The sequence below is a fragment of the Phaethon aethereus genome, assembly GCF_964289735.1.
Source record: "Phaethon aethereus genome assembly, chromosome: 3".
In the NCBI taxonomy this organism is placed as follows: domain Eukaryota; kingdom Metazoa; phylum Chordata; class Aves; order Phaethontiformes; family Phaethontidae; genus Phaethon; species Phaethon aethereus.
In genome coordinates, this window is record NC_138576.1 from 94,366,513 (window position 1) to 94,483,086 (window position 116,574).

Consider the following 116,574-nt stretch of genomic DNA (forward strand, 5'->3'; position numbering starts at 1 on the left):
AAAGTGCAGTTCAGCCTCCTTCAAACCTTCCTAGGTCTGGTGGCTGAGGCCACCAGAAATGGCGCAGGGGCGGGAAGCATCTAATTCCCTTAGCCTGGTGGCTCTGCAAGGGGTGCCTCAGTGCATGGGAGCTGCCCTGGGATTCACCCTCCTCTGTTTCAGTACTGCATTAAGGGTAGCCACCCTGGGCTACCCCGGGATGTATTTTGTGTTTTCCCAAAGCCTCCAGGAATGTTGCCCAAGCCCAGTGTCACATTCCCCGTGACCCCAGAGTCCCTGGGAACACTGTCTAGGATCAGCACAAGCCTCTTATTTGCATCCTTTGCAGCCTGCCAGGACACCCAGCAAAATCAGAAATAAGTGCAGTCAAAATGAATGACAGGAAGGATCGCCTTTATACTAAGCATTGATGATCCAGGGAACTTGTTGCCACTAGGTAACAAGGAAAGGTATTCATTTAAAACATGACTAAATATCTATAAAGGTAGAGAGAATAAATAGAAATGAACTTCGGAGAGCTATAACACCTGGTGCTCCAGGGCACTGAAGATGAGCTCCAGCCCCTGGGGTAAGGAGCAGCTTTCCACAAGGGCAGGCTCTTCAGTAATTTTTCTCGGATGAATGCTTGTACCTTCCCCTGAGCCATGCAGACCCAGTCCTGGGAGAGGAAGGGTGCTGGGCATGAGGATGTACCATCCACACATGCCCACTGGACAGAAGGGTCACCCAGTGTACTTTTTGCATCACTAGTGCAAAGGAGGGATGGACTATATGGATGTTCCGGTGTTGCCTGTGAGATGTCCTGGAGAGGCGATTCCTGCGTGTTCAGAGCCAACGGGCAGCCTCCCTCCAAGCCTCTCGCCACCAGCTCACCTCTTCTCCTCTCTTCTGTTCCAAGCCAGCTGCAGGGAGTCCCTCATCACCAGGGATGCTGCTTCCTGATGAGGGTCTGAACCCTGTGCTCGCCTCCAGGCATCTGTTCTGTTGGCACTAGCTAAAATCTGACTGGCTTCTGGGCTGCTCCACTAAAACAGATCCTCCAAGTGCAGGTGAGTGCGTGTGTCATTGTAGTGGACTTGGGTTCAGTACTCGGCAGCCTCCAAACCTGCTGTGAGGAGCTGGAAAAGTAAACAAGTCACATGTTTTTTTGAGATACAGATTCCCTGAGTCCACCCTCAGTACTTCTATCCAAGACAGGACAGAACCACCATGAAAAACAATTAAAAAAAAAGAAGATTAAATCCTGGAGGCAAAAAGAGTTAGACTTGAAGAGGGAGGGAAAGAGATGGAGGTGTATATATAGAGGGTGGCTAAAGAAAAGATGTCTTATCTCGAGCCGCCACAGCTCAAAAGACTGAGTCATCCCCCTTCAAAAAAACCCCATGAGTTCATTGAGAAGGTGTAGGATCTTGTTTTGCCCTGTGATTTCTGTCTTCCCTCTGCATGTGTGTGTGACAGCTAATGTCAGGGCTCTCCCAAGGGCACAGACTTCAGGGGGTGTACTTGTTCCCCCTGCCTGCCTCACACTGCTGGGAGGAGGTCTGGAAGGACCAGAGCAGGAAGGAGACGTCTGCCAGGCTTTGCCTTTGCTGGCAGACTCACTGTGGGTGCCTCGAAGCCCACCTCCAGCCATGTCCTCTCCCTTTCCCTTTCCAGCTGGCAACTCTAGCAATGAAACCTCTTAATCTCACCAGGAGCGTGCAAGCATTTAATGGGAGTCTCTTGAAGCAAATATTGTGAGCTTCCTCAGTGCTTGCCTCTGAGCTTGCTCCTGGGTATTTACAGAGGTTGGCATATCTTGGCGCTTGCAGCAAAACCTGGCAAAGAGAGACTCTTGCAATGAATTTCAAGGTCATTTCACAAAACTACAGCCCGTGCTTAGAAAGGCTTGAACCCTGGGTGCAGAGGAGGGGAGAAGCAGCCGCAGGGCATGTGGACGAGTGTTGTGGGGGGGAGGCTAATTGCAGACTGACTGGCTCCTTGGCCTTCAGCAGCTCCCATGAAGCAGGGAAGCAGTGTGCTCAGCCAAGCACCAAGCGTGTCCTAGGGAAAGGTAATTCCTCCCTGGCCTGCCTGGACCCGTCCCTATAAACAACAAGAGCTGTGCAGGGAGAGCAGTGCTGCAGATTTAAAAAAAAAAAGGTCTCTGTGAGCTGGAGATGCATGCTAGGCACACAGAAGGGCTCCTTGGGAAATGACACACAGCCACGTGCCTCTACCTGAAAGAGCCTGCGAGCCCCTGCTCTGCCCTTGGAGAGCTTGGGGGATCAGCTCCTTCCTCTCCGTTTGTGCACCCTGGTGAAGTGCCATCCCCAACACCCCGGCGTGCAGCGACCTCCCCTCGCGTACGGGTGAGTGCTCAGCCCCAAACTCGGACGAAGCCCTGTCTGCTTGTGCGCGCCGCGGAGATCCAGCGTCACGCCTAACCCCTCCGCCGCCTCCCCGCACGCTCTGGTGAGACATCCCCCCTCTTTCCTCTCCACATACTTTTAACTCGGTTCATTTCAAACACTTTATTAGCATGACAAGCTAAACAAGTTTTGACAAAGGGGAAGGGAGGCAAAGCCCCTTTAGTCTCTGTTTGAGGCTGACGCCATGATTCCAGCCTTTGCTTCCCGTGGGGTTTTGCCTTGCGTTGGAGCAACCATCCCGTCCCTTGTTTCCCTCCACTCCTTCACCAGGATAAATCACTGGCCTGGGAGGACGACTGCCCTTCAGCCTCTGTTGCACGGCAGCACCCATGCTGGATTTAGCACCCATTGGGGTGAAGGCTTTACAAGGAGCGTTGGCGGGACTCAGGTGTGGTTGCAGGAGGAGAAACTGTGCAGTGCTGGAGCAGCTCCTCCCGCGGGGAGTTCACCTCAGGGAGCAGTGGTAACCGTGGTGCAGGTCCCAGCTGGGAACAGGGTTTTTCTGGGAGAATACCCTGTATAAGGTCACAGCCTGGTATCTAGTCCCTTGCAGAGCCCTGGAGCCACGTGGAGTAAGAGCTAGAAGCACCTCGGTCGGGTGACCATGGTGTGGAGCCAACGGTGAGCAGAGAGATGAGCGGGATGTCACAACTAACTACTTGCGGACAGAAGACCATGATTTCTGCTGCCTGCCCCTGGGAGTCATGCTGCCAGTGCAAAGCTAGTGCAGAGAGTACAAATCCACTGCTGCCAGGCTGTGTGCTCCCTGCCCCACGATGAAAGACTGCACTAGGGACAGGGGCAAGAGGCAGGAGCCAGCTACTGCTGCACTACTTTATGGCTAGTTCGAAATGGCCAGTAGGGGTCACTGATATCTATTTACTTTATTCTATTTTTATACTTAGGCATTTATAAATATACAAAAGTTGCATAGGCAGCAATTGTAAAGGAGAAGTGTTGATGTGCAATGTATTCATCGAGTATACAGGTCGGGGCAAAGTGCCCCTACATACGTCTGAAATACCAGTGTGAGCTGTGCATCCCTCTCTGCTCAAGTCCCGTGATGGCATGAAACTACCGAGCCGTGCCAAGCTCCAGGGTACTGCAACGGTGGGTTTCTGTCATTATTCTCCAGTTCTGCCTTCGTCCACCATCCTGTGTTGGCAGAGATGCTTTGAGAGAGATTCAGGAGATTCAGAGATTCAATCGTCGGAGGCAGTATATTGTGCCTGCTTGTCTTTCTGTGCAGTGCCCAGCACAATTACATCCCAACCGCAATGAGTGCCTTTAGGCAGTCCCATAAGACAAACATCACTTTGGGTTGGGATGGGTCAGCACAGTTCTGTTCTTCAGCCACTGTTGCTGGGGATCCTGACAGCAAAGTGTTTGCCTGTGAAAAAACTCCAGGAGTTTTCTGAGGGTTGCGTCTTCATGTTAAAATTGAGCCCCAACCCTCACTCTTATGTAGCAGGATGGATTGAATTATACACATGGTTGTTGTTAGCAACCGTTTTACCGGTGGGTTGTATTTTTCTGGTAGGTGCATGCTCCAGGCATACTGGCAGGATGTATTTGGCTGTCCAATTCTGCATCCACAGACTTGTTTGGCTGTCCCAGGCTGGCTGTGCTTTGCTGTTCTTACTGTGCACAAGATGCTGTTAGTTTTGGGTGTTGGGCTCCTCGTGTACTGGCATATCCTAGAGTGCAAGCTCTGCTCAAAATATGCCTTGGTTTGGGGTTTTTTGTTTTGTTTGGTGGGCTCAACCGATCCATGAACCCTCTTCTGCCTATGAGGGTTTCCCACCTAGTCTAGCAGAGAACCCCCCGTGCAGCCTCTTCAAACAGCTGTAGTCAGAGAAGTAGCAGAGGAAGCGGGTGTTCCCCCAAGAGTCCCTTCAGGACTGCAGCGTCCAAGCAGGAGGAAATGGGACTTCATGCAATTCTCAGACAGGGGATAGCCTTCAAACCAGCCACCAAAAGGTGGTCCGGCACCTGCCATATTCCCAGCTTGACCTGAGTTGGTGGGGAACGAGAGGGCCAAGCCTGCACTGCCTTCTTCTGGTGGGAGACATTATTTCTGGCATCTACTTCTTCACCAGCCAAGACTGTAGGCACTTTGGAGGGGTTTGTCCCTCCACGGGGTGGCCCCTGCCCCTTCAGGGGTTCCTTTTATACAGGGGTCTATATAAAGTGCTGCCAGCTGGAAAGTATTTTGAAGAGATTCCTCCCTGCTCTTCACCAAGGGTCATAAATTCAGATGGTATTTGAGAGAATCTCAAATGTACTTCTAGGACTGTTTGCTGAGGGCTTTACATCCGCCAGAGGCCCCTTAAAATAAAAGGATTATTGGGAATCAAGTGTTAGATTACCTGGTGCTTGTTAATTGAACTTCAGAGGCTTTAGTGAGCAACTGGCTCTAGCAGGGAGCAGCACTTTGGTATTAATGGTGTTATATAAATGAATATAATGTAACCTAACGTCATGTTTCCACATCATGTCACATCTCTTGGCTCAGGGCAGTGGTGAGTCCAGCTTACAAGCATACCGGATACGGGAAAAAGCAGGGTGGATGTGTGTGGAGAGAGAGGGAGAAAGATTGGGAATCAAGGCGTTCAGGACCTGAGGAAAGAGTGTTTTTCAGTGCTGAGAGCAGGTGACCTGTATTCAGGCATCCCAGGTTCAGTTCCTGTCTCCCTTTGGCTGTCTGACCTTGGGATCGGATTTTGAGAAGAGTTAGGTTTAATGGAAACAGTAAATGCCAAGACCATCTGAAAATCAAGCTCCCTCCTTCCTGCAGGGCTTATTTCACTTAGACTTGTAGAAAGCTTGAAGATCCTACTCTGAAAGGTCACCAAAAGAAAGCAAAGGACTCTAATCATTGCTGCCATCAGTGTGCACCCACGGAAACCTGAACAGACCACAACTGTGAGGGCTCCAAGGCAGCAAGGCCTGGTGGAAATGAGAAACCTCATCAGCTATGAAAATTTCATCAGCTGGCGCTGTGGAAGCAAGAATCTGGAAGTGCAGAGCAGATGGGCAGCCTGGATTCTTGGAGCCATTGTCCTTCTGCTTGTTATCTGACTCCAGCACAGGGAGGATTTGGAGAATTTATGGGGGCACAAGTACCGATGGCTTTCTTGAAATATCCCTGGCTGACGTGTGGCATGGTGCAGACGACACTTGCTGGGTGTGCAGCAGACGTTTTTGCACAATATACCCAAGGTCATGGAATAGGGGTCCTGCTGAACACCTGTCTTTATTGTGTAAGAGAAGGGACCATTTGGGCAGAGCTTGCAGTGCTGTGAGCCCGGTACTACCTGAATGCAAATCTGAAGGCTTCATAAATGTAGTACATTGGGAAACATCTTCCAAATATTATCAGGACTTTTCTCAACCATGCAAATTTCTTCTGGACTAAGCTCCATTATTTACCATGTGAATATCAACTCAGGAGATGTTTGTAAAAGAAATCATAGTAAGGAAGTGGGGGCAAAGGGTGAGTAAGGCTATGCACCAGGCGTGAGAGGCAATGAACAAAGTACCTGTGTGAGCACAGAGGGGAATAAATGGGGTGATTCTGTTCAAAATTAAAATGTATTGACGTCTTGAAGTCCCAAGGCTAAAACAATAGGGTGGATGATTTTGCAAAAAAAGACCAAACTGCATTACCTAAATTGTGTCCAGGTTTGACTAGCTCTTGTCTGCCTTTGGCTGGTACACACTGACCTCAGCTCCTCTCCTTTAAGAAGCAGGCAGTTGTCCTTGTGGGGTGGTTAGGAGGATTTTTCCATTCACTGCTCTCACCCCCTCCCTCCTCCACCTGGGCCCACAGATGGTGTTATACCTCCTTAGTGACATGCTCTTATATGCCTCAGAGTGTCAGGGTGTTTCTCAGGGAATGGGGAACGTAACAAGGGGAAGGAGCAGATCCTGGACACTGCCTCCTAGTCAATTATCCTGGCTGGCAAAGACCTGAAGAGGGCAGATCGCCTGCAGTTGCTGTGAGCCAACTTTAGGGTCCTGGGCGCACCCACAGGCGCCAATTGCCATAACCAGCCTATACTTTTGTCATCTTCATCAGCTCAGAGGTTGAGCTGCCTCTTTTCAAGGTCTTCTCTGATATGGGACAACCATGTCACCTCAGAAGTAGCCTGTGAGGTGACCAAGGGCTGAAGCCCGGCTGCTCCGTTTGAGCCTCCAGCAGGAAACACAGGGGTAGGAGCAGGCGCAGGAGCAGGGGCAGGTTCTGGATCCTTCCCCAGCCAGGCGAGAGGCCCCTGCCAGAGCCATGCAGCGAAAGGCAGCTTACAGCCTGTCAGCCCATCCCGTGTCCCTAAATACATATGAAGGCATCTCAGCCCCTGCAGTTTCCTACCTGAGGGCACACGGGTCCTGGTTTGTGGGACTAAACCTGTGTCATGCCCTTGGCGGTACTTTTTGAGCCAGCTTGTCTCATCCCGAAGGTTTATTGAATATGAGCGTCCACACATAACTGCGTGGTGTGACCGTGTCCCCAAGCGTCCCCATGGGCCGAGCCGTGCAAAGGCCGCACAGGAACCTCCTCTTGCTGGGGAGCACGGGGGTGGGGGGCCCCCTCCAGGGTGCCTGTCGGGGAAGGAGCCCAAACAGCCTGGTAAAGCTTTCCCAGACAAACGCGCACCCGCCCGAAGCTGCCACCCGCCGCTCGCTACCGTGCCCCGGACCTCACCAGCCCCGAGAGGCAGGCCGAGCCCGCTGGCAGCGCCGGTAGAGAAGGCGGAGGGTCCCGCCTCGCCCCCTCCTGAGGGGAGGGCACCGGCACCGCCCTCGCTGGCGCTCGGGTTCCCTCGTCCTGGCCCCCCCGACCCCGCGCGCCCCCTCAGTTTCCTCACGTCGCCCCTCTCCCCCTCCGCCCGCCCCGCCCCTCGCGTTGCCGCGGTGACGAGTGAGACGCGCGGCCCGCCCCGCGCCTGGCCCCGCCCCCTCCCGTGCTGCCCGATGACGCAGCTGCGCTGCGGCGTGGGGATTCCGCCGGATTACCCGGCATGCCCCGCGGCAAAATGGCGGCCTGAAGGGAGAGCGTGGGGCCGGGCCGAGCGGGGGCAAAGTTTGGGGTGGGCCCGAGGCGTGGCTGAACCGGGGCAGAATCGTCTGCAAAGTCACTGGGACCCCGGGCGGAGCCGAGCCCGACCGGGTCAGAGCCGGGCTGGGGCCCCGGGGGTGGGGAGCGGGGAACGCGACCGGCTGGGGACTGAGCCCGGGCCCGGGTGGGGGTCCCCCGCGCCCCTGGGCCTCGCCGGCCTTCCCGGGCGGGCTTCGGGCCGGCGCCCAGCGAGCGGGGGGCTCTCCCTGACCCCGTGTGTGGCCCGGGAGGAGATGTCGAGTCCCCCGAGGACAGCGGGTCCGGGCGGGTCGCACCGTGGGCAGGGGGAGTCAGCCGGGCGGGGCGGGCGGCAGGTGAGGGCCGGGTGTGGGAGGGTGGTAGGGCCACAGCCTCGGCCCCAGGGAAGGGGCCATTCCCGTAGGGGAGGGTGGTAGGGCCATCAGCTCGGCCATCAGGGCATTAGGGAGCTCTCCCTCCCGGGGGGACACCTGTGGTGGGGAGCAGAGCGGTCACAGAAGCAGCAGGCCAAACCGGGTCCATGTAGGGTGTAGCCTTGTCTGGGTAATGGAGTGGTAGGTGGTGTGGGGGATGAGAAGGTGGTATCTGTGCAGGGAGTGTTGCTGGAGTAGGAGCCATGAAGTGGAACAAGTCTGGGCCAGCATGCGTGTGTTAAAGAACCAAGAGTATAACTGACAGAGTAGAGTTGGGAGGGAGCAGCACTCCCCTGGTGCCAAACCTGGCAGAGGGGAATGGGAAATTCTCTACCAGCCTGGACACCCTCTCTAGTACAAGGATGCTTCCTACTATAGAATTAGGGAGCAGCCCCTGGGAATATGGGAAGGCTTTAAAGAAAAACAGGTGAACTGAACTGCACCTGGCAATGGGCTTGAGCACTCAGCGCAGAGTAAAAGAATGAATGCTAATAAACGGATTTTTAGATGGGCAGGAGATTGCATCGGTAGGCATCAGAGTGTGCAAATGATATGTGAGTCTGGCAAGGCTGAGAATGACCTAGATCTGAGAGATGCCAGGTGGAGGTTGTCCACTGGAAAGAATCATCCATCAAATGTAGGTAGTTCTGTGCCAGAGAAGGCTTTTCAGAGGTGTACATCTCTGTTTTACAGATTCAGAGAAGGAACTGGGATAAAGGGCCTACGTAAGAGGAAGCAATGAGTCCTTGTTGAAGCATCAGACATCAGGTAAGAAAGACAGGAACGAGCTGATGCTGAGTCAAACTGTGTTCTTTTGGTCCCACTACTTGAATTTTCTGAGATTATGTGAACCACATACCTGGAAGACTGTCCCTCTCTGTGGTGTTCTCTGCATCATAGTAGGCTTACATTGCCTGAATTGAGAGGTCAGGGGTGTAAATGAAATGGGAGTGACCCTGAGAAATTCAATAAAAGCCACTGGGAAGAAAGCTCAATTAAAGGTGTAAGCCAGTTCTCTTTATATGCCATCCAGAGAAGCAGTCTAAAGTCTGTTCTGTCAGTGCTGAAGTAGCTGTGTTCCTGGTGTAATGACAAGAGGTCTACCCAGCCACAATCCCAATGAAATCCTTTCTGATGATCCTGCTCTTGCAATAATTGTGATGCCAAAGTTAGGTAATTCTAGTGATCCTCTGTTCTGTTAGGTTATTTCTTCCACCACATTGTTTTTTTCCACCCGTATTTTAACTGATCCCCTGATGCATGGTGCAGGTGTACCGCTGGCCTTTCTGTCCTCTTCTGACCTCACTGTTGAGATCCAGTTTAGAGGGGCAGCTGTTTGGTACCCAGCAACTGGATCCTTTGAGTTGTTCATACTTTTCAGTTACTTGTCAAATCACTTTTAGTGCAACTCCTTTCTCTTCTCTTCACTTCTTAGTGAATCACTGCAGAAAGCATATGTATCCCAATAGTGCTTTGCCTGCAGAGTGTTTCAACTTCTGAATGTTAAATCAGCATTTAAGCTAGCAGGTGTCAGCTGTAGTATCAGAACCTTTTGGCTTTTCCTTCCTTTCCAGGCACTCGGTGCTCTTGAAATCATGGGAATGCATTTCAACAGGGCCAGCAGTTCCAAAGTGCAGCCCGTGGCTATCTTCATCTTTAATATTAACAAGACATTGGGTCAGGAGGGGATGAGTTACGTGCCAAGACCTGTTGCCTTCTTGAAACAGCTTTCTGAACCAAAGGTGACCATGCATTCTTTTCCAATCTGTTTCAAGTAGTTTGACTGCTGCTAGGTCACCTGCTTTGCAGCTTTCAAACCCTGAATTCTTATCTGTGCCATCCACTCTAAGTACAATCACATGGCATAGTATGTAGGGGAAATAGACTACAGCTTTGAAAGAGGTATAGTCCTTTGCAGGTCAGCCCCCTAAATAAAGTCAGATGGGACAAGAATGAAGGTCAACGTGTTGGTGTGAATGGTACTAGAGCTGGTTTGGAGAAATGGTTTGTGGCAGCTGGTGTGGCATATAAAGTGCTTTTTAAAAGGTGAAGAAAGCCAGGCTGTTTGAACAACAGCAAAATAAACAAGTTTCAGTAAAGTGTGGCTGTATTTTTCAGTAGTTGTTTGAAGTAGACTTGATGCTTCTGAGCCCTGGAGGCTAATGATTTTTCCAAAGGTGAGCTCCTTAACTTGCTAAAATGTCTGCTGTTTTTTATGGAGGATCCACTGAAAACTGGACTCTGAGTCACCACATCTACAGCATAGTCCCAAGAAAAAATTCTGGAGGTTAGATCATAACTAATTAACTGTGTTGTGTCCTTGTTAGCAAGGACCTAGTTTTTACAGCACAGTGTGACAAGAATAATGTAGTAGTGGCTAATAATCCTCTGCCTTTCAGGTTGCTGGGAGAAACACAACATGTAGGGGTCTCAAATGAGTCTGTATGTGATACAGATAGAGGACAGGATTCCTCCACTAAGAAATGAGGATCAGGCTTGACACCTTTTTGCGTCACCTCTGCTCTTTTGACTGGGGTTTTCAGGACCTGGAGTTGTCATAATAGAGCAGATTTTTTTGGCTGTTTGACTTGGTTGATGCTTTATGAGTAAATTTAAGGTCCTGAAGCTGGGTGTATTTGTCTCCTTGCTTGAAGGCTTTGGTTGGGAAGATATCCCCTTCTTGTATGATACCTTGAGCTACGGAGAGAGTGAGTGTTTGTGGCATTTGTGCTAGCTGTGTGTATTTCACGTCACTAGTAACTGTAAATATGATCCTCTTTGAAATTCATTTTACACAGGACTGCAAAGGAGCTATGAGTGTAATGTATGCAAACAGGGCTAATACCTTAGGGCATGAAATAGTCCATCCTGTTTCCCTGCCAGTTCCCATACCTGAGGGCTTTTTCCTTAAATCTAGATTGGCTGGGTTTGTAACCGTAGTAGGAAGAATATTACTTTTTAAAATTGAAGTACCTTTACAGCTGGTTGGAGGTGAAGGATGACCCTGCACTCAGAATTCTGAACTGCAATGTAGGATACCTAGTTTCTGCCACAGATTTATTGTGTGAACGTGTTCAGATCATTACTATTTCTTGCTGTTCGTTCTTTGTTTGCAAAATATGACTAGCGCCCATCTTACTGGGGATTTGAGGAAGAGTCCATAAGTGTCTATAAGATGCTTGGGTACTGTAGTGTTGAATGCTTTAGTAACACTCGGTGCAGGAGAGGTAAAAAGGGTGTTCCAAGCCATGACTTCAAAATGAAGCAGACCTCTGTATGATCCACTGTCCTGCGTATTCTGTAGTGTGGTGAAATTGCTATAAAGTGCAAGTCAGGCCCTGTTTTTTTTAAGGCAAGTAGGCACTCTGTGAGACTCCCCTTTCTTCCCTTCCCAGGAGCTGTTTGCTTGTTTCTATGGCTTGTAATGCCTTATCTGGCTGTATCTTTTCAACTTAATTGTTTTTCTTTTTTGCCCCATTGTTCATTCCAGACTCGGAAACCGTTCTCTTCATTGTCAGGATGTTCATGTATGGTCTTCTTGCTAATATGCTCAGAGAGAGATGGCCAAGAGCAGCAGCTTGTGGGCTGTCTCGTATTTGGAATAACATGAGCCACCATCTCTGGAGTGTCCTCCTGGGAGCTGTGCTTAGGAAGGAAATGGCGTGGAAGGCCATGTAGGAGTGTGGGAATAGCATTGCAATGGTTGGAATGCAGGATAAGCATCACTTGGGTGGGCTCAGTTTTCCTCTGCTTTTTAACAATGCTGGATGCCAAGCCTGAGGAAGACTGCTGTGTAGCAGTGAAGGAGCTGGAATGTATTCTTCAGTTGAGGTGAACGCAATTCAGTGAAACTGATAGGCATCAAACTGAATAATAATTTTAAAGTATTTTCACATGATGTCTAATCTGTGGAAATTCACTACCACATAATAGCACTGAGGCTAAGAGCTGAGCGGGATTCAGAAAAGATCAAGCACTTACGAGTGGAAATGTTCAGACTTGCTTTAGCCAAAGAACTCGTTTTAGAAGGTGTACTTTTCAGACATAACCCAATCTCTAACAGATAGAGGTTTGAAGAAAGGGCAGTTTGTTCCATAATTGTCCACTGGGGCTTCTTGCTCCATCTTCTAAACCACCTTGTATTTGCCTGTGTCAGAGGCAAGGTACTGAATCACACTTAATGCTATGTTAGGTTGCCCACTAATCTTTCTTTCTGTGATAACTGCATTAGGAAAAAAACCCCACCAACCAAAAAACAAACCCACAAAGTACTTCAGCTATTCTGACTAGGCCTGGTAGTTGAGGATTTTAAGCTGGTGGAGGGCAGGGTCCTTGCAAAGATAGTGCAGTCCATAGATGAGGACTGTCTTATTCATGAAAGCATGTGAAGTATTGTCTCTTCATGCCGAGTGGTCAGGCAAAGAGCTTTGTGCTTCTTGCCTTTGCTTGTAAGAGGGAAAAGAATGTGTGGAGTTTGGCCTCTCTACATTGCAGTCTTGTAGCGGACTTTAGTCCGGAAGGTGGCTGAAAGGAAGTGCTTTAAGGCTGTTCAAGTGAGATCCAGTATGTTGTAGCATGAGCCTCAATGTATTAGTGTCTCGGGAGACACAGTCTGTGTGCTGTGCTCATGTCCAATTTGTGTTGAGGATCAAGAAAAGTATCAGTGCTGCTTGGTCAAGTAGGCATAAATTCAGTTTGATGGATAGGCTAATAAAGGTAAGTGGCAGTGGTATGGAGATATGTATAAAAAGGTGTTTGTACTCTCTGCCTAAACACAAGGGGAACTCCTGAAGGAAAGAGTGTGTGTGGGGATTTTCAGAGCTAGGAGCAGGTCATGCAAACATTGAGATCTGTGTATGGATACCCTCCCTGTGGGCTGTTCTGGGAACAACATGTGCTTTAGGGCACAATGTAACCCTTTTGTGGCAGGCGTAATGGCTGTGAGTAAAGGGTTACTGAATTTCACAGAAGTTTTGTGATGATGAGAAAGTGAAATGGGTCAGGATTGAAAAGTAAGGTTTCCTGCAAGTGTTAGGCTGGTTTTTAGGCACAGAGGATCTGACCTGCTGCTAGTAACAAGAGAGAACTGGTTTGAATTTCTGATTTCTAGGGCATAGCAAATTCATAATTGAGTGTCCCACAGTGACTGCTGTGTCTTTGGTTGAGTTCTACATTTGTATTTTGGCTCTGTGATAAAGCTGGCTTTGGCAATGTTGTAGGAGTCATAACTGGATTTTCTTACTCTTGCATTTAAAGTCCTAGTTGTCCATCTGCATTAATGTAACATTCATGCATGAATGGTTCTGAAATCAAAAGGGACAGATGAAGTAGTTTCTCTAGATATTCAGGAATTATACTTAGGCTCATAAAAAGCCTTAGGCAAGTTTTACTTCACAGCATTTGTTTCGAAAGAATAGAAGTTATTTTCCTGAGGTAATAATTAGATAATCATTGTGGCAATAAGGTTTTGACCATTATTTTAGCATATGCTACTCAGGGTAATTGCATTTAGACCTGGGTATGTCTTGCTGCACAAGCTCTATACAATTCCCAAAGATGCCTAGCTTCATTGTCTCCTAAATCAGATTTCATCCTGTAGCTTTGCTGCTCATTAATGAGGACTCTGCTGCCCAATGGGAAGGTTAAAAGTGTTCTAGGGAGATGAGTTGAAATCTGGTCTAGCTCACATAACTGAAAAGTGATAGCAGTTAATTATACCATTCTGTTTTTTCTTGTGTGTTTTCATTTATAATTTTTTCCTTATTGAAAACTCTTCCCCCTTTCCTTTTACCTGTGGGAGATCTGTACCCTGTGTATTTTGTGCACAGCCCTTTCAAATGGGGAAAAAGAAAATAATGGAAAAAGGTGTGATATTTGTTTAAAATTAAAGTTGTTTTAAGTAACCTTTCTTGAGAATGGACTTCAAGTTCACATCCTACCTTTAAGTGGTTTCATTTTTCTAAGCAGAAAATGCCTCATACACTAAAGTATGCAAAATAGATTTCTTGAACTTTTAGAATCTAATTTCTAAACATTGCTTGCACTATGGTTATGTAAATACTAGGAAATGAAAACTTAGCTCAGAAGGATTTTCTCAGGTAGCTGCATTTTGCTAGTGATACAATCTGTTAGTAGATGTTTGTGTAGGCACTCAATCCAGTTTCTTCTAGGGCTAGTATGGTGTGTCATTTTTGGGAAGCTTCTCATACCAGGTTGGATTGATTCCTGAAAGCAAAGCTCCCTTACTGGGCTGCAGAATTTCTGTAGAATCTACTTATAAGTGTATCTATTTTTCCTTGATTAGATGATGGTTTTGTAAATAGGACCCCAGGTGTATCTGAAATGGCTATAACAGGATTCAGTGTCGTCGAGGCTCCAGCTGGATGGGGAGAGCTGTATTACTGTGCAGCTCCAGAGGTGATTTACTACCCGACTGACAACTTGCAATATAAACATTAGTCCAAGCATGATCTTGTCCCAAAACTCCGCCTACGCAGGGAGCCAGGAGTCTTCCTGCCACGTGCCATAAATCGTTTACGGTTTGCTCATGCCTGTGCATTTGAAAAACAGCTGTGTATTGGGGATTAGCAGTTTGCAGAAGGCCCGTGCGGGTCTAAATTAGGGTCTCTTGCCCTGGTGGTGAATACCGGTATCGGAATAGCGAGAGTGCTTCTGTGCAGTGGAAGGCAATTTACTCTGGGAATGGGGCTGGATGCAGGGTATCTGTGAGGGTACAGCAGCCAGAGGAGAGCGTTGGATTGCAGTGCTCCAGTTTGAGCTCAGATGCCTGATTGATAGCTGCCCAGCATTGTGGAGGAGTGAACAGTTCATTGTTAGCTGTTTGTGTTTTTTTAATTTTATTTATATATTTATTATTTCTATATATTGTATATGTGTACACACACATACACACAAAATGCAAGCAGACTACTACTTGTCTTCTAGGAGCTAAAGGATGCTAGAGTTTTTGGGTGTGGTGGGTTTTTTTTTTGTTTTGTTTTTTTTTTTTTACGGTGTGAAGAGTGATTTCCCTTTTGCTAGCCCATGGTAGCAGAGTCAAATTGTATAGAAGGCCATCTGGGGCTTCACAACTAATTTTCAGCTTTTATAAAAATTTTTACTGTGTCACTTGTATATGTTACAGCTTTGCAACTTCAGCTCCCAAAGTAAAACTATTTTTGTGCTGGCTGTGATAATTTAAATTACCTCCAGCAGCTTCTAATGACTAACTTGTGTTTATAGTGAAACCTCCCATTTGTCCAAACCCTGGAAGCGCAATCTGTTTGATAACTCTAAATGTATTGATGCTTTTGCATCAATGCTGAGTACATCAGAGCCTAAAGTCAGTTGGTGCCTTCAGGTCGTTCTGTAATAAAGAGAATATGCAGATTTTGCTTACAAATGAGACTCAACAGTACAGTTCAGGTACCTCCTATGTGCTAGCTGAAGGACCAGCTGCTGAGTAAAGCAGATATAAGTAGATCATTTTTAGCTGGATTGGTGTCTCCATCCACAAATCCTTTCTTGGGTGGGTTGGATAAGAATCTGGTTGGAATGTGTCAGCAAGTCACCCCCTTCTAGATGCATCAGCTGAACACAAGTGCTTCCAGACTGTACCGTGAGCATTTATGGGGCCACAGGCAAGGCAAGTGGGCTGTGGGTAAAGCAGTATTTCCAAAATTACCCAGTTAGAAAGGCTCTTAACTGTTTTGTTGAAGCTGCTGCACAGGAGTCCTTCTGAAATAGGAACGTTTTCCTGGAGCTTCCTGCTTTGCTCTTCTCTGTCATGTTTGGGGAGAGAGCCTAGGAGTTGCCTCCATTTTTCTTACTCCTTTTAGTGAAAGGCTGTGCAGTCTGTTTGACTCTTTGTGCTTTGCTGAGATGGAGGCCAGATAGAAGCAAATATGTTCGTGGCTATTTGTATGGGCATTTAAGATTTGGAAGGCACCTGCTAGTGAGTTGTAGGTCATTTCATGTCAGATTGGCTAAGTTTCCATTAAGCCAGTTCTTTGTTGCAGCAATGCCTATGGGCTATGTATGTTTGAGGATCCCTGTTATCTATCTCAGATGGAGAGGGCTTTCCTTCTGTTTGCTGCCTCCTCTTTCCCCACAAGAAAAAATCCAAACACCTGATTTTAGAGAGCTTTTAACCTTCAGATTGGATTAGATGCTTTGCTCTTACTTATATAGACTTTCCAGATATATACAGAGGTTAGAGAGGGGCGTGGGTATGTGATCGTATTTCGAGCTTTCCCTCCTTCCCCTTGTGTTTGATGCTGTTGTTGGAATTCACCCTTCTCTTTTCCTGGGAACTGATGTGAAGGAATTGCTGTCACCCAGAGCAAAGCTCAATCCAGTTGCCTCAAGGCCTTACCTCTCCAAATTAGGACTTTGCCTGACTTCCACAGGTGGCAGTTTGTTTATGAGCTTATGTTACCTGAATCTTCTGGTGTAGGTCTGAAGGGAACAATTCAGGGCAGTGGAAATATCAACTTGGAGATGCTGGGCTAGGGGGGGAAGGAAAGAATAGAGTTAGCAGTACAGTTAACTCTTTTCCCCCCCCCTCCTTTTTTCCCTGTTTCCTCACCTGCCCAGATGTGTAGTAGGTTAGCAGTACGTGTCTGTTCTTATTCTTATGAAAGTAGACTTTGTTCTCTGAAGACTGCTAATCATGCCCCATGGGGGTGTAATCAGTTATAAGGTATTTAATACAGTGCAGGCGGGAACAGGCCGCCTGGCCGGGCTGGCAGATTGCAACACTACAATTATAAAGGGCCCCTTTCCCCCACTCACCCACCCACCGGTGGCAGGATGAGGGTTGTACCTTGAAACAGTATTAAGTCTATGAAAAATAAAGATGTAGTGGGGGAAGGGAGAGGAGAGGCTGAAGAGCCAGCTCCTATTCCAGGAAACGGGCAGACCTACGTTCTGCGAGAGCTGCAGCCGTTGCAGGTTGCACTGTTGAGACTTGTGGGAGTTTGGGTGCCGTCACCATCGAAGTGGATTGCACAGGGATGGCCTTTGGCAACGTGTAGAGCAGCAGGGGCTTCCGTCCTCTCTGAAATGGGTTTTCTTGTGGTGTCTGGGGTTGGAGAGGTATGGAGTGGTTAGAAGTGGAGAAGCCCTTTCTCCTGCATGCCATGATTTAGACACCTAATCTGTTTGGGTGCTTTTGTAAATCCTGCCAGGCTTCTATTTATATCTTTGGATATAAATCTATTGGTAAATCTGGCCTTTCATGCCTCTTTCTTCCAAGTACTGTAGCTACTGCAGCAGCCTACCTTACTGGCTTAGAAGAGAATAGGAAGCTTGAGGCCTTGAATTTTAATGGGCATGGAAAAGTCTTCTGGACCTCATCTGATCTGTTCTTGCTACTTAAAACCAGACCATTCCCCTTGGTGAGGGCCTTGAAATGCACATGTGGGGTGTGGAGCAGCTGGGCCAAAGCTTTCTAAACCATCCTTGCTCTAGCAGCTTACTAGATGTATCGGCATGTTTCTGGAGCTTGTGGCTACGCTGACCTTTCCCCTTCCAGGTTCCTCAGAGATTACAGTGTTTCAGCCCTTTGTCGGTGCTCTTTGAATTTGCTGACACTGTTTTGTGCAGTAACAGCACAGGGCTGTTGCTTCTTGGAAAGTAGAAGGGAATATGTCTTCTACGATATCCACTTGTGTTAAATTGTTTTTGTCATTTTTGCCATATGAAATCATGCTTCTTTCTGACATTCCTGTGCTTTGCTGAAGTTCAGAACCTACTCTATGAAGGACAGCAGATAGAAGCTCTTTTTTTTTGGCAGCTTTTTGGGATACTGGTGTAGATTCAAGTGGGGTATATTCTTGCTACAGTGCTCGTGACAGTGTTGGCTTTCCTGCTTGGCGCTGAGAGAACACGGGCTGTTAAGTCTCACAGTTGGCCCTTAGCACTGGGCAATGGGTTTTTAGGAGTGGGTTGATGTTTAGTTGTACTACACAAAGTAAGTGCAGATTCAGAATGTGGGGGTTTCACAATACAGCCTTCCTTTTGTGGACTTGAACACTACTGACAACCTCACCTCCTGATGCATCCTCATCTTTTTCCCTTCAGAGTACCTTCATGCTTTGGAACCGTGAATTTTTGGAAGGCTTTGGGTTTTGCAGGAGCACCACATGAAGGAGGAGTAGTGTTTTTTTCTGACTAGAGCATAGAGTCTGTTTGTGATTCTTAAAATAGTGAGGTTCTGAGACAAGAGGTTATGTGATGTCTTGGATTTTTGTATGTCAAGCCTTTTCTCTTGATCATGTAAGTGACCAGGTGTCAGTGCTGTAGGGGGAGAATAATGTACAGTGAAGATCAGATCTGTTTCTGTGGACAGTGTTTACAAAAGGATTTTTGGGTAATGAGGAAGTGCCTGCATCTCAGAGAAGCTGCTTGAGTTAGAGTGGTTCCCTGGGGGTGGAAAAAGGCTTGGATCCTTCCAAGCACCCCCGATGCCCAAAGTCAAGTTCTTATTCAGTTCTGCCCCCTCAGCTCAACAAGGCTCAGTGTTACGTTTGCCCCTTGTCTTACAGGAAAAGTCAGGGAAATTCCCTTCCCAGGCTACTGCACAGAGCTGTTCCTGCCCTGCAACAAGGTTACTTCCCAGCCCTGGTGGCAGCTCTTCTCCCTGTGGCTTGCATGCTCAGTTCATAACTTTCCTGCCTTGCTGTATTTCTCTTGCCCAGCGGCTCCAGACATTGCCTGGAGAACTTAAGGACTCCCCCACAGATGAGTTTGAGGCTGAAGCTGTTGTTGGGGTCCTGGCAGTGGCAGGGCTGGCATGTGTGGGGAGTGTAATGGGTGTCAGTGTGGTGGGTGTGTGGGCTTGCTGCTTGTTTTCCTTCCCTGCCTGGTGAGGAATGCAATGTGTTTGCCTTCCTTGGCCTGTGGTTGCAGCCACATTCCTGCACTGGGAGTCAGCACGGCGGCGGGCGGCGTGCTGTTCATGCCCCCTGGCTACATGCTTTCAGCTCCACATCAAAGGTGTGTTTAGTGTGTAGCTTGTGCCATTCCTGGCCACACCTGGTGGCCTGCAGGCATGCAGGAGGTGGAGTCTGGCTGCGTTTGCAGATGGCATTCAGGGTTCAGACTTCTTGCTTGTGGAAAGGCTGGAGCTGAGTCCATGCTAAACAACCCCAGGAATGCAGCGGGAGAGCTGAGCGGCACAGTCACTCCAGGGGCATGTCCTAGCAGCAATGTTTCCTTTATAGCTGCAGCAAAATAACTCATGCCTGCTCCTCCAAAGGAACTGGCTGTTTGCTTGGGTGTGTTGTAGGGTTTAATTTACACCCAATAAGGCCAATTAAGGTTGGCTTGTCCCCCCTGCAGCCTGTGTGCTCTTGGCAATCAGTAGATGATGGAGTGGCTTGTGCCATCAAGCTCTGCTCAGTACAAGCTATGCATGAAATGTCTGCCTGGAGATGGAATGGTCCTGGGATTTTACCTGGGCAGGAGTCTTTCCTCCAGTCGGTGGGTAAATGTTCTTACACATGTGCGCTGCAGCTGAACTGCTCCAGTTTCTTCTGGAAAATTTTCCTTTTTCTGTCTGGTACCTTAAGAGATGAGAACTGGAAGGTTGGTGAGGGATGGCAGATCAGGATGCAGATGCATTATTTTGGGATCCTTGACATGATGTCTGCGTGAAGTGGTCGCTGGTTTTCTATGCCCCTATCATGCAAGCCATCCTTGTCCTCTTTATGTAAGTCTTTCATTTGCCTGGCACAGAGGAACGTGGTCCCTTTTGGCAGCGTCAGTATGGGCAGCCCATGGGCAAGGCTTGTGGAAAGAACAGCAGAGCATCTTCTGTGTCCTGGGTAAGCCCTGGGCTATTCACTTCGTTATGCAGTTTGCTTTGATCTTTGGGACTTGCAGTTTCCCTTCTGGCAATTTCTAGCAGCCCGAAATTCTGTGACTTGCCAGTCATTTCCATATTAAAGTGAGTCTTCTGCAGAAGACCTCCCTACTGCCGTTCTTAGTAGCAGGCATGAATCCCAGAAGTGCTGTGGCTTTATAGCATAGTTTTTGCTTTTTAGCTGTTGGCACAGTGTCTAGGTCAGTTGCTGCAGAGCTAATGTTACCAGACTGGTCCATGCAGCCTTCTCTTTGGGAAGCATATATCACTTTTCAAAGCAGGATCTCAATGATGGGTGATTAGAGGAATGTTACTTGTTGCAAAAGACTCTTACCATTATTATTATGGAAATTATTGGCATTGGTGTCTCTTCTATCTTGATTTTATGTAAACTTGCATTTTATTTCAAACTAGTTGCCACTGACTCTGTACCTGACTTTTAGGGCTTGGGTGTTGGTGAGAAAGTGTGTTTCCTGAATCTTCATTTTCCTTCCTCTGTTCTGCAGTGCCAAACTGAACAATATGCCCTGTGGCAAAATGAGGTGTAGCAAAATATGTCTAAAAATGGGTTATGTGGAATGTTATTGATAGAACACTTAAGTGTGTGTAATCACTGGGCGTTTCAGCTTTGTTGTGTGATATAGTCTATGGCTGCAAAAATGCAGGTCTTGTTTAGGACTCAATACTGCTTCTGCTGTCATTTTCCAATTGCTAGGATGGGAGTAAGGGAGCCGGGATGAAATGGATGCGATATTGGCTAAGGAGGAAGGAGGGATGATTCTTGGCCTTTTTCTTTCCTGTTAGTGAGTTTTAATATGTTGTGGAGAGAAAGTTGACTAGTTCCTTGTTTTGGTTTCCCTGCTGGCCTTCAGGACTGTCTAGGAATCTAGATCTTTGTGCTTCTGTGTCCAGTCCCAAACACCTCTGCTGGGGAGGTGTGCTCCTTTGGCTAGATCAGTAAGCCTCACCAAATAGCTAGATCTCCCCCTGGTGGGACAGCGAGCAGAAAGCAGGGCTATGGATGGACGATAAAATTGAGAATTGGTTTGATCCTTAGGGCACCTTGAGCTGGTAGCACATGTGGTGTTTCTCCAGTTGAGACATTCCTTAGTCCAGAGTCACAGGCCCGTAGAGCTGAGCTCGTGTAGCTGCATGAAGCTGAAGACGTGAGAAAACAGCTTGCTGTTGGCACTGGACAAACACCTTATCTTTGCAACATCTGCCTGGCTATACACTGGCATTCGTCCATGGTCTTTGCCCTTAGATGAGTGGTGAGCTGCTAGCTCTTTCAGCAGTTTAGTCTGACACTTGACAAAAAAAAAGATGCCTGGAAAGTGATGGCTTGCTTTCTTTAGGGTATCTGGGGCTGATCATCCTCTGCTTTCAGTTAGAGCTCCTTTGAGGATAGGTGACTTCACTTGCAGCTCGACTATCTCTCATTCTCAGCTTGCTCTCAGAAGATCTGCGTAGAGCTTACTTACAGGGGGGTCTACAGGGAGGAGCCCTGTGAAGGTGAAGAGCTGGTCTTCACTGCTAAAAAGGAGATGTTTTTCCTTAACCTCAGAATGATTAACGGGCTTATTCTATCCCCTAGGATAACAGTGGTAAAGACCAGTCATTTCAGTTTTACAAGAGCAATGCCAGGCAGGGGATGTAGTGCTAGTCTGGACAAGCTGACCTTGTGGTAAAACTAAAGTGCTGGGCCTTCACTGCATTTGCCCCTTGGGACAATTTATGCTTATTGTTAGCTCCATCTGAAGAACAACACTGACGCTAGCAATGACAAATGTGGAAGGAGATGGTTGATGAGAACTCTGACTCTGTCCTGAGGAGGGGTTGTGTCTGAGGGAAGAGCTGAAGCAACCCTGCTTGGTCTCAGGTGGGATGTCTGTGGTTATCCCCCAAGGGAAGAAGGTGAACCTAGGAGGTACAATACAGCATAAACAGAAGAACAAGCAGTGCAACCTGTGACTACTGGTGACCCGCAGCCTCCTCATGCACAGACTGTAGAGCAGGGGGTGGAGGCGTGGGTCCCCTCTGCTATGGTTAGGATCCTGCTGCTAAAAGGACTGACTGGAGCCCAGGTGAATAGGGAGAGAAGAGACATAGCCAGTTGCGTGATTTATACAGGTCACCAATGAAGGATGAGTGGGTGGATCTGTTTGTTTTTCCTAAGCTGGATTAAACAGTGTTGTACTTCTGTGACTGAACTCTCAGAATAAAATCTCTCAGCAGCTCAGTGGTGCTGAAGACTAAGAGAATCATTAAAAAAAAAAAAAAGCTTAAAAATGCAACAACAACAAAAAACCCCAAACAAATGAGGCAAACTGAGGTAGATTAACTACAGGGCCACACCAGAAAAAATAGAGCGAGGATGCTCCAAGGTTACATTCTGCTTCAGGAGCCATGCTGCTCTATTGTTTACAGAGTTGAGACAAGTTTTGTGCCTGTTCCTGCCCTTGGCTCAGGCTCTGAATCTGCTAGGCCCAAAGCATGTTTTTGAAAGCTGTCTTCTCTCCTTGTTTTGCCTTTATGGCCTGTTGAGATGACTACTGCCAGTGTGTAGGTGTGGGTGCTCTAACACTCTACATCGCACCTGGATGCAGAGGCTGAGTGGAAGTTGATGGGGAATACTTGATGTAGTCTCCAGAGTAGGCAATGGCTGTGACTTGGGTTAAGTGGGAGGCATCTGTGTCTGGTAGGAATCCTGCTTTGCAAAGCAAAAAAAAAACAAAAAAAAAAAACCTGTGGGAAGGGAAAGTGGCAGGATGTGATCAGCTTTGGGAAAAAGCTGTGAACCTCTTTTCTCCCTTTGGCTGGATAGGTTTATTCCCCTAACACCAATTCTGTTTCTGTCAGTGCTACACTGCTTTTCTCTGCCAGCTTATAATGAGCTATTGCTCATTTTAGGTGAAGCGAGGATTGGTTGAAGAGTGACCCACTGCTATCCTCACACAGTGCTGGAGTCTGTAATTTTACTTCATTATATTGACTGCTGTCTGTATTCAGTGCTGTAGAGATCATAAAATATTTCTGTGCTAGAAGATCTTCTCAGATGAACAGCAGAGAGGATGGCTCAAGTTTCCATGGCAATGCTTCTGAATGTGCTTCTGTCACCAAAGAAAGGGGAACTTTCAGTTGATTAAAGTTTGACAGTTTTGTCTGAGAAAGGGGATGGTGATGAGACTGCATGTTAGTTGTTTGCCTGCCTTTGGGTAATGTCTCTGACTGGTACAATATATATAATTTGGAGATAGAGGAAGCTGACATTTGGCTAATGGCGGAGATGGACCGTGTCATGCAAACTACAGCTGGACTCCTGGACATGCTTAACTGTTCAGCTACAGATGCAGCTGCACAATCACCCAACAGTTAAGCCCATACCATTCTCTGCCTCTCACATCTGACCATCTGCTAGGGAAAAGCTAATTAAACCAAAACGATTCTTGCTGGGATTAAACCCCAGCAGCAGAGAGAATTGAGTATAGTATGAATATTGTTCTCCTACTGCTGGATCAGTGTTGCTGCTTTATTTGTACTTATAAAGAATTGCAGGCTATTCAACCCAATTGCTGTCAGGTAGGTGTTTAACTCATGCACATTTTCCTTCTCTTTTCTATCCCAGATCACTCCTATTTTAGGTGCAAGAAGTAAGGCTGTGTCTTGCGGAATTTTCCAACAGTTCCTTTCATATAAAGCTGCGGATACTTTTCTTTCACCTGAATTTCATGCAAAAACAGTGCACAGAGCTGTTTTTGCTCCTATTGCCACAATTTCTTTACTATGGAATGGAAATTGTTCCTGCATGTATGTCTGGTGAGCATGAATCCTAGAGTTGGTGTGGGGCCACATAACCTTGTAATAGCTAGAAGCTACCAATGTGAATTTGAGACTCAAGACCAAACAGTTTATTGCGAAAATGTGCCTGCAGCCCTTTGAGAGTTGAAATATAAATCTTGTAAAATAGAAAATGTGGAAGTGTGGTTCCCTTAGCAACTGAACTCTTGTGTGTAACTACAGTCCATGTTGCCATGTGATCAGGCCTTCAAAATAGCTCTTTCCAAAAAAATAATAAATTAAATGGACTTACAACTCTGATTTTGCATCTGCTTCTGGTATTCAGCAGAAGTGACAGCTCACCACATTGTTCAGAGTCGTGGCACAATTTTGTTTCTGAAAGCCGGTAAGGGGTTTAGTTCTCTGCAAGGGGCTCTGAGAGGATTCTTGCTATTTTCTTTCTGTTGCTGAACATGGAAAACTTGTTGCACTGGAGACAAAGTTAGTTCTGTATATGGTAGCTCAGAGACAGCAGTAGAAGGTGGCAGTGATGAAAGGGTGATGGTTGTGTTGCTGGGGTACATGTGGGGAAGGTTGATGTGAGCTCGAAGAGACCTGATTGAAGAAGCAGGTAGAGATGAGAATACCAAAAGAATCAAGATAAATTAAGCCTTGATACTCAGGAGGAACGGTTCAGATTATTTTGAATGAGGAATGGAAAAAAGCCAGTTAATTTTGGAATTGCTGGAATTTAATTTTGACAAATATGTTTCAAGGGGAGAATGCTGTGGGAACTGGGGAGATGGTTTTAGAGTGTGGATTTGTAACATGTTAGGTCTTTGACCTCAGGCTTGTTTTGTGTATGTGCTTACCCCACAGTTAGCAAGAGAACTTCATGTTCTGGTGGAAGAGGGGCAGTAGTAAGACCATGCCTAGGGGCAGTTAGATAACGTGCTCTAACTCCACACTCCAGTTTGCTCAGATAAGCTGTTGGTGAGCCATACCCTTAGGAATGAAAGAGTGGGGAACATTGCCTTCCCGCTGTCTGAACTGCTCCAGGTATGTTGGACATCAGCAAGCAAAAGCTGCGTGGGTGTATGGAAAGCAGTGCAAGTATTTGTGATCACCCTTCCCATCTTGCTTGGGGAGAGTAGAGAAAATACGCCATGACAATCTGAGCATTATGATAATGTTTAGTTGGCATAGGAGTAGTAAAACCTTCAATTCATATAAATGTCAATACCTTTAATACCCTAATACACCCTGTGTAGTGTGGTGATGTGGTTAGCTTATATTGATTCCAAGAGAGATGCACCACTCTGGGTTTTCTGGAAGAAAAAAATCAAACACAAAAACCAGCTTTGGAAGCAGAAAAGGGAAAAAAAAGGGTTAATTTCAATATTGGTAAGGATTTTGCCATTGCAGGGAAGTTGTACTGATTTAACTTAATCAGATTAGAAACAGCTGTGATTATATTAGTTCAGCATTCTTGTATAGGCATCCTTAATTTAGTTTGTGTCTTGTATCTACCTATTTAACTTAAGTTGATTCAACACAAAGTGCTCTTAAACTGAATTAAGAACATTTACCCGGGAGGGTTATACTGCTTTACGTTATTTTCTAAGTCAATTTAATTTAGTACAGTGTATATGTAGACAAGACCTTGGGGAAAAAGCTGATCCTTTTTATTACTTGCTGAACAGTATGTCATGTTTAGCTGCAGCCATGTGATCATGGAATGAAAGAGCCTGTTGTAGTGCATGTTGGTGGAGGATGGGCGAACTGATCATTGCAAGCCTTTGTACAACTTGGTCATTCTTAGTCATAGTGTTCAATTAAAGTAGATTACTCCTCCTTATAAATCAGGCTTTTTCTTGTCTAATGCAGGTGTGAGACCCCTGAAACGTTATCTTAAGGTTCCTCCTCAGCCTGCCAATAAAAACATGTGCATGACCTGGTTAGCATGCTGTGTATGCAGCAAAAGCAACATCTCAAAACCTTCACTAATGTTTCAAAAGATTGAGATGGCTGAGCAGGTTTGAGCTGGACTTTTCTACAGCCCCCAGTATGTGCCTCAGTATGTATGTTGACTTCTGCACATACAAAACTCATGGACAAGGAAGAAGTTACTATGTAAGTACTGCAGATGCCAGTTCTTTTTCTTGTTGAAAAGGATAAATCTGGTCAATACATCTTGTGTTTTCTGCTTGAGGGTGAAGGCTCTATGGGAACAGAACTGGCATGTGAATTACTCCACAAGCGCGGTTGGAATGATAGCATTTCAGAATAAACTGAGTTGCTGTAAACAGCCATTTCAGTTCTTGAAATTTGCTTTTGCCAGCACCTGCAAGCATCAAGGCTGGACTTAATGCCTCCTCAAATTGCAGATGCTCTGTGGGTTGGGTCACTACAACAACGTGTCCATCTGTCCTCTGTAAATAATGCAAATAGTGTGCTCTGCTCTATTGTTTGGCTGTGTAGATACTGCATAGTGTGTTAGCCATCTGTGCATCACTACGACTCATAGAGGGGATGTTTTGGAGAGCATATTGAGGCAAGTATATAGGTTGCAGTAATGGAGCATTCTCTAGCATTGCTATAGTCTCTGCTGGAGGGACAGCTCAGTGACATTTGGTCCCTGGCACTGAGGACCTGGAGACTGTAGTTTTCCCAGAACTTCTGAAACCAAAGGCTGAAACAAGAGGACTGCTGATAGTAATTGCTAGGGGTTGTATGAGACTTAAGGAATACTTACAGGGGCTGAGAGTCCACTTCACAGTGGTTGAAGAATTTAATCTGTTCTTAGCTTGGTCCTAATTAAATGCTTTTTGATTTTATGCACTAGGAAGGTAATGTATGGTTTTTTTCTCCTTTTCTTCCCCTCCTACACAACACAGGAGCTGACAGAGTTCTGGCAAGGGAATTCCTACGTGTTGATTTTCTACAGAAATATTTACCCGCTCCCTCCTTCACTTCTCTTCAAATGTTTGCTTGCTGTAGCCATTCCCTAGCTTGTGTTTGAGAAAGTTTAAGGCCATGGCTCCCAAATTTTCCTCATGTGATCTACCAGCTTTTTGCCAGATACATGTTGTTAGAGTATCTAGCAGGGCCGAGGCAGTTATTTTCAGGACTTTTGAGAGTTCTCTAATCTCTGTGAGTTGCTTTCTAATTGGCCTGGTATACATCTCTTTAAATATCTGAGAAACATGTTCCAGAAGTCTTCCTATGGAAAATCTTAAAAGAACACAGATAAGAAGACAGAGTCGGGAAGGACATGAAGCCCATGGTGCAAAGATGAAGAGGCTCTGGAAGTTTGCAGCCTAAACCACCTTGTGAGAGTTGAAAGGATCACTGAACAAACTAAAGAGATCAAGCTAACAGAATCACTGAACAAACTAAACAGGCTTGTGGTGTGTCAGCGTTTCTGCATGAGAAGCTGTCATTAGCCTCCGATGTAGCTGTCGGTGCTAAAGGTAACTTGGCAAATGACCTTTTGCTGAGCTGGTTCTTGTGCAATTTCAGATGTAGCCATTAAAGGTGATTCTATGCTTTTATATGCATTAGAAAGCTAGCATTCATTTCCTGGTCAAAATCTCCCCTGGGTATTTTTATTCTCCATTAACATTCCTTCTGGGGATTGGATTCGGGTCCTTTGCTTCCTGTCCTGTTCCTGTTCAGATGTTAATCAGCTGTTGCGTTCTATTCCAGTTAAGTGTTAGCGATGTTAGTGTTTCTTGAGCAATGCTGATCTGTCCTGGCTTTTATAAAAGGGTTTGGGAAGCTAAGCTCCTCTTTGCTTTGTTAAGAGAGTAAACAATAAAAATGCATACTTAAGGCTGTGGAGTGCAACTGACTTAGGGGGACTGGGATCTTTGTATTGTGGAAGGAGGGAGTGGGACTGTAAGGAAAGTGCTATTCTGATTATTTTTAAGAGACTTCCACAGGTTGCAGTGGATATGACAGACATATGATATGTCCAGTTCAACAAGAACTATGTAAGACTGTAGAGTCTAGGGATTTCATTTTCTTTGGAAATATGTTAGGTGATAAGTACGGCTTGTTACATGGCCTGTTGTTCAACAGCTAGCCTGATCCCTTTTTCTTGATAGCTCTTGGAATTGTTCCCATGCAGGGAACAGAGGTTTCTGCCTAACAGTCAAGGTTAATTGGTATGGAAAAGCAGGAATGAGCAATAATCCTCCTGAAACTCTATTTTAATCCAAGAGTCACTATAATGCTATTACTTAGATCTGAATCATGAGCATTAATGTACAAGCAGAACGAGATGTGAGTTTGTGCACTGGGAGCTGATATCCTTTTATTTTAAAATGAGCTTCAAGGTAGCCAGCAGCAGAATGGACCTGAATGTATTTTTAATCAAGGTGCTGTCTCTGAATTAAAAGATCTCTCTCATTAAATGTTAAAGGATCCTTTAATAACCTTGCAGTCCTTTTTCATTGTGCTTGGCACCAGCAGTCTAGAGGTGCTGCTTTTAACTTTACCCAGCTTGTTCTTCTGTCCTGGACAAGACCTCTTGATGCAGTTGTTACTGCATCATCCATCTCGCTGATTAGTTGTCTTGGTCGGGCTTACTGCAGCAGCTTCTCATGTAGGTCTGGGTTGAGACATGTGGAGGCTAAGGTTGCGTCTGTCCATAAGCACAGGAAGGCAACTGGACAAGTCTGTCTTGCTTTTGCTTCTCAGGATACTCATGAAGAGACATTGCCTCCTAAAGGAGGATGTGCCAATGTCCTGTATTGAGTATGCATTCAGAGTATAGGCTGGCCCAAAGAGAGTGAAAATTCTCATTTAGCTGTGCTGCCACATCAGATACGTGGCACAGGACATTAGCAGCATTTTTTTTACATGTGGGTATTGTATTTGGAGTTTTTTTTGAGTACTCTGACTTGGTGATAGCCAATGAATGTTTCTGCAGTGTTGCATTAGAAACAAATGTGTCTGTGATTGTGTTACGGAGTGTATTTTCTCTGTCATACAAGTTTATCTTTTGGAATAAGGAGCAAGCTTAAAGGAATGCTGCTTTTAGAAGGAAAAGACTGGAAAGATAACACAATGCCTGAAATAAGAAACTTTCTCTGCAACATAATCACTATATTTCTGTTGAGGAAGGGAGACTGCTGAGCCTGAACACTGGTAAGCTGGCTGTTTCCTAGGGTCAGAAAAAGCAACACAAGGGAAGGTGATAATGAGGAAAACCCTGCAAGTCCTCTGCCTCTTTGCAGAGAATGTTCAGCTGCAGCAAGCAGGCAGAAACTGTGTGCATCCTAGAACCAAACCTAATACTTTTAACTACCTCAGGCCTCAAGGGATTTGCCAAGTATCAGGAAGACAGTAAGTGACATCTACAGATGTCACTACTTTTCCTTTAGTGCTTTCCCCTTTTGTCCAAAGGGTTCCTATTTGGACCTTTTTTTTGTATGTTATGGACCCCTTTCTTGTTACTGGAGACAAAGTAGTGCTAACAGAATGGGTGGTGGTACTTCTGTGGGCCCTGCACAGAATAGTCTAAGCAATTCTGTGCTAGATCACATCTGTTCCTGGTGTGTGGTAAATGGTTTGCCTTTCCCAGATCACACAGAGAACATCTCTCCCCTGCAAGTGGGGAGGGTAGATTTTACACTGAGAGATGCTCTCTGGTAAAAACAGGTAGAGTCAAGCTTGTATACTGCCTGTGCAGCTGCACTAAGGCACTGTCACTGCACTCCCTCACTGTGAAGAGGAAAGAGGTTGTATGTGTTTTGTCTTTGTGGGATATGGAGGAATCCTCAGCTCTTTGCATTAACAAGGCAAATTGTTAGTTTTCCACTGCAGTTTTCTGACCCTTTGTGGTTCATATCTGTTTGCCTGGAAGATGTGGCTATTGCTGATGCTGATTAGGGTGAGCCCAAGCCTTGTAGCCCCAATGAGCCATTCTACTGAAGCTGTAACTGTCAGTGAGCTTAGAAATAAAACTGAAACTACAGTGGGTAGTAGCTAGAAGACAGTAGAATTGGAGCTACTCCTACTGCATACAGTAGCCTGCTAGGAAGAGGACTGTAAATGTTAAGGAACGTTACTGATGAGAGACGGAAAGGGTAGGTAAAAGGGACCAGAAGGTTAAGTTTCCTCTTGTATTACAGTGCTAACTAGAATAGCTGAAGAGCTGCTTACTGCTGTAGCTACAGGCTAAAGCTGAGCTTCTACAGAATAGTCAGAATGTGAATGAACAAGTTCCTTCAGAGAGAGACTTGGGAATAGTGTGGTAAGCAGAATTAGTGCCACCTTCTATTTCTCGATGTTACCTATACCTATTTCTGCTTTGGAGCACAAGGTCTATTTATTCTGCAGAGAGTATCGGCTGCTCTCTGAGCAGAGGTGTGGAGAATTGAGCCACCTTGGATTCTCTGTCTGTGGTAGCAAAGGATGCCCAGGTATTGTAGGCAGGGAGGGCTTAACTGTGCTGTTCAGTGCAGGGAGGTCTGCAGAACAAATTAGGTGCTGTGACAGGGTGGTTGGAGCAGAATGACTGACTGGATACCTGGTGTTGGACAGGAATGCAGGTGGGGAAGCAGTGATCCCTGGAGCCATCTAGAAGAAAACAGCTGCCTTTCAGAGGTCAGTTACTAATCTGCACAGGCATCCTGGTCAGTGGAGACATTGTTAAAAGACCTTCCTTTTCTCGGACACAGTGAAGACAAGGAGCTTATTTCAGTGGAGGATCCTGGCATTAGATAGTAGTCTGATGTTGCAGCCTCCTGCACTCCTGCCCTGGCACCTGGCTGCGGGTTGCTTTGCGCGTGCCTAGCTGTTTCCATGTGTTGTGCTGATAGGCGACTGACACCAGGTTTCCTTTCTCATGTTTCAGGAGCTGTTGACCAGATGCTGCTGGATGCTGTCAGGGGAAAGCTGATTCGGAGACAAGCGGCCAGAAATGTTTGGACACGTCGTCATTTTGCATCTGTAAGTCCTTGTTTGAGGGAAAGTTGCCTGGAGGCACTGCGAGTATTTAAGTGTCTCTGGAAATTCTCAGGTCATGAGGGTTGGTTTCAAATCCCGATATCTTTTCCTGGTAGGTGGGGATGAGATGGCATGTAGCGTAGCTGCTGGCTCTGAGGTAGGAAGCAGGACAGTCCTGTATGAGCCTGAGGAACTGTGTGCTGAGAGACAGGAAGGCCTTTGGCATGTTCATTCTGAGCACCTGTGCAATGGAAACATGTGTGGACCCACGGGTGCAGCTGTTCCTGGAAGCTTCTGCTTGTCTGCCGGCCCATGTGGCTGGTGGTTTTGCCATGGTGCTGAACCAGCTCCTGCTGGGAGTTGGTGGAAAAGCAGATTCAAACTATGCTGGCCTGGTCCTTCCTGGAGGTGCACATTCTCACTCTCCCTCTCTCTCTCTCTCTTTTTCTCCCCCGTACTTTACAGCTTTGCCCTGCAGAGCAGTTATGCTGTTGTGAAGCTGTTTTTTCCTGTGCTAGTCAAGACCCGACTATAGTATTGTAGTAAGGAAAGGGGCCAGACAACTTGTTGGGGCAGGGCCAGCACTAGGGCACCTCTTCAATTTGTTTTGGCAAAGCTTGAGTTTGCGTGGTCTTGGTTGCCTGCCTGTTCCATTCATCTTCAATCTGTCTCTCCCTGTGTGTAGAACTGCTCCACACCCTGTGCTCCTGTCCCGCCTCCCAGGGCTTGGTGCCATTGACAGGGGAAACGCAGCACAGCAGCAGAAGTGCATCAGGGAAGGGAAGGCTCCATTGCAGTCTCTGTTGTGCCAGTGGCAGAGTGATGGCCACAGAGCTATGCTCTTACAGCTGGCTCCAAGATAAACCAATTCTCTTCTTGTAGTGATGGGTACCCTGGGCTTTGAACAGAGAGGAAGGTTGTTTCTGAACTTCTGTTGTATCCCTGATTGGCTGGACACTATTTTACAGAAACCTGTTAGCAGCAAGGTAGAGTATGGCATGCTGCTTGCTGGAAGTCAGAGAGTAGCATGCCTTCCTGTCTTGTGGAGGTGTGAGTTATCGCAGCTGTAGGCACAAGGACGTAATGTTTTGGCTCAAACAAGAGTCTGATAATTGCCAGCTCATTTGTAGATGAGAAACACTGACTTAAAAGTACGAGTGAGGTAATTGTTAGCATTACCAAACTTCTGTACCAAAGACTTCACAGTTAGCATCCCTCTGCAGTAGTGGGGAAAATTAGCTGGGAGGATCCCATTTCACAGGAGGTTTGTTTAGTCCTTCCTGGAACCAAGGTTCCCTTGAAGCTATTGCTTCATGAATTTTGAGTTTGTGTGGTCCCAGTTGCCTGAGTGCCTTGGAAATGTCCTTGCCAGGTGCCTTTCCAGTTCTTGCTGGGCTATGTGGCCAAACTATCCTAAGATAATTTCATTTACTTTCAGAAGATCCAATGTGGGTTTGGGCAGGTACCTGGAGTGAGATGACCATCCAGTTGTCCTTGGTTATAAACATTCCCTATTCCTTACATACTTATGGGGTGACATTTCCAAGTGGCTGTTTTGATGGATGCTAAGCTATTTATTTCTCCTCTTCAGAGCATCTGAGTGAGTGTCCCTGCTTCATGAGGCTTCAAATTTGAGCCCAGGCTGGTAAGTGCTCAGGTCCTTGTGGGCTAGAGAAATTATTGTGATTTCAGCTTGGGATAACTCCATGTGCATCTTCTCTCCTTAGCCTGGCAGGAATTGACAGAAAAGTCCCCTTTGGTGGGGGGATGTTGACAGACCTGCTTCTGGTCGGGATTTCAGCATTCCTCTTTGAAGAAGAGAAATGTCTTCCCAGCAAGTCAGACCCATCTGTTTTGCTTGGGGATGCAGTGGAATGTGAATTTGGTATGCTGGATGTGATTTCTCTAAAGTATTAGAGAATTCTTCGCCTACTTGAGCCTTTTTAGGAGAAGGGAGCTTGAGGGAATGACTGCAGCAAGGGGGATTTTCCAGCATTCTGATGATGGAGATTTACAGGTTAGTCCTAGGAAGTTGTTCATGTCTGTAGAAAGGCACGAAACTTTTGTGAGCTTGTGTTTTTAGCAGAGTGGAAGACAGCTTGCAAATGTTTCTGTGAATTGTAAAGCCTGTTGTGGCTTGAAGCCACTCTGTGCTTGGTGCAGACACCTCATACTTGCCAGTCTAAGTGTCAAGAAGATGCAGCTAGGCAAGAGTGGATAAGAATTGGAGAGAATTCTTGGGGCTCCATTTAGACACTTAACATGTAAAACTCCACTGGCCAAAACACAAAGCAAGTGAAGTCTGCTAGGTCACTGGCCCAATTGTATCCATTGCCTGCCTTGAAGATATGTGAATGGGAGTAAAATGTCCCTACCTGTACAAGAGGGGAGGGGGTGACCTGAGTTGAGGCAGGTCCTGCACTTTGAGCCGCTGCAGGTCAGGTGCTGAGGATTGCAGAGATGCTAGGCTTGATCAGTGTTAGGCTCCAGCAAGGGAAAGGGGAATGAGAAGTTGGCACTTACCCCAAATATAGGGGGACAATGAAAGATGCATGTGTTGTCATCAGGGAAAGTCTGGTATTGGGCTCTGCAGGGACTGGTTGGCATCTCTGAGACTTCTTGTCTTGTGTACAACAGGGTGGTTGAAATCCTGGCTGCTTGAGGAGACATCTTCCTGCCCTCTACTGCAGTCCCAAAGTGGTGGAAAGGAAAGAGATTCTTCCATGTGTACAAGATAGCTGCTTTCCTTCTACCCCATTTTTTGTTCTTGTACTGCTGCTGCTCCTGCAGCAGGAAGAATCCTGCCCAGCATGGCTGGGGTAAAGGGACTAATCTAGCCTTTCTGCTAGTGGTACTGCTACATGTTGCAAAATCTTGCCTTGGGTACCAACATCACTGGCATTGCTTCCTAATTTGATGCCCCCTGTGACTTGGGGGTGGTCTGTCTTTTCTGACAGACTGAGCAGTTGTAATGGTATGGTACCTCCTTCTGACAAGCATCCTGTGGTCTTCTCCATTGGGGTTCCAGTGTAAGCCAAAAACTTACGGGTTTGGGCTCTTTAATGGCTGGAGTCTCCTCCCACATAGTCCCTGCTGACAGTGATAGCATATGATCAATAACTCCTGCTCCAACTGTCACTGCTGCCTGTAAGGCTTGCAGTTTCCATATTGGAAAAGGCCTTTCCTAAAGAGCCTGATCAATATGCTGCTGTGAGGTCTGTTCTCAGTTGCTATATATAATCTGGACACACACAAACTACGTGAGTGAGCGTGTGTGGCGGGGGGAGAGGATGTGCCAGCCCTCTGCTCTCACTGGCTGGGAGAAGGACACAGCTACCTTTTACTTTGCTCCCTCTCCTGCAGCTGCTGCTCAAGGCTTGTGGCCACATCCTGTCCCTGCTCTGTTAGCACTCTGCATGGGGACCTGCTCTGGGACTCCAGGGGAGCCAGATTCCTGCTGGGTCACTTCTAGGGTTCGATGGAGCGCCTGTGACTCTCTCTTCTGTGCACTTTCTGCTGTTGGTAGGTAACCCGCTTTCGGAGCTGCAGAGGTGGGAGGATGTCAAGCACAGCTCCATCAAAGAAGCCTTACCGCAAGGCACCCCCACAGCATCGTGAGATCCGCCATGAGGTACCCATCATTCGTGATGACCAGGACGGAGTGATCTTGGCCGAACAGAGTCAGGTAACGGCTTGCCGGGTGGCAAAGGGCTTAACACCATTGCACCAGCAAACAGGGTTTAGTTACACCAAGGCAGGCCAGCTCAAGCAGGCAGAGGGGTTTGAGGTTTGCAACTTGAACTTCTCCTCATCGTGGTCCCTGGAATCCAGCAGTGAGAAGGAAGTGACAGGGTGCAGAGCAGAGCTGAGCATCAAGAGTCAGACTGTCTCGCCAGTACTTCCACGTGGTGGGAAGATGGGGCAGCGAAGTGGGAAGCGGTGCCCAAACCGCAGTCGTGGGCACCTCAGCAAATTTGTGAGCCGTAGCATGGAGACAGTTGTGGTATCTGGAGATGAAAGACACCATCCCACTTGCTCTTTCAAAAGCAGAAGCCTGGAACGCTCGCTTATGTTTAAAGAGCCTCCTGAAGTCCTGACACCGAGGAAGTTTCGGGTTTCCTCTACACACCTGCCTCTCAAAGGGATCCTGAAGCAGACGAACATGACAGGCTCATGCCCTGAGGGTTTACGCAAGTCCCACTCAGTAGAGACACTTTCCCGTGACCGTGGCTCACGCAAGTACAGTGATCCTCAGCTTTGCCTCGGCCGTAGGCAGAAGCGCTCACTGCAGCACAGCAGCAGTAGTGCCGCTGACTCTGTCAAGCACAAGGAGAAGATCACAGAGGAAAAACTGCAGTTCTCCAAATTTCTGGATGAGATCACCCAGCGGGTGCTGAGTCCCATCCGCTTGCGCTCACTGGGAGAGTCCAGGGGAGCAGAACAAGACCAGAACTCTCCTCTTTGCCCCAGAAACTCTGTGCCAGAAGGCCAAGGGGAAGGTCACCTGCAAGGGGTCAAAACCAAGCGTGCAACTGAAAGATCCCCCTGCCCAAGCAGAAGAAAAGCAGAAAAGAAATGTGAGGGGCTGGGAATGGCTTCGTGCCAGAGAAAGTGTGCTGAGGAGGCTGAGAGAGCTTCCAGACTAAGAAAGAAACCCATCCTTGGGAGGAAGGACAGTAAGGAAAAACTCCTTTCCTTGGAGAGAAGGGTAGTAGATCTGTGTCAGTACGAGCTGCAGCAGCTGGTAGACCCAGGGCTGGCGGGGACATCCTCTGGGCAGCAGCACTCACTGTCTTCATGGAAAAGCAGTGCAGAGGGCAGAAGGGCTGAAAGCAGTCCCTGTTCACGGCTATTACAGCCACACCATCTGTGTGCTAAACTTGGGCAGAAGCGTGCAGTGGAGCCGAACTACCCAGACAAAGGATCCTTCTCCACTCCAACACGCTGGAGTCGGGAGGAGGGGCCTACCCCATCTAGATCCTTCCCTTCCTTCAGCCTGGCACTAAACAAGGTAGGTGCCACGGCGACCGGCTCACTGACAGGGGTCTCACAAAGGCCAAAGCCCCCACCTGGATCTCTTCTAGTCTGTAATGCCAGTGGGGAGACTGAGAGCAATCCCTCAAACATCACGTTGTGGGTGCTTAATCGCCAGAAGCAGCTCTCTTCTTGGTGCCACTCCTGGCTATGCTCCAGGTTGGGTATATCTTCCTGGGAGGAACCAGCTTCCCGTTGGCCTCAGGAGTTAGGGAGGCAGGAGCTGATGCTGCTCTCCAGCTCCTGTAGGAGAGACCCTCCAGGCTACAGGGCAGCAGGCGTGTGCAGGAGGCAGGCATCTCTCTTGTCAGGAGGTGCTGGGATACTCCCAGTCCTTTGTGTGTGCCCTGTGCCTGCTGTCTTGCAGTACTGGATCTTTGTATCATGGCTGTTTCAAGTCTTCGTAAGCTTTCTCTTTTTTTCCAGCCTGCTTTGGGGCCATCGCCTTGTTTTAACAGGAATCACATTATCCCCTTTGCCTGTTCACTAGCATCTGCTGTGTATGTATTTGTGGGGGGTAGGGGAGGCAGTTGCTATGTAATTCTGCATGAATTAACTGATTGCCATGTGGGGTCAGGATGTAAGAAAAGAATGGATTGATGCTTTCTTTGCCTTTAGGGACAGGAGGATGTATGCAGGTGGTAAGGACCATTCTTTTAAAGTGTGACTTGAAGGAAGCAGCCCCATGATGTCTCAGGGACAGGACTGGGGTGGTTTGCCTTCTGTAATATTGCTAGCTGCTCAGCAACCTCATCCACAACTGCCTGTGTCATGGCCTCTCAGCCCAGAGCTGGCTGTGACACTTAATGGACAATCTAAAGTATGGCAGCACTTCGGGTTTGTGCAGTGCTGTTGGTACGAAACACCAAAAATAATATATGGGCAACTTGGACTTTGTGAGAGTGGTCACAGTCTTGGGCTTTCACAGAAAATGTGTTTGCTTCTAGCGCTAATTAAATCTCTCCCAGGCATGCTGGCAGGCAGCAGCCATCTCACGGGTTAACACAGAGAGTGCAAAGGAAGTGAGAATAGCTGAGCCGTGTGCTCTTGTCACTGCGCTGTGTGTCCTTGTTCTGCAGGTCCTTGCTCCAGCCATCTCTGGGGATCTTGCCCAGAATGTTAATTTCATTCACAGGCTTTTCTGACTTTTGGTGTTTCTTCTACTATCCAAGAATAGTTACAGTGGCTGGTTTCAGGTCTGCAGAAATAAACCCTTTCACAGCACAATCTGGGTGATATAAATGGTGGACACATTTTTCAGCTCCCAAATGATTCTCCCTCATTCTTTTTTGTGGGGCTTTAAGGGAGTTGTGATTTCTGTGGTGACAATTTAATCCTCTGTGTATGCTGGCCTGTGAGATTCCTGCTACCCACTAACTGTGGATGTGGAGGAGGCTGAAACACCAGCTAAGGTGACAGTGTTACAAGTGATGCTAAGATTGCACCGTGAGAGAGTAAAGTTACCTAACTTGTGTGGTGGTTTCTAGTCTAGCTCTTCTACCCTGAACCAGAACACAATCTATCTTGGTATCAGACAGCTGAGTGGTGTGTACAGATCCTAGCAGCTCTAAGCTTGCCTAGCATGACCTGTCAGAGCAGGTGAGGAAGAGTCACAGTAACCAAGGGTCTAGCAACCAAGACTCTGCCCCTTAGGACAGTGTGAGAGACCAACTCCTCCTCTGAAAGAATCTTACAGCTGTTTTCTTCCCTGTGCAGGAACCCTTGACGGATGCAGAAAGGATGAAGTAAGTGTCCTGCTCCCCCTTTACGCCTGTCATACTGCAACTGTGTTGGCCATCCTCACATCCTGACTGTGCCACCTGCACAGCAAAGCTGACTGGCCCTGCGGGCTTCTCTGAGATTTTCAGTCTTCTTGGGGCCATGTGGGCAGAGCTTAGTTTTTGCCTTGCCAACCTCTGCCTTGCATGTCTCTTCCCCCTGGAGCAGGAGGGAACATAGACCCTCAGTGCAGGTGCAGGCAGAGGAGTTGGTGAGTGTGAAAAAAGTAGGAGATGAAGCCTTTAATACAGGTAGAGAGAGCGTGCCTTTTTTAACCCTTCTTGTTGACACTGTTTTGGTGTAAGCCAAAACTGAGACTGAGGGTGAGAGCTGAACCCTTTGGTGGTGTGGGGCACAGACAGCTGCTAGCACTGAGCTTAAAGCCATAGTGAGGAGCAAGCTTGCACTGCCAGAGAGAAGCTGCACTTCTGGGTTTCTCTGAGCAACTGCGCATAAAGGAATGAAAAACAGGAAATCCTTCTGACCACCAGGCATGTCCTGGCTGGGGAGGAACAGAGCAGTTTGTGGGAATGGGGTTGACTGGAAGCTGTGATCACATTTGTACATGCACCCCACCACCTCTGCTTCTGGGCTTAAGGCTGTATGGTTTCCTCTTTCCATCATGTATTAAAGCTGTGAGGGCTTCTGAACAGTTTCAGGGGAGGAGAAAATTATTTTACTCTTTTTGCCTTCAACTCTTCTAACCTGGACTTGGATAAATTATTCAGTGGGTTTCATTCAGCAGTGAGGGACACCAGAGCTGTGCAGCTCATCTGGCTAGTGGGCTTTATCCAAGCACTGTAACCCAAGAGGGAGCTGGGTGCCATGGCTGGCCAGCTGGCGATGTGCTGCTTTGCCTCTGCTCCAAGAGAGTTTGAGTCTCCCTCTTCTGACAGAGATGTACCTCTCGCTGGCTATGCTGGAGACTCCTGCCAGTTCAGCTTCTGACTTCCTGGGGCCCCCGTGTGGGGCCTTGGGTCCTAGAGCAGGGCAGTGGGGTGGAGGTGCTAGTGTGGAGTAACCCTTGTGCACTCAGTGGTACCTTGTTCCTGTGTGACCCAGGCTACTGCAGCATGAGAATGAGGAGCTGCGCCGACGGCTGACATATGTGACTAACAAAATGGAGGCAATGGAGAGGGAGCTGGAGTCAGGTCAGGACTACCTGGAGATGGAGTTGGGCCAGAACCGTGAGGAGCTGGAGAAATTCAAGGACAAATTCCGTAGGTATGGAAAAGAAAACGAGAGGGATAGAGCTAGAGAGATCCCCCCCTCCAAGGACTCTGCTGGTGAGAGCAGGCTGTGCTTTGTTGTATAAATCAAAGGCATGCTGCATCCTCAGAAAGGTGCATCTCCAGACTGTAGGGGAGGTAAAGACTCTGCAGCCATTACTTCCTCCAGGGTACAGTGTAGGAATGCTGCCAGTGCGAGGGGCTGACAACAACAAGGAATTCTTTATCTATTGGATGTAAGGCAGGATCCAGCTTGGATGGTGACCCCACATGTGCAAAAGGAGCCACTGATGGCTGCAAGAAAATACATCACCACTTTACTTGAAAAGTACCTCAGTTAAAAATCAATGCCAGTCACTGCTCACAAGAGCTTATACATGACATAGGTCAGAGGAGTCCTCCAAAGTCATTCACACCCTCCCCTGCAAGATCCTTTCACCCAGCCAACCTCATCTTGCCTCCAGTAACTTGGGGTCTGAAGGCCATTATGTGGCAGAGGTGAGGCACAGTTCGTATGCCTGGTTGTCTTTCCAATCTTTCTGGAGTTGTGGAGTTGGTGGTTTGCTTGGCAGCTATGAAGGGGACTTGAGTAGGTGCCTGAGATCCATTCCCATGTATACCTTGTTTCTGCAGGTTGCAAAACAGCTACACTGCTTCCCAGAGAACCAACCAAGACCTGGAGGAGAAGCTGCATGCCCTGGTAAGTACTATTAAATCACTACAGAGAGAAGGTGGAAGAGACCTGTGTGTTAGGAGCAGATGGGGGAGGGGGCCCTGGCTTTACCCAGCAGATGTGGCAGTGGGTGAGGGGTGAGATTCTGGCCATGACCATCTACTCCCCATACCAGCTGGTGTCATGAACAGGTTTCTTGATTTACTGAGCCCCTACTTGGTCATGCACATGAGCTTTGGTTCCCCACAACATAATCGCATGGTATGCCGTCATGTTGCTTCAGTCCCTCTCAAAATGCCAGGGCTGTGTCAGCCAGTCTTGGGGTGGTCATCCTGGGAGGATGGGGGCAGTCAGAGCAGAGCCAATGTGCGTGTATGTCTGTTGTGTGCATTCATAACACTCATGGCTGTTTCTTTTCTCTCCCTCCCCCCCCCCCCCCTCTCTCTCTTTCCCCTCCCCATGCTGCTGCTGGCACACGCTGGGCGCACTCACCTCTCAGGCCTCTCTCAGCCAAAGCTGGATTTTTGCAGTTGCGTCTTTTCGTTTGTGTGTTTTTTCTTTTTCCTTTTTACGTGTCTCAGCCTGTTGGTTTCACTGTCAATCCCACATACACCATCCCAGATGGAGGGGCCCCAGCCCTCGTCCAGCCAAGGGCTCACCTGGTATCCAGCAGCTGCCCGCAGATGCAGCAGGTCCTAGCTTGCAGTGCTCCATCTTAAGAGTGTTTGACTCTGAGCCAGCTGGAGCATGGCGTGCTGGGAAGTGGTGCCCATAAGCTGTGGCGCTGCACAAGATGTGGATGGCTGTGAACCTAATTTGCTCCCTTCCCCTTCTGGGCTGTGAGCAGGCAAGTCAAACAGCTGAGATGCTGATTGCCTCCATGTAGTCCAGGATGAGATTTTTTTTTTTTTTTTTTGGTTCTAGCACTTGAATTTCTTGGGTTAATATTCATTGTGGTGGTGCCTGAAGAGACTGCGTATGTGGGAAGCATTGTCATCCCCTACCCGCTTGTGTGTCGCTGTGCTCTACCCCTGACGCACAGCTGGGCCCTGGTGGTCACAGCCTCAGAGCACCCTTGGGCAATGTTGGAAGAGCTTCTTGAGAAAAGGATAGCTTGGTTGTTCTGAGCTGTTGCCACTCTCTGCTGTTACATCTGTGTCTCTATCATCCCCGTACTTGAACTGTTGGGGAGCCTAAAGAAGCAAGATTGCCTGCTTTAGGGAGGGTGTTAACTGAGCTCCAGATGAAGCTACACAGGTCCTTTTTCTTACTAGAGCAAGGCTTAAACTCTTTCAAGATGGTGCCCTCTCTGCCAAACAAACTTTTTGCCTATTCAGCATTGACTGCTGGATCTTTATGGGCACTATTCTCATTTGTTGCCCCAGAGAAGAGGGCTGGGTATCACAAGCTCAGAGGTCTTTGCTGCCAGTGGCAGGATGGGATTGACTGCTCAAAACCACTAGCTTTCCACGAGACACTGTTTGAACCAGGGCAGAGAGGAAACATGGTTGTGCTGCAAGAAGAGATAATGCATTAAGGAGGTTCAGACCCAACCTGTTGTCTCTGTAACGAGCAGAGCGGGTGGCTCCGTTTGGCCTTTGGAGTCCCTCCCTTGGTAAAGAGCCAGGCTATCCCCTTTGTCTGTCTGGAAGTTTTTGTATCTCAGCTGAACATGTCATTGGGCTATGCTTGGGCTGAGGTGGGTGGTGAAGCCAGGTTCTTTTGTACTGGGGAGATTTACACCTGGTGTTCTTGCATCCCAGATTAAAAAGGCAGAGATGGACCGGAAGACGCTGGACTGGGAGATTGTAGAGCTCACTAATAAATTGCTTGATGCCAAAACCACCATCAATAAGCTGGAGGAACTCAATGTAAGTGTCAGTCTGCAAATGGCTGTGGAAGTGTGTGAAGTGTGGGCTTTTCCTCGTGTTCAAAGTCTGTGAAGGAGCATGTGAATGACTTCAGTGTGTATGAAAGTGTGAGAGCTGCACACAGGAGGGACAGACAAACAGAAAAGGGTCTGAGGGGTTGAGCAAGGAAGAACTGATCTTCAAGTTAGATGTATTTGCTCTTTTGAGCTTAGGGTTTAACCTGAGTCCAGGCTATACCAACGGAGGGGTCATTTACTCTAGAGCTGGGAGAGGGCTGATGCCTTTTCTACACCATTAATATACGAGTTCCTGGATCTGGTGCTTGTTTCTATTAACTGCTCTCAACTCCCTCCAGTCTGTCTGTCTGCAAGATGCCTGACATCAGGCAGTGTCTTCAGGCATGGCTGAGAGGTCTGGGATGGGATAGCAAATCTGGTGGGACTTTTGGAGAGTATTAAAATCCCCAGAGGGAGAGGGAGTTGATACACTGACAGAGTATATGCCTGGAGCAAGGGCTGGAGTTGAAAGGGACACCTTGGCTGAGTTGTAAGAAAATAACACATTGGTGTGGAGAGGAGGGAATGGCAGGTGCCCTCATGCATTCATCAGATGCCTCCTCCTGCTTCTGTTCAAGCAGCATCTAGTCAGGTAGTGGCTTTTCGGGTAAGAGATCGGGCCAGTCTGACGCTGTTGCACACCTGTGTCCTTTCTTGCAGGAACGCTATCGACAGGACTGTAACCTTGCAGTACAGCTGCTCAAGTGTAATAAGTCCCACTTCAGGAACCACAAGTTTGCTGATGTGAGTAGCAGTTCTGCTGAGGTGGGGAAGAAGGGCTCATGGTCTCCGCCTGCATCTTGCTTTCTCCAGCTTTCTCTGCAGGGCTGTTGGCCTCTCATCCCTCAGCCTCAGACAGAGGTGTGGGGGGACTCCTGTTCCTACTCCCACTGAGAAGGCAGCACAGAGCCTCTGCCAGCTCCTCTTTCACACCAGCTCCATTTCACAGCTCAGCCAGGAGCTGTTATAAAAAGAACAATAACCTTGAATTTGATAGCCTGTTGGGTGCCTGATGGGAGCTGGCAGGAGGACAGACACTCTCTTACCCTGCTCTGTCCTCTTGCCTTCCTCACCTGGCCACATCGAAGGGCCACACTGCCTGATAAGGAGTCAAGCAGCAGTAGTCTGGGCCTGCTTCACTTCTTACTCTGAGGAGAAATGTGGGAGGCAGCATTCAGGGTGTCTTAGGCCTCCTGAATGGCAGAAGTTGGTACCAATTCATACTCCCCCTTGTGGGGTCTGTTCAGCTCATCCTGCTGTCAGGATGAGCAAAGATGGAGTGTAGGCCTTTCACGTTGGTAGCATCACTTCTTTGGTTGGAAGTTTCATTCAGGCCCTTACCCCAGCTCTCTCTTTGCCATACCCCTAGTCTCCATCCCTTATGTTCCTCTCAGCAAAACCATGTACTTGTCTTTTTTAACTTAGCCGGTGACTAATATGTCACCCTCCCCCTCCCCCATTGTGTCTCAAATTAGCACTCTTGAGGTCAGTGTATCAGTTACTGCTGGGCTGACCTTGACCTCTCTCCCAGCTGTCTCCCCCTCCTGGAGCTTTGAATTTTGCCCCCCCCCCCGAGTGCAGCGTCACACGTGGCTGCCACTGGATGGGGTGTTGGTGCTGAGCAGCTGTGCAGACAGTCTGACTCACAGCCAGCTGTTGTCATGCTGTGTGCCCTGTGTCCCCAGCTTTGGACACAGTTTCCTTCTGGGATGGGATAGCAAATCTGGTGGGACTTTTGGAGAGTATTAAAATCCCCAGAGGGAGAGGGAGTTGATACACTGACAGAGTATATGCCTGGAGCTGTGATGGGACAGACCTTGCTGTGCACAGTGGCTTGTGGAGCTCTGCTCTCTGCTTCATGCTCTACATGGGTGTGGTGGCCAAGGTGAGGGCAGCTCAGCAGGATGATGGGGAGAGCAGCAGTGCCCATTTGCATGACAAGGAGCAGTGCTTACCCTCTGTTGAGACCCTAGCCCTGCAGCTTTGGTAATAAACCCCATGTTTACCTCTCTGAAATGGAGTGAGGATGTGGGACGAGGTAGTGGAGTTGGTGGGGAACAAGGGAAGGCATCGATTCTGGTCTGCAGGCAGGCTGCCAAAGCAGCGTGGCTGCAATTACCGCATTCGGGGAGCACTGTGGATCCCAGCACTGGGGGCTGTTGAGTCACTTCAGTGCAACCACTGGCTGATTTTCCACAGATCAATAGACCCCTTCCTAGCATGTGCTGGCTAGACCTTGTCTCTGTGCTCACAGGCATGGGGGACTGAGCCCATGTGCCATCTTTTCTTGTTCTTTTTGCAAAATGGGGCCTGTGAACCACGGCCTAGAAACATGACTGGTGTGACGACTAGAGAGCTTTATTAGTCCCTCACATGGGGCAGGTTTGCTTTGAAAGGGATACTTTCCTCAACATAACGTATGCGAATGTTATGGTCAAGATAAGGAGTACAAAGTACATGTGAAGGTTGGTTGGAAAGGGCAGATTATTTGGAATTTAAAGGCTTGCATGGCTGTCCCCTTCTAATGTCCTTTTTGTTCTCCCTAGCTTCCCTATGAGCTGCAGGACATGGTCAATAAGCATTTGCACAGCACTCAGGAGTCCTCAGGCCCTGGTCAAGAGGCAACTCACACCTTGGCCCCATCTGATGTTGTGCCCACCTCAGTCATTGCCAGAGTCTTGGAGAAACCAGAATCTCTGGTTCTGAATTCAGCCAAGTCTAGCAGTGGCAGCTGTCCCATGGCTGAGGATGTCTTTGTGCATGTGGACATGAGTGGAGCTCCTCCTGACACCTGCAACAGTGCAGGGCAGGTGGGGAAGGAGGGAGGAGATGCGAGGAAACAGCAGAACGGTGGCTGCAAGCCACAGAGCAGTGTGGAAAGCGTGCCAGAGGAGGTGCCTGCCTTTGAGAAGCTAAGTCCGTACCCTACACCCTCACCTCCCCATCCTATGTACCCTGGGCGCAAAGTGATTGAGTTCTCTGAGGACAAGGTAAGGATCCCAAAGAACAGCCCTCTGCCCAACTGTACATACGCTACACGCCAGGCCATCTCCCTCAGCCTGGTACAGAGTGAAGATGAGAGCTGTGACAGGCACCAGACGCTTCCCAACAGCCCTGCTTCAGAAGGGCACCATTCGGCCTCCAGCTGTTCCTGTCAGCAGTCCCCCAAAGCAGCCAGGGCTCATGGCTCCTCCCAGAGCAGCCCATTCAGCAGCCCTCCCCAAATCCCGAGCGCCTTTGCTAGCTCTGCCAGCTCTGAGGAGGACCTGCTGGCCAACTGGCAGCGTATGTTTGTAGACAAGGCACCCCCCACCTCAGAGCGGGTGCTGATGAACCGCACAGCCTTCAGCCGTGACACAGCACCTGAGCTCCAGAAGAGGTTTAGCCGCTCCATGCAGGAGCTGGGTAGAGCAACCTCGGCTTACTCGGATGGTGAGGAGTCTGCGCAGAGCTGCAGCTGGACCATGAGCCGGGACTCGAGTGTGGACACAGACAGCACTGAGTCCAGAGCCCGCAGGAGCCATTTCTCCTCAGACTATGGTACAGATTTCTCCCAGGATGAAGCCCAGAAGCTGTTACAGGGAAGTGGTGGAGGCACTGGTGAGCCTGGAAGCCCCTCACCAGAGAAGCACAAGGACTATGTGGACCTTGGTTTGCCTGAGAGCCCAGCTGAGGAGAGAGAAATGTTGCTCCATGGAAGCAAGGAGAGCAACCAAGGAGATGCCCAAGAGGAAAGTGGAGAAAGCAGGGTCAAGCCTCCCTTCAGTCGGCCACACCGCAGCCCCAAGAGGATGGGGGTCCACCACTTACATCGCAAGGACAGTTTGACACAAGCTCAGGAGCAGGGCAACCTTCTCAGCTGAGGCAAGGCAAGAAGCAGCCACATGCTGCAGAGCTGTGGGCTGCCTTCATCTGTCCACCTTCTGAGGGAGAAACCTCCCTTGGTGCCCTCCTCCTGGAGGGGCTCTGCTCTGAAATTTTATATTTATTCTCTTCTTTTGCTACCTGGAAGAGCTGAGGTCCCCCTTCCCTGGAACCTCAGACCCACAGTACTAGCACACAAAGTGTGCAGAAGCACACCCACTGCCCCAGCACACTCGCAGCTCTCTTCACAGCCTCACACTGGTGCCTGTACCAGAGCTTATTCTTGGTACCCCTCATCCTGGTGCCTGTGCCTCTTTATGCTTATATCTTCCTTCCCCCTTCCCATTCAAGTACCTGAGGCCCTGGGTGCTCTCATGCTGGTTGCCCGCAGCTGCTCTGCTCTCTTAACTTGTGCCAACAGGGCAGAGTGCCTGTGTGGTGGTGTCTGATTCCCTGGGAGCCTGCAGGGGCTGTGAGTGGGGCACAAGGACTCTCCTAGCGGATGGCTGTGGGCCCCTGGGGATGTGCTGGGATTGCTGGTGTCTCATTTTCCTGCTGTGTTTTGTTTTCCTCTGCTGCCCTATGGGTAGTTCTCCAGAATCTGCCTCTGCAGGTCCCCATCACTTGGCTCCTGCATCAGGCTCAGCACCCGGCCCCTGCTGAGGCGACGCACGGTTGCCTGTGCTGTGGTGTGGGGCATGGGTGCTGTCTGCCGAGGTGGTTCAGGGAGACACTGCCTGCTAGGCACTGGGGTTTGTGTTTGTGTGTCTCCTCCCTCACATCTTTTCCCCTGCTCTGTGCTGTCATTTTGTTTGAACGGTGCTGATGCTTTGCTCTTGGGTGGGCTTGTTTTTTCTTTCCAAGCCTTTGGTTTTGGGGTGTATTGTTTTTTCTTTCTCCCCGCCCTGCATAAGCAGACACAGCCGTTGGCAGCCAGTTCGATGCCTGCGTTTAGGGTGTGTTGAGGAGGCTCAGCTCTCAGAGCTGCACTTCCCTCTGATCCTGGCCTCCAGCCTGCAGAAACCCCTCCAGACTTGAGAACAAGGTCTTGCCCGGGGTGAGCAAAGCATGAGGATGCTACTGAGCTTTCCTGGGCAGGCCTCAGTGCAAGGGCTGGTGGGGATGCGAGGGCAGCACGCTGAGGAGCTGCTCCCTGCAGACGCACTACCTCAGGGCTTAGCAGCAGCCCTTAGCCCTCCTTGCTTGCCCCCTTCTCTGAGGGGCTCCAGACTTGTCTCTGGCACCTCTCTGGGGCCTCCCCTTCTGCGTAGGGCCTTTCTGTGTGTTTTTCGTAGTGTAGTGTGATATTGTGTGACTTTTCTCCAGTCCTGTGTGCTTGATGTCTTGTTGGGGGGGAGGGAAGGGGAGAGGTCTGTAGATGTAGGTATTTTTTTGAGGTCTTACAAAGCCCAGGTGTTCTGTTTTAATTTTGTCCTGTGCCCTTGTCTGTCTGGTGTTTCTTGGCTCCCCTGGGGCCGCGAGGCAGAGACTAGCCTGGTACCCTGGGCTGTGTCCCCCTCACACCCCACCAGCTCTCCTCAGCCTGCTGTCTTGTTTTTTGAGTTGGGTTTGTGTTGTCACCCCACGCTACTCAATGAGGGCTCTTCGCTGGGCTGTAGGAGAGCAGCCCTCTGTCCAGGAGGGAGCTCCCATTCATACACTTACAGCAAGATGTGCAGCCAAGAGCTGCCTGGGGGCCCTGTTCCACTCCCCAAACTCCTGTCTCTGCAAAGGACCTGCAGCTTGCAGCTGGGGCCAGGTAGGGCTTCAGCTGGAGCCTGGAGGCTCCAGGGCCTGTGAAAGGGAGCTGCAGGCCTCTAGTGGCTGTATAAGTTGGTTTGTGTGCCCTGGCTAGAGCTGCTGCCTACGCGCTCGCCTTGTTTCCCACCTCTAACAATTGTGGAGCTGGATGCCACTCCCTGGTGCAGAGGTGGGACTCAGTATTTCATTACAGTATTTCGCTTGATACCTGTGCAAACAGGCTGGTGCTGAGAGCAGGAGCCTCCTCTGAGCCTGCAGGACGTTCATCTGCCCTGTCCTGAACGTGGTGGTGGGGTCCTTGTATTTGGTCTCATCAGCTACTCCACTGCTGCATTTCTTCTGTTCTTCTGCAGCGTTGCTGAGGGCTTGCACCCGCAGCAGCTGCCAGCTCCTGCCTCACAGACATCACCTGGGGTTGGATGCTCACTGAGTGAGCTCCTCTGGCTCTGAGGCTGCTGGTGGCCTGATAGCACAGCCACTTGAGCAGTGAGGGAAGCATTGCCTCTCAGGGCTCAGCCCCATCCCTGCTGCATTCTGGCATTGCTAGTCAGTTCCTGCTCTGCTGAAGCAGAGCCAGCCTCCTGCTTTTGGTCAAGGTAGACCTAAAAGCAAAACAGTGGAGAAATGAAGGGGTGGCAACGGGGTGCCCAACACCTCACCAGACACTTCTGCTTCACAGCATTAGGCTGATGGCAGAGGTTAAGGGGGAGTGGTGGCCTCAAAAGGAGCAGAGCCCTCTCCCAGCGGGCACAGTGCTTGCCCTCTTCACACCTGCTCACCTCCAGCAGTATTGGCTCTGGGGCCTTGAGCTGACCCCACTTTTGGTGTACCAACTCCAGACTGTTAATCTGTAACTAATGTGGTTTTTTTCTGAAATTTTCAAACATGTATATTTTAAGACCAGAAATAAACTATTTTAAAAGTAGGTGGCAATGGCTATAGTGTTTCTCTGTGGGTTAAGACCTGGACTGAATCTATCCTGAGTGCGTGAGGGAGCAGAGCCTCTCCTGGTATAATGTCCCAAGTTTGCTGAACTGCTCGTCCCACCCGTTGGCTCTCCCAGGGAGAGCAATCCTGTGACCTGTAAGCTTTGCAGGTGGCTGTGAATTAACTGGTCGTCCTCAATGCCCGCTTCGGCAACAGCCTGGTTCAAGATGTGTCTGCAAATCAGGTCATCTGTGTTGGAGAAGAGGTGTAGTCCCAGGCAAGGAGGGATGTGTGGGATGAGCGGTGTTTTCCTTCTGTAATAGTATCCAAGCTCTGGAAGCTGCTCTCTGGGTCTGAACGTAGATTGTCAGCTGAAAGATCAGACTGAGCCTGCAGACCAGAATCTGTTGTTCACAGCAGCACTTGTGTCACTTTTGACTCGGAAGCTGACAGCAGCCTGAAAAATGGGCAAATTGTTTTTTAATGTTTCTCAAAGTTGCCTGATTAAATAATGTGGTCAATTTTCACATTACTTAAAGGTGGTAAAGGCTAGGCTTGTTCAAAACCTCTGCAGTGAAGCTTGTTGTGCTGTAAGCAGCCTCAGTGTTCCTTGTAAAATTCTGCCTACCCTGTTTCAAGTATTTTGCTGCCTGTTCTTCCCTCAGATCTGTGTCTTGGCAAATATGTCCACGTGCTGGACTACAGTAGGAGGAGGTGTAGCTAATTCTTTTAATATTTGTTGGTTTTCTTGAAGCCCCAGCTCTTAGTCATGTGAGAGTACTAGTTCTCCATTTCAGAAACTGAGATACATAGCCCCAGTTCATAACAGTTTTATAATTCTGGTGTCAGTATTTTGTGTGTTTATTTTGTGTGGGGAGGGAGGATTGGGATTGATTGGAGGGTTCCCTATTTGGGGTACATCCAAACATGACAGAGAGGGAGGTCCTGTAGGATGCTGGTATGGACATTTGGAAGTGTTTCCTTTTCATGTTGAATGGTGCTTGCAGAGGTCAGAGGGCTGTGATGCAATTTCCTCCATCTCCCAAGTTGTGCTGCCTGTGGCCTTCTGACCTAGGTGTATCCAAAGCATAACACAGGAAGAGTTTCTTGTTTCTTTGTCCCTGTAATTAATGATTTTATTCTGTGTTCCCTTGAGTAGCAGCTGCTGCCACAATTTAATCTTCCAGCCTAATCAGAGCCTTGAAACACGATCTTCCTTGCCTAAGCTCTGGCACGGGGCGCTTGGCCAAGCGGCAAAACCCGCAGTGCCGGTGCGGGCTGAAGCCTTCACCAGCTGGTGCCAAGCTCCCTGCAGGTGGGTTCCCGGGGCAGCGGGAAGGTCTGGGGTCCGGACAGCAAAGTGGGCTACGACCCACCTCCAGGGCCAGGCCAGCACCGGGGAGAACCTGCCGCTGCAAGGACCGCCCGCCGCCGCGCGGGGTGAGGGGCTGCTGCCCCCTGCCGGCGCCCCGAGCCCCCGGCGCAGCTCCTGCCCCCGGCCAGCTGCCGGTGCCTATCGGGGGCGCAGAGTGACGGAGGCTCACGCCACCGTCAGTGGTGCCACGTCTGTGACCTTTATAAAACTCTCATCGTGACAGCAGTACAAGCAATAGAAAGACCATCTCTTATACACATCTGAATAAATACAGCCTGCGCCCTGCGGGTACAGCCGGGCGTGGGGGGGAAGGCAGGGCAGCGTGAGCTACACATGCAGCGACTGGACAATCACAAGCGGCCGACAGGGCATGTGACAACACGGAGATGTGTGTAGAAATTTGCTCAGACGAGGCTCCGGCGCTCAGGGAGCTGAGGGAGGCATCGACGGGATGTGAAATGTGTGAGAGACGGCTGAGGCAGCCCACTGGAGGCAGGGGGCTGGTGGATGCATGCCCCCGGTGGATGCACAGTCCCCCAGTCGGCACGGTGCTCTTCTCTGCAGAAGCAGGGAGGGTAGCCCAGCTACATTTCTGTTTCTGCTAAGAGGCTGTCACCAAGACCTGATGTCATCAGGACCATCTGCGAGCTGGAATCTGTGGCGAGAGAGGGAGAAAACCATGAGCAGGTTGGGCTGCTGGAGTGCATGGGGCTGTACTCCAGATCCAGGGGTGAGGATGAGGAATTATAGCACCGCAGGGTGGGAAGTGAACTGCTGAGAGGATTGTGAGATTAAGTAGTAACTCGATCTACTCTGGCCACACAGCAGAACAGAATCAATGTTTGGGGAGGGGGGAAGGCAGAGGCAACAGCAAGAGCCCAGGGTGGGGATCTGCATTTGTTACCTTGGCTGTCAAGGGGAACATCAGCTCTGAACCCTCCCCATGTACACTTGCAGGTGATATGGGTTGTGCTGACACAGCCATGCACTCACTCAGCCCTGCACAGACCTTTAAATCTGCACTCACTGACTGTCTTCTTCAGCTACAGAGACAGTGTCTAGGTTGGATGGGCTGGCAAGCTGCAAGCCAACCAAACCCACATAGGGTGGTGGTGGTGCCTTCCCAAGAGCAGGGAAGCAGCAGGCAAGCAGCCATTTTATGACAGTGGAGGCCTGGAAATCCTGACTTTCCACGCTGCATGAATGGAGGGTTTGTGCAGCCCTCCCCTGCCTGCCTCAGGAAGGTGAGGGCAGCTTGCTGGCTCTGCAACAGCACAGAGCACCAGCCAGGAACACTGTGACTCTCCCCACGCCAAGTGAATCAGCCGCAAGGAGGATGGACGCACATAGCAAGTAAGAAACTCAGCAGGGAACTAGTTTCCCATCCAGAAGCCTTTTTAAGCGGAAAAATAAGCTTCCTGGATGTGAGAGGAGAGCTCTATAGTGCCTGTGTGCTTCAGATCCAGAGTCCTACACATTCAAAACTGCTGTGTGCAATCTCTGTTGTGGGGATCAATTTCTGGAAACTGGATCCCAAACTTGGCCAGAGCTGTCAGTAAAGGATTTTTATGATTCTAATAAATGAGGCCCAGAGAGTGGTTGTGCTTGTTTGCTGCTAGTCTGCTATGAGAATTGGGAGAGGAGAAGGACAACTAAAGGTGAAAAAAACCCCCCAAAACCAACAACCGATCCCAAAACCCCAAACCACCAGGATCACGAGGTAAGCATGACAATATACAATATCATAGATACAGACTACTGCTGTCTCCATAATATAGCTTTTTTTCTGTTAAAAGCCACTGCACAGACAGGCTGTGGTACCTGGCTAACCCCTTGTACGTTTGGGACAGAGATAGGAATAGCTGATGCTGTGCAGATTGCAGGAGGTTCTGGAACAGTGAGTTTTGGCTAGGATATCTGGCAAAGGCCCTCGAGATCTTTAATGCTCCTGCCCTTGAGTTTTAAGACTTTACACAAAGATTTTGTTCCTGCAGCAACATGGAAAACGCCTCTGAGGCACCGTTTCCATTCTTTGCAGCAGCTGCATTGTCCTTGGAGGCTGTTTTTCAAAGCCCGGCTCAGCCGGATGCTATTTAACATGAAGGTTGCATCTGGAGGCTGTCTGGATTCCAGTTCACAGCGACAAGCGACATACATACCCTGTTCACCAACCCCACCATGAGAGACCAGTGGCTCTGGAGACACCCAACACCCCAGTTCCTGCCTGTCATCCCCTGCCCCCAGCCCAGGTCCCAGAGCTCTTACTGTTCTGGCAGATCCAGGGGTTCTTCTCCCTGGCTGTGACTTCATGAGCCTCTGTCTCCTCCTCTTCCTCACCCTCTGAGAGCAGGTCAGAGATCTGCTGCTGCAGCTCGGGACTAATGTTATTTTCCGCCAGGATGAGTGTCCGTAGTGCTGTGGGGTAGTTCTCTACCATGTCCAGCAAGGTCTGGGGGGAGAGATAAACAGGCTGACAAACAGCAGCTAGGCTGAGCAGAAAGAGGTTCAAAGCTTTGACTCCCTGCAAACTCCAGCCCTCCTCCTCTTACCTCTGCCCTCCCTTGGCTTTTCCCTCCCTTTGCCAGGCTTTCTGAGAGTCTGAGGGGTTCCCATCTTTCTATGGGAAGAATTGAGCTTGCATTTCCTGGCTCTATCTAAAGAGGAGTGGAGTGCTCTGCATCCTGTTGCTCCCACATATCCAGGCTAGTCCCCTCTTACCACTGCGAGCTAGGACTCTGAGAGGAGCGCCTGTGCTACCAAGCCTTGGCCCCCATCCGTCCACAGAGCTTTAGCTCTGACCCTCAATCCCAAGTCCAACCCCTTACTTCTTCCAAGAAAACCAAACTACAAATAGAGCTGCATGTTTCTCCCTGCTGACTTGAGGGAGATCCAGGAGCCCTAGGTCAGAGCTGTGGCTTATGAGCTCCTCTGGTGCAATGGGCCAAGGGAAGGCAACAGCAGCCCTGGGTGCAGGGAGGGAAGGGGTTGCATGTGGACTCAGGGAGAAGGATGGAGGTAGGTGTAGGTCCTAGGGCCTCTATAGAGAGCCAAGACCTATGCCCTTGAGACATCAGTGATGCTGTAGAGTAACTGTAGGCTCTCATACCTGTGCTGACTGGTTGGTAAGTCCTGTTCCCTCCAAGTCCAGAACTTCGAGGGTTCGACTGGAGGCCACAGCGACAGCAAGCATCCCTGCTACCTGGTCACCTGTGGGAGAAGCAAACTGGGGCTGTCAGCAGTGCCTGCCTTCCCTCTTTTAATACCACATGCCCTCATGGGCCTGGGGCTGTCATGGAAACATTATCTGTGTATTTCTGCCATCAGACAACCTCTAAATCTCAGTTATCTTGGGCAGGAAAAAAAAAAAAAAAAGCTGTTAACTGAGAAAAGAGACAAGGCAAAGGTGCACCATTTTGTGGTTACAGGAGCAGTCACTGATTATCAGGAGGAACATGAAAGAACACAGTGAAATTGTTTTTATTCCCCAAGGAACCATGTCTTCCCAAATCTCCTTCCTACTCAAGGATGTGAGGGCCTTTAACAGTCCATGTAAGGCCTCCCAGATGCAGAATAAGGAGCTGAATACCTCAGTCTAGGGGGAGGTTGCAGCCAGACAGGGGACCCTGCACCAGCTGATGGACTGCCACCCTGGAAAGGGGGCAGACTTTTGGGGGTGCAAGCAGCAGGACCAGGAACATTAAAGATTGATGCTGGTGAAGAGACAAGACTCCAGGGAGTTTTCCTGACATTCCCTGGCGAGGGCCAAGATACCATACAAATGTGACACCCTCTCTTGGGAAAAAAAAAAGGCTGCTGTCAAGTAACACCCTGGGGCCTTTCCTGCCCCCCAAAAGGAGGTATCTGGCCAGCCAGCCAGGGCCTGGAGGGAGGCTCCATTTCCAGATGGGGTGAGGAGGGGAGCACCCTGCTGATGCTCAGGGAGGCACGGCCTGGTCTCCTCCTCACCACCTTGCAGTAGAGCTGGAAAGAGTTGGTTTCTATGGCAACCAGTGCCAGGCTCTCCTCCTCCTCCCTACTCCACTGGGAAGAGGAAGGAGGGAGCGCAGGGACATACTGCATCTGCCAAGCCAGCGTCAGCGCCCAGGTCTTCAGGAACAGGGGAGACGTGGAGAGTCAAACGTGACCACAAAGGCAGCGGAGCGGGCAAGGCACAACCTCCTTTCTGCAGCTCCCTGCAGGACATGTGGCCACCTCACACAAGCAGAGCAGCGAGGCTGGCTTTCCCTACAGCCAAGGGCGCCTGGCAGGGTGAACTCACCGCCGGGGGTCAGAAAGCACCTATGCAAGAAGCTGCCCCATCCTGCTGGTGAAGCTCTGTCGCCCTCCTAGAGTTCGGTCCCCAGCCACCCACCAGCACAAATCACACAAACACTGAGAGGCAGGAGCGCAACATCCCCTACGCCTCCTCCCTAGCCCCCCAGCCTACCTAGCGGATTGTAGTCCAGATTCAGTACGCGGAGCTGTGAGCTGTGAGCTACTGCAATGGCTAGGCGTCCCCAGCCTTTGCTTGTGACGCCTGGGTTGGCGCTCAGCGTTAGCTCTTTGAGGCCTGGAGAAGAGAGAGAAGACAAACCAGAGCCTTAGGGTCATGAAAGCAGTCTTAGGGGAACTAGTTCAGCTAAGCAGGGCAGCTTTGAGTCATGTACCCTGTACCCCAACAGGCTAAAGGGTTTGGTTTTGCTCTGACAACTGCCATCACATACTTCATTGATCAGTGAAATATTTCACTGCCTTCAGCAGTGTCCCTTCATTTGCCTATGCTGTGACTTCCCCATTTCTCCGCTCTCCCAAGCTGCTTCCCGCTTACCCTAAATAGCAACACAACAGAAACAAGTAAGGGGTGGGTGAAGTGACTGACCAGGAGAAGGAGGTGGCATGAGGTGACAAGTTGGAGAGAGGATAACGGGGACAGTAGGCTCTGAAGCCTGCACCAGGGAGGGGCTGCCAGTTGAGGCAACAGCATCAGTGCACTGTAAGCACACAGAGGAGAAGATGCCGGGGAGAGGAGGTAGAAAGCAGTTTGAAAGTCAGGGGCGAGGGGTGGTGTTACCTCAGCACATGCCAGATCTCAGCTTAACTGACCCGCTGGCCCTCTGACCACTGAAGATCATGCCCTCTAAAGACCTGAGTCATCATGCTAAGGCTATGACCACCCAGCTACACGCTCACAGAGTGTACCCACAAGCAGGGGCAATTCCCAGACACTGACAATAAAGCCAAGTGCTTGGGTGGGGGCACGCCATATATTTATGTATGATCATTACCAACACACAAATGCAAAATAATAAATTCCAAGCCCAAGCTGTCCCCTCCTCCAGTTTCAAACACTCCTGTCATGAACCAGAAGTAACCTGTTGGTCCCTGAGCTCCAAACTGCCAGCAGGACAGATCAATAGCAAAAAGACCATGCTTGCCCAAGGGAACCGCTCCTCTATTGCTTGTCTTTTCTGCTTTACTTAAGTTGGAGAGAGAAATACGTCAGCCCAGGCAAACTATAGAGCCTGCCTCCTCCAGGGTTGAGGATTTACTGCTGCATGCATCTGCTCTATGTGAAAGCTCCACCGGTCATTGTGCAGCCCAAGGCCCCTGGTGCTTACCGGACTTGGCCCCATCAGGCGGCAGGAGCCCACAGATAAGGTTGATGCCTTCATCACCCAGCATGCAGTCTCCTAGATCCAGAGCCACCAGCGAGGGGTGGATGGAGAGAGCCGGGTTGAGGAGGGCCAAGCCTGCATCTGTCAGGGGACTCCCATGGAGGCTGTGCAGGTAAAAGGGAAAATTACTAAGCACCCTTCTTCCAGGGGGTGACTAACCCAGCAGGGAGGCAGAAGCAGACAAAATGAGGAGGATGACAAATCCTAACCCCAGGTGGAGAAAAAGCGCTGGGAAGCCTCTGCTGCGAGGGTCACCTGGCCGCTATGGCAGGCCTCCTCTCCCGGCTGGGATGAGAGGGTGCAGGGGATGCCAGTGGGGCAGGGGCAGGCCCCGTCACCAGTGCAACCCAGGGTGGCAGGGCCAGGATGGGAAGCCAGGGCCGTGCCCAGCTGACGGAGGCAGAGGTGTCTCCCTCCCAGCCGGGTGAAAGGCGAGGGGTTGCCCTCAGCAACGTCAAGGGCATTTTTCCTCCGACAAGACTTAAAGTCGGGGGCTGGCCCAGAGCTGCAAACCCCCGAAAAACCCGGCCCGGGAGGGTGCCAGAGGCACCCCCCGCCCCGCTGTACTCACAAGAGGGACTGGACGGAGCGGTTTGTCTTCAGGGCCTCGGCCAGCTGCTTGACTCGGTTGATGTTGGAGACGATGCCCAGGTTGAGGTTGAGCTGGGCCAGGGAGCGGGACTCGGCCGCCCCCCGGCAGACGTGCCCGAAGTCCCGCTCGGAGAGCTGGCAGCCCCGCAGCGACAGCAGCCGCACCGAGTTCTCCCGCAGACTCTCGCAGATGTCCCGGATCTCCGCCCCCGACAGTGTCTCCCCAGAGATCTGGATGGACCCCGGCAGCATCTTCCCCCCGCTCGAGGAGCCGCCGGCCGCCGCCGCCGCTGCTCGCCGATCCCGCTGGGCGCCGGCGGGGGGCCGCGCTGCGCGCTGCGGGCCGGGGCGGGCGCCAACGCCGCCGCCAACGCCGCCGCTGCCGCCGGGCAGTCCCGGCCCGGCCCACCGCGGCCCCGGGGGCGTCACTGCGCAGCCTTACCGGCGGACGCCGGGGCGCCCCGCTCTACCCGGCGGGGCCACCGCCGCTCCGCGGGCGGCGAGACCCGGGGGAGCCATCGACGTGCGCTAATCCGGACCGGCGCCGGGCTTTGAGCCCCACGGGGCCGCGCCGCCCCGCTGCGCCAGCATCGCCGGGAGGGGGCCGGGCAGCCCCGCCGCTCCCCGCCCCGCTCCGCCCGCACCTGCCGGGCCGCCCCGCCTCCTCCCTGCTGCCGCTCCGGGTCCTCCCACCGCCCGGGGCGGGCCGCCCCCGCCCCCGCCCCCGCCCTCCCCTCAGCCCCCCGCTGGGCGGGGCCACCTGTTCGCGGAAGGAGCGGGCGGGGAGGGATCCCCTCCATCCCACCCTGGCGTTCCCCGCCGCCATCTTGGGCCTCGGCGCCACTCGAAGCCTGTGAGGGCAGACACCGGCCGGCTCCTGCCCTGCAGCCCTGAGGCGATGGCGGGGCCAAGGCTGGCGGGGACTGTGTCCCAATTGCTGAGAGGGTACAGGAGGCCAGGGAGGGTGAGAGAAGCCCCTGGGAAGGGCTCTCCCTGTCAGCCTCCCTCCCACCCCAGGGGGAAGGGGCCAAAACCATTGGGCCATGGCATACTCTGGTTGCTTCTTGGTCTGAGGAACAGCAGCCTCCTGCCGGCTTTGGCAACATCTATACTTAAACCCGCTATACATTGAGCTTGGATCCATTGCTTAACTACGAGGTCATCATCAACCACTCCTTGTGGCCCAGGGCTCGTGGAGGCAGCTGGTGAAAGGCGGAGGGGTTGGGGAAGTGCCACAGGCTTCCTCGTCCCCGCAGCATACAGCCTTCACCCTCAGACTGACCCAAAGCATGAGGGCCATACCTTGCCCCCTGCTAATTCGCAGGTACGATCAGAGGGATTTGTCCCCTCTCTCCCCCCTTTGGATAATCCTGTACTTGGAGAGAAATAGAAAGCAGGGCCCCTGTGTTTTCAACTCCACTGAGCTGAAAAGGGAAGCTAGTGATGTGGAAATGAGGTTAAACCGCCTAAGTAGGCAGCTTTCTGCATGTTACTAATCTGGCTGCTGCATATAGCAGCGTTCAAGTGAATTTCAATCCTGTGGGTAACTTGGGGTCAAACCCAGTGTCCTCTGCTTGGTTTGCAGGCCAGCATGGGAGAGAGGGGATGGAGGGAGACTTTGGCTGCAGCACCTGATTTACAGTGTAGGTGTCACCATGCCCTTTGAGTAAGTAATCCATTGCTGTTCTCTAGAGCTATCTATACACCTCCCTCTGTTTTCCTGTTGCACAGGGCTGCATGGGCTCTATATTGCACCTGCAAGCTGCGCCAAGAACAGACCACCAGCCTGGCAACTCATCTGCACTGGGATACAAGCAGCAGCTGCGAGCATTGAGCTGTGCAGTACTGGTACAGGTGCTTTAAAAAAAGGAGTGACTGATCTCTAAGGGCACATTAAATGGTCCAGGTGAGAACAAGATCCTATGTATTGCAGGGCTGCAAGGGGCAGAGGCTGGACATCAGAGTGGTGGGCAGGTGGCTGACCAAGAAAATACCAGCTGCTGATCAGCACAGGCCAACTGGAAGACTGCACTCAGTCTCACCTTGCTATTACCTCCAGGCACTAATTAACCCATGCTTTGTTAAACAGGTTATTATTAGAGAGGTGCTTGGAGGAGAGCCCCTGGGACATGTCCCACTTACTTACTTACAATTGACAGCAACAGCTCCGAAGCCTTGCTTAGACAGCGTCAGGCTGCTTCTAAATTCCTAGTGCTGGCACCTTCACTGCCTGTTGTCAGGAGCAAGAGCACATTGAGGAGACAAGCATCCTACCTTGGTTTATGCTCAAATACATTGGGAAAAGTGGCACAGTAGCTAATGGTTCAAAGCTTTGGCTCACTAAACCAAATTAAGGGCTATGCAGAGGAGAATTTGGCAGTGGTATTTTGCAAGGAACTAGATAATTGCTTCCTTGTCATGTGCAATTACCCAGCAGGCTTGGGGAAGGTAGTTTATTGTTTACCTACTGGAGGCACAAGGAATGAGAGTTGACTCTCTAGGGTGATGCCATTAAGACCTAACACATAAACGGAGAAAAACAGTGGATGAGAAGCAGCTAGAGTGAGATTAGGTGCAGGAAGAAAAACAAATGGGAGAAGAAACAGCCTACCTGTAACCCAAAACACAACTAAGGTGACGATAAGTGCAAGAAGGATAGCCTGTAAGAAGGGTTGGACTTCCAAGTACTGCAGAGGAGAGGAGGTGGTCATAGCATGCTTTAATATACCTTTTACTTTCATCTTTTGAATCTGACAAAATCTATATGTTTATTCCAGCTTTAATAAAATGGAGCTTACACAGTTCTCACAGAGCTAGCCTTCCACAAAAGGGGGAGGTGATGGGGGTGAATTACTTCAGATTTGCTGCAAGGGAGGAGAGAGAAAATTATTTTAGATTTGCTGCAAGAGCCGTGGCAGGAAACAAAGGCAGAGTTGGTCTGGTATGATAGGGCTGTAAGGCTTGTCCTGATAACTACAGGACTTGAGTAAGCACTGAGAGATGCCCTCCTACAAGGACTTTACTAAGGCTGCGTGCTCAGTGTGCTCCCTGGAACTGCAGCACACATACATTTCCCTGCAAAAGTGTGTCTCTCTCTGTCAGCAAAAGGCGATGCTGAAGCTCTCAGCTGAGCGCTGAATTTCTGGCAGTACAGAACAATGCAGCTTCCAGTTGCTGCTGCACAGAGAATTAATCAGGGCTGAAGAACTGGAGCAGAGCAAGCCCTGCAGCTTCCGAGAGAGTGGATGGTTGTCACCCTGGTCATCTGTCCCCAGCTGACATGACACACAAACCACACAGGGGAAGCATGAAGAGTTTGCTCTCTGCTCTCTCCCATGCTTTGAGTGAAAATACAGGTTGCAGCTTCACCCCTCTGATCTAGCTAAGTGGCTAGGTGTGGGAGGGGAACATGTTTCTCCTCTGACAGTGGCTGTAGATCAGTAGTGATAGTGCTTGGCACAGAATGCTTTTTTTTCCTGGCTGGACTTATTCTAGTGGCAATTGTCTCTTTCTCCTTTCCTTCCCCTATGCCTGTGCTTGGAGTGCTTGCACCAAGAGAAACTGACCTGTTCTAGGATGCCAGAGCAAAAAGTGTGAATTAGAAACCAACCTCCTGTGGAGTTATCAGAGGGAAATACCAGAGTCATGCAGCATTACAAACTAACACTTCCATTTTATCAAGTTTGAAAATAATGGAAATTTTAGGAGCTTGAAGTCATTCAATTGGTCAAAAAAAAAAAAAGTGAAGACTACTTAGCTCTAAAAAATTAATTTGATTCTCCCAAACAACTGCTCTTCAGCCAAATAAGTTTCCCAAGGTGTAGGGGGCAGAAGAGAGTGAGAGAACATGTCTATTATGTATCTGTTTGTTAGCAGACGAGCTTCTTGATCTTGGAAGGGGAACAAATTATGAACTTCGGAGTAAAGAAACAGTGGAAAATAGGTCTGTGACTGAAAATGCTCAAGTCCTATCTAGTGACATTTTTGTTTTAACTGAAGCAGATGACCAGCCTGATGACAGTAGCTGCCACTACTTTCCTATCTTTCATTGCACCTTTGGCACTAGTCCGAATGCCACTACAGCTGCATCCTCTCCCACTAATGTAAGCAAGGGGTCAAAGAGTGCAGTTCTGACATGCTTTCTGCCTTGTGCACAGCTAGCATGTGGGCACACCAAGAAAGGGAAACATCTTGGGTTTGAGTATTTTTTCCAGCCTGAGCGTAAGGGTGAACTTCTCTGACGAGTTCACCTAGCTCCTCTCCCTGAGTCATCTAGAGCTACAGGGAGAAAAGGTGAAAGCCAGGTATCAGCTAACAGCTTTCCACCCTTGGATCAGTACAACTTAGAACAGTGAGGAAAGGCTATATCCGAACTACGCAATTGTGTTACTCCAGTGCAAGTAAGCCTAAGATGGGCTGCTCTGCTTCCCCATCCTTGCTGGAGCTTTCCTGCATCAGTATACTGGAGATAAATGTGCCAACTCTATTACCATTGTACACTTCCCCATTTCTCCCTTTTTTTAATGGAGACACTGAAGAAAAGTTTGCCAGAGACTCTCTCTTAAGGCTCTAGGAGTCCTTTCAGAAATAAGGCCTAGACTCAGCTTGAAAAGCCAGACAGTACACAGCAAACTGTGTGTCTGGGGGAGCAGGATGCTGCTCCCGCGCAGAGCAATGAAGTGAAAGTCCCACAGTTGGGAGGCATGAGAGCAAGCTGCAGGAAGGTGGGCTGAACTAGCCTTTTAATAGAAATATCCACAGAAGACCATGCACAAACATGCTGTCCCTGCAGTCAGAATTACTGTCCCACAGAGCAACACGGGCAGACAGGTGGGAAGAACAAAAGGTGCTGTGGAAGCACTGGGACAGATAAATTTCTGACATACACAGGAGAAGGCCACATATCACAGAATATTTGAAGCAGGACAGCAGAAAATTGCAAAAAATTCTGCTTTGAGTCTAGGACAGGACAGATAAAGGCCCAACACCATTCTCCCATTACACAAGTAGACTCAAACATAAGACATCACTCAGCACCAACATCAATTTAATTCTTCCCTCTTTGGGACAGGAACAGGGCAGATAGTCCTGGGGTTACATCAGCAAGCAGAAAGAAGGGTAAAGGACAAACTGTGCTGGGAAATCCCAGCTAAACATGCTGGCAGCTGAACCATTCTACTCAAGACAGCCCAGACCTGGGTGGGTGAAGAGCATAGTTCTTCTGAGTCACTGAGGTGAAGTCCACTCAGCTGTCCAAAACTGCAACCCAAAGGACAGGTCCAGAAAAACAAAACCAAGTCTTCTTCCTGCTGTTCTGTCCTGTCCTGTTCCTAAGAGGCAGCAGGTTATTATGGCCCTATGCAGCCCCAAAAGTAGTGAAGGAAGCAAGTCCAAGTCTGTGAAACTACAGGGTCAATGCAATGGCTTTGGCTGTTGTGTTCATTACAGCATTGGAAACAACTGGAATGTCTCGGGCAACTCTCTGAAAGGGCGGCATGTTGGGTCCTTCCAATGTGTCCAGGATACCTGCAGGGAACAGAAAAAAGGGGAGAGTGGCAAAAGTAAGTTCAGATGCAGACAGCATGTTTCTTCTGCTTTTGGCTCTGGCCAGGTAGTGGTTGATGCTGGCAGGGCCCAGGACACACAAAGCACTTGCAGGCAATGGGAAGAGACATCTAGCCCCAAAGACTGAACAGGAGTAAACCCCTCCATCCAGAGACCACAGGGTACAGATCAGAGCTTGTCCTTGGGGCAGGGAAACTGCACGTTCCCAAGAGGAACATAGATCCTTTCACTTTGAGGGTGTCAGATCCAGTCCCCTGCCATTTGACCTGAATATAGACACTGCCAGGGATGCTGCTCTGCCAAGGCAAATTGATAAAATCCTCTCCCCACCTCATCCCAGCACAGATCCTGCTCTTAGACCAATTGTTTGCTTTCATCCTGAGATACACTTGCAGACTCACAGCAGGAGCTGCAGCTGGGGGTGCGATGTGAAATTTTTATCACTGCAAACACAGACTGTGCTTGCCAGGAAAGACTCATACTGATTGATGCAAGTGTCCTCCAGTCCCTGTCAATTACCCTCTCAAGACGGATAATCATTCTTGGAGTGCCTTGAAGAAAATTGCTTGGAATGTATTTTATCCTATTTCATCTGCAGAAAAGTTGCAGATCAGGGCTCAGAACCTTTGCCATAAGAACGAATCCAGGAAAGAACAGTATTTACATCTAAAAGGACTTCTAGTGCTATACTATAACACCAAATTATGCAGATTTATCTGAAGTATCATGAACAGGTCTAGCTGCCTAAAGTCATAAAGATGCTAGCAGAACTGCATATTTAGAGATCTGGAAACTCACTGGGTTGGGGGAAGGTTTTTTTGTTTTATAAGGAGATTGAGACTTTGTTAGGAGAAAACAAAGACAAACACAGAAAGAGGACCTGAACATGTACAGCCTGGTAAACAGCACCGACTGGGGAAGGTGCAGCTTCTGCTGTGTTGTACAGCACAAGATAAAAAATGGTGTTAAGCAAAGACATAAAAACATATTTCCTGATCAGAGAAAAGCAACCTGACTTCAGCAAGACTCAGGAAGGGACTGGACATCTGTATGCAAGAACAGTCAGTGCTGTTACACTTCATTTGTGGGGAAAGAATAAGTGTCCTGTCTCACAACTTAGGTCTTAAGTGCTAAAACTCAGTGCACAGAAATTACCCCACATCTACCTGCTGCCTTTCTTTGACAGCTTCCTCTAATAAAGCTAGTGCTGGTCATTCTTGGATTGGAATCTGAAAACAGATCCAAACTGTCCATTCTTTCTCTCAAAGAGAGCAAAAAGCAGCTCCTCTTCCCCCAGATCTAACAGGGTATGTCTTTGTATCTCCTTTGCTTACCTTCTACCACCTTGTGATAAGCAAAGTGCAGATAGAGGAGGAAAAGCATATGCAGAGCAGCAAGGGTCCCACATAGGATGAGCCGCTGGGTATGCCCCACAGTGCGTGACACCAACACAGCAACCTAGGAGAGAAGTGGCGATTAGAGACAAGGTAGCTGCTACCTGAGCCTCTGGCACGGCAGTCCGAAGCACACAGGAGGATGGGCCAAGCACCAAGAGCCAGTGGAAACAGTGCTCAGAACCTTTTTCGCAGTTTGCACCAACAAACTCAGAGTAATCTGACTTTGTTTTGTGTAGGTGAACCTTGCCTGATCTTGCCAAGAGTGCAGGATGCTCAGGCATGAGTCTCCATGGCAGCAGGGGCTGTAAGAGACCAAACCTCCTGCAGCTGTTCTGTTCAGAGTGGGTGAGGATATTAATCAGCATCACTTCCCTACACCAGCGGCCAAATGACCCAGGAGTGTGAGGCTGTCCTTCACAGCAGCCTGACTAGCTGTGAAATGAACTGCCGGACCCAAGGAACAGAAAGCAAACACCACTTCCTTCCGGTTTTTTGTCCCCAGAAGAGGAGGACCTGTCCCTTACCATTCGTAGTGTAGAGAGTCCACCAACACTCAACCAGAAGACGTAGAAGAGAGAGTGGAAGTGGATATTATAGGTGACAAAGAGAGTGATGCAGTGTCCAAAAAGACCATAACCCTGACAAAACAAAAATGTCAATGTTACAAGCATCAGTCCCACACAAAGGGCCATTGATCAAGAGCATGAGCAGCCTATTCCTGCAACACTTCACCAAGGCAAAGCTTCACAAACTACTCATTCAATGCCACAGTCAACCAGCACAACAATTTTAACAGCAGCTTAAACCCAGGTAATCTGTCTGAAGGGATGTCTGAGATTGCCACAACTTCAGAAACAGAGCAAGGAACCTCTGATTCCAGAGGAATTGGCATCTCCTGTTTTTTTATCACCAGGTTCTCAGATCAGGATGTGCAAAGCAGCAGACCTGCATGAAGGAACTGCCATCTTTGTGCTGTTACTGTGCCTGGGATGGGGCAGGTCAGAAGAGCATCTTGGAATCCCAAGTTGTCCCAGTGCAGCCACCTGGGACCACTGATACCCAAGTTTTCCCATTCTCTGGGAAGAGCTCACAGGCCACCCTCATACTGGAACACCATGCAGCCAACCCGCATCTTGGGGCATCCACCATCTGTACTTACCAACAGTGACAGCATCTGCACCATTGTGATTTGGGCATTGCACAGATATGCCAGGAAATAGATGAAAGAGGAGACACCCAACCAGTAACCAAAGCAGGTGCCAATGGCTGTGCCCATCAGTGTGCCTTCCCTCTATGGAGACAGCATCAGGATGAGGAGGATTCAAAGAAGTGAGGAGGAACGTCTGGACAACACTCTTAGTCATATGGTTTAGTTTTAGGTATTCCTGCGAGGGGCAGGGAGTTGGACTCGATCCTTATGGGTCCCTTCCAACTCAAGATGTATTCTACTATATGAGTCTAAGGGACCTGCTAGCACCCAAATTCCACTACAGAGCTCCCAGAGACTTTCCAGGCATTATCAAATAGCAGACTAGCAGCATCCAGGATGCCATGTCACCAACACCCCAGCTGTCCCAGCAGCAAAGCACCAAGATTTTCTACTGCGTCCTCTTCCCATCCCCAAACCAATAGGTTCTTCTTCCTCATATAAACACACTTTTCAGCAAGATGTTACAGGTTTCCTCTCCCTTTCTAGTGTCATTATAGCAATCCAGAGCCCAGTCAAACCTAAACTTATCACTGAGACTCGCCGTACAATGATGGTGTCTGAGGTCTTCATCCCATGCAGAAGGATGGCCACCAGTGTGAAAACCAGCATGAGGGGTCCATACAGCTCGCCTGCAATCTTCTACAGGAGAAGACATATCAGGGAAGGCTTGGTTAGTGCTCCTGAATACCAGGCTCCCCACCCCAAAGCGATGAGAGATGTGCCTGGGTGAAGTTTATCACCTATCTGCCTGAGAAGGAACCAGGCAGAACAGGTTGTGTGATGAGGAGTCTGGGAAGCATAAAGTCTAGAGGTCTAGAACTGTACCAGCACTAAAGGTAGCACATTGGGGTTTGGAACAGCCACAGGAAAGGGTTTACTAACATTTTCAGGGAGATGAATCCCTAACAAACTCAGGTCCTTAATAACATGTACTAATTAAGTTTTACAAGGTGTCTCTGGGACATTCACTTGGGCCATGGAGTCTGATTCAGCAAAAGGGAACTCACCTGTGGAAAATTAATCATCTTCACGGGAATCATGGACTCCAGCAGCCTGCATCACAGCAACACAGGGAATGACATCAGGAGCAGGGACGAAAAAAGGATGGTTACAAAGTGCTTCAAAAGTAAAAGATCCCATGCAACCAACACCAGTGTTTTCTACTGTGGTTATAGGCCTTGGGGGACAGAAACGCCTTCTAAAGGATCACACAAGGTAACTGAAGAAAACAAACCTTACTGTTCATGGGTTAACTCTGCTGGAGAGATGAAATGAAAATGTTTAGGGATCCACTCAGGGATGAGAGATCATTGACAGAACAGCAAGAAGGAAAAGCACCTTTCGTCATCCAGCCTCACAAAACTTTGCCTTTTTGGACACAGCTATGTTGCAAGCCCAACAGAAGCCACATAACACAGCTGAGTAGTAAAAGCCTGAAGATACCCCAAAGCCCTTTTTTTTCTTGCCCTGAGCAGCTCTGCTGCTGGGGGACCTCATTAAGGAGAGTGGGACAGTGTTTCCCCATACCTGAGCCTTGCTGCAAGGCTGACAGACCACCCCAGCTTGCTCACTTTGGAGGGGCAGCCAGCCTCTCACTGGCAAGAAGCAGCCACTGTCCGCCCCACTCCCCCATGCACCCCGGTAGAGATGGCCTGGGCCGGGCCCTACTCACCTGGTACGCACTTGGACGGGCTCCACGTCGAAGTAGGGCCGGAGGATGTCGATGTTGGCGTAGAGGCTGAAGGCCCTGGAGGCTTGCCTCTTCCCCACCTGCCACATCTGCGGAGAGAAGGGAGCTGGCAGCGGCCGGGCGGGGCCCGCCGGGGCTGGGTGCGGCAGGGGGCTGCGCTCACCTGGTCAGCGACCTGCCGGCCCAGCTGCCCCCGCAGCCCCTTCATGCCCAAGAACTCCCCGTCCTCCTCCTCAGCGGTCCCCGCCTCGCCCTCCGCCTCCTCTTCTTCCTTCATGCGCTGGTGCATCTCCCCCATGTCCTCGAAGCTGGAGCCTGACGTGTCGTCCATGTTCTCCATGTCGATGACGGCGGAGCCGCCACCCTGGGCCGGGGCGGACAGAGTGAGCGCCAGCGCCCGCTCGGCTCGGCCCCGCATCGCACCGCCGCCACCCCCGGCCCGGCCCCACCTGCATGTTGTCCTCGAAGCCGCCCCAGTCGGCGGCGGCGGCGCCGCTCCTGCTGCTGCCGGCGCCGCCCGTCGCCGCCCCCGGCGCGGACATGGTACCCGGGCCGGCCCGCACCGCCCTGGCTGCTGCCACTCGCCAGCAGCTGAGCACCCGGATGTGACGTTCGCGGTGGAGGGGCCACCATGCTCTCGCGAGGCCTCACGAGGGCGGGCGGGCGTCGCCGCCATCTTGTGTGTGTCGCAGAGGCGCGGTAGGGCGCAGCGGGGTGGGCGAACGACAAGACAGCGAGGAGGGGTAGCAGGGGGGTGACGCAGAGCGGAGGGGCGGGAGGAATGCGCTGCTGCAGGGATCCCGGGCCGGCCGGCAGCGGGGGAGCGCCGTGGCCACGCGTGGGCGGGCAGAGGCCCGTCACGTGTCGTGGAGCACCGCCCCTCCCGCGCCCCGCTGGCGGTGGAGGCCATGGCGGCCAAGAGGCGCAGAGACGAGATGCGGGACCGCGTGGTGCTGGGCGAGTTCGGTGTCCGTAACGTGAGTGAGGCGGTGCGGGACGGCGGGGGCGCCCGGCTCCCGGCGCCCCTCATGGCCTCGCCTGTCTGCCTCCTCGCAGGTCCACACCACTGACTTCCCCGGCAACTACCCCGGCTACGAGGACGCCTGGGACCAGCGGCGCTTCGAGGAGGTGGATGGGCGGGCGCCGCCGGCGGTTGGGGAGGGTGGTGATAGTGGGTCGGGTCCTACGCGCGGCGCCCAGCGTGACCCGCGGCGCGTGGACCGTTGCAGGCGTTCCGCGTGGATATAATTCGCGAGGAGGACGACGCGTTGGAGTTCGACATGGTGGGCATCGACGCCGCCATCGCCAACGCCTTCCGCCGTATCCTGCTCGCCGAGGTATGGCCGCGAGGACAGAGGCTCGCCGGGGCGGTGCGGGAAGCTGCGGGGAAGGCCCGGGGGTGCCCGCCTTGGAGCGGGGGCACTTGCGTTATGTCAGCCCTTGCGGACAGCTGCTGGGTTTGGAAGAGAAGCGCAAATTCGTTCTGCACACGTGCCAGGAGCCCAAAGAGAGTTGGGGCCTTAGCAGCGTGAGTGATAGTGCTCCTTGCTCTTAAGGGTGCTGTTGGTAGTATCCGTGGATTGGCCTGCCCTTCACTTCTTGTGATACCTTGTTTAAAAAAAAACCCAAACAAAATAGGAAAGGGGACATGTTGGGTGTAAAGGTATATCAGGTAGCCTGGTTTGGCAGAAATAACCACTCAAAAGAGTCTGTAGGGTAATTATTTATGGGAGAGAAGGGACACTCAAGATTGATATTCTGTTGGGATTAGTTCAACTGTCTTTTTATACTGACTTGATCCATTGTCTCCCTGAGGTGCCAACAATGGCTGTAGAGAAAGTCTTTGTGTACAACAACACATCTATTGTGCAGGATGAAATTCTGGCTCATCGGTTGGGCCTCATCCCTATCCGAGCTGACCCTCGACTCTTTGAATATAGAAACCAAGGTGAGTCTTGGATCAAATAGAAATATTGAAGGTTTCCCCCAATAAACTGAGCAGAAGCATGATTCCATAGATGGTAACACTGTTCTCCCCAGGAGATGAAGAAGGCACAGAAATTGATACTCTGCAGTTCCAGCTGAAAATAAAATGCAGCCGAAACCCTCAGGCAGCCAAGGAATCATCTGATCCTAATGAACTATACTTCAATCACAAAGGTGAGCTCTCTCCCTGTCCTAAAAATAGATGCTGTTTTTTTTTCTTTCTTTGGTCTTGGGAGACAGGATTTAGTCTGTTCTCTCAGCCCTGGGAGCAATGAAAGCTGATTCCCTCATTCTGTTAAACTTACTTTTTGCCATCTGTAGCCCTGTACAGGGTCAGCAACCTGTTTTGAGACAGCAGCTGGCTGATGCTTGTGGCTTCTCTTCGCAGTGTACAGTAAACATATGACGTGGGTGCCCTTGGGGAATCAGACAGACCTCTTTCCAGATGCTGACTTCCGACCTGTTCATGATGACATCCTCATTGCACTATTGCGACCTGGCCAGGAAATAGATGTGCTTATGCACTGTGTCAAGGGTATAGGTGAGTCGTGAGTCCTGGGACAGCAGGAGGAGGAGTGTGAGTGCTTGGATTAGGGTACAGCTGTGTGAAGGGGAAGCAGGGAGAACTGGCTTTCCCCCTGGAACTTTAGGCCCTGGCATCCTTGCACTCTTGTTCTCTGAGGCCTGCTCTCATCCTTAACTCTTAATTCCTTGTGCAGGTAAAGATCATGCCAAGTTTTCTCCTGTGGCCACAGCTAGTTATCGACTGCTTCCTGACATTACTCTCCTGCAGCCTATTGAGGATGAGGCAGCTGAGATGTTGCAGAAGTGCTTTTCCCCTGGAGTCATTGAGATCCAGAACATCAAGGGTACTTTTTTCCTGCTCTGAAGTGCCTTGTTCCTTACAAGTGATGAGAGGCTAGAGCTAAACCTTGTAGAGACAAAACCACGTTGTGATGTTGTCTTACTGATCAGCAACTGTTCATGCTATTCTGAGCCTGGTTTTATGGATGAGTGGCTGTCACATGCAGATGCCTTGAGCGATGAACTGGGATCTCCCTGAAATGCTAAGGCATTGGGCGTCTGTCCGCAGAGCCCTGCGGCTGCTGGCTGCAGCTTTCCAGTACTGTTCAGTTGTCTGTAAGGCTGAGTAGCGAGCTTGCTCTTTCCAGCAACTGAGCATGGAGAAGACTTCTGGTGTCCTGCCCAGGGATACATACAAGCTTTGTGTTTGGGTTGGAACTGTTCAAGAAAACCGGTTCTGTCAGGTTGGAGTTTCATGTCAGGGATGTGCTAATTCTTTATATTTGTGGCTTTGCTGTCTTTGCTGATGGGGGAGTGCATGTTTGAGGGGTAAGCACCTGCTGTAACCATGAGGGACCCGTCTGCTGCAGGCATTCATCTCATTTCTTTTCTGTTTTAGGAAAAAAGGTGGCAAGAGTAGCTAATGCACGGTTGGACACATTCAGCAGAGAAGTTTTCCGTCATGAGGGTTTGAAAAACCTTGTGCGCCTGGCAAGAGTGCGAAACCATTACATCTGTAAGTGCCCCCGTTTTCCACAGAACATGGAGCCCTGCTGTGGTTTGTGCAAACAAGCAGAGACTGGCAAGCATGTATGGCTGGGTCTCTGCCTCCCCTTTTCCCCCACATCATTGGCATTCATACATTCATGTTCTGGTGGGTAACTACTGAGGTTGTGGTTTCCTGGTGCTTTGGGATTGAATGTGTTTGTGCTTCCTGCGGCAAATGTAACCTCTTCTCCTCTGGCTGTGAAGATCTGGCTTGTCAGAAGTGTGGTGTAAGGGAAGACAAGGGACAGAAATGCTGGAGCCTGGAGCCAGGTGTAGGCTGAAGCTGCCTAGTGGCTGTGCTGACTTGTGTCTTCTGTGTAGTTTCAGTGGAGTCAACGGGTATCTTGCCTCCAGATGTGCTGGTGAGCGAAGCCATCAAGATCCTGATGGGAAAATGTCAGCGCTTCCTGAATGAGCTGGACTCTGTGCCTATGGAATGACGAGGCTGTAGGTGGGATTCATATCCCTGCGCTGCTGTTCTGGGCTTCCTGCACCTGCCTGTAGGGGTGATTCCTCTTGCATAGGCAAGAGGTTTGAGATGGGCTTGTTAAGAGTCCTAGGACTATCTCTTTGGATTTGTTTTCTGGTGGTAATGAGCCTCAGTGAGGAGATGCACTAAAATAAAGGCTTTTCTTTACAGCTGTCTCCTGTGCTGTTCACAACTATGAGACTGTAATAACACAGAGAAGAAAGTGGCAGCAGATCTAAAGACAAATGATTAATAGCATTTATTTTAGATTGTATACAGTATGTGAAACGGACTGATATGGCAGTGTAGTAAAGCACTTCACAGCAGGTCAGTGAGATTTAACAAGTTGGTATCAGTGCAGGACTGTTTTGCAGGTGTTTCAAATCAGCTCCAGTGTAGTTAATGTGGTGGATAAAAGGCTGTTCTGTCAGAGGGCTGGGACACCTCTCCTATGAAGAAAGGCTGAAAGTGGGGCTTCCTCAGCCTGAAGAAGAGAAGGCTCTGGGGAGACCTTACTGTGGCCTTTCAATATATAAATGGAACATAGAGAAAGACTTTTTATCAGGGCCTGTAGTGACAGAACAAGGGGCAACAGTTTTCCACTGAAAGAGAGTAGACTTAGACTGGACATAAGACTTTTTTTACAATGAGGGTGGTGCTGAGATGCTGGAACAGGTTGCCCAGGTGACTTGTGGATGCCCCAGCTCTGGAAGTGTTGATGGTCAAGTTGTACTGGGCTTTGAGCAACCTGGTCTAGTGAAAGATGTCCCTGCCCACAGCAGGAAGTTGGACTAGATGGTCTTTGATGGTCCCTTCTAGCCCAACCATTCTGTGATACAGTACTGGGCTTCTCTTTGCAAAGATGGGGTTTAAAAACATGCTCTGTAAGGACTGACTGTGCCTTCTTAAATAGCTCAAGGTAATACATTTCTTCCCAGGCGTTAGATTTGACTGCTCTGTTCTCCCTTTCAGTGACTGAACAGACTTTGGGCTGACCTTGAAGCAGAACTGTATGGTGGAGGGCAAATGGCAGTCAAAGACCTGTCTCCACCCAGGGAAGCCTGGGAGGACTTGCAAGTTAGTCTCAGTGGTGAGCACTACTGTTAGTCAGCACCGGGTAGGTCTTGGCTTGTGGAAGTCTCTCTTTACAAGTTTATGAAGGAACTTCAGAGAATGGCTGGATTGATTTAACTGGGATACACCAGTACTAAGTCAATCCTTACTACAGTGCTAGAATTTAGTGTACCAAATCATACTTTTTCTTTGCCTGTTTCACTGGGATATAGTTACTTATACTGTAAACATCCTTATAGGTGTTAGGGGGGACGTGCTGTAGGGAAGTGGTATGCTTGGCATCCTGGCTACACTCCCAACCTGTCCCATGCCACTATACTGTATAGCAGACCCCTGCCCTGCTTCCAGATTTTTTTCCAAGACAGCTGGTAATTGGTTGCTGGGGAAAGTGTCTGTTTCCCTGTCAGGCCTGTTCTGGGAGCTGCCAGTGCTTTACAGCTGTGTTTGCTGGCTGTTGCACCTCATCTTCTTTCAGTGGGCTTGCAGGGACTGTGGCTGCTGAACCCATCCCACAGGGTCTCATTCATTTGCTTACCCTTAGAAGGGAGTGTTTGGAACCTGAGAGCTAGACCTAAGTCCCATTTAGAGCTCCTAACAGCCTTAGCCAACCTCCCCCAGGGCTTTTGCTTGCTTAAAACTTAAGCCAGCTCAGCTGTGCAGTACCTGCCTCACATGTGCAAGTGCCAGAGTAAGCATAGAAAAGTTCTTTTCCATCCAGGCTGTGGCTAGTGCCTGATCAACACCATTTAGGTATTAATCCCAGTAATTTCTAGCTGGGTCCTTTCTGTTTAAACAAGCTGAGGCAGCTTCCATGATAAGCTGGATTACAGCTGGGGCCTCAGAAAAAGGTTTTGTAACAAAAACTTACATTGATGTTGCTCAGGCCCACGTCTTTGAGGGCTTCTGCTTTTGTTACAAGAGACCTTTCATGCAGCCTTCATCAGGTGAGGGGACAGACCAAAGGCAATAGCTACATCACCTTCCTGTGATACACTGAAAAGGTCAGCTGAGAGAGTTATGGCTGAACTACAGTACTATCACAAGACATTACTCCTCCAGCAATAGCTAGGGTTTGGCTTGGAGGCTACTTTAGCACCCTTCAAGCTGTAAATGGGACCTAGCAGCTGTTGTGGAATTAATACAAGTGACATACACAGTATTACTTTTGAATGCAATTTTCCCCTTGCCTGTGAATTTAATTATGTAGTCTGTAATCGTTCATCCCCTCCCTGATAAGGTGTACTGACTACCAGCAAAGGTGCTCCCTTTTTGGTAGCTGGAATAAGGAATGCTGAACAATCCTTAGGAAGACAATGTAGGAAGAACAGAGGTCTCAGATCTTACTGAAACAGATAAAAGAATAAAAATGAAACCAGGACACCATCTATATGAAACTGGAATAGTTTTACTCACGTTCAGAGGTGTAACACAAGCAGTTCAGAGACAGCTTTGGATTTAAACATTCCTACAAAAGAGGTTCTAAAAACCATTTTAAAAAAACCCCTTGTGTCTAGCATGAAGTCACAGAATGTTAAAAATATCACAACACAATAAATACACCCAGCCTTTGCTAGAGCCAGGAGCCATGTTAGCTCAGAGGTTAAAAAAAAGTGGAGGGTGCTGGTAGAACAGCAGGGACAGGAGGGTGAGTGGATTCCCAAGGCCTGCTCTTTCTTTCTGTGCTCCCAACCCCAGCTTTTCTCTCCAAGTGGAGAGACCACCTTCTCTGCCCACCAGTTTATTACTTGTTCTGTCTCCTGGATGGCACACCACCAGCTAGCTCTGGGTAGACCCTCCCAGCTCCTGTGCTAACGCTAGGATAGATTGAGTGAACCATTTGTCATGTAAGACGAACCAGCTTTGTACACTGGAGTGGCTTGGTAGTGTCCCACCTCATCTAAAACCCAGTTTCTGACTTGGCTTCCTCCTGTAAACTGCAGTATAAACTCCACCCCTCCTGCCCCACCATGCAATTCTCCAAGAAGTACCAGACTGAGTAAAAACACAGGCTACTGTCACCTCCACAGCAATAGGGTGGGGAGATCCCTTTTAGTTTGCAGGTGCTTCAGATATTGGTCCAGATTTTGTGTACCCTGCACTGGCCATGTTCTAGTCTACAGGGCATGGTAAAAAGAAAAAATAATAATTAAAAAAGTAATCTGTCCTGTTCCCCCAAGAGATGTCCAAGAAAGGCTGGCACAAAGTAAAAGCCTTCCATTTGGCTCTGGGTAGAACAAGCTGTATGATCATATATAGATACATATACATGTATATGTATGTATGACAGTGTCTGCCTCCTCCTAGAGAGCAGCTGCACCTTAGAAAGGCTGATCTTGAGGGAGATCCTAGAGCACTGCTAGGCCTCCTGGCACACAGCCCTCAGCCCCAGGCTCGGCATCCTGGAGGGAAATGGATTCACCAGAATACCAGTCTGCTAGGGACAAGTGCCAACAGGCACAACAGGAGTGTCTGATGTGTTCCCTACAAAGCCTGGCTGCTAGCACCCAGAGGAAGATTAGGGTAGCCCCTTTTCACACGGCACTGCCCCTTGCATTAATCCTAAACCCCAAGGAATGAAGAAGGGGAGCTAGAGTGACCCAAGGCTACAGGATGACGAGGCTTTACCTAATGGAGTCTATGAGCTCAGCTCCAACCTTGCAGAGAAGCAGAGGTCTGAAGAAGCTCATCCTATGGAGGGGAGGGAATCAAGGAAAGCTTAATAGACTGGTTTAAGCGCCACTGCAGGCCCCATCCCAGTGTAGGGAGGTGAGTGGGACAGGACCCATAAGGGGCTTTATTCAAATGAACACTTGTGGAGGCGGTGACAAAGAGAATCTAATGTGCTTACTATGAGGAGAAACAAAATATAAAGGTAAGGGAGAAGATGGTTGCAGCATCCTGGGCTCAGGGCTCAAAGAGTGCAGTGAGACCGTCTCCATCCTCATTTTCTAGCACATCCGTCTCCAGTGATGGCTTCACCTTTTTGAACAGAGATGGGAGGTTCCGGATATGAACCTCCTTGCGGAACTGCTCCCCGAGGGGCTTCTGCAGAGGACAGACAGGCAGGCATCAGTCATTACTGCCTTCATAGCCCCACTCAGCTCAGGGGCAGACCCCAGATTCTGAGCAACCCGTAGGCCCAGACCCCAAAGCTTGCATTTTGGGTAGTCTCAGGCCTGGTCCTTCCCAAGTGCTAGGGCACTGAGGTAACCACCAGTGCACCAGCTCCCCAGCATCTAACAATGCCACCAGGCTCCAATGCCTCACAAAAGCCCAGCACCCACTTAGCAGCTCTGTTAAACATTTTACACGCTGTTCCCCAGCGTCTTTGTGCACGGTACTCCTTGCCTCTCAGTGAGAAGTCACTGCTGGAGGGGCTGCTCAGTCTGTGCTGCCATCCCCACTGTACCTCCAGGTTGAAGAGAGAAAGAACAAACACCCAGAATATGCTGTGACAGCTTCCTGGCTGGGAAGGGGGTTGGTTGGGGAGAGGCAGGCAGGCTGCCCTGTCACTTCTTGCAGGGTACTGGCATGAAACCAAACAGGTTCATTTTCCTCCAGGATATCACCTACCCCAATGCAACCTGTGATGAGGCGCTTGAAATGATCCTTCCGGCGCTTGTCTGCCACTTTCTGCAGCGTTGGGTTGAGCAGCTTTGAATCAAACTGTTCCAAAGAGTCCCTCTGGATGTCTGGGATTTGCTCCATCACTGCCTTCAGTTCAGTGTAGCGAGGACGCTGCATGGAGAAGTACGGTTAACACAGCTCTGACAGAAGAGCAGCCCTGCCCTCTTTAGAAGGCCGTTAGCTCCTCTGCCCCATCCCAAGCGGACATGGGATTAGTTTTCCACCACTCTCCAGCCAACCTGGCATCTGGACAGACAGCAGAATTTCTCACCAAGGCCTCGTAGATCTGGAAAGCCAGGTGGACAAGAGCTGCCATGCAGCCATCGTGCTGCCCATGTGTCTGTAAGCCCTTCAGCACACTTGTGAAAAACCAGGACACAGCATCAGGCAGGAGGTTTCCTGGAAGCACCTGGGGAGGAGGCACTGTCAGCACGGAACCAGGATACTGATACCTATCTGCCTTTCTGCAGAAGCTCAGTTTTCCCAAAGGAGAAGGTGCCCAGGGGTGAAGCAGCCACGCTTCTTGCTACATTCAGAACTTCCTCTCCCAACCCTGCCAGAACTAATCGCTTCTTTCTCCCAGAAGTACCTGTTTCAGCAGTGGCCAGCACAGCTGTGTTGTAGTTCTTTGGCAGGACAAGGTGTCCTTCCAGGAGAGGGATGTGTAAGCAGTGATCAGCAGTGCGGTGCAAACATCCTGAAAAGGAGTAGAGAGGTAAACCAGTCAGAGGAACTATTTCCCACCTCCAGGGTTCATACCTGAAGGGAGCCAAGAAACAATCCAGGGACTCTGCAGGAGCTACTTGGGGTTATCTTCTGAGAATCCTGTGTGCTGCTGCTGCACCTGAAGATGCTCAAAGGCACCCAGTGTGCACCACCCTAACCATGAGGAACCAATGTCAAGCAAACCTGCTCCCTTCATCACTTAGGGACTCCCATCAGCTGCCACTCTCAAGTCAGTGCAAAAGCTTATACAAGAGCTTCTGAAGCATCCATGGGACAGAACAGAGGTGTCAGGATGAAGGTACTCTGCAGATTGGGTTGCATTAACACTTTAGCTCCTGTGCCAGCTCTGGCAGATTTTACAGGAAAAAAAACCAGCTGCTGGGTGAAGGTCTTCCTCATGAAGGCTGGCACCCAGGATGGAGGCAGAGGCAGGGAACATCCTGGGGGCTGAACTCCCGGGGCCTCACCCATGGAAGTGCTGAAACTCTGTAGCTGCCTTGTATGCTGGATCCTAGCCCCCATTTGCTTTGTGGCTTCTGCAACCATTAACAAGGCCCTTAAAAAAACCCAAGTATGTTCCCAAGAGAAGATTGCCACACTGGAGAATGCTCCTGCAGCCTACATCTCTGTAGCAGCATCTGGCTGCATCCCAAACACGAGTGACAAGAAGCCCAGAGAAAGGATGGTGGAAGTCAGAGCATGCACTCTTACCTCCTGCTTCATCAGACACTTGCCGAGCTCGGTGAGCTCTGCGCTGGCAGGGGGAGTCACCTCTGTGGCCATCGCCTCGTCATCTGTAGAGCAGAGAAAAGGCAGCACTGTGAACACGGCCTCCCGAGGACTGAGGGAAGCACAGCAAGAACTAAGCTGGGAGCCAGGGGACAGCACAGCTTGCCAGAACATCTCTCTCCAAGCAAAAAGCACCCACCCTTTGTCGGGCAGGAAGGGCACCCAACTAGCTACCTCCAGCTCTCGGGAAGACCATGCACTCCCCCCTCTTCTTGGTACCTTAAGAATCAGCTGCTCGAAGATGCTACCTGTGAACCCTACAGCACAACTGTTCCTAGGCTAGACTAGGTTTTGCTGTGGCCCCCAGACACATTGGCCGGGAGAGAGGTAAAAGTTTCGTACCACACCGATACTCCTCACACAGAACTTCCAGCAACAGGCCAGCCTCTCCCTCTTTAAGAAATAGGAAAAGTGCTTGCACACACCAAGGGGAGGAAAGGCAAAGGTGGGCATTTACTCACCGTCTCCGTCTACAGCAGCAGTAGTGTTATGCTCAACACCTTTCTTAGAAACACAGCAAACAGCTGCAAAAACAGTTGCAGGTCAGAGGAGCAGAAAAGGGAAGCTGCTACTTCAGAACATGCAGAGATTATCCTACAGATTCTGATGGGCTCACAGCTGCTTCAAGCTCCCTCAGCTCTTACATGGTATCTGAATAATCTGAAAGCCCAGTATAAAAGCCAACTACTGCACTACCTGGAAGGCTGAAACACCCCACCCACAGCATCCTCCCACAGTGGAACTTGCTGCATGGTGGCTGCTTCAAACTACTGAGAACCAGGAATGTGAAAAACCATTTGAAACCTAGAATCTGAGAAGAGCAAAAAAGAGTGGCATCTAAGGAAAAAAGGCAGATAAAGAAAGGACATAGCAGGTTGAGGACCTGTAATCTCTATGCAGCATCTCTGCTCAAAGCCACACTGGCAAAAACACGATGTTGGAGAAAGGGAACACAAGGAGATTGCCTGGGGGGAGGGACTTCTTCCTTCTGCCTGGCTAGAGACACAGCAATTGTTGCCAGAAACAAAACTGCTCTACTTTCAGGTTGTCCACAAACCGATGTTCTGTATCGGGCTCCAGGGCACAGAAAGGGAGAACCCAGATTCCAAAGGAGGACTGGACTCCTACAGGGACAGTGCCAAAAACATGAAACGCTAAACAAAAGGAAGAAAACTCTTCAGAAGGTTTTTAATTGCTCTCTTACTAGGTTATAGCTAAGATTTTGGCAGGGTTAACTTGTCTCACACCTAGCTTCTAAGGATTATGTTAAATACTACTGGCCATTACAGTTAAGTTTTACTGCACATTGGCAATTCCTGTTATCCTCTCCAGGGCAAATTCCCAAATATCCCAGGGGTCCTAGCTTGATTTCACTTACTGATAAGATCCATGACTTCTCGGGTCAACAGCCTGACCAGCTGTTCCTCAAGCATCTCCTGAGACTCGGGGTTGTCATCTGCAGCATCATCCTCACTGAGGAGAACAGGTTTTAGTGTGAAGGGAGCCAAGGGCAGAGTATCCCCTCTGCCCAAGCACAGGGACTGAGCCATGATCAGGAGAAACAGTGTTTTCCAGCCTTCTGTTGGCAGGGCTATTCCCTGGGCAAAGGGCCAAAGCTTCACCCCACTTCCCATTTCTCCCTTTCAGTACTCATATCAAGGCGTGACAGCTTACCAGAGCATGCTTCGCTGGTTGATCACCTGCCATTTCTGAGACAACCTCTGTTCAAGACAAAAGGGAAGATTCAATACCTTCCTAAGGAGCCATGCTGAACCCAATGCAAAGAGGCCCAAGTGCCACTCTCACTTGGAAGCAGTGACAGCTGCTGATAGAAGCACAGTAAGAACTTTAAACACATCTCTCATGCCAAGCCCCACTGCGAATGCGACGAGAACTGCTACCAAAGCAAGATGCTGTGGCTGTGCTGGCTGTAGGAATCTGAGTGAGCTGTCAGGAAAACAAAGGGACACCGGCAAAAAAAAAACCCAACAAACCAAACATAAAAATTCTCAGGGCTCAAGGTTGAGGAGCCAATATCCAGAGATCTGAATTACACAGCAAGGGGCGCTGTGCAACAGCCAGGGTTCAACACATCTCAAAAGCCTTGCCTAAAAAGCATTAAAATGATTAAGCATCAAGGCTCTGCCCTCATCTCTGCTGGCTTTGGAGAGATGGACATTCTCACACGTTGTTGCCAGCTGCTACAAGGAGTCTGGGCTGCCAAGAAACAGGCATCAAACAAGCTGTTTTCTTACCACGTGCAGATAGGTAAAGAGTGGTCCCAGCATGGGGCAGACAAGGGTTTCGTAGTATTCTGAAGGACAGGAGAGTACCAAGGGCTTCACAAACACACCTGCACAGACCAGTTAAGGAAGAGACCCAGCACATATGGCCAGCTGCTAGGGAGACTGCAGCATACCACCCAAAGCAGCCCATTCCACTGGGAGGCCAAGCGACTGACTCCTTGAAGCCCATCTTCTCACAGCTCTGAATTAACAAGCGGCATCTCTAAACAGCAAGAGCATGCGGTGTTCAACCTCTTCTCCTGACAGTTCAGCTAAGGGTGCTTAAAGCCCATTTCCTACCTGTGACACTAAACGTCCAGGCCTGGAAAGTGGCCTGGGAACCCCAGATGGCCTCCCACACAAGCACAAAGTCTAGTCAGATACCGTACTGCCAAGCTCCCACACTATCCAACTACCCTTGCTCCCCAGAAGGCACTACCCCCCTCTCAGTGGTGCCTCTAGGACCACACAAATCCTTTACATTTAGTCTCTCTGACCCTATGCACTGCTGTTTCTGCTTGTGCCCTCCTAGCCTCACACCTCACCCACACCAGGCGTATCCCTGCTTGTTTACCTCCTCAATCGCCCTTCTTTGGCTTGGCCATGCTGAAAATTATGCTACAAAGCCACCAGGTTTTCAACTATGTGCTCAAAGCCTCCCTAGCTGGCCTGAGACAGTGACAGAAGGATACGGAGCATGGGACGCAGTCTGTAATCAGGAATGTTGTTGAGGTTGATGAAAGCTGAGCTGAGGAGCTGGGTGGCGAGACCCTCAACAGTGTAGAAGTCCTGTTGCATGGAGGGGCCTGCGTTTCCCAGGATGTGGAAACTTCAACAAAAAACAAGTTAGTTGCAAGTCTGCTAGGTAACAGGAACCACGCCTCTGCCCTGCAAAGGCTGCCAAGTACCATCATCTTGATACTAGACAGTTGTCATGTTCTTAAACAAGTACTACAGAGAAGTTTTAGCACAGTATCTCTTTTTTTCTGGGATACCTGCAGAGGAACAACAAATTAAGCATTTAAGCACTAAAATACACTTTCAAGTGCTGATGTATCCTAACACATGATTAAAAGTGGCAAAGAGACAAACTAGGTCAGGATATCAGGTAAGTTCTCCAATCCAACTACCTAACAATAGAAGAACTAAAAGCATATCCATATTTTGATGTACTTTGTCCAGCGACTCTGTTCCATGTGTATGTGGTAGGTTACAACCACTGAGTATTGTTCACCACTGCAGCTCATACTTGGATATTATAGGATACAGCTCACATGACAAGTCTAACTCTAGAAGTCAGCACTCAGCAATAGCCTGCTGCTTCAGCTGTGCAGTGTTGGATTGTGGGGGGCATAGCTCGTGCTCTTACCAGTTGTCGTAGAGGGTACAAAAGAAGCCCTGCATCCTTTCTAAGACCGTTTTGTAAACAGGAGAGTCATAAAGCTCCAGCAGAGGCTGAGGGAGACCTGTGGGAAAGAATAAGCTTCAGCTACATTAACGAGAGTGCACAGTGCACCTTCAGAACGCACTGGACAGGCTCCAGCCAGCCTGACAGCAGTGAGGGAAGTGCTTGGCAAGATCAACATGCAGCCAAATCGGAAGACATGCAGCAACCCTAGGGCAGAACCTCCCCTCAGAGGTCAGCCAAGTTCAGGTCAGTTGTACCCCGAGCTCAGGTGTTCCCACTAAGGTTGTTATAGTCCCCTCATTTCTCCAAAGCAAAACTTACTGGAGCTATCAGAACCCACTCAGAAGCAAAGCTAACAGTTGTGCAGCTCCTCTAATAGCCCATCCCTTCAGGTTTGTATTCCTCTCTGTCAGGACACAAGCTACTGCTGAACTATGATATTAAGAAGTTCAGAGCAGAGATCAAGGCCCTGCTGCTTTATGTGCAGTGGTTCACAGACAGAGAGTTTATAGGTCACAGAAAACAGGTAAAGGAAGCATCTCCTCATTTTTACAGATAGGAAACAGAGATAAGAAAGACAAAGCAACTTCCCTGAAATATTTAATTGCCTGTCAGAACCTGAAATTAAACCCCAACTTCCAGAGTCATAGGCCACACTTTATCCACAAGGCCACCCACTTCTTGGCTGGAAAGGCTTCTATGTTCACAAGCTCAAACCTCTTTTAAGATGGTTCCAAAGCCTCTTTGTAATACACTGTCTGGAAACAAATGACAGGGCTATACTGCAGGACTTGGCTCTTGCCCCCCAGGACAGGTCTCTGCACCAGCACTCAGGGATCCTGCTGAGCACTAATTCTGCTCGAAGGCAGGCAATTGCAGCACCGCCAGTCTCCCTAACCTGAAATGCCATGCTGCAGAGACCACCCAGCTAGAATAAGCAGTTTGGTAGGGTACTCTTCAATTCATGCAAAGGAAACCAGTTTGTCCAAGACCAATAACTTACTTAACTTCTTCATGTCAGCAGGTTCAAATCGTAGCTGAGCTACCAGTACCATGAAGAAGCTGGCTCACCAGGCCCTCTTCACTTCCACTGCTGTCAATGGACCACTACCTCAAATACCTCTGAGAATCTGCCCGCACATTCTTCCCGAAGAGAAGCCCCGTACCTAGGATGGCATTCTTCTCCACCTCCAGCATATCTAAGGCCTTTGCAAATGTCTCCCCCAGCCTCGCCACCACCTCTGGCATGTAGAGATTGTTGTGAGTCCTGAAACAGAAGAGCACTTCGTTTATACTCATGTGGGTCAACTCCTTTTGCCCTTGACAGTGGGATCCTCTCCTTCAGCTTGTGAACAGCTCCTCTGAGGCAGATGATGAGGAAGGTGAGACCAAGCACGTGTGCATGGGATCCCCCTTCCCCACCTGCAAAAATATTGGGGAAGCTGGCCCGACAGAGACATGGAGTGACTCCACCTCATGTCCTGAATTTCCTGGCTGCCCCTTCCACTTATTTCAGTTCACCCCACCCCTTGCACGCACTGGCAGTAAAAACTCCCAGCAATTCTCCAGTCGATGCTGGCAACAGCTTATTAGCTGTTGAGAATACAGAGATGTATTTTTAAAACTGACAAGACACGGATTCTGTAATCTCAAAACACCTTCTGCACCTAAGGCCCCTGCAGAGGGAGGGGCTGTTTCAGCTCCAAAATACACACACTGCCCTCCAGGGATGGGTCACAGTCCCCAGAATGACAGGTGGCATTGGAGGGACTCTAGGGAGAACATCAGTCTGATCAGATGTTACTCATGGCAGACACATGTGCCCCCTGGACAAAACATCCAGCTGGGAACAATTCCGCGTCATCAGGAGGCGGCCACGGTCAGCTCTCCGTGAGGGACACCAATTCAGCCACGGGTGGCTGGTTCTTGCCATCCAGGCCAAAAAGGGTCCCCTCTTAGCCAGGGTACTGACACTCAGAGCTGGACTCCGCAGGGGGTGTCTCTCTCACCTACCTCTCTCCTTTGAGACCTCAGACCTCCACTCTGGGTGTCGCCAGCTGCACACAGCACAAATCCTGCAGCCTCCTCCAAAACTGCAATGCCATTGTACCTGCTGCTAGAGGTGATCAAGGGCAACTCAGTATCTCCCCCTAGAGCAGCGTTTCCCAAAGCAGGGGGGTACACGGGAATGGCTGGGGGAAGGGAGCGCAGACAGACCTCAGTACGTTCTCCAGAGTCTCAGCTTTCACTCATGTCTTAATGATTTAAATTTTTTTTTTTTTTTAAGGTCTCTTCATAATCCTGGCAACCTCGATGCAGTGACGTCTGCCTGAGTTTGCAGAGAGCCTGAGTTAGCTCCGAAATGGCAACTATCTCATTTCTCTCTGCAAGCGTTAAATACTTCCCTGCTCACTGCGCGTGAGGAAGGCAAGTATGTAAGTTTCAGAAGAAAGAGCTACACAAATGACTTCCTAATGACTCATACTCTCATTCTGGGCTGGACCTAACTCCATGCAACAGGCCTCAAAGGGGGCACAAGCTGGTTTTACTTTCCCAAGAGAGGCTAGGGAGCAGCCCAGCCTCCACAAAAGTTTGGATAATGCTGTTCCACTGACTCAAAAAACTGTGCATTTCTGCTTGAGGCTATCCTGAAACCTAGCTACTAAAATTATCTCCTCTTGCAGGTCTCCCACCTGCTCCACGCCAATGTTGGCTTTGCCTCATGCTGGGCAGAAGTGCAGCAGGGCGAACCTAAGGACTGTGGAATTGCAGGGGTGAACCTTGAAATCCCACTGCTCTAACCCCAGCAGGATGGGTCAGTCAGTCATATCCTGAAGCTGCAGTCTTGGTCCGTAGTTGTTTCAGAGTCGTTAAAGCATTTTCTCAAGTTTGACAGTTGGCAGGGCAGATTTTCACTCACAGGCTGATCTCCCTTAAGTAATACGTTAGCAAGGTCCCAGTGGTAACTGAGAGAAAATGGCTAATCAGCTGCTCCCCATGGCAGTTAAAAAAGCATCCGATATGAGGGCCCCTAAGCATGTTGCAGCTGAGACTCTCAGCAGTAAGCAGCACTCCAGGGCATCCCACACACAGGAGAACATGGAAAAACAAAATTCAAGAGACATTTACGCTTTAGAAAAGACAAGCAAAGGATATGTCAGGACTTGGGGAAGTGTATTTTCAGCAATGGTCACAGCTCTGCTGGAAAGAGTGTCTGATGCCTAGAGAGATGGGCTTGAAGGCCAGAAGGCGAGTCCTTTAGGAGAGCCCATGCTTGAAGAATCTTGATCTATTGCTGTAGCCGTCTACGCTGAAAATACCTACAGCATCCATGTCTATCCAACAATTCTTTCACCAGCATTAATGCCTTGGTAACGTCATCAAGAAGAGTTCCAAAAAAGCCTTTGTCCATGCAGTGCATTTGCTGAGCCTGGCCAGTCCGTTTGTAACAAAACATGAGCAAATCCCAGCACAATAAAGGTGCTGCGCCAATCAGTTCATGCAGCTACTGACTCCAGAAATGCGCCTTTATCTAAAGGTGGCTGGAGATCGTGATTTGTGTTTAAATTCATGAGGGAACAATTTAAAACAGAAGCTAGAAAGCACCTAGATGAAATGAGGCACTGCAGAGGACAGGAGAATCGTCACTCAAAAAGCTGCAAGCAGTGATTAACAAAGCAACCTCAAAATCATTCAGTAAATGCAGCTACCAAGACAGACACAAATATGGGTAGGCACAAAAAGATAGGCTGGCAGGGAAAACAGCACGCTGTCTATGCCACTCAAAATGACCTTACTTTATCTTGTTACCTGGCCTCCCTCTCATTCTTCTCAGCTCTTTGGTCTCATCCACGGCCTACCTTCAAACTACTCACCCTGGCAAAGACTCAATGGCTTAGCAACTTCTACTGCTTCTGTCAGCAAACACAGCAGAAGAATGCCGCACAACATCCAGAGAGCAGAAGACCCAACTGCTCAGCCTGCAAAATGCCCCCCCCTTTTTTTTTTGCATACTGATGCCTGACTTGGTGTTCAATTCAGCTGCTCAGTAAGATCCATGCTGCTGTTACTTGCAGATCTGCTCACACAGTAACCAACACAATCTGTGAGGACTTCCACATCTGTTTCCTGCATAAGCACGTGAGCAACACTGGACCTTGCTTATCCCCACAGAAAACTGCCTAATGGCACAGAGTGAAGAGAAGCATCCATTCCCAAGTAGTAACGCAACTATGCTCCTGAAGGCATCCTCAGAGGCAGCTTTTCTGCCAGCCAGCCTTCATATCTCTGTATTTCCTGCCTGCTGACAGGCTGCTACAGATTCCATATTCTCTTGTGTAATCCACACTAGAGAGGGCCTGAAGAAGCAGTACATGGAAAAGGCACTCAAAGCCAGCAAAAAACAGACGATAGCTCCATAGCACAAGCTCGAACTTCTCCAGAAAGACATAGGCATCATTGACATTTGCACTGGACAACTATGAACTTGCAGCTGTCACACCAAGAGGCCCCTACATCCAGCAGCAGCCAGGAAAGGTATGAAGTGGAGGATCTGCTGTTCTTCATACATCATTTATTGATTCTTGTTGAAGCATCCAGCCTCAAGAAAAGTCTCTGAGTGAAGTACAGGCCACTCCACGTATGTTACTACTGCATGCTCAGAAAATATTTTGGACTGCAGTGAAGATGCTCAAACACCACAGATGCATTTTCTCAAGAAACAGCAAGGTAGCCTCTTCCTTTATGTTGATGGGGAAGCACTGGCAGTAGAACATAGCTCATGCGTTTTCCTGGAGGTGGTAAACAAGCAGGCACAGAATTTCTGCTTCTTTACAGGTAGTGCAGTAGGAGTTTGACAGAAAAAGAGTTTGATAATAGCCTCCTAAGCTTGTTGTAACAGAGATCCAAAGTGTTTTTAATAATGCACAAGTTCTGGCAAGAACAGTGATTGCACAAGCAAGAAGTCTGTCTGTTGCAGCCTGTTCAGACCTTGGGCACTGGTTTAGTTTGTTTCTCGCAATACGGGGCATGTTCCAGGCTCTGGAAGAAATGGCATGAGGCTACCCCTACTCAGGCAACTCTACTCTACCCAACCTCTCCCAAAAGCTCATTGAGAAGATCCTCAGCCTTCCAGGATAAAAAGCAAAACCACTTCAAGCACAGCTCCACATCCATAACAAGATGGTTCAACCATGCCCACTGGCCAAAGTACCACCTGCTGTGCTACTCAGAGCTTTGCGATGAGAAACACTGCTAGGGTGGGCCAAGACAGCACATGCATGTCCTACCAGTCCAGCATGTTGCTCCTCACTGGAGGCAGCACAGTCCTGAGCTCAGTGCCTACTAAACATACCTGACTGGACAGAGTAATAGGGCTTCTTTCCTCACAGGCCTGGGAGCCAAAATGCTAAGTGGATCTGAAAATGCTCTTTCCCCAACAGGCTCCTGCCAAGGACAGACCCTCAAGTTTTCAAGTATGCAACATGTAGAGTTAGCTCATAAAACTGCCCCATAAGCTTGGCAAAATCCCAGTGTCACCAGTTATCCTGAGACAGATTCCTTCTTTATAATTCTAGGAACTGTGTTATTCAGGATTCCCCTTTTCTGCCTTCTCTTGCTCCCTCCTCTGGCTGCCCCAGATGTACACAACACCAGTGACGTGCAGAGGCACTGCGAGGTAGCAACAGCCTGAGAGTATGCATCCACTGATTTCAACAGCAGACAGTGCTTCAGGAAGCTGGTGTTCATGTTCAGCAAAACCAGCTTAATTTAACACTGAAGAGAGAACAACACACACAGGATGCGATGAGAGCTGGGACTGCCCTGGTGGTGACTGGAGAGATGGCCTTGTAGGGGCTGAGGGCAGAGCAGAGATGTTAGTTGAGAAACAATTAACTGGGTGGCAGATTTATAGCAGTGGAGGTCGGGGAGGCAACCCCAGCCCAAGCTCCCATTGGCTTTGATGGACTCTTGTAGGCCAGGCCAATGAACATTCAGAAGGCTCCAGTTTCCCCAGTGCCATTCCCCACTGAGTACAGTCAGGAACAGTACTTGGGCACCTGCACCAGCCTGTGTTCCCGCTGGCTTCACTGGGAGAACATGCTCAGAGCATACCATGTATTTATTACAGTTTGGCTTTCAGAGATTTCTTAAGTCAACATAAATGATTTCAAGTCAACTTGACCCACCTTATAAGAGCAAGTAAGTTGTCAAGAAGCTTCAGGACCTGCTCAGTGCAGGGATTACGGTAGATTGGACTTCCACTGGGCATGTATCCCACCAGGAATCCTCCAGCTTTCGCCTCTTCAGTAGCAGCAGGCCAACGAGCTCGTTTCACAACTCCCAGAATGGTGTATACGCAAAAGCTTATCTGCAGCAAGAGATGTGGAGAGTTTCTTAGCCACAGCACAACCTGAATAAATAGGTTTTCAGAAAAACACATCATCATCCCATCTCAAAGGGATCACTCTACAGTGAGCCTAACCTGGTGATAGAAACAAACTCTGGTGGGTTTGCTTCCAAGAAACTTCAGCAAACAATCATGCTACATATTCCATCATCTTCAATGACCCTTGGCCATGGCAGGACGGCCTAGGAACTCACTGTTAGACAAGCATCAATGCATACAGTCTCATGAGTACGCAAGAAACCAGGCAGGTTGCTCTCTAAATGGAAGGGTCTACACCATCAGTCCCTCATCTCCTTCATGTGCTGGGACAGATTTAGGGATCTGTGATGACACAGTGGTCAAACTGCATTAGCACCAAATCACAAGCACACTCTCTGTCCTTTGTGACAGGATTGCATTTCACTGTCTTCTCCAGACCTAAAGATAGCAACTCCGTTTGCAGTCTGTCCAAGAAGTGAAGATGTCTTCACTTGTGACATGTGTCACTAAACTCAAACAACACAAATCTCCTCAGATTAATTTTTATAGTCCATGCTGCAGTCTCAGCATGACACTTTCCATACTGCCTGGCTCAGAAAGCACAATTCACCACACCATATTTCCAGAAGTCATTTAAATCAATGGCTTCTCCAAAACAAAACTCTGCCACACAAAGAGTAGGGAATAGCATGCTTCACTCTGCTGAATAACCTGGTTTTGCATGGCTTACATACATACTACTGCAGCTTAGAAAGGCAAAAGCCAGCCTGTTACTCTGCAATCTGAAAAACCTGAAAAATCTGATCTGCACCCTAAAAAGTAGGTGATCAGGTGAGATCTTGTGTGTAACCACAACAGAAATGGGGGATGCAAGGAAGCGAGTCCCCTCTTACAAGGATTACACCTCTCCTGGTAATGATACTCACTCTGGAGCGGTTTAAGCCACTAGGATCTTCCAAGACTGGATCAGCAATTTTGTTGTCTGCACCCACATAGGAGATGAAGGCTTCAGGATCTGAGAGGACTCTGGCAGCAGCAAGAGACAGCACTGGGATTATTGTTTGTAACAGGGAATTTGAGCAGAGCTTTGCACTGGTAATAAACATAATACAGAGCAGGGTAGAGAAACTAACTAGTGCTCCACACCATACATGAACATGATAAAAAGCACCAGAGATGTGTGCACTCTCCAAACATCTCCAGCTCTCTTGGGCCACAAGGACCCAAAGCTTTTGAATCTCTTATGAAGATAGCCCTGCTGGGAAAACTCTTGTGCATACCCAGCTGCCCAGGGCTGCAGGACACCTCAGCTTTAGTAACGATAGCTCAGCTTCCCAGCTTCTCCTAGAGCCAAGCAAAGACATCTTTTATTTCCCATTATCTGCAACTGTTTTGAGCATGCTAGGAAGTATTTTTCTATCACCTTAAACAACTCTAACCTAGCCATTTTCAACAAACAGCATTTATTTAAACTTAGTTGGGTGTTTCTGAACTGCAAGAGAGCTATTACCACAACAACTGCCCAGAGCAGAGGAGGTCAAGAGGCATGCCACCACCCTCTTTTGTTTTGTACATTCCCTTACTGGGACACAACATTACCTCTGCAACACCTCCAGGTCAAAGCTCAGAAAAGTGATCCATACCTCTGCATCTCTGTGGAGAGCCATAAGCCAGCAACAGGAGCCATGAGCTCCTCTAAGAAAGCTTTCTGCCGCTCATAGTCCTTGAACTGGTTGCTGATGAGGACGAGGGCCTCCATAAGGGCACACTTCTCCATCTGCGTCAGAAGTAGCTCATTCGAGAGCAGCTGCTTCACATGGTTGTATAACATCTCAAAGTTTGGCTAGAAAACATATCCAAGTGGAAGAACGTCATGCATTTGGTGTGGAGCAGGGCCACTGGGGGAGGCAGAGGTGGGGTGTTCTATACTACTCAGTACAGCTGGAGGAGCACGTCTAAGTTACTTTTTCTCTACATAGCCATCTCCTTCTCAGTCTGAAGTTTCTCTAAATGTTTAGTCTAAAAGAACCCTTTTCCGGCCTACCTCTCTATGATCATCCTTAAGTTTAAGGAGTTTACCTTAATCTCCAGGATGACAGAAATAAGCAGAGGAAATCTCTCTCTTCTAAGCAGTCATGTCCCTTACAGCAGTGTCACACCTTAAAATAGTTCTGGTGCTTTTATTTGCTCACAGAAAGTACCTTGCTCCCTTGGATCTCAAGTGACAGACTTCCATCCTTTTGCTCACAACTAGGTTAATAACCATTCATACAGTTATCACTATCTCCACAGGAATGGTTGAGTTTCTTCCCTACCCACTATAGTTGCAACCGTGTCTTCCTGTATCTTTGCATAAGCGTCAGCAAAGATCTCCTTCAGCAAAATCATGTGAACATATTTTGGGGCAGCTCTGGGGCCCTTGGCTCTTCCAGTGAGGATGTTTGGCAGGCCACGGGAAAGAGAGCGCTGTAGTTCAAGGACCAGTAGAGTGGGACAAAGACAAACCTGCTAGTTTCTCAGCAGCTATTGCAAGATGCAGACTGGAACCCCTTAATTAGCTCCTCAAAAAATGTCTAAACTAGCAATGTCCTACAGTGCTCCCATAATCCTAGAGCCACCCCACACAAACACCACTAAAGGAAGGAGTTCAGAGCTAAAAATGCTGCATGCAGGCTGTTTAGGTTCAGCAAAACCAAACAAAACACCTGCGCATCGATTTTAATAGTGTCTGTTTTTTCTAGTCTCCTCAAGCTAATCCAGAAAACAAGTACTTTCCTCTTGCTCCTTCATTCTGTTAAGTAACAGAAGAAAGTCTGGAGATTAGTCATGGCTAGTGTCTTCAGCTAAGGAATCAACTGAGACCACCACAAGTGACAAAATGGAAATTCAGCAAATGTTCCCATAAAATGAATCTAGTGCTGCTTGTATCCTCCTCTTCTTTGCATTTAACTTACCACTTTTTCATTTACCTCATCACTTTACAATTCAACAAATTTCAAACCGAAATTTTTTTGGGAAGGGGAAGGAGGGAAGTGCAGGGAATGAAACACTTGGCCATTTGTGCAGCAGGAATGTTTCTTGGAAGAAAAACAGAGGCTGTAGCCAACCAAGCTGAAGATCCCACAAAACCCAGATGAAACTGAGGCAAGACTCTTCATGATAGAGTCGCACTTACATACCAGGACAAGATGAGGATAATCCCGACACATCTTTATGATTGAGGAGCATGCATGCCTTCTCACATTCTTCACTGCTCGAGTTCTAGGAGCCTGGACAGACACAACAAACTTCAATGCAACAAAACAAAAGTTCAGACAAATGCAGGGTATCTTCAAGAGACAAATGCATTACATACAGTTTTCTGCACTCTTGAGTACAGATCAAAAAAGCATTTCCACAACCCCCACCCCAAACAATCATGCAACAACCACATCTTCTCTGGAGCAGTAGCCAACTGAAGAAGCCCATGTTCAAACAAGCTGCGCCCCAGGAGCAAGGATGCCATGGGTTTTACTCACTATTTCAAGATTCCAAGCACTCCCTAGGTAGCTGGCAGCTTTACAGCCATCCTTCACAGCCATGTGTATCAACTACTGAAGAGTACCCATGGCTAGCGAAGGGATTTCACTCTCAGGAAAGCCAGCATTGAATGGTGGGACCAAGTGCAATGGCCTTAGCCCAAGCCTGTGGCCTTCTAAGTTTGTGAGCTGCAGCTTATTAGTCTATGCCAACCAAGAAGAGGTCAGTTGTATCTAGACTTCCCAGCAGCAGGACTATACTCAAGAAGCCTGCTACAGTGGAGTCTTCAGACTCAGCATGCTCTCAAATAGAGTACGATTTGATCCAACTGCTATAGCTGATTAGTAGATAGTAATTCAGACATACCTTACTTTCTTCTATAACTTCAAAGGTAACTGAAGCAAAAAGCTGTGAGAAAAGGAAGGAAAAATCCAAAAACTCATGTTATTTTTAGTATCTAGCACTTACATGTGTTTTGAGCTCAAGGTATAGATCATAAGACTTTGGTGCAATTACATTATATCAGTGGTTTTTCACTGACTTAAGTTGAAAGATACATTGTCAACACAGTGAGGCCTTGAAATAAAACATCGTGTTTACTGGCCAGAGTGCACACTTAACATTAAGATTTAAGGCTAGGAACTGCAAAATTTGTGTTATTTGACATTGTTTCTTCTTGAACAAGCCTCAGTCTCAGTTCTTCTCATCTTTAACATGAAGGACAGTCCTTCCCTGACAGTAACGCCAAGAGGATTAACTCCTGCAGTTTAGTACAAGGGCCTTGCACCACAAAAAACCTATTTGATTTCAGCATGTCTGCAAGTACCTACCTTGCAAAGTACTTGTGGTAGGTATTCTGGTCGGTAAGTGACAAATGGGAAGAGAGCAGAGACATTGGTGAGCACACAGGACAGGATGAGAGGATCCCTTGTTTCAAAATTAAGGACAAGCTGCAGCAGATCTATGCCATCATTCACTGGGATTTCCTGCAGAGGCAGGAAAGGGAAAGAAGGAAAGAAAAAAAGGAGGCAACACTCAGTACTTCAGCCTGTAGCACACATCCTACAACTCCTACAGCTAGGCCACAAAGCTGCTGCTATTGTATAAGGCCTCTCAGCTGAACACAGCCATTCTCAAAGCAGAAAGAAAAGCAGTGGAAACCTCACTTTAACTGTGTGCTATGTGCACTTGCTGAGGGAAAAAGGACAGCAGCATTGCCACTGTTGGCAGAACAGTCCTGAGATGCCAATCTCAAGTCCCTATACTATTGCTTGCACCTCTGGGAAAGGCAAATCTCCCCTCTCTCAGTTTGGCTCCCAATTCTCATCTTGACTCTGTCCAACAGATTCCATGCTTAACCAACTATATCAACCCATATAATTATTTTACTATGATTAGAATGATGAACTAAAGTGCATGAGCCTAATCTAATTAAAAAAACCCCAGTCGGTCTATATCAGACAGAAAAAAAATGCTTTCCTTCCAATTTGCCTGCTGTTGAACAAAAAGCAGAGAGAAATTGCTTCTGATCTCCTACCCCTGAGCATGTTTCTCACATTTAGTTAAAAGTTTTTTAAAAAAAATCTGATCAGGGCACGATTAAAAAAAATACACTTAGGAAATTTCCACTTAAGCAGTCCTCTTCTCTGCTAGCAAGGCACTATGACAAAGCAGGCCACCTGAACACTCTCCTGTGACTTCTCATGGCATAGCATCCAGACACAAGACATGCCTGACACAGTAAGCCAGTATGAGTTTGGTCCCATCTAAAGAAGGTCACTACTCCTCATGAGACTCACTCGCCAAACAATCTGGGTTCTTGCATGAAGGCAACTGGTTACTACAAACTTTTCATAGACAACATAGCTGAAAAAACCCACACATGCCAACTCCGAACAAGCCAGGAGAGCAGACAAGAGCATCTGATACACATACGTCTTTATCCAGGGTTCGAAACATCTGGCTGATGACACTCTCAGAGAAGAAGGTCATGGCATCCCACTGCACAAAGGATGGAGAGAAGATGGAGCAGAGACCTTCGCCTGTCTTAGCTGAAAGGAAGAGAACACTGGAGCTCTCACCACGCTCCCCCCTGCATGCACAACACCAGGCTGATAAGCTCCCATGCTGCAGTATCTTAGCACTCACAGGTGTTTTGGTCACACAGCTCTGCCTGCAGATGCCTGGCAGGGGTGCACTGGGAGCAATTAAGGTACTCTGTGTTGATTTGCCTCATTCAAGTGAAGGCTCCCAGGATATAAGTCTGGCCTTTGAGATACTACAGGGAGCAACATCAACAAGTCACAGAAGGGAAAAGGAGGGAAGACCACATGCTCAGACAGACTCAGCACTGCAAGCAAGACTGCCCTTAGTGTGACTTTGCAGAGCACCAAGTGGCCTTCCTTCACAGAAGGAAAGCAAGGTGATTTGCCAGACAGTCAGAACTTCCCTGGACAAAAATAATCAATATATTATGGAGAAAACAAGGCGCAACTAATTGTAGAATTGTATCAGAGGGACAGCTGCATCTGTTCTGCAGAGAGATTTATGGGAGGGAAAGGAGGAGCCAGGGGCTGTACATTTGCTATTCCACAGGTAGACTGCAAAAGGCTGTTTTGGGGTGGGTTTGATTTTGCTTTTAACTTGCAAAGACCTTAAAAGCCTGAAAACCTAGTGTTGAGTCTTGGTCCCCCCTTAAAAAAAAAGGCAAAGAAGTTTTTTCTTGGCTTGAATTAAAAAACAAATCCCATATTCCTATTGTTTTTTTCAGGTAACTTACAGTTCATGGGTCCAGTATCAACAGGAGCTGTGAGTTGGTACTTCAGCCATTCACCAGCCATTTGGAAGCCAGTCCGAGGGTCCAGACGACAAGCCATTCTCATCACCTCTCCTTGCTGGGCTCGGAAGGCTGCAGTGAAAAATCAGACACCACGCAACAGGCTGATGCTACAAATGCTCCCTTCCCCAAAGCTCGCCTGCAGCTTTCCACATCTGGGAACATTATGGACTGTTGCTCTGGCAATACCTGTGTAGTAAGCTCAGCTATACAGTCAGTCAGCCCAGCTATACAGTCAGTAAGCCAGGTGGCCACAGGATGGGCAATTTTTGAAGTGATTTAAATGGATTAAAAACTGAGGGATTAACATAAAAGTGTGATTAAAATGCAGTATGAATTATGAAAATCTATGCTAAACCCAGATTTACTGCAATTAAGCCTCTATTTTTCATTTAAAAAATTCTTCAAAATATATGTTTGCTGCCTACAAAGCACCCTGAGATACTGAGATAGAGAAACAGCATTAGATAACTACCACTTCCTTCAGCTAAACATACTTTTTCTATATGATTCAACTTAACCCAGTTCAGATTCTAGGCTGACAAGCTAAAGTGAGCTCAAAAACCCCAAAGAAATCTTGTTTTCAATGCAAAGATACGAAAAGCAAAGTCAGAACAGACTTTCATTTGTTCCAAAATACTCCAGTACCATGACCACACAAAAGAATCTGGTCTGCCATCTACAGATGCAACTTTCATTCTTTAAAAAAGTTGTTTTATCAAGTCATTTTATCTTGTGTTTCAACTGTTTTATTTTCTTATATATGTGATAACTTCAGTATCATTGAACTTTGTAAAACTGTTTCAAATTCTGCCTTTGTGCATTTAGCTACTTTTTGACTTCCACCCGAATAGATTTATTACAGTAAGTAAAAAATAAGTTACCTAATAAGCAATTAAAAATGCAACACAAATTCTTACTTTTTACATTTATTTTTGAAGATTTTAAGTAATTTATTAAGTATATCCTCCCACCCACCAAGTGAGTACCAAACTGTACCAGCCAGTGAGAACCAACCTCGGTTTTGGGAAGTAAAATACAAAAAGACAGAAAAAAATTTATTGATACCCAGGGTTCCCTGTTTGCTGGTTTAAGATCATGATTGAATTTGGCTATCTTAACTGCTCAACTCTAGCTATTGGTACTGAACCAGAAGCTTCTTAGTATAGTCAGGACAGATTTTCTTTCTGGAGTGACATTTAAAGTCTTTTGTAAGCTGCCTTCCTCTCCTAACCTGAGCAGGACTCCACCTCTTCTAGGTGATCAAGAGGCACATTTTCTTTGACACCAGGTAGCAAATGCTACTAGGCCACCTACCTGGCCAGCAAGCAAATAATAGCAAAAAGTAAGTAAAATGAAATGCCTGAGCTGCCACAGGAAAATCCTACATTAATTTAACCCCAAGATCCAGACTGAAAGAGTCAAGACACAAACAGAAGCTGCCAAGTGAACATGGTAGGCTCAAAGCTCAGCCAGCAACTGAAAGCAAGAAGAAAGGCACAGACAACAGCTTCCACACAGGGTGATGGCAACTTACAGTTGAAAAAGGCATTGAAGTCCTCATCACTGTCAAAATCAAAGCGGGAGTATTCACAACTGGGGCTGTCTGTTTTAGAGGGAAAGCCCACCTGGAGACAGAGCAGACAAGGTCAGGAAGGAAAAGAAGTCACTCAGCACAGCTCACACCAGCTTCAAGGAGATGAAGACTGAAGGCAAAGAGCAGACAGTAAAATGTTGACATAGGGCTGTTTGCTCAGCAGCCCGGAGATCATGTCTCTAGCAGACAATAAAAATGTCGTTTCTCCCCCCCAATCCACAGGCCACGCTCACCTAGGCACCTTCTCACACCTGCTGGGACACAGTTCCCACATACCTTCACTAGGTTGGTCATAGATGCACGAAGATACTTGGGAATCATAGCCAGCAACAAGGGGTCACGAGACAGAACTTCATGTCGAAAGAGGGCTCCCCATGTGATCTGGGTGGAAGAGCGCAGAAACTGGGCGGGGGGAGAAGACGGAAAAAGAGGGGAACAGAGAAGGATTTCAGCGCCGGAATTCCCACTGCTAACGTTAAGTTTTGCTATCAGAAGGCAACAGCAAATTACACTGACTATTTGGTTGAGGCCAAGGCACCTTGCAGGCACAACCCAAACTTCCAGACTGCCAAAAGTCTCTACGGAAATACTAGGGCTAATTGCAAATTTTGCACTTTCTACTCAGCACCTCTGTGTCAGGCACTGTTATTAACTGGGTGGTAATGGAGAAGAAACCACTCTGCCTTCCAAGCCCTCAGTTGAAATAGGGAGCCTAGAAAGCAATTTGTCAGCTGAAGTTCTGCAGTCTTCAATCAGTTAGTTCAATTACGCATTCACACATTCTTACATAGACATACATGAGACTCTCAGCCCTTTACATACCTGGCTGGGATGGGTTGTGAAGGCTAAAAATGAGTCAAGGTATTTTCCAAAGTTGGTTGGCATTTCCACATCTGAATCTGAGCCCTATTAGGAAGGCAAACAATTTCAGACAAAATACTAACTGTACGTCACACTGGGCTCACAAGCGGTATGTCTCTGGGTAAAGCAGCAGCACTACATCCAATGCTACAGACTGTAAAGGAGCTGACACAAGAACGCAGTTATTCAAACTGTGATTTTTTTCTGAAACCAGTATAGCCTGAGGAGTAGCAAGTTCTGCTGACCAGCCTGGGAGTGCTGGAGACAGGACCACCCTCATTCAAAAGAAAAGGGTGACTTCTCAGATACTGGAGTTCCATTAAAACCAAATTCCTAACTGCTGCTGCGAGCCACAACTTTCCTCCTATTGGGTCAAGCCCACCCAGCAGTACCGAAGCGGAGCAATTCTCAACTGCGAACTGCGGAATTTTACAAGCAAATACACCCAGATGATTTCACTCACGTTCCTCCAAATGTTTCCTGCATTTAGCGTATGGACATCTCTCACAAATAACTTTCTGGGAAATTTTTCAGGAAAATAAATTTTACCTGGAGCCATGAATTCAAGGTCTTGCTGCTCCTCACTAACCATAATACGACCTAGTGCCCTCAAGATCCCTGTTTTGGAGCTGTACAGCTCAGTGCTGCTTCTCCTGAGCAAATCAGGATGAGAGCAACTCGAATCCCCATCTCATTACTTCATTATGGACTAACAGCTCCCACTGCCTAACAGCAAGTGCAGTCATTGAAAGTAATAACACACCCCTTTTTCGCTGTCCATTCTTTTTAGGGATAAATTCTCAAAGGTGGTTTTGTTGTTTTTTTTTCCCCTCCCTGTGAGAATTTACTTTGCTCTATCAGTTGCACAGGCTGACTGCCTCAGTCTCCCCTGGAGCAGCATCTCTCAACAAGCCTGCCTTCCTTACTGTAGGAGCACTGTGCTGAACAGAGGGAGCAGGAATTCAGAAGTCAGAGTGGCATGCAAAGTATCGGTGTGCATCTTCATCTCAACATTGACATAAAGTGTAGAACGATGAACAGCAGGAACAAAACCTGTTTGTTTCTTCAGCTTGAGAGAATCTTGGTAGAAGAACAAACAGGTATACTCTTTGAGTTATTTTTAATAGGGGAAATTTAAATGGCTTCCAACATGAGAGTAAGTTCCTGGAGTTGTTTTTCTGTAGCAGTAGTCAGCAAGAAACTTGACCAACTTTGAATAAAGCTTCAGCATTTTAGAGAGGTTATAGAGATGATTCTAGATGACAGCAGAGGCTTGGAATCAGTCAGGGTCCCTCCATTCTACATTCCTATGACTTGGCAGGATACAGTTATCCCACTTGCAAGCAGAGCCATTTCTGCCTTTCCCAAATGTGTGGGGAGAACCCTAAGGCTACCAAATGTGCAGAGAGTAACCTGGTCCTACCTTAGATCAGGGTTGCCTCACCCCCAGCTCTAAAAAACAGCCTTGCCAGGGCTGCTGCTGCTGGTAGAGACTTACTAGCAAGGCACACAGCTGGCTGCCCAATGCGCACAAAACTTGGCAAAGTCTCTTCAAGAAAACATAGTGCTTCTCCACCAGGCCTTCTTCATCTGCTGTCCTGGGAATGAGGGGAGGGGGAGAAACAGGATCAAAGTTACTCATGCTGTAGGTAACAGGGACACTGCTATCTGTCTTGGAGATAAAAAGAAGACTGGAGCAATTTGATTTTATTGCAGTGGCTTTTTCTTTGCTCTTATCAAATCTAAATAGGCAGCTAAAACCTCTGAAATTGCCTCTCTAAAGAGTACCTCCTGATCAGTTTCAGGCTAAAAGAGAAAGCTAGGGGAAGCTGTGATATTTACACCACTTTGTCCTTCAATTATGAGATTTGAAAAAAAACTTGCAGTTTTTCAAGTTTTGCAAAAGAAATTGTGGGCTTGCCGTTTCCTAACCCAATCCCAGCTTCCTGCAGTTAAGCAGCAATATCTTTTGCAAATCACATCTACAAAGCCATTTGTATGCAGTTTTGTGTGAAATTACAGCAGCAGGATGGTACTCACTGGGCAGCAGAGAGAATGTAGTGCATGGCAACATCTCCAAACAAGACCATCAGAGGCTTCCGATCCTCCAGCTTACCCTATGTGTGAAATACGCCAAATGCCTCAGTTAGAATGTAAGTATTCATTCCCATCTGCAAGTGAAATTAGGAGATCCCCAGCTGTCCTTCCACCTGGGGAAGGGCTTACATTCCACAAATTATTTCAGTAAAAGCTTGACAAAAAAAAAATCTAAGGTATTCCTGATCAAGAAATGTCCCCAAGCAATCCCATCACAGGAACTTCAAACTGAAAAACTGATCCCAAGACACTAACTCTTCTTCACTGCAGACTGGCTAGTTATGTAAAGGCAGCTGATAAATACTCAGCCTTGACACTAAGCTGCTTGCAAATGTATGGGTCAAATCACTTGTTTAGATCCTGCTGTCATTACTATGAGCTGCCAGATGACACAGCCAGTGACAATATTTCCCACTTCACAGTTGTAGAAAGTGGGGTGAAAAGGAAGTTAATGGGGATCTCCAACTTCAAAACTGCAAGGAGAGGCGAGCATAGAAGTTGGTGAGGGTTCCAACAGCTGCTGTTATGTATTGTGTTGGCATGACATTCATGCTAAATATCATTAATGTAAGAAGCCAAATTTGAATTTTGTTTCTTAAATAAAAGGGTTAAGATATCATTTCTCAGTCTGAAGAATTATATAGGAAAATAGGAGGAAAACAAAGGGGAGCCAGAGGAACCGAGGAGGAAGAACTCACTTTCCGGCTGACAGCAATCAGGAGACACTCTGCTGCTCCTATTTGGAGCTCAGGTTCATTTAGGAGCAGACACAACATCTCCAAGAGCTTGCAGTTGTCTGCTGTGATGTGGCTCAGGGCCACCCAGTCAATGTAGCCAGCCAAGGTGTTGAGTGCCGCTATCCCCACGCGGCAGTTTGCTTGGGCCTGTCAACAGAGAGGTGGCAAGAAGTCAGACAGAAATGCCAATTCCCCTCTAAAGCCGTCCACGCCCTGGAGGAACAGTATCAGGAACCGTCCTGAGAGTGAGGTGGCAGCAGAAGGGTCCAAGCTCCCACACTTGTCATCAGTTAGGGCCTGGGCATTTCTCCACTTGTGCCTCATTTTCTCTCTTCTCCAAGAATTTGTATTATGGGTGAACAAACCCATCCGTAAATGAGAATTCCAGGTAATAGATTCCAAAGCCTGGGAGAAGCCCGGTTCTAAGCAATCGTGGTCTTAAGAATGACTAATGCACTAAATCCCTTATAGCTCCACTCACCTTTGGCTCCTGAGCCAGATCGGTTTTCTGAAAAAGAAAACAAGAGATGGTAAGTGAGCAATGACAGCACAAGCTGACACCCAGCCACTGTTGGACAGGTTTATTCTCGAGAATGCAGCCTGAAGCAGCTTCACAGAACAGCACCCTAGTGACAGAGGCTGCAACACAGTCTCCCGCTCAGGACATTGCTGCAGCCATCATAACCACCTCCACAGCCCCCTGGTAGGTAAGACAACAGGACTTTCAATTGCAAGTTAAGCCACAATTTCCTTTTCATCCAAAAGATGACACTCCAGTCAGCAGGCATCAGGGAGACACAGGGGACGAGAAGGAAAGGCATTTCAGTGCTTCCTGGAAGCTTCCAGGGAAGAAACTTTTGACCTTTTGGAGCATCTTATATCCAAAAGCCAGACTCTGAAAGATGGTGGTGGCTTTTATGGACTGAGATTGATGCGTGAAAACAGTAAGTGATTTGTCCATGGTCAGAACAGCAGCTGGAGTGAGAGCTGAGGCAAAAGCTTACAGCCTGACTCCCAGTTCCAAATACTTAACAGCAGCAATGCACTGCTTGCACCATCTTTTTGACTAAGGCAAATAAGTCCCTCAGACACTCAGGTTTGCTTTGTTTCTCAGATGCGAAGATATCACAAGTGTTTCTTTCTGCTGCAAGGCTTTGGTTTGGAAACTCTGTCCATCAATGCATTCAGTGCAGTGATTTTATGTTAATCTGGCTGTGTCCCAGGCATTTAACAACTGAGCCACCATACCAGAACTGCACACTTATAAGCACTGCAGATCACGGTCTTGGGGAACTGTCCATCATCTCCCCCAGTCTCAGTGTGCAGACAGGTAACTAAACACCCAACCCTCAGAATTTACCCTGTGCACAAACATCTCAAAGATCTGCTAACCTGTGAACTGGTGAGGGCTTCTTGTTCCTGGGGTGCTCCAACCTTGCCAATCAGAAAGATTCCACCGTTAGCAGAAGCAGCCACACTTCAGAGCATTGCAATTCAAACCTTACCTGGAAATGCATTTCAACCAGACTACAAAATGCACCAGGGTCTCCCACCCACCACCATGAACTGCACAGAGAACTGTCTGCTCTACAGGTGGGTTTGTTCAGCCTGTCAGTGCATCAGGAAAATGAACAGAAGTCAGGTAGGAGAGGGTTTTTCACTGCCTGCCAGTTTCACATTTAGTGTAACTCTGGATTCTAGTTCACAGAAAAAAAGAACAAGAGATGCACCTAAGCAACTTCTTTCTAGATTTTCTCAATTGGGCTTCACTCTCAAATCCACTTTTCCCAGGAACAGACTGGGGTAGAGACTTGCCTTCACTATCCATCTTGACCAACCTGCACATCTCTGACTCTATGTAAGAATTCAGGAAAGAAGTCTCTTTATACGAAAAGGAAGAGCATTCCTCACCACAACTTGACAAAAAAGGGCTTCCTGACCTGAGCTCTTGGAGAAAAGGACCAGAGAGGCCCAGATGCAATGCTGAGATACCAAAAAACTCATTCATTTTGGTGCATCACCACAAAGACACCACTGCAGCATAAGAAAGCAGATGTGAGCCCAGGACAGCATCTCTTTACCACAGTGCGTTACATAAACTACACCAAACCTACTTGTTTGTGCCACAATCACACCTTTGTTTTGCTAAGCTGCTGACACTAGGGGTGTACAGAGCATTCCAAAAGTACAGATGAGGCACGCATGTACTCAAGCCATCTACACTAGCAAATCCAAACTATCAACACCAACCCTGTCAACCTTGTATGTTCAGTCTCTCTAATCAGCACCAGCTTCCCAGGCCACAGCAGATCCCTACCTCACAGCAATGGATTTCAGACAGTTTCTGCACTTGCTTCCCCAACAACCTGTGAGTTGTATCCCAATTCCTAAATGCCTCCAGTACTGACTGAACGCAAAGAAAGGAGACTCTTACCATGCGTCTGTACTTGTTGACGTTCTGCTGTAGGGTAGTTAGCAGGAAGCTGAAGATCTTCTCCATGTTCTGGGTGAGGGTTTGCTGGATATCTCGTCGCCGCTGGGTAGGCAGCGTTTGAAAAGTCACCACATCCTCTGCCAAACGTAGGAGGATGAACATCACCAGTTCTGTCTGAGTTTCCTGACATCCCAAAATGAAATACACTCCATCAGCACAGTTCAAACATTAAAATCTCTAGAGGCTAGCTCAAAGATGTAGAGAGAAAGCGAACATGCATGAAGATACAAGCAACACCTTAGGAAAAAAAGACAGGAGGATGGACACCTCTCTGCTGAAATCACCTCATAGAATAACTTAATCTTACAGGGACTTTTGAGTCCATCGTCAGTCTGTTTCTCCTGACCATGAATGAGTTAGGCTTTCCTCAGGATGATGGAAGACTGAAAACCATACTATGAGCAAGCAGAAGAGAACAGACAGGTGTGTTCCATACCCCTTGCTTGGAGAGGGTATCCAGCTCCTTTAGCATGTCAGGCCAGTGCTGGGGCCATTCACGCTTGATCATCTCCACCACAATGCGAGATAGAACATCCTTAATATGACTTTCCTCCTCCAAAATACTTTGAGTTCCCTGTGATAGAAGAGGGACAGTTTTACACAAAACAGCAAACATCAGGCATTTATAAGTCTGACCTGGGAAACACAGTGATTGCAAATATTCTGAATCACGCAAAATAAAAAAAAAGACCCCACACAACACAACATCAGGGAGCTCTTCATCCCAGCTACCTTGGATGACACTCCTACCCTCCCAAGCACCCGTAGCTAGTGAACTCTGGGAACCATAAGGATTTTCCTCAAAAAGAAGGCCACTTGGTCATGACAGCAATCACAATGATAGAGAAAACATGACTAAAATAATGACTTCAGTATTCTTGCAAAGTATAAGTGTTGTGGTTTAGCTACCGGCAGGGAGCTAAAACATCCCCCAGCAGTATGGGGGAGAGAATCAGGAAAAAAAGAGGTAGAACTTGTGGGCTGAGATAAAGACAGTTTAATAGGACAGGAAAAAAAAAAAAAGAGAATAATAATGATAAAAGAATATACAAAACAAGTGACGCACAGCACAATTGCTCACCACCCGCTGACCGATGCCCAGTTAGTTCCCAAGCTGTGGCGCCTCCCCAGCTAACTCCCCCAGCTTTATATGCTGAGCATGATGTTGTATGGTATGGAATATCCCTCTGGCCAGCCTGGGTCAGCTGTCTTCCCAGCTCCCCGGGCACCCCCAGCCTTCCCACTGGCAGGCCAGCATGAGAAGCCAAACAGTCCTTGATTGCTTAGCAACAACTCAAAACATCAGTGTGTTGTCAACATTATTTTCATCCCAAATCCAAATCACAGCACTATACCAGCTATCAGGAAGAAAATTAACTCTATCCCAGCCAAAATCAGGACAATAACATCTGTATTTACTGAATTTCCTCCTAAGAAAGGGATAAGTACCTTACCTATGTTATACAAGCCTCACAACTTCCTGCCATGTGAGGTGACATGGTTATTGACCTGACTACAAGACAGAGAAACGCACTGGAACAACCAGGGATGTACAGCGAAATTAATGAAATGCAGAATTGAATTCAGGTCCTCTGTGCTGGTTAACTGAAGCCTTTTTTCCTTTCATTCACACTTTCTATCTCCAAGTGAGAGAATCACGTTTCAGAGAACAGGCTAGGGTAGAAGGTACTTACACTAGATATGAGACCCATGACATTGTTCTTTAGATAAACTTTTTCTAGGCGAGGCATATTGTTCCAGCGGAACCTGTTTGAAAGAGTTTTTAAAATTAAAAAAAAAAAAAAGAGAAATGAAAAGTCAAAACATTTATAAAGATCTCTGACTTGATTCTCAATGAACCATCACTTCTTTACCTAAACTAGAGAGACACTACAGCTCACTGACTCTCCCAGTGCCCAATCCCTTAATGAAAAGGCCGAGTTAAAACTGCTGCTGGCAAATGGGCGTGCACCACTGAAGTCACTAAACATGAGAAGCAGCAGCAAAAGCACAAAGCATCGGAGGCGGCAGAGAGAGGAATCTCAGAACTGAACTAACACAAAGCCTCTTTGTTAGCAGGAGGCTAATGACAAGAGAACACCACAAAGACCTAATGATAACCCTGTGTGCTTATTTACATCTTGCGATGTCAATGCATCTTAGGGGTCCTAAGGAATTAACCTTCCCAACCTGCCTGAAAGCCATTTTCTCCTCTCTTTCTTTTACAGAGGGGGAAAGAAACACAGCAGGACAGCAACTGTCCTCTGATGCAGCACAGACTCTCTGCCTCCTGAAAGTGCCTCCCTGAAGCGGGAGGGACCGGAACAGGAGCAGAGCCCACGCCAGCGGCTGCATGGCAGCAGGCCGGCACCCCTCCCCGCTGCAGGGGCGCAGGCGGCGGGACGAGCTGCCTTACTTGACCACATGCTCCAGGATCTGCAGGCCGAAGTGCCGGACGATGGCCGTCTGTGTCTTCTCCGCCAGCTTCAGCCCGCAGGGCACGCAGATGGGACACTTCTCCTTGAACTCCTCGCAAAACTGGGAAAGGACCGGGGACACGCACACGCAGTTAAAACGCAGGAGCGAGCACGGTAACGGGAGAGGGGGGCAGCCCCAACCCCTCGGGGAGCACGCCGGGGGTCGGCAGACCCCCTCCTCGCCGCGCAGGCGTGGTCCCGCCGCCTTCCCCCGCTTGCTGCCGATTCCCAGACGCCTCGGGAGCTGCCCGGGACCGTCCTGCCCCTCCTCTCGCCCACCGGGCCCGAGCGGGCCCCAGGGTCCGTGCGGACGGGCCACCCGCGTGGTCGGAACCCGGCACCTTCCCTCCCCGGCCGGGTACCTTGAGCGCCTCCAGGCGGTAGCGCTGCGTGGAGGCCGGGTCCATGATCACCGTCACCGCCTTCACCAGCTGCTCGCAGAGGCTGCTCACCTGCTCGGCGGACATGGCGGCAGCGGCCGTCCCGCGCCGCCGGCCACCTACGGGTGAGAGGAATAGGCGGCCGGCACGCGGCGCACGCGCGGCACCGCAGGGGTCCTGCGCATGTGCCGTGGGGAAGGAGGGGGTGGGGGAGGAGGCGCATGCGCTGCTCACCCTGGCGGCGGAAAGCTCCGCCTAGAACTACAACTCCCGGCGTGCCCCGCGCGGAGACGACGGCTCCCGGGAGGCGGCGGGGCGGGGCGCTCCACCCCGCCGGGCGGGCGGTCAGTCAGTCAGTCGGGAGGCAGCGGTGGTGCTGGTGGGGGGGATGTCGCGGGGGCGGGAGCGCGTGGTGGCTCTGGTGGACATGGACTGCTTCTTCATGCAGGTGGAGCAGCGACTCGACCCGCAGCTGCGCGGCCGCCCCTGCGCCGTGGTGCAGTACACCGAGTGGCAGGGCGGCGGGTAGGTGCATCCCTCCCTGCGGGGCCGGGCCGGGCCGGGCCGCGCCCGCCCTGCACTGCACTCCGTGTCTTGCAGGATCATCGCGGTGAGCTACGAGGCGCGCGCCTTCGGCGTGTCCCGTGGGATGTGGGCGACGGAGGCGCGGGCGCTGTGCCCCGAGCTGGCGCTGGCGCGGGTGCCCCAGGCGCGCGGCAAGGCCGACCTCACCCGGTGAGCGGGGCCGGGGAGCGGTCCGGGGGTGGCGGCGGCGGGAGCCGCCTTACGCGGGGCGGCGCCTGAGGCTGTGCCCGCTGCCCGGCAGGTACCGGGAGGCCAGCGCGGAGGTGATGCAGGTGCTGTCGCGCTTCGCCGCCATCGAGCGGGCCAGCATCGACGAGGCGTACCTGGACCTGACGGGCAGCGCGCGGGAGCGGCTGCGGGCCCTGCGGGGGCGCCCCCTGGCGGCCACGCTGCTGCCCACCACCTTCGTGCAGGGGCTGCCCGACGGCCCCGGCCCCGGCCCCCAGCCCGGCACGAAGGGTACGCACCCGCCCGGCCCCAGCCCCGGGTGGCCCCGCGGGGCTTCGGCCGTCGGGGCCGGCGCTCAGCGGCTTTGCTTTGAGGCCGCCCAACGCAGCGAGAAAGGAACTGGGTGCTGCCCCCCCCTCCCCGTGCTGCCTCCCTTGCTCCCCCTGCCGCCCTGCCCCTCTCCCACTCCATCGGTGACACTCCTGTGCATCCACAGAGGTAGGGGGTGGGCTGCTTTATCTCCCCTGAAGCACAAACGTGGTAAACGGGATCTAGGTTTTCCCCAGCAAATGGCTTTTAAAATGCCCGCTTGTCGTCCTCGCTGTTGGCATGCAGTTACAGACGCATGTGGCTGGGGCTGGATGATGCTACTGGTCCCTTTGCTGAGCTCAACAAGAAATGTCCACGTTTGATCCCCTTTGTGTCCCTTTTCTAGAGGAGCTGCGGCAACGTGGCTTGCACGAGTGGCTAGCGTTGCTGTCTTTCAATAACCCTGACTGTCCTGACCTGCAGCTGACCATGGGTGCAGTAATTGTGGAAGAAATGAGGGTGGCGGTAGAAGCAGCCACTGGATTCAGGTGTTCAGCTGGTATTTCGCACAACAAGGTACGTGTGTAGCACATCAGCCTGATTTCTTCTGAGTAGCAGAGTCAGATTTCGCTGTACATTCTCTCCTCTGCACTCTTCCAAGTCTCCCATGGAAGATGAGCTGAGTGGGGAACGCAGCCATGTGTAAGCACACCTTCAGGGAAATTATAGGATGTCTGGGAAGGGGAGGAGGTTTTTTTCCCCCAGAGATATGGCCTGTGCAGTTAGCACTCTTACTTTACTGTCTGGATTCCTGGTGTACTCTTAATGAGTTAGCTCGCTAGGAAGAAAAGGGTTTTAAGTCCCTCAGGAGAGTTTTCTTTAGAAAAAAACATGAGCTTAATAAGCAGGTGACCTCCACCTTGAGTTTTAGGCAACAGTGGCTGTAGCCAGGGAATGGGTTTTCCTGGCACAAATTCCCAGGGACTTGGAGGGAGAAGAATACCAGTTTGGGGCACAGAGGTGAGTGGGGTTGCTTTTCCTCTTTCTGGTCAATCAGTCTTTACGCCCGCTGCCCGCGCTCTGGGTGATGCTCAGCTGGGGCTGAGAGCAGCCACAGGAGCACTCGGTGCGTGACAGCAGCTGCAGAAACAAACGGCCTTTGATGCTGCAGCTATAGAGGGTTTCCTGTGTGGTGAAATGCACGGTGGTTTACTGAGAGCACCTAGCATCTGTTTCATTCTTTGCAAAAGGTGCTTACCTGCACAGTTAAGACATCAAAAATGCAGGCTTGGACTAAAAAAAAGAAAAAGGATAAAGACTAAATGGATGCTTTGGAACGTAAGGAAGATAAATTTCATTTTAGACTGCTGCAGAAACAACTGGAACTATTACCAGCTGTACACAGGTACTGGAGCTAGTTCTGCACTGGCTCCTCTTGAAACTAGAGCAGACTGTGAGGCAGAAATGAGCGATCTGAGGAAGATCACTGGTGTAGAAATTTTCAGTGAAAGAGATGTTCAATTTACCTTTTTGATCTCTTTAATAAAAAATAACAGAGAACATCCCTGCTATCCCTAGCAGCTTCTCCCAGCTTCCATTTTCTATTGCAGCTTTTAAAATTTTAATTGACAGGGAGTAAGGAAATCATGATGTACTGTGCTATCCGTGAAGAACTGTGTATTTATACCAGCACAGTGCAGAGATTCCCAGCACCTATACGTGGCTGTGCAGAACACACTACAGTGCTTCCACAGCCAGCTTACCTCTGTAGGTACAAACCTTTTCTGCAAAGAATGAAACGGGTGCTAGGTGCTCTCAGTAAACTACCCTACATTTCACCCCACAGGAAACCCTCTATAGTTGCAGCATCAAAGGCCGTTTGTTTCTGCAGCTGCTGTCACGCACCGAGTGCTCCTGTGGCTGCTCTCGGCCCCTGGCTGAACGTCACCCAGAGCGCGGGCAGCGGGCGTAAAGACTGATTGACCAGAAAGAGGAAAAGCAACACCACTCACCTCTGTGTCCCAAACTGGTATTCTTCTCCTTCCAAGTCCCTGGGAATTTGTGCCAGGAAAACCCATTCCCTGGCTACAGCCGCTGTTGCCTAAAACTCAAGGTGGAGGTCACCTGCTTATTAAGCTCATGTTTTTTTCTAAAGAAAACTCTCCTGAGGGACTTTTCTCCCTAGTGAGCTAATTCATTAAGAGTACACCAGGAATCTAGCTGATAAACGAGACCAAATAATTGAAGGAGCTATTTGGAAGCACCTGGAGGATAACAGCATTATTTTATCAAGAACCACTCATGCCAGACTCATTTACGTGCCCTCTTCGACAGCACGAGTGGCCTAATATACAGGGGAAACTGCAGGTGTGAGATGTTGACCTTAAGGTTTCTAACGCACCTCACCCTGAGCCGCATAAGCTGACGGTGACACCCTAGCAAAATACAACATGACTGAGGTTATCTGAAGGGCATGCATCTAGCTGAAAAAAATTTTACTGTTTTCCATAATAATTTTGTTCATTGAGTTGCACTCAAATTGAGATGTTTAAAGTGGGATCCTGGGGGATCTGAGGTCTGAGATCTGCTACGAGCCAGTATTTTCACTGAAGCCTGTAGAGAGGGAACAGCTGTAGGAATTCGGGTGATGCTAAGCACAGATGGGGCTCAGGGCCTGGGCTGTGGGAGTTCTAGGACATGAAGTTGGAGCTGAAAATTCTGGGCTTTGAAAAGCCCAGAAACAGTCTGAAATCACCAAGCAGTGCTTCTTAACGCTCTTCACTGACTGTTTTTGTGGCTTGTAGGAAAAAAGCAGGCTTTTGGCTAAGTCACAGTAAGTTGGGAAGTAGCCTGAAGTTATTGTGGACAAGCAGCAGGATGAGTCAATAATATGAGTGCTCGTGTAGAAATGGCAAATCCTGTTTCAGCATGTGCAGATTAGAGAAGGTGTCAGAAAAAGTAAATTATTTCTCCCCATGAAGTCTCAGTGATTGGTTCAGCTTGCAGCACTTCATTTTATGAACAGTGTGGGTAAACTTGGAAGAGTCTCCAGTCAAGCAAGAATAACAATAATTAGACAACTGGAAAATGACTGGATATGAAAAGTTGAAGGAAAGGTATCAACTTTATCTAGAAAAGAGTGAGAACGTATGTAAGCCTGTAAAATGGGCTGTTAAGGAAGATCATAGCTTAGCAGGCAGGAAAGAAATTTTGCTTAGTTATAGGATGTGTGGTAAAGCAGTGAAAGAGGAAATTATTAGACTTGTTCAAAAAAACCCCCAAACACCCAGCTAAATGTATTTCAAGCTGGTCTGTGTATTCTTGATCCTGTGGTAGATTAGAGTGGGAGGGGAAGCTGTATAGCAGATACGCTAGAGAACATGCCTTCCAGGCTAGAAATTCTGTATTTTGCAGATTTCCTTTTGCAGCATTACACTGCTGTGGACCTCGCAGAGAGAAGATTAAAATAGTGACATTGAAAAAAAGCAAGACAAACACATAAGATGAAGCAGCAAGAAACAGTGAGAGAAATAGCCTGGGGAGGATTATGAGGATGCTCTGGAAGCTCTAGCATGCTTGGCTAATGGAAAACTAAGCCAACCAGAACAGGTGAAAGACCCAGATGCCCCTAAGCTGCCTGGAGCAGGAGTCTAGCCCTTTGCAGAGCTAGAAGTCTGGAAGCAGCAGTGCTTTCAGAATACCCAGCCAGTGCATGCCATGTCCCAAGGTGGGTACTACCCGGGAGCAAGCAATGGTGCAACCTGCACGTCCTTCCTAGCAGCTATTCCAAAGGCAGCTCTTAGAGGTGATACAGCACAAGCTGTTAGGTAGAGTCACAATAAAGTCAGTGCACAGCTTGTAAGAACAGGTTTCCACCCTCTTGTGTGTTACAGACACTGGCAAAACTGGCCTGTGGGTTAAACAAGCCCAACCGCCAGACACTAGTATCTTCGCGATTTGTCCCGCAGCTCTTCAGCCAACTGCCTGTCAGCAATATGTAAGTACTGGGGAGCTGCCTGCTTTTGTGCAGCTTAGGGCTCAGGCTGAGCTCCTCTGTGGCAAGAGTATGTATTGGAAATGCTGCTGCTGTGCTTCCAACAATACAGGCTTTTATCAAGAAGACAGTCCTGTTTGTCTTCATTGTTGTAGTACTCACTCCTGTGGGTTTGTCATTGTTGCTTGTATGAGCACAAGTCAAGTCACTTGGGGCTAGGAAACTGTTCCTGGCCACCTCAACAGAGAGAAATTTGATGCCAATTGACAGCAGTCAGCAAGAGCTTTCAACTCCACAGTAACTGCTCATCAATGCTTGTAAGAAATGGAGAGGAAATCCTGTCAGTAATCCCTCGCAGCTCAGGGGGAGCATGCTTAGGAGCTGCAGCCCTTACAGTGAAGGGACCACAGTCAAAGAGCCCACTAGCATCCTGTGGGCAGCCTTTCCCTAGGTAGAGCTGTGCTCAGGATGACTGCTGGGGTGCATAGGTGTAAGCCAGGAGCAACTGTGGGCAAGGAGGCTGTGGCTGTGCCCTAGCGTGAGTTGCAGAGCCAGAGAGCAGATGTGGTTTGGTTTTGAGCATCCACACTGTGCACAAGTACTTTTCCTGGTGTAGGGAAGAGTTAGCAGCACGCTGCTCCAGATGAATGGATGCCTGGTCGTGCTCTCCAGCGCTGCACTGCTGCTCTCTGCCTTCAGTGTCTCACTAGGGATAGAGAGGGGGGGGTGTGGGGAAGTGTTTCCTTTTTGTCCTGCTAGTTCCTGACTGGTTCTAGCTGTCCTGATTTAAGGACAGCTGCTGCAAGAAGATGTAACATAGTTTCCACATGATGTTTCATTTGTGTTTCCTCTTTCTCTCTCTTTCTCTGCTGTAGCCGTAACCTGGGAGGCAAGCTTGGCACTGCCATCACAGACATCCTAGGAGTAGAGTACATTGGGCAGCTGACACAGTTCAGTGAGACAGAGCTCCAGACTCACTTTGGAGACAAAACTGGGTAATGATAAACCACTCACCACAACTTGGTTCTTGGCAGGATCCGAGACTTCCTTTTGGTCATAGGTTGTTCTGCTGCGATTAGGAAGGTTGGAAGGTGAAACTTCAGTGACATTTTTGAGAAGCATTGGTCCGGCAGGCTCACAAACAGGTTTCCAGTCTCACCTGCTCCCAGGCACCCTCCCTAGAATAATGTCTTGCCTGTCAGCCAGCTCCACTGCCTTCTACAGTGTCTAAGGATGGGGCCAAGCTGTGGAAGGGCTCCCTGCAGGCTGGGAAGCAGGCTTGACAGTCTCATTACAGAGGAAATTACAAGGCTGCACTGGAGCCTGAAACATCACTTCTGGGCCCAGAGCAGCAGTTGGGGTGCCCTGCAGACTGGTGTACTGTTGCCACTTCAGGAGAAGAGGTGGAGGAGTTGCACCGACAGGCAGTTGTAGCCTGAAGCAAGTCTGCCTGTTCAGCTGCAACTGCAGAGCTGGGGATGAGAGGCAGAGTCACAACTTGCACGGAGCTGAAGGCATGGCTCAGCAGAAGGCTGACTTGCTGCCCAGTGATGCCTGCCTGTCTGTGGCTTTCAGGTCCTGGCTCTATGACTTGTGCAGAGGAATTGAAGAGGAACCTGTCAAAAACCGGTACCTGCCCCAGTCCATTGGCTGCAGCAAGAACTTCCCTGGGAGGATGGCCCTGGCCACGCAGAAGGAGGTAGGGAAAGCCTACACCTAGCACAATTGTTGGCGTTTGTGCTGGAGAAGATGAGAACACTAAAAACTGAGATTAGCTTACAAAACTGCTGCTTTTCTGTGTCACGGTGCCCTGAAACTCAGCCTAGGGACTCAGTGGGAGGAGGTGGTTTGGGGCCCAGAAATTAGGGAAATCCCCATTTGACAGAAATGCATTGACAAACTCCTGCACAAAGAAGTCCAACCTTGTAACTTCCATGAGCAAAACTGTGGGCCTGTGCTGTTCAAAAGGTATTCACGGTGCCAAGCTCAAAGGGATTGGTTGCTAGAAAGATGGTAACTAGCCCAAAGGAAGAAGGAGGATGCATCTTACCTGTTAGCTGGGGAGAGGTTCCCACAGAGCTGTAGGGAGACACAGAGAAAGATGCAGGGCAGGGGGCCCAGATTACTTTGCAAATCTTAGTAGTAACGCTGCAGGACTTGTATGGTATCATACGGCGCCTTGCCTCCAGCATTGAATCCTGATCTGGGCTGATTTCTCCATGATTACTCTAGATATGGGGCCTCGTGATAGTCTGTGTCCCTTCCAGTCTGATCCGCCTCCAGCGTTCCCTGGGGTGAGGAGTGTTGCGATGGCCCGGTGGCTGTTCTGTAAGCAGGGGCCCAACCTGCCTGTTACCACTGTTTTGTCCAGGTGCAACACTGGCTCCTGCAGCTGGCCTTGGAGCTGGAATCCAGACTGATCAAGGACAGGAGCCAGGTAAGGAGGGGGTTGCACAGGACAGCATTGTCCCACATTTGCACCATGAGCTGTTTGCAGGAGGCTGAGGGTGGTGTGTGGTGGAGGAGGAAATCTGCTTGCCTTCAGTGCCTGTTTGCTGAGGTACCCCAATCAAAGTGTGCAGGAGCCTGGCCAGGAGGGTTGGTTTTGCCCCAGAATTCTGCAGGGTTAAGGACAGTCCTTGTCCTGTGCTTTAGGATACAGGGACCTGAAAGCCACTGCACCTTCATCCTGCTGCACTGCTGCTCCCTTGCAAGCCCTCTGCTGATGCAGCTCTGCCTGTGCTGTGGACTGTGAGAGGAAGTGATACGCTCAGATCCAGATGGTAGACTGCAGGCCAGGGTAACATGAATCTGCTAGCTTCATCGCTGCATGGGGTGCCAAGAAAAAGTGTGCAGAAAGAAAGCAAGGACTAACTGCTTCCCATCCTGTGTGGCACAGCTGTACAACCACTTGCTGTCCTGTATCTCATTCCTTGGACATCAGGCCAGGCAGGACAAGGTGCCATCTGTCACACAGCATCATCGAGAGGTGGTAGCTGATAGCTACAGGATTCTGGGCAGCGAGACGGTCTCCTCGGCCTGTTCTACTCTTTTCTGCAGGTGTCGCTTGAAACACGGCTACCTTTTCTCTTTGCAGAATCACCGAGTGGCCAAGCAGCTGATGGTGGTCATCCGCATGCAGGGAGACACCCGGGTGTCACGCTTTTGCGCTCTGTCCCTCTATGATGCCCAGAAGATGTGCAGCGATGCCTTTGCCCTCATCCAGAACTGCAACATGGCTGGGGCTCACCAGGCGGCCTGGTGAGTGTGCGGGGAAGAGGTTCATGTCCCTGTCAGGGGTGGTTCTGCTGCGGGAGGTGCAGGATGAGCCAGGGACCTGACAGAAAGGAACAAAAGCATTACACTGACTGCCAGGAAGAGTGATCCCCAGCACAGGCACAGCAGAGCGCAGTGACCTCTGCTTGTTAGCAGTAGGACAGCTGTGAAAGCCCGGCTTCTTCCTGGCCTCACATCTGGCGAGACACTTCTGTACTTGGAGCTGATGATTGCTGCTGGCAGGGAGGTGTCCAGCTGGAGCAAGGCAGTCTTTGCACCACTGCGCTGGAGAAGCTAGCTAGGCCTTGCTCTCCCCTCCTAAGGACAAAGGTGCTTTTTGGGAGGAGGCCGTTCAGGCAGGAAGAAAAACTAAGGTGCACAGCACCTGTACTCAACATTACTCCTTCCTCCTGCTTTGCAGTGAAGGCTGAGGCATAGTTAAGGCAAGAAGGTCCTGTCTGTTAGGCTCTGACAAGGCTGCTGCTCCTTTAAGGCCCTCTCATCTTGCCTGGGAGCCTCGCAGCAGCTCTGGCCTGTGGTAGACTAAAGTCCAGGCTGGGAGCCAGCTGCCCCTGTTCCAGTGCCTGTTCCTTTGGGAAAAGCTGTTCTGGGAAGAGGCTTTCTGCTCTGCCCAGTGCAGCCTGCTATGTCTGTAAGACTCTCTTCTGGAGCTAGCAATACTAACATTTTGTCAGAGGAAACATCTCTCCCACTCCTTGCCAGATACCTGGACTACAGTTCCCCTGTCACCTGCCTGTGAACATTTTATGTTGCTTAAAGTCTTACCTGAAAAGACATCTTCCCACACCGGTGTCTGAGCTGATGTTGGTCTGTCCTTTGCAGGTCTCCACCACTCGTATCGGTGCTTCTCTCGGCAAGCAAGTTCTCAGAGCCTGCCACACTCCTCTCTGCAGGAATCACCACCTTCCTGACGAGTGATACGCAGGCTGATGGCACTGCCGCCACCAGCCAAAACACCGCATCTTCTAGACGGCCCAGGGTCAAGTTCTTTAGAAGCCCAAGCAAAGAGCTTAGACAAAAGCCAGCTAATGCTATTGAGTCATTCTTCCAAAAGGCAGCAGAAAGGCAGCAGTCACAGACGGTGGCAGCGACCAGCCTGCCCACTGCTACCACTGCAGAGTCACCTGTGCCCAGCTCCCCAGAGCACCAGGAGAGAGATGGCATTGCACTTGCCTCTGCGCAGTGTGACCTGGAGTCCCCTGTGAAGCCGAGTCCCAGAGATGGGAGCCCTACTTCTCCTTACAAGAGGTTTCCCTGTGAGAAGTCACTGCCTAATGCTACACAAACACCATCAACTCCACCCAGCTCCAGGACCCTTCTGAAATTAGAACCAGCTATGGAGGGAAATGAGCAGAATTTGCCACCCTTCCCTGAGCTTGCCTCTCTCCCTCCTGCCTCGCCAGGGGACCAGCAGCGCTGTGAGAAGTGTGGCCAGCTTGTGCTGGTGTGGGAGTTCCCAGAGCACATGGACTATCACTTTGCTCTGGAGCTGCAGAGCTCCTTCCTGGAGCCCGCTGCTCCCACAGCTCCAGCAGCAGCTCCCAGCCCAAAGGCTGCAGCTTCCAGGTCTCCTGCCAAGGCAAAGAACAAGCCCAAGGCTCCAGCAGGACCTAATGCAAAACGACCCAAAGAAGCTGTGACGAGAACTTTAGATTTTTTTTTTAAGCGCTTACCTCCTTAACTCCTAGCCATGCTGGGAGTTTTTAGATAATCAGTGTTTTTAAAGAATCAGTGTTTTTAAATACAGTTAAAAGTTTTTATACTGCCTGTCATGTTTTAATGCTGAAAAATCTAATAAATTATCTCTAAGTCAAAGAGGAACTGGAACTTGTGAATTGTGTATGATGCTGGATGTACCCAGTTCAGCTGGTGGCAGCTAGCTTGCCTCTGCCTGCTTGGTGCTACCAGAAGCTGCATCATACCCATGCCATGGGTATTTCCATAGCATCACTGCTCAGGAATTCTGTTCCTACAGCTTTCTCTCCCTACTGTAAAAGAAGACAATGTAAGCACAGGGGCTTATCCCAGGGTATCTCCAGCCAAGCCTAGGCTTGAAGCCCTGTCCAGTATCATAGAATCACAGAATGGTAGGGTTTGGAAGGGACCTCTGAAGATCATCTGGTCCAAACCCCCTGCCAAGGCAGGATCACCTAGGGCAGATTGCACAGGAATGCGTCCAGTCGGGTTTTGAAGGCCACCAGAGAAGAAGACTCCACAACCTCTCTGGGCAGCCTGTTCCAGTGCTCTGTCACCCTCACAGTAAAGAACTTTTTCCTCATGTTGAGGTGGAACTTCCTGTGCTGCAGTTTATGCCCATTACCCCATGTCCTGTCACTGGGCACAACTGAAAAGAGACTAGCTCCATCCTCCTGACACCCACTGTTCAGATATTTATAGACATTGATAGGGTCCCCTCTCAGCCTTCTCTTCTCCGGACTAAACAGCCCCAGGTCTCTCAGCCTTGCCTCAGTATGAGAGATGTTACAGTCCCTTAATCATCTTCATAGCCCTCCACTGGACTCTCTCCAAAAGTTCCCCTGTCTCTCTTGAATGGGGGAGCCCAGAACTGGACACAATATTCCAGATGAGGCCTCACCAGCGCAGAGTAGAGGGGGAGGATAACCTCTCTTGATCTGCTGGTCACACTCTTCTTAATGCACCCCAGGATACCATTGGCCCTCTTGGCCACCAGGGCACATTGCTGTCCCATGGATAACATTGTCTACCAGGACTCCAAGGTCCTTCTACATGGAGCTGCTTTCCAGCAGGTCAACCCCTAACCTATACTGGTATCAGTACAAAGCCTTCACCTCATGGTGGTTCTCCCCTGGCTGCAGTTGCAGGCCTTACCCTTACTGTGTAACATATATAGTAGCTTAGCCCTGTGGTTGCTTCTCCCCTTTCCACCTGGAAGACACTGATTTTTGATAATTGCTATTTACACAAGAGCAGTCTACTGCTAGAGTCCTCATGGAAGGGATGGGAAACATGCCAGAGTCACAGAGCCCTCCGTGAAAGTTTTCCTCCATCACAGAAAGAGTGTATAACCACATTTTTCCTCCTTCCCAGATTCTGGGTGACATGCAACCTGACGACAGGTACCCATTTTGATTGTGCTCTGCTGAATGACTTGTTCAGCTCTCTGGGTCACAGTTCACATCAGAGTGACTGCCCCAGCACTCCACAAATTACAACAGCCAAAGCAGAATATCGGACAAGCTGGCACTGAGAGAGAGCGAGGCTGGCTCCAGGGCAAGAGCTGTGCTTGTGCCTCAAGCTGCCCAGCAGGGCTGAGCTCCGTACTACACCACTAGCTGCGTGGAGCCCGCTGGCCTTTTCCAAAAGTGCTGCTGCCAATAATTTGAACTCGGCTCTTGGGGCTGGAGGAAGGAAATTTGCCACGTCAAGGCAAAACCCCACCCATTGGGTGGGGTTTACAAATACACTTTGCAGAGAGTTTCATCAGCTGCAGGCTTCCCCTCCCCGAGACGGGGAGAGAGCCTTTCAGGCAGCTCATAATGATGCAAGGTGCAGCTGTATTTGCATGTGCTATTTCCCCTTCATTTCTGAACTGCACTTACTCTACTTGCAGCCATTGAGACAGCCTGTGCTGGGAAGCTGCTATGTTGCTGTCAGTGGGGGTCTAATACTTCACAACACAGTTGTTGCAAGATTTCAGGAAGCACAAGCAGATCATTCTGGTGGAAGCTCTGCTGGTAATCGGCAGAGGGAGGAATTATGGAGTCACTCCCATTAATGACAGTCCTCACATTGCAAAGTGACAAGTTTCCCCAAAGTCTTCATGTAAAGAGAAGTAGCAACCAGTCTAACAGGGTTTCCTCACACTCCTGTGACAGCAGCATGTCTCATTTCCTTAAGCGTCTGGCAGGACCAGACTCAACAGATGCCACTACCTGACACAAAACCAAGTTGAGAACAGGCAAATCCCTTCAGTGACACAAGTCACCTCTACAGGGAAGCCCTTCTGCCTCTGTGTGTCCCAAAAGAACAACCTGTTCTCATGGAAAGAAGGCAGTCGCTAAACCCCTTGATAAGGTTGAAGCTATTTTTAAAAACAAACCACAGGCTAGATGTGTGCCCTAGAAAGCATCCCTTTAATTAGGCTCTGAGGGAATTTGTGGCTGCGAGGAAGCACCCACCACAGCCTGTTCCACCCACAACAGCCTGAAGTGCTGTGCTCAGGGTGACGTGGCTGCCTGTCACCCCAGGCTGCACACCCAGGCTTGCTCAGATAAGCCAGGAGAATGCAGTTGTAAACAGCGGCACACGTGCATTCCTTCCACACCACAGGATGGTATTTATAGGGCTGAATACAGGAAGCTTAGGAAGGGGTGAAGGGCAGCCTTCTCCAACCACAACCCAGCCCCAAGGGCAGCAGGGCAAGAGCCCAGCTCCATCCTTGCTCATTGTACAACTCAGCCAGCAAGCTCAATAAAACATCTTTATTCTGTACATTTATATATAGATGCTTAGGGAACAGGGACAACCCCCAGAATTAGAAAAATTCAAGACAACAAAACAGCAATTATGAAGAGCATGGCACCAAGAACAGTCATGCCACAGATGGCAAGGAGGAGGTGAGACCAGCCATCAGCAATTTCAGAGAAGGTCACAGCACCCCATGCCCACTTTGGGGCAGAAAACACCAGGGCTGCTGCAAACAGCTGGAGTCTCCCCCACCCCCCAGGCAGCTTTCTTTGTGACCCACTAGCACCAAAGGGAAGAGCTGGCTGGCAGCTGGGTCTATCCTTGCAGTCATGGGTGAAAGACCATGTCACCATAAAGCCCAGACTACTGTCAGGATGGGAAGAAAGGGGAATTCTGCTTGAGCAGTGACTGAGCCAGCAGCTGCTGTCTCACTGCTGGGCTGATGGGGGAAAAAAGCAGATTTTCAGCTGGGTCAGTGCTCCCCCCAAGGGACAGCAGTCTTGTCACTACTGAGCTGCCTCTGAATCCCTTCATTGATACCACCACTTCACCAGCTTCCCCACGCCTCAGCATGCTCTTCGCAAGGTGCAGCCGCCACCTCCCCACCTGCTACAGCCCAGCCCAGTGGAGAGCACCGCTTTGCAACACCCACAGATCAGCACGGGCCGCTCAGCACTGCAGCAGGCACTCCATCTGCCAGCAGCCCAGAAGCAGAACTTGCTCTCAGGATGGTAGAAGGGCTGTTTGGGTGTCCAAGTGCTATGACAGGCCCTTGCCCTTCTCTTTGGTCAGGGCTGGCAGGCCACCATGCCATGCTGCTCACAGCAGACACATTTGGTCTAATAGTCAACAATAAAACCAAAAGCCTATGTACAGCTATACAGCCCCTGCTGCACCCTCCAGGCTACACAGGGGAGCTGCACGACAGCGAGTGGGAGACAAACATGCTCCACACTTTGTGCGCAGAGTCCTTGCTGGCAACATCAGCTTTCCTCTGACAACAAACCCCAGTGGCAAGGGAAAGAAAAGAATTCTTCCTCCAGGAGAAACAGAAATAAAATCACGCCACTGTCAAATCACATCTAAACAATACAAGTCACCTGGGTTTTGTGTGAGTAATGCAGCCTGTCCTCATCACAGATTAAGGCAAGTGTGTGAGGGGCAGGCTGGGCTGGGACCTGGAACAGCCACACCAGGGAGCCCACTGCAAACCACTGCTGCCAACGTG

General features: G+C 49.2%; 6 protein-coding genes across 8 annotated transcripts; 3 read left to right on the forward strand and 3 right to left on the reverse strand.

Annotated features, from left to right (window-relative positions):
- Nucleotides 1-34,069: 34,069 nt before the first annotated feature.
- Nucleotides 34,070-45,030, forward strand: TJAP1 (tight junction associated protein 1; the record flags this gene model as incomplete). Its single annotated transcript, XM_081998474.1, has 8 exons — nucleotides 34,070-34,210; nucleotides 37,276-37,304; nucleotides 38,401-38,562; nucleotides 39,201-39,267; nucleotides 39,740-39,769; nucleotides 41,004-41,111; nucleotides 41,828-41,911; nucleotides 43,714-45,030. The coding sequence occupies exons 1-8, from the start codon at nucleotides 34,085-34,087 to the stop codon at nucleotides 45,028-45,030; spliced, it is 1,923 nt and encodes a 640-aa protein (XP_081854600.1). The 5' UTR covers nucleotides 34,070-34,084.
- Nucleotides 45,031-49,678: 4,648 nt separating this feature from the next.
- Nucleotides 49,679-55,612, reverse strand: LRRC73 (leucine rich repeat containing 73; the record flags this gene model as incomplete). The annotated part of the gene is made up of 6 exons (XM_081997285.1): nucleotides 49,679-49,749; nucleotides 51,360-51,543; nucleotides 52,201-52,301; nucleotides 53,542-53,664; nucleotides 54,713-54,873; nucleotides 55,341-55,612. 6 exons carry the CDS (start codon nucleotides 55,610-55,612, stop codon nucleotides 49,679-49,681), a joined length of 912 nt encoding a protein of 303 aa, XP_081853411.1.
- Nucleotides 55,613-60,764: 5,152 nt separating this feature from the next.
- Nucleotides 60,765-65,764, reverse strand: YIPF3 (Yip1 domain family member 3; the record flags this gene model as incomplete). Its single annotated transcript, XM_081998153.1, has 9 exons — nucleotides 60,765-60,886; nucleotides 62,260-62,383; nucleotides 62,847-62,960; nucleotides 63,482-63,613; nucleotides 64,079-64,171; nucleotides 64,540-64,585; nucleotides 65,205-65,311; nucleotides 65,386-65,586; nucleotides 65,672-65,764. The coding sequence occupies 9 exons, from the start codon at nucleotides 65,762-65,764 to the stop codon at nucleotides 60,765-60,767; spliced, it is 1,032 nt and encodes a 343-aa protein (XP_081854279.1).
- Nucleotides 65,765-66,032: 268 nt separating this feature from the next.
- POLR1C (RNA polymerase I and III subunit C) lies at nucleotides 66,033-69,220 on the forward strand (the record flags this gene model as incomplete). 2 transcript variants are annotated; one of them, XM_081998359.1, is made up of 9 exons in its annotated part: nucleotides 66,033-66,199; nucleotides 66,279-66,350; nucleotides 66,452-66,559; nucleotides 67,038-67,170; nucleotides 67,263-67,382; nucleotides 67,597-67,749; nucleotides 67,928-68,077; nucleotides 68,632-68,748; nucleotides 69,102-69,220. In XM_081998359.1, exons 1-9 carry the CDS (start codon nucleotides 66,131-66,133, stop codon nucleotides 69,218-69,220), a joined length of 1,041 nt encoding a protein of 346 aa, XP_081854485.1. In that variant the 5' UTR covers nucleotides 66,033-66,130. The 2 variants fall into 2 exon arrangements, with proteins under 2 accessions (XP_081854485.1, XP_081854486.1); XM_081998360.1 differs by lacking the exon at nucleotides 67,263-67,382.
- Nucleotides 69,221-73,227: 4,007 nt separating this feature from the next.
- XPO5 (exportin 5) lies at nucleotides 73,228-102,631 on the reverse strand (the record flags this gene model as incomplete). 2 transcript variants are annotated; one of them, XM_081998362.1, is made up of 32 exons in its annotated part: nucleotides 73,228-73,368; nucleotides 73,897-74,061; nucleotides 74,222-74,359; nucleotides 74,540-74,647; nucleotides 75,388-75,470; nucleotides 75,927-75,989; nucleotides 76,844-76,938; nucleotides 77,140-77,186; nucleotides 77,721-77,818; nucleotides 78,443-78,579; nucleotides 79,120-79,216; nucleotides 80,325-80,425; nucleotides 85,347-85,528; nucleotides 86,473-86,572; nucleotides 87,190-87,389; nucleotides 88,726-88,815; nucleotides 89,432-89,473; nucleotides 89,896-90,051; nucleotides 91,001-91,116; nucleotides 91,845-91,973; nucleotides 93,439-93,529; nucleotides 93,775-93,900; nucleotides 94,321-94,404; nucleotides 95,858-95,957; nucleotides 96,400-96,476; nucleotides 97,155-97,340; nucleotides 97,675-97,701; nucleotides 99,628-99,810; nucleotides 100,124-100,261; nucleotides 101,382-101,454; nucleotides 102,104-102,225; nucleotides 102,527-102,631. In XM_081998362.1, the coding sequence occupies 32 exons, from the start codon at nucleotides 102,629-102,631 to the stop codon at nucleotides 73,228-73,230; spliced, it is 3,600 nt and encodes a 1,199-aa protein (XP_081854488.1). The 2 variants fall into 2 exon arrangements, with proteins under 2 accessions (XP_081854488.1, XP_081854487.1); XM_081998361.1 differs by having other exon boundaries at nucleotides 88,726-88,833.
- A 301-nt stretch (nucleotides 102,632-102,932) lies between these two features.
- On the forward strand, nucleotides 102,933-112,578 carry POLH (DNA polymerase eta; the record flags this gene model as incomplete). The annotated part of the gene is made up of 10 exons (XM_081998475.1): nucleotides 102,933-103,069; nucleotides 103,145-103,279; nucleotides 103,371-103,588; nucleotides 104,013-104,182; nucleotides 107,500-107,603; nucleotides 108,476-108,595; nucleotides 109,176-109,299; nucleotides 109,972-110,037; nucleotides 110,698-110,861; nucleotides 111,720-112,578. 10 exons carry the CDS (start codon nucleotides 102,933-102,935, stop codon nucleotides 112,576-112,578), a joined length of 2,097 nt encoding a protein of 698 aa, XP_081854601.1.
- Nucleotides 112,579-116,574: the final 3,996 nt, after the last annotated feature.